This window comes from Cydia pomonella, chromosome 4 (genome assembly GCF_033807575.1).
Source record: "Cydia pomonella isolate Wapato2018A chromosome 4, ilCydPomo1, whole genome shotgun sequence".
Classification (NCBI taxonomy): Eukaryota; Metazoa; Arthropoda; class Insecta; order Lepidoptera; family Tortricidae; genus Cydia; species Cydia pomonella.
Window position 1 is genome coordinate 5230773 of NC_084706.1, and position 120926 is coordinate 5351698.

Below are 120926 nucleotides of genomic sequence, written 5' to 3' on the forward strand. Positions count from 1 at the left end.
CCTTTTCATCGCTACACGAGCGCCAAGGATGGTATTTTCTTCTTACCTGCGAGAATATCTAAACCTCCCGGCCTTGAACACTGTTAAAATTTTAAAACCTCCAGGTGTAAAATTAATAGAGAAATAATAAGTTGATATCAATCATATATCTGATGTTTACGATATTATTTTTTTCTGATAATAAAAAACAGTTGCTAGGTAACAACCATGTAACAACATTCTTCTCTTATTCCTCGCATTGTCCCGGCATTTTGCCACGGGTCACGGAGCCTGGGGTCCGCTTGACAACTAATCTCAAGCTTTGGCGTAGGCATTAGTTTTTACGAAAGCGACTGCCATCTGACCTTCGAACCCAGAGGGTAAACTAGGCCTTGTTGGGATTAATCCGGTTTCCTCACGATGTTTTCCTTCACTGAAAAGCGACTGGTAAATATCAAATGATATTTCGTACGAGCCGGGGTTTGAAGCCGCGACCTCAGGATTGCAAGTTGCACGCTCTTACTACTAGGCCACCAGCGCTTCTTACCTTACCTAACATTATGAATAAAAATAGGTCTTGACATACGCGGTACATGCAACCTTCTTATCTTATCTCATCAATTTCATAGTGACATCTGGTGACGTACTTTGCATAATCGGAAGTCAATTTTACGCAAAAGTATAGGTTGTCTGGAAATCTGGATCCAATTAATAGAAATCGCCTGATGAAAGATGGAGTTGGCCATCTTTACTATACATTTCAAAGTGTCGCCCTCCTGTGTACTTGTATTCCTTTCGGTACCCCCCTTATGAAATTAATGTAAATACAATTCAACAAAAAATAATAAGTTATTTTAACATTTTATTTACATATTTTTGATAAAAAAGATTCAACGCAGGATCAGTAAAATTATAACAATTACCAAATGCTTCAGGCGGGAAACAGAGAATATTTTTCCATTTGTTTCCACCTAGTTGATCATGGGAAGGGGATACAAAGTTATACACCACTTTTCTGCACTAGAACAGAAACATGTCACTTTCTGCGCACTTTATAAAACATCTACGACACACTTTCAGAACATGAGATATGAAAATGTATTTCAGTAGCCTTACCACGGATGCCTTAGCAGTATCAAACTGACATATTCGCCAACGTCCGGGTAACTTACTTTTCACCACAGCAACTGGTAAAGGTCCTCTTGATTGTTAAAAAACGAATGAGAAAGTTGCATTTTATCCCCATGTGGAGCAAAGTAATCAGATGCAAGTTTTGAGTTGTTTCCTTATGTTAGCTGGTGGAATTGATTTTTAAATGATGATTTTGAATGATACGTTTTATATAACGTTCATTTGGATTAGATTTTTTGGTATTTCATAGTTAGTATTTTCCTCGCGTTGGTGTGGTGAAAAATTTTGTGTTTCACTCGGAGGCAAAGTTTGTTTAACCCTCGTGCCTTGATACCCGAGCAAGCGAAAGATTCCAAAATTGAACCACGAGCGTAGCGAGATGCAATATTAGCACGAGCGGTTAAACAACTTTGCCTCCTTGTAAAACAAATGACTATTCTATACCTACACCTCGCTCGCATTTATATGCGAGTACGAGCGAGATGCATAAAAAGTAAGTTACGATAGTGTTAGCGCATATGTCAGTGTCAGCTGGTCGTAGCCGTACAGTTCAATCGATTAAAACAGCTGGATTGAACTGAAAATACCACAGGGGCGTAGCCAAATGACAAACGTTTGCAGAAAAAGGCAAACCAAACAAATAATTAATGGAAATGAGCATGCATGATACATCATGATGATTAAGGGCCACCACACACTAGCGTCTATTGAGCGTCGGCGTCTAGTCAGCGCTATGGAAAATGGCGTCGCTGCGCAGTTGCGCCAACGTTGCGTCAAGCAGCAGCCAAAGAGTTGAGTAGACGCCGAATGTTGGAAATGTATTCTAGTTGCTAGTACTAGTTTAAGTTAGTTATTTTAACTTTAAGTTTTGAATTAATGACATCTAATTATAATATTTATAATTTACTTTAACGGGACTTAATCGCGTATAGGTTAAGTACTTAAGATTTAAGATCCGTCATCTCGGATTCTTTCTCCGGGATTACGGAGACAATACCTTCCTCGAATTGTCGGAGGCAATTTGAAAGCTTAAGCGTAAGTAGCTATACGCGATTATGTCCAGTTAAAGTCGTTAAAGTAAATAATAATGTGTGAAAATCGTGAAAATTTAAATCAGTATGTTACACCTCACATTAAAAAAAAAACATGTTATAAATTATCGATCGCCAATCGAAAAACAGAATGTATTAGGATGACAAACCGGGCGAACGGTCAAGCTGGAATTTCAGCTTGGGTGTACATACAAATACCTATTAATTTTTAGGGGTCCGTAGTCCACTAGGAAAGCTTATAGATAGGCCATGTCCGTCCGTATGTCCGTCCGCGGCTTTGCTCCGTGATCGTTAGTGCTAGAAAGCTGCAATTTTGCATTGGATACCTACATAACATAACAAAACGGTATAATAAAAACTACAAGGAAAACAAATTTTAGGGTACAATGGTGTGGAGTGTTGGTTATCATTGGATAGGTCTTTTGAAACGAATACGGGTCTGCAACAACCATTTTTTGATAAAATGAATATTTTCGGAAATAATCATAAAAAATATGTGGCTCATCCCCTCTAACTTTTGAATCATGGATCCAAAACAATATGAAATAATTCGTAATACAATAGCTTAATATTTTCAATGAAAACTATAGCGAACATGGTCGGCTCAGCAGTTTTTATGTTATTGCAAAAAAGTCTTCTCTTCTTAGTAATAAGACGTAATTACACTACCTACTTACTTGTCATATATATGATACTTACTAATAGCCCTCGCTTAGCCTATTCTGACATAATGGTATCTACGGAACCCTACACGCATGCCCAACACGCTCTTGGCAGATTTTTATTGTTTACTTATATAATTGTATACACCATGACAAGCGATAAAAAAAACCGTTATCAGTGAAGTCGGAGATGTTTTTACACGTTGGTCGGAAGGGTTGATGGATGGGGTTGGTGACAGCCCCAAACTGGCCGTGACACGCATCCTTAATGCTGACGGAGACATATAGTTCGGCGCGAACCCGATCTCTCTGTCCCAATCTCGATGTTGTATCGAATTTCTGCTGATTGTGTCTTAGTTAGTGAGTTATATCTGTACGAGTATGAGATTAATTAAATTAACAACCGTAAAATGTGCCTACTTTGCTAACTACTGTATAATTGTGCTTCAACCGTTTTTATAGTATACATTAAATAAAATAATAATATGATATTTAGTAGTGATAGTCTACTTTAATTCTGCATATATATATCAACATACACAATACAATAATTTTAAAGAAATATTTTAAATCCATGGTCATCATTCAGCCATCATAAAGTCAAAATATTATTTATCTTAGAAACAAACACATTCAAATCGTAATTTACAAATAAATATCATCTTAACTTAATTATCACAATCATTTATCATTATTTATTCAGCTGATGGTCCCGGGTTCAAATCCTGGTAAGGGCATTTATTCGTGTGACGAGCATGGATATTTGTTCCTGAGTCATGGGTGTTTTCTATGTATTTAAGTATTTATAAATATTTACCCTCGACACAAGCCTTATTGAGCTTACTGTGGGACTTAGTCAATTTGTGTAATAATGTCCTATAATATTTATTTATTTGTTATTTATTTATTGATGCAATTATTATTGACCTTAAACCTTATTGGATTGTTATGGAGATGTCAAACTTTAAATAAAATGTAGAGTCAGCCCAAGATAAGCTGGCAGCTATTTTGATAGCCAAGACAGTGCAAGTGTTATTTTAAACGTCAAAAATCTATGAAATTATGACGTTTACTTAACACTTGCACAGGCTGTGCTATCAAAATCGCTGCCAACTTAGCTTGGTCTGACCCTTTAACAATACTAGTTTCAATTTTATAAATTATTTATTTCCAGTCACACTTTATCCTAATAGCCAATATTTCCTTATTCATACATAGTCGTGTATGTTACAATAATCCTTTTATCCAATATGCTCGAAAATGTTTATTTATTTTATTTAAGCTTTATTGTACAATAAAAATAAGGACAAATAGCGGACTTAATGCCTTAAGGCATTCTCTACCGGTCAACCATAAATGTTCACATTATTATAGCAATAATAATGTGAACGAGAAGTTCTTCATTATCAAACTCATATTTAAAAAAAAAACAATTCATTATTGTCGTATTTTAGCGGACGAGAAGTTATTAATGTATTGTTTTTTACTTTTAAAAAACATGTATCCACTAAGAAAAATGCCAAAAGCCAATTATATAGACGGGGGCTGCGTCTAGTCTACACGACCCGTTCATCAGAATTATTTCAAGCTATTGGATAGAGGGAGATAGTAAGATATAATACTTAGAATAAGTCATAATCATAAATACTTAGATAAATAAATAGTTCATAAAATAAGATCGGGTACACAAAAACTGTAAGTGAGTGCAACATTCGCCGATAAACGTTATGTTTGGCGAAATATTATGTAAATGTATATTGTACCAACTTTTTTTTGGATAAATAAATTAAAATTTAAAAACGACCTTACATGTCCCATTCTTACGAAACCTTCGTGTATGATCGTGCGGATACTGCTAATAAGTGTCAAGTACCCTCATATATTGAATGATCATATTGAATGGTACTGATGGGCAGAATAAGTTGTGCCTTTAACTTTTTTTTTTAATAAGTAATTAAAGAGGGAAATTGTTTTTGAAGTTTTTTTATTATAAGGTTCGATTTCAGTGCTGGTTGATGCTTAAATTATGATTATTTTACCTTATTTCTAAACTGATAGTTTGCGCGAGAGACACTTCCAAAGTGGTAAAATGTGTGTCCCCCGTCCCCTGTAACTTCTAAAATAAGAGAATGATAAAACAAAAAAAATATATGATATACATTACCATGCAAACTTCCACCGAAAATTGGTTTGAACGAGATCTAGTAAGTAGTTTTTTTTAATACGTCATAAATGGTACGGAACCCTTCATGGGCGAGTCCGACTCGCACTTGGCCGATTTTTTAAAAGCACATGGATTTTACTTTCCTCGTATTCGAAATGAAAAGTAGAGTGTTTAACTAACGGGTGAAAGGCATCATTTCTGTCTCGGGCTAATGTGCTCTCACTACGTTCGAGCGTCAAACTACCTCGACAGAGATGGGTGCCTTTCATTCCTTGGTTAACAATCTACTATACACTACTAAGTAATAGTGTTAACTAGCCACTCATTCAACTTTTCGATTTCTTAGATAATAAAAAATGTATACATATATAGGATTTCTTTATGAGTCCGACCCAATAAAATAAAGTTTTTCTACTTGTTCGACTGTAATGGTTAACCTATACATGCCTAGTTTTCATGTATCACTCAACTATAAGATTAAGATTTTACTGTAAAAAAAATGACCAATCACGTGCCGCCGCGCTCCCATAGAAAATACTAAACAGGCGCGGGGCGCGGGAAGCGGTGCGTGTGTGACGCGTCTACTGAGATATTTATCAATTTTCATGAATTATTTATGTTTTTTTTTACTACGTCGGCGGCAAACAAGCATACGGCCCGCCTGATGGTAAGCAGTCTCCGTAGCCTATGTACGCCTGCAACTCCAGAGGAGTTACATGCGCGTTGCCGACCCTAAACCCGCCCCCCTCGATGAGCTCTGGCAACCTTACTCACCGGCAGGAACACAACACTATGAATAGGGTCTAGTATTATTTGGCTGCTGTTTTCTGTAAGGTGGAGGTACTTCTCCAGTTGGGCTCTGCTCTAGATCTGGAATGACATCCACTGGCTGTGCCCTACCACACAAAGCCAGATGACATTCACAATGCCCATACCTCTCTTTTGGACGTAGTTTAAGGACGTACCCGGGTCCAAATGTTTTATATATATAAAAAGTATTATTTTTTATGACTCGTTTTTCAATTCTGAGCTGATATATAATTATCTACAAATGCAAAGATAAAAATTACTGGTTTGGATTGGATAGGCATTCCGCCATCTTCTATTGTTATTGTTAGACTGGATACGACAGTAACTGAACGAGAGCAGTATTCTAATTTTATAATTTGTTAAAGATATGATACAATACAACCTCGATAACTCTAAGATAGGACGAATTTAATGTAAATATAGTACCATAACAATATTTTATCTTATTTAAATCAGAAAACTTAATTTTATTTAATCAAAATATTAAATACGTTTTAAGTTGACATTTACATGTGCTATGTGTGTATATTACAAACTTTCTAGATGTGTGCATAAAGTTTTGCATGACAATATGGTGAATTATGTTGAACTACCAAATTATGCCCACCATATACAATGTACCATAATTCTAGCAAATAAAAAACTGTGACTATGACGAAATCCTCGTTAACACGAAATCCTTTAAATCCCAAAACTCCATAATTCGAAAAATATTTAATCCCATTAAGATGGATTAATCAACGATTTCCTGCCCGGTTATAAAATCCTATTTTTTCCTCCATAAGGTAAAGGCACCAGGGTTCAGCCATGCACCAGTGATCAGCCATTCTTGCTTATTTTTGCTTGTAATTTGTAAAGATTTTCTAATTTTCAAGTCAAAAGTAGGTGATATTATAGGTTGATAAACTATTAAATTAAAAATAGATTAAGTAATTTATAAAGGAATTGTCTAGCATGAACCACAAGATCACTTCAAAGAAGTGATGTCTCCTAATATGAAGGGTTAAAGTGATCCGCCATTTTTTTTGGGAGTGTCACATGGTATTTTGATAAGCCGAATTAGCAGCAGTTAGGTAGTTAGCAGCCGAATTGTGATGTTTTGTTAAAATAATGGTCACTGGTTCACATAATTAATACTTAATACATCTGAAAAAAGTTAAAAAACAAATATAAATCCATATTAAGTTACATTTTTAAGGGGGCTGACTATTGGGAATTACTTTTTTGTACAAAATCCAATAGTCTGCCTTCCCTTGCTCCTTTGAGATTCGTGTTATCTAGGTTCTACTGCATAATCATATGACATATAAGCGGGCACTAATAAGTGCGAGCGAGATGCCAAATGTCCTGACTCGCAGTGTATTTCACGCTCACCAATCAGTATTAGTATTATCTTATCAAAATCAAAACCTTAACCGATTTTAAGATCAGAATACCACTCGGGATTCAGAACTTCAGAGACAATTCATGTCTGACGTGCAGGTATTTAATTAGTTATGATTTACACGCTAGCTTAGACTTGGTTGGTTTATATTCTATTACAAAGTGCATCCTGTAAGGGTGAAGCCACACATATCGGGATTCGGCGATTATTCTTGATGACGTCTCTCGCTATGCAAGGAAAATGAAAGAGACGCCTTCACGAATATTCGCCGAATCTCTGAATGTTTGGAGCAAAAGCCCTTCTCGCGTGTAGTTGTGTGCAGTTAAGCAAAAAAACTCATGAGCATGATAAATTACATAAATGTTTTCTAGGTAGACTATTACCCGTACCACGAGTCACTGACAGTGTCAAAACTGACATATACGCTATCGAGAACGTAATTTACTTTGTATACATCTCGCTCGCACTTATATGCGAGTACGAGCGAGATGCATAGAAAGTAAGTGACGTTCTCGATAGCGTTTATGTCAGTGCCGAACTGGTGGTAGCCACACAGATGATTTTAATGACCAAGTCTTGGCGTTGATAAACGATTTGAGTCTATATCACAAACCTCTTCTACACATTCCATAAAACTCTTGACAACTATTTATATCTAATCATGACAATAAAATCATAATCGGCGGATCCGGTAATCCGGCCGGATCCGGCACTTTTCAGGAGCTACCGGATCCGGTAAAAATCACCTAAATTTATAAATACTTACGAGTAAATACATAGAAAACACCCATGACTCAGGAACAAATATCCATGCTCATCACACAAATACATGCCCTTATCAGGATTTGAACCCGGGACCATCAGCTTCGTAGGCAGGGTCACTACCCACTAAGCCAAACCGGTCGTCAGGTCGGTTTAATATACTTCTAAATCATAATTGTCAATAATAATGATATAATTATTGCACAATATCAATAAATGTGTGCATTTAGTATATGAAATATTTGCTAAGCTCCACCAGGTAGTATTCTAAAACATATTATGGAGTCAACCTAGTCTGCACAGAGTCAAAATTCTATGAAAATATGACGTTTATATAGTGGCGCTACTAAAAATTGTTCTCTAAATGCCGTTTCTTAAACGGACTCTAGGCATTCTTAACAGGAAACCTTTTATTTGTTAACGTAAAAAAACAAAACAGAATCACCACCTAATTAAAGTGTACAATTCCGAGTTTTCTCAACTTGAAAAGTAAATTACCCGAACAAATTCACTCAACACTAAATCTGGGGCTTATCAGGGGGCTCGACAGAGATCCTTAAATTGAGAAGAAACTATCTAGATGGGGCTGGAATGATGGCGTCGACACCTTGTTCTGAAGCTTATAAGCTGACCAGTAGGTAGTAGTTTCTTTAACTTGCTAGGCAACGTAACACGATTTTCAGAGTAAAATCAATATTTTTATTTTAAAAAGTAGGTCCCCAAATCCCCCACTCCTAACCGACCCAACAAGCTCCAACCCCCGTATTCTGTCTTCATTCATTGATAATTTTAAGAAAGGCCGAATTGTCACCTGCCGCGGGGACAATTCGGCCTTTAATAACCGGTATAGCAGCTGCTGGAGCAGTAAATATAAATAATAATTAAATAAATATTTGGGGACAACCTTACACAGATCAACGTAGCCCCAAACTAAGCAAAGCTTGTACTATGGGTACTAGGCGACAATATACATACGTATATAGATAAATATATGCTAATACCTTATACACCGTATTTTTTGATTTTCGTTAATTTCAAGGGTTTATTCCTGAGCTTAAATTAAGTTACTTCCAGTATTGTAATTAACTCCATTTCGGAGATATTTAGTAATTATTTTTATTTGATAAAGCCCCTACGAGCGTGTTCACTGGCCTTAGGGCCTGTTTACATATTGATTAGTGTTTAGTACGAGTTTATTGAAATTATACATTTGCTACTAAACGTGAGTACTATACTCCCTCGGATGATCGATTTTCAAAATGACATTGATTATGTCACAGTTTCCAATTGTTTGGTTGAGTTAAAAATAATGCCCGTGTTACAACAGCGTTATAAGGGTGGGCCAAAATTTTTTGCAAATAACAACACTGAATTTTTCGAAAACTATCAAAGCTAGAGGCTAGAAAATGGCGGAAAACTATGTGTCACTTCGTGCATTTTTTTTTTTCAAAATGGAGCGTTTCTTTGGGCAGTTTCTAAACTGTCCCCACTATACAACCAAAAGTAACTCTAAATTGCTGTCCTGCTCTAAACGCTCGATAGCTGTAACGGCAGCGTTCTAGATATATTTAGCTAGCTCACACGCTAGTTTATTATATCTAAAACACTTTCTAGCAAAAACGAGGGCTTGAACATAAAAATATCGACGAACATGTACGGATAAGCAAAGCAAGTCAAAAGCAATTGAGTGGGTTAATAAGTTGTAACTCATTGAAATGTTACAAGAATAAAAACCAAATTTAAATCTACATACTTACTCGTATACCTTTCGTCACTAAGTATAAGGGCCTACTGTGAAAAACGAAAATCAAAATTTCGTTGTCTGCCTCTCTATCACTTGCATATTGCGATAGAGAGGCAGATAAAAAAAAAACGATTTTTGGGGTAGGCCCTCTGATATAAAATATGTGCCTACCCTAATACATATGATAAAAATGGGTAGTGTAATGGGTAAAACCTCAAGACACGTAGGTTTTTTTCTTTAATTATTTGCGGTAACTATCATCTTTAACAATGTTAGTGTTTTATAAATATGTATCGATAACAGTTATGTCGATATTTCATTTTGTCAATCTCTCGTTTACCTATGCCAAGTTCTAGGTATAGGTACTTATGATTAAAAAAAGCCAGGCAAGTGCTACTACCGCTCGCAAGATTACGAAAGTTCCACATTTCTATTGCAGTCTGACTTATGGAGTTAGCTTCAGTACTTTAGCTACTCAGTTAATTGATTTTTGCGAAAAGGATTAAAGTTATACCAGTTACAGATACTTTTAAATGAAAAGATCATCGAAAACCGCTTAAGATGGTACGGACATATTAAAAGTACAGGACAAATATCATGTGGTACAGATAGCGCTGGATTTACCAGAGCAAAACATGAGGAAGGGCCGCAAACCAACGACCTGGTGGTCAAAAATACAAAGAGACCTCAAGCAAGTCCAATTGCCCGAACAGACAATCCAGGACAAGACATCCTGGCGCAAGTATGTGAGGAGGCCCGACCCCAAATCAAGGGAAAAGGGATGGAAAAAGGAGATCAGATACTTTTAAATGCAGTTTACATTACTTACAAACCTAAACCTCGCTTAATACTTTCAATGTAACAGCAAGTTAATTTTTTTTATGACTAATACCAGTGCCTATATATTTTCAAACAGGTGGTACTAATAGGTAGGTACGCAATACTCCAAGACTTACAAAGACAAATCTTGAATTGTGAATGATCTTTCAAATATAAAACGTAAATAAGGATTTTTAGTTGTATGACAAAATCTTATATCCTTTAAACGAGGTACTCTGTACATATACAGAGTGATCAATCCAAAACGGTCAGTATGGAGATGTCAAAAACTATGAGAGATAGCCACATCTGTTCTTAGGAAACATGGCTTCGATAAAACTTTAATATTAGTGACATTCAATTTTTTTATATTTACTTATGATTTCAGGATCAATTATGCAAACAAATACTTTTTACACGTGATTACATAAAGATTGACCAGGTTCGATGAACAGATGTGGCTATCTCTCATAGTTTCTGACTTCTCCATACTGACCGTTTTGGATTGATCACCTGTATATATATATATATATATATATATTTATATATTTTGCGGATCTCGGAAACGGCTCTAAAGATTTCGATGAAATTTGCTAATTTGGGGTTTTCGGGTGTGAAAAATCGATCTAGCTAGCTCTTATCTCTGAGAAAATGAGGCACTCATTTATTTAAAATATTATTATACTTATTGTAATTGAAATACGTTGCTACACTTTGTACCGTTTAATTTATCCTCATAAGGCCCATCATGCAAAATTATCCTCTTTTTTATTTGATCCTTGTCGGATTGAGATGAATTTTTATTGTTCGTGAAAGCAACGAAGTTTGGTTTATGAATTTCTCTAATTAGATTGAAACAGAGTGTACATTGTAAAGGATATTGGGACTTATGAGGTTATAGATAACTCGCAATACATTCCTAGATAGCCTGAGAGGCCATAGGTGCTCTTAGAAGTAAAAGGGCGAACCTTCACGGCCAGTTACGTATATATAAACAAAATAATTCGTGTTCAAAATATTTTTTGAAAGAATTATTAAGTTTTTTTTTGCACTCCCGGACACTCCGGAATACACACAATATTTTGCACTTTCGGAGCGATTATTTCCAATATTTATTTTACTGGATTTCTTTTACACTTTTAGTTACATATGTATGGAGTTCTCTCACTAAATATATATTTTTATATCTAAACTAAGTAGCGGCTCACAAAATACACCTATGTTCTAAATTTTATTAAAATATGTCTTAGAGTTTCCAAGTAAAATGGCTGTGATATATAGACAGACGGACATGACGAAACTATAAGGGATTTTGGCTACGGAACCCTAAAAATTGTTGGATATATTTATGGTTAAGTAATCCTTTAATCTTAAACGGATATGAAACGATAACATTATTTAAGATGGAAAGGGAAAGGGGCTGAGTAGGTCAGGCTGAGCATTTTCCCAGAATCCCCCGATTATTAACTGTTATTGAGCTTAGCGGTTTAATATCGGATTAAATCTGTGCTAATTTGCATTTTATTATGATGACAGCCGTTGAGCGCTACTATTAGTGCGGGGTGGTTTATTTGGGAACTCCCTTAAGAGGATAGTCAAAGAACGCTTCTCCATACAAACCTAGTCCCCATTTTCCTCTCTGGGTATTGGCATTAAGTAAATATCTTTATACAATTTAATGTCCATTAACCTCAGCTCTTTCTTCCGTAGTTCGGTAGTCAACATCCCTTACAAGTATAGTTTCGCCAAGTCCGTCTGTCCGTCCGCGGCTTTGCTCCGTGATCGTTAGTGCTGGAAAGCTGCAGCTCATGTTCAAGGCAGAGATGCGGGTAGCTACGGAACCCTAAACATGGCATGGCCCTACGTGCTCTTGGCCGGTTTTATAAACCTTTTCGCCGGCAACTTTAACTTTAACTTTAACTGTGGCAATAATTAAATATCGAAAAAAGTGCAAGGAAGAGGAATTGCTATGGTTAATATAACAAATACTGTAAAACCATTTTCCATAATGTTAATTTTATGGAGAAACGGTCCTCCATTTTTCTCACAACAGGATGAACACATCTTCGCTTAAAATAACCTGAAATAGCCGCAAAGGAATCTACTTTTACAGTTCACTGCATCTGGGTGTAGCATAAAAAAGCAAACAAACTTTCAACGAATGTAATCAGTAATTTATGCGGCACGTTGGACAGCGAACAAGGCGGAATAAGAACATTTCAATGGAATCACATGTGCCGATGTTGTATTCTAGTTCTTCACGATTTAAAAAAAAGGATAATATAACATAACATTGTGGGTAAAAATTATGTTTTTTAAGCTGTATACTACAACTTGGCAAGAGTTTTTCAGTGGAGCATAGGCGGGAAAAATCGTACTAAAGTGAACTCGTATTTTACGTAATTATTATTCCGCACGAGTGATTGCTGACTGCTAGTATTATAACCCCAAAAGCCGGGATACTCGTAAGTATAGTTTTTAGTGTTCCGTACAAAACTTTGTTCACGGTACACTTATGGAATCATTTCGGTCTTGCAAAATGGTTTAATGCGTTTTTTTCAACTTAAATTTGGAACAGTTATAGCAATTACCACTACTAATATTGTAAATAAGTCGAAAGCGCTTATTTATGTTTTAGGGGGGTAAGAACAAACTATTTTTTTTTAATAATCGTGTTCGTGTTCGTGTGTGTGTGTGTGTTTCCATTTGGAAAGCTTGCAAAAAATGATGTCGATGGACCGATGTTGAGTTCATTTTACGTGCAGTAGTTTCGATAAAAAATGCATTTAAAGTTGCAAGTTTTCATACTAAAAATTATTCCCTGTCCTGGCGATTTTTGCTAAAACTATAAGTAGCAGGAAGCTGATCAGATAATAACCAACTAAGACGAGCATGGAGACGGCGGGTAAAATATCAGGCTAATCTTATCTTTCATAGTTTTTCGACTGCAGGCTCATCGTGGGTTACGAACGGTTAGGTTATTTAGCTAGTATCAGCTTAAAATGGTAATTTCATGTTAGGAAGTGCTTTAGATTAGTTTTAGCCAAAACCTACCATCCTCAAACTGTTGGCATTGAAATTAATGACTTATGTATTTGACAGAAAGTTGAAATTTTACTGACAATTTTTTTTTTTTGTTTTAGGTACCTTTTTCCGAGGGTTCTAACTAAGAGAAAAAGGACGTACAAAATACAACCTTATTTTAACGACTATATATAAAAAAAAAAAAAACAAAAAAATGTTTTGTACAATACGGTTTCACGGCTATTTTGAGTACAATACTACATGATTAATATTCACATGATAGCTTCTCGGCACAAATTAAACACCCTTGAAAGAAAATAAAAACTAAATCTTTGGCGCGCCACGCAAGATAGAGGTAGATAAAATATTAGCCTTACCTATTATTACGTACGTGAACAATTGATTAATATTTTACGTTAATACAGTTTTATATAAGAAACGAGCTTAAACAATAAAAAGTTTAAATGTAGACTCAACATTTCATACCATTAGTATTAACAAGCAAATTAGCTTGAACTCTAAATGAATCAACAATGAAAGCCTGTACCGTACGGAACACTTATCACCAGTCGTGACTAGGGCTTGGCCAATTTTTCAATCTTATATTACTGTCAATCCTCTCATCTACTCAAAGATTAACTGGAAGAGATCCCTTAAAGGGATAAGCTCGCCTTTGTACTTACTTACCTTTTCCTAATTATTAATTACTTTTATTTATGTATTTTTGTTTAATAAAGAACTATACTATTACTACAATATTAGATTGTCATACTTATAAATTTTATTATTTTTGGAGAATCTCACGGTTTTACGCACGTTTCCGAATTATTGTTTCCATTGTAAGAGTAACACGCGTTAACAAGCCGCTTGTAATCGATCATGCGTTCCGTGTGCCCGTTCCGTGTACCCGCGGCTTTTAAGAGACCCTTCGCTCGCTCCATCGCTCAACTAACTTGTACTCTATTGGCCCTTTCCTTAATTCGATTACTCGCAACGAAATCGAGAGCTCGCGGGTGTACCCGAGTACTATTTAGGAACGGAGCTCAACTGGAAAATCAAAGAATAATCGAAACGTCTCTGAGTAAAATTAAATTATATGTATGCCTTCATATTACTAACCCATAACTAAAAATGTAACTGACGCTACTTGTGGCATTTGTAATTTACCTACGTATAATAAAAAATATGGCCTATTTACCATTATAAAGCAACGACATATTTTTTTTTTATACTACGTCGGTGGCAAACAAGCATACGGCCCGCCTGATGGTAAGCAGTCTCCGTAGCCTATGTACGCCTGCAACTCCAGAGGAGTTACATGCGCGTTGCCAACCCTAAACCCGCCCCCCCTCGTTGAGCTCAGAGCTATATATTAATTGAATTAATATGAACTAGATATCGATACATTTTGATGAGAGTTGTAATCTGTTTGTAATCAAGAGCATAATAGCATGTTCAATTAATTACGAGTATTAATTAATTCGATACAAATGAAAATCTAGGTTCACAAATCCGAAAAGTCTCTACATCTATTCCGGGAACTCGTTGACTGGTTTAGGCATTGATTTGAACAGGCTTTAGAGGCGCTCGACAATAGGACTTCGGTGTATCGGTGGTAGGTAACTAGTGGGTTTTATTTCCAGTAGTTACCAGTGGTAAAAGGTGGGAAAAAAAATCCCAGTAGTTACCACTGGTAACAATTTGGTGGTAACTAGCGGGAATAACCCATCACAACCGGCCAACCGCGATAAGCGATCATAATACTCGTACGCCTGGCTGTTCTCAAGAGAATTATCGACACGCCTACTCGGACTCTCTGACTCGCCGGCTTACCGCCTGTCGCTCGATTTTCGGAATGAAATTAGCTGTTATCCGCTTTTGGCATTTAATTGATGAGCGATAGCCGAGCGTCTGCAATTGATGGCACAAGCTAGTCTGGATTTGTATTTACGGAACACAAGGCCGATCCACCAAAACGTAAAGAGATCTTAAAAATAACTAAAGTATCTAAGTGTGTGCGTTATACATATAATTATTATAATCTGTCAAAATATTTTTTTTTAGTAGTACTTGGTTTATATTACGTACGTAAAAACATTGATCGTGAATAACTTCACACTCGTTTTGCATCTCTTTGGAGGGTTGTATTACTAAAAGGAGCTATATTTCAAGATAATAAAGTCTTATATTTTACCGTCATGACAATAAAGCAAGCGACTTACTCGTAAATGTATGAAATTGAATTGTGTCCCTTTTAAGTTACCATGGATGGTAACGTCCACGATAAATTGAAAGTGGCTGCATACGATCTCATAAGACGGTGAAACGTAGTGTCACACTTTTCAGCGGTGACATGGTATCGTACGGAATTCAAATTCAAATCAATAAATTGTACGAAAAATGTACGTAATAGTACGCTAATTTAAAAAAAAAAAAACGTACTACACGTACTTATGAGATAACAAGGATCAATCTGTCACCGCTAGGAAGCTTACTTTCTCGCGGGCGCTATATATTTCCACAAAAAATATCCTATTTTGAAATTAGACCTTGTCGTATAGTACATTGAGATGAATTTCAGAAAGCAACTAAACAAAAGATATGTTTCTTTATTCTGTTTATGAATTACTCAAATTACAATGAACAGAGTGCATGTACATTGTAATGGACATTGGGACAAAGGTTATGATACCTCGCAAGACTCCCAATACGCGGCCCAATTCGAAGAATGAGATACGATAACGAAAAGTTCTAGTTTAGGTAAGTTCTCATTTAGATATCGTTTGTATGTCGTAATTGACAGAAGCAGCTCGATTCGGGCAACCTATGTCACTTTGACGTTAGAAATATCGTAGATACGAGATCTTATTGGGATCACAGCGGAATCGAAATAAACGTCAATTATGACATGTCGTTTAGTTATCGATTATTTAAAGATCTTAAACGTGTCTTAATCATTCTTCGAATCGGGCCGACGGTATAAAACGACACAAGAGAGACCACACAAGCAACAGGACGAACCTTTGCGGTAGTTACTTACGTCTTTATAAAAAAAAAACGCATTAATGGCTAAACCGATCGTGTTCAAAATAAATTTCGTGGTAAGGTATTTATTAAGGTTTACTGTTTTATTTTTTGCATGCCTTGTTCAAACGTTAGAAGGGGCGGGGGTTCAATATTTTAGACTTTCAGAATGATTATTTCCAAAAGTGGACACTTAATCAGAATACGCTCTTATTTGCAACCTCAGTGTTATTCTTAAATAGCTATCGAATGATGTGCCACGTGTTTATTTTACCAGGAAGAGAACTTTTTATACTTTTAGTTACATGTGGGAGTTTAGGGAGTGCTTCCCCCCCTAAATATATATTTTTTATAAATTTTAACTTCTAAACTAATAGCGGCTGACAAAATACACCTACGAGTATGTTCTAAATTTTATTAAAATATGTCTTGTACTTTCTCAGTAAAATGGCTGCGGCATACGGACAAATGGATGGACGGGCATGACGAAACTACAAGGGTTCCGTTTTTACAATTTCGGCTTTGGGACCCTAAGAAACAGATTCGTTGTGGAAAAATGAAAAACACATTAGCTGTAAAATAATTTATATTTCCTTTTGTAAAACAATCGCCCTTAATTATTTTTCATAATAACCGAATGACATTACAGCATTTTTCTACGAAATTTCACAGTTTATATTTACCATACAACGAAGAGACATACACTTATAAAGACAAAACTATTTCCGTAATTCCGTAGCATCATTTATGGCAAACCTCTAGAAATAGTTATATACATTTTTACCCTTTTATTTTAAGTACGATCAATTAGTATCTAACACCGCAAATCATATTTAATATATGAACGAGTAATACTGACAAATCTTTTATCATACTTTTTATTAAATATTGCTTTGTTTTGAGAACAAACGAACTACCTAACATGAACAATAATTGTTAATAAATTCTATTCCTTCTTTCTATCAACACTACACGAAAATATTAACAAAATAAATAGTTATTTAGGGACTTATTATTATAACATTATTTCGTAGGTAGGTAAGCATGCATCAGAAGGCACTATTCTAGTGGAATTAATTTGATGATGAAATGGAATTAACTAAAAATATATACATATATTAAATTCGAATCAACCTTCAAATTTGAGCGTTCAATCATTTTAATTACTATGGGAAAACAAGCCAACACTGGGCCGTGGACGGCCAGGACGGGAAAGTAACTAAACAATAGATTTGTAACATAATTCAACACCAACTGCCACCGACGCGCAACCTCACTATCACCATTTTAACAAAAACATTTCTACTTTAAATACTTTAATAACCTATCCATTAACATAGGAATTCTTTTTTATTAACTTTAATTTATATGAAAAAAAAATCAATTTATATTTTATTTATATCTATGCTTATAGCTACAGTTGGCTTTCATAATACTAACATTTACATTAAGCTTGCTATAATGTAATTTTATTTATTCTCTTATATTTAGGTACACATTACGTTATGTCAACTATAATTATTTATCAGTTACAGATTGAAAAACAAAAAAATGCAATGTATACAGAACTAAAACGAAATAGGAAGTGAATTAAATTTTTATATTCTTCTCGCATCCCAAAACCAAATCCGAAGAAAATGGGGCTTACGAAATAAATATCAAGTAATAGTAACTAGTTTCAAGTCGTACGACCCAAATACTCCCCTTGTAAGATAAAACTAATGACCTGCGGTAATTTCTTGGCCTTTAAAACTGACTTCTACATCATTAAATACCAATAAAATAGACAACGGGATACGAGATGGTTTGAGGATGCCAGATAGACGCCAAGATAAATGAAAGCAAGCGATGTTTATCAGTAGTTTTGAGTCTCAAGACCACCCAGTCGCTGTGTCGGGTGTTGCTCACGTACGAATACGTAGTTAAACTCTTCCATCTGACCACACAATAATACAGAACTGATATCACAGCATTTTGTATTGTTGGAACCTTCATTTTCGTGTTAAACATTTTTTAACTTACCTACACACTAAATTCATGTTTCAGTCGACTAGGTATTAACAGATTGTTGCAGTACATAAAAATAACTTACAACTGATGTACACTCAGCTGCAAAAGTGCATAACCACTGTATGTATGAATTTCATTCATAATGGTCCATGTAATTTATTGCTTTACATATGTTTTGAGAAAGAAGGTATTGATAACAGTTTAGATCATTTATAAACTAGGTGCTTATTTGAGTCGATTTAGTACAATTCGAATTTTCCACGGATACAGTTCCTCAATAGCATTGTATGAAATGAATATAGGTACACATCAAGACATCATCGACAAATGCATATCATCTTTACTTGACTGTAATTCAGAGTCCCCAGAGAGTCGGGGATGCTCTGGAGTGAATTGCGATTCTCGTTGGTAGCTTAGAATGCTTAACCCTGTAAGCTAGTTGCGTGTGAGCCGTGTGCTTCGTTGGTGGCATTGTTTTAGCCCGTATGTGATCCACAATAGCTGACGTTGCTTTAAGTCAGTCGTACTGCTTCACTGAGTTATAAATATATTAAGAGGCTGTCAACACCCAATGTCCTTGAAATTGATGTTACTTAAACAGTTTTTTAAGAAAGACTATTTGTTTCAGTCAAGTAAGAAAAATATATGTTCATATTAATTATATTTCAAAGACCGTGGTTGTACTCCATACACGATTGAACGAAATCGGCTCGATAGAAAATAATTGCAAAGATTGGTCTTAATATAACAATTAAACGGTTTTATGTCTTTATTGTTTTGACTTATGGGTCTGCATTTAAAATCACAATTTCAAAACATTTATATCTAAACCGTGGTTGAGTAAAATATTACACTAATAATCCACTTTTTTTTATTTAAATATTTTTCTTATTATTCCCTTGCCCAGGCCCAGTAACATGCGACAGTGCTATCTCATTTACTCCGATAGAAATAGACAGTGTGCGCGCTTTAGGTATTGACAGCCTCTTAAGCATAGATCATGATTTAAGGCCCAACCACACCAGATGCCACGTTGATTTTGTCTACTCGTCACTTAGGTCATAATTAAAATTATTATAAACAGTGTGTGTACGTAGAAATCAGTTGTGTATCGCACGTAGTGTAGTTCGGCTTAAAACTCTATGGTCATTCACAAAACCTCTGCCAAATATTACTACATAGGTTACATAATTAGATTCTAACACTAAACAATACTAAGTGTTGCTGAATTGCACATAAACTTTTCGACATTCGCCCAATGAAGTTACCAACAAAGAGAAGGAAAAACCAACATTAACTTTGTTAAACAAGTCAGTCATCCATCAAAGACGTGAAGGGAACAAGCGGGGGAGCTATTTAAACAGACATCATCCTTCTTAGGTTGTATTACATGTTTATTCCGCACTATAACAGCAGAAGTTTCCGCATTATTTTGGGATATCATTGAAACTGTGATAAGCATTTCTAAAAAGTTTACACGACATTAACTTGTGATTATTTGACGAGGTTAACATTATGGCTTTGTTACCCAACTTTTTTAATGAGTAATGTCTTACAGTATTATTTTAAATTACTTATAACGAGAATATATATTGTTAATCATTAAATCATAACGACAAAATAGGACCTTTTTACTGTCATAAGAGAACATAACTATAATTCATTTTGAAGAAATACATCACATTTTTATATCTGTACTAAACACACACTAAGGTTTCTTCACGTTGTTTTCAAGTAAAAGGTAATTTATTGTAATACTCATAATCCATAATGGTAACATTGGGATGTCAATAGCAGCACTACAGAGGGCCTACCGCGAACCACGTTCGACGTGTTGCCTCTCTGTCGCACTTGTAAATTCGTACGTAAGTGTGACAGGGAGGCAACACGTCGAACGTGGTTCGTGGTAAGCCCTCTGTTGTGACATTACTGCTGCGGTGTTGATGCCGCTACTGTAACTGCCAATGCCGCCGCATTACTGCCGCGATTATGACGTTTAATCCGTCACTCGTTTTATGAAGGAAAACTACCGTTCAATGTTTTGCTACAATAATTAAGCTCGTACATTTTTAAGCTTCTGTTAACAAGGAGGCTAAATAAACTAAAGCATTTGGAACTAATTGTAATCACAAATACATAGACCAGTAACGTAGCGAATAAATGGGCGGGTGATTGCTGAGCGAATATCGAATAGAGTCCGTCTAAGGTAACTCTACACCGACCTTGAAGACAAAGTGTGGAAAAATCATTACAAACATCATAATAAATTCATTAGTAAATAATAACAGAAAATGTAACCTTTCAAATCTATAATTAACGGTACACGCGCTAGCGTTTAGGACACGTTTTTCCGAGCATGTTTATAAAAGTCTTTGGCAATCAAAAGGTAAGTATAAAAGCTAAGTTTTTTTTAAATTGCTTTAACCCAGTGGAGTCCCGCTGATTTAGAGCTATTATTATAAGACGAATATTGTACGGTTAGTACAAGACTGTGTACGGTTATTATTAGTTCTTGTAAAGCGATAGCTTGACTTTACAAGTAGCACGTAGACTACCGGCCGTTGACTCCAGAATAATGATTAAACGCGTTTCAAGATAAATTCTCCATTCTATGCACAATTTCACATTAGTATACTGCATAATAAGCTATCAATATTAAACTTTAAACATTATTAATGAGCAGAAACTAAGAAATTAGTCACAAGGCGTGACGACCAAGATGGCGCTCGAACTGGAAGGCCAAAAGCTATAAGTAAAGGTTACATTCCGACTGCGACATATACATATATGAATTGGACGTTCACGGTGACATTTCCACACTCGGTCTCTACAAAGTCTGTGCAGTAAGCTTAGCCCGACTCTAGTTTATGGGAGACACTGTACGTCATTAGCAAATGCACTTTCAGCGCAGCGATGCCGCGACCTCGTTCTGGCTCGACTCGTTCACGTTTTTGGAACATTGCTGGAAAATATAACACATTTTAGACACCCTCCCTTTTGGCAATATTATACTTTTCAAGCATTTTTATTGTAAAATCTATGCATTCCATGAATAATTGTTTTATCAAAACAAGGGATAAAAAGCTAACAAGAGACGCTGGACCATACATATTTTTTCAGCTCTCAAAGAAAGAAAGTTATTATTTATCAGTGAAGCTGATTGAAAGTGATACGTTTCGGCCCTACAGAGTTTCACTGTAACAGTATAATATATTATGTATATATTTTTGGATTAACAATGTGTTTTTTACAAACAGGTTTTCTAAAAAGATTTCCATTGTGTGATATGAACCCCCAATTCCATAAATTACGATTCTTTACCTCAATGTCAAAAAGGCACGCAGCATTTCATGCCTTGGTTAACTGGTTAACTGTTTCGTGAACTGTGGATTGTTCTATATAGGGTATTCGGCTAATACAATCGTCGGTAGATATATCGGAGTTCGTATCGGATAAGTTGCACACGAGTATCTGGACACAATCTTCAACGGGTCAAGGGTGCATGCTACTTGTATTATGTTTATAGCCGCTTATTTGTTTCGTATTTTTTAAGAGCATAGTAGACGACCGCTTCTCTATATAAAGAACCCGACTTTTCTACTAACCCATTTTCTGGTCATTATAGCATAGTACATAATTATAGAGGCCGGGAGACGAAGGGTTGCAGACCAAGTAGATATAGACGGCCGAGTGTAGCGAACCTAGATAGGGATACGCGGCCGGCAACCCCGTTTCCCGCCGAGATTTGTAGAATACTTTTCTCAAACTTGCAATGGAAAATAAAATTTAATCAATTTGTTTTCTTCGTAAGTTTACACAGCTCGAAGCAAATTACGAATCTACTACTATTTGATGGTTGAACGCCAAGACGTTGTGTCACAATTTGGCGTTTAAAAACAAAAGAAGGTAGCTTTACATTGATAGGTGTATAAGGCTGTATAAAATTCCTTTACATACCACCTTCACTCATCGCACCGGATACGTAGACCTGACCTAATTTGAAGTAAGACGTCATCATTTCATAGCAAGTTTGAGCAATAATTTTTAAAACCTACGGTTATAATAACAAATAAAGGAAAAAAAATTAAACTACATCAAATTCTATAGAAATATTTTATATGTATAGTTATAAATAACCGCATAGGAAACTTGTGACTAAATATAAGCTATCACGCCACTTCGTCCACTTTCATGTTAATGAACTCGCGTAATTAATAGTGATGGCAACTCTGAAATAAAATGAATACTTATTTGTTTAACAATTATTTGTTTCTTACCATTTGCTGAGATTTCCAGGAGTTCAACGCCTTTTTATATTTTTCGAACTCGTGGCACCAGTCGGAGTACACTCGTCCGTAGTCTGCACTCTTTGGTTGAGTACACCTATAATGCACATGTTATTGTTACTTACACAGTATGTAACTGAACGTAACAATTACTCAAATCCGTTAATGTTTACGTCATACATGTAGAATTGTGCACCCACCCTAGATTATTAATACAGTCTTGAAGTCCAACTCGAGTGCCATTGACGCCTACCCTGACATGACTCAGCCGGTAATTATTTAAATGGTTTAAATAAAGATAATATAGTATAAAAAGTTAAAATATTTAATTAGCAGGACTCAGTTGTTTATATACAAACATGGAAATCTAAATAATTTTCACACATTTAAAATTGTATATCGAAATGCAATAAATACTTATTTTGTTATTTAAAATTGTTAAAGTTGAATAATGTATTTACTAAAAACAAAGAATTACGTAATACTTATACCTACAAATGTTATCTAAATACCTAATAATATTGTATAGGTTCTTTACAATCTATGGAAAAGCATAGGTTTGTTTAAAGAACTAGGTTAATAAAATTAAGGTAATGCATGCTTGTTTTAAGCATGTCCTATTGTTTTCTTATTTTTGTTTTTAAGAAGGAAGATGTCGGTAGTCGAGAATTATTAATAAACAGTCTTGAAGTCCAACTCAAGTATCATTGACGCCTACCCAGAAAACACAGAGCAACTTTTACTATGAGGCCAACCCCGGAACCGCGAAAAAAAAAATTGGGTGTTTCATACATTTTGCCGGTCCGATGTTGAAACTTCCGCGATGTCAGGTTGGTCCCATTGTAAAAGTTGCTCAGTATGACCTAAACATTGACGGGTTTCAGTAATTGCTATACGTTCAGTTACATACTGTATATAAGTGGCACACCTACCTAATGTTCTCTTGTTATTAGTCCAGCTTTCTGTTCGTTTTTATTCCTAAGACTATAATTTTGAATTGCCTATTAATTATAATGGGGCGCCGATTTCTGAATATCAATCGCTCGATTTCGTGTTCCCCCTTTAATAATATCTACACTACTAGGCACTAAAGTCTACTAATAGAATTGAAAACGATTGGTCAATAACACTAAATTCCCATTTCTATCGCTCGTATTTCAAAAATAGCATTTTGCCGTTTCTCACAGATTTTCAAGTGACGAAATCGAGCACTCGAAATTCAAAAATGGTCCCCCTGGTGATTTTCCTATAAAAAGTAGTAGATGTTATACTATCCACTTAAAACACCTAGATAGTAGTTATCGTTTTAAATACCGATCGTTCCCAAAATATGGAAACTACTTACCTAATAATGCCGTTATTCACAAGTTTCATAACGACCTTCAGTACCCCTAGTGTAAATTTAATCGACATCATAACGTGACGAACGCGTTTGCGTTAAGTCTCATTTTGTATAGGATTTTGAGTTTCCAAAACGTCCCGCTTGGCGCGCTCTTTCTAAATCCAATACAAAATGAGACTAAACGTAAACGCGTACGTCACGTTTCGAAATCGAATTTATTTACACTAGGGGTACAGAAAAGATTACAGTAAAAATTGATTTATAATACACTGATGTCACAGATTCTTTGTGCAATGTCAAACCGTTAATTTGTTACCAATGAGGATTCTATAAGGGGCGAACAACAGTGTCGTCACAATATATCTCTTCCTCGCGTTGTCCCGGCATTTTCGCCACGGCCCATGGGAACCTGGGGTCCGCTTGACAACTAATCCCCAGAATTGGCGTAGGCACTAGTTTTTACGAAAGCGACTGCCATCTGAACTTCCAACCCAGAGGGTAAACTAGGCCTTATTGGAATTAGTCCGATTTCCTCACAATATTTTTCTTCACTGTAAAGCGACTGGTAAATATCAAATGATATTTAGTACATAAGTTCCTAAATAACTCATTGGTACGAGCCGGCGATTGAACCCTCGACCTCCGGATTGAAAGTCGCACGCTCTTACCGCTAGGCCACCAGCGCGTCGTGACAATGAATACACTTGTATAGTATATGGATGAATGCTTAAGTTATTGCTGATTTTAAATAAGAGATTTTTTTGTTGGTTGTGAATGTTATATTTAATTTTTGTAATCGTTCATTAGAAAATATATTTGGAGAAAATACATTTCATGACTGCTATAAAACAATAATTATAATTTATCTTTATGAAAGTAGCAACTTAAAACACAATTTGACCTTTGCGGGCGTGTATTTAATTAGATTACCGCGTGTTATGTTTCAGCGATAATAATTCTGACTTATAGTTGCATATATTTTCATGGAATGGAAACTCTCAGTTTACTCTTCTTGTGAAATCAGTTGGTTAACAATGTAAAATATAATTCTTACCTATGCATATCGATGTCCAAATTATAAGAAGCAACGAGTGTAGGCCCATAGTAGCATTCGTACCGGCCCCGGTCCGACTCCGTCACGGTCAGCAGCACCAAGCCTCGCTCCGACGTCTGCAGCACTCGGTCCCAACTGAGTAAAGTATCCCACATTACACAAACAGTAACCTTTCACGCAAAATAGGCACAATGGTTGTCGATTTGCGGAAAATGCCCAGAAGCACTAACTAACTAACCTTTCAATCCTTTCATGTGTGTAGTGGTCTATTTAGAATCCTGGGATCGGTTGTATTGTACAGAGCGGGAAAACAACTTTCTCGGAAAAAGATGACTAAAAATCAGGACCCTAATCAGAGGTTAAATAAAATACGACCTCTACTGACGTATTGCATGCCATACAACTCATAAATATCGCAGCATATTTCGATTGCGTCGGGCTTGCTTCTTCAGTTTTTGAAAACTGCTCCGTTCATGTTGTAAGCACATAGTGATGGACCATTACCACTAGACATTAAAATGGTAAATTTTGGAATTTTTGGTTATTTTTATTGCATGTAAAAAAAAACAAAAATGTAAGAAGCTTGCTTGAAGCACTCGACTATTACGAAAATATTTTGATAAATTAAAAATATAATATAGAATAGAAGCAAGCAGCAAACAATCCGACAGAATACTTCGATACCCAAGAATAGAAATCCTTCCATGTTATTGTTACTGAACATGCATAAAAATTTCTCCCCGTTCATTAATTACTTTATTAGATGTCCAGAGTTTTCAACTAGTTTTTAGGTGCGAATAATGGTGCGACTCTGTCTGTCCGTCCTTCTGTCGTCACATCGCTAAATATTTTAACAGTAGGTAAATAAATTGTTTCTTTTTTTTCAACACAATCATTTTTGTAATAAAGCATGAATTCTCTCAACACAAATTTAAAAACTGTGAAGTACCAATGATGGAATCCATCCAACGTTACATATTTTATGGCAAACAAAATATGGACATGAGTGGGTATAAATATGGGTATGGGCGTGGACTATAGTTACTACAAATTATTATACCTACACAGGTATACAACCTTACCTACCTTTTGGCAATATTTAAGATGAACTTACTTAAAACTTATCCTGTATCTTCCCTTCTCTCTTGAGTGATGGAACCACACGACATGCTGGTCCTTCAGAGCCTCGGGAGTCTTGGCGAAAGCCGCCAGATGAACGCTCTGGCCGTAGCCGGCTCTAACAGTCTTCAGAGGAGCGCTGGCTTCACATATGGATGGCGTAGAGTTCGTAGCATCGTGTAGAAGACCAGGAGTGTACGAACGGCACGCCCCAACTTCTTTGTCCCAGCCGCAGTAGGGATCGAGAACACATCGCGTGCAGCTGTCGTACCTAAGAAGAAAATTGTTGTAAATGCATGTTTGGAAAGTGCTTCCTTATATGGATACACAAGTACAAGTACCTCTTTCAAAGTAAGTAAGCTTGGGCTTGCACCGGTTATCCACCGCTATGAATAAACAATTCGTACCAACCGATGTACACACGCCCGCAGCAGCAGCTGTCGCAGCTGGTTGTCTATAGACAGGTACACCGAGTGCAGAAGCGACGAGAGCGTTAGCGCACACACCGGCTATTCGCCCGCCGCTCGCCAGACGTCTGGTACACGCTAGACTCAGTACAGCGTTGCCTAGTAAACAATTAGTACCAACAAATGTCCACGCGCCCGCAGTGACAGCTGGTTGTCTGTGGCCAGGTACAGCTAATGTAGAAGTAACGAGAGCATCAGCGCACAACGCCATACGCCAGCCATAGGAGAGACACTAGCACAGCTCGATCTAATAAACAATTGGTAGGTACTAACCGATGTGCACACGTCCGCAGCGGTAGCTGACGCAGCCTGTTGTCGGTGGCGAGGTATAGTGAGTGCAGACGCGACGAAAGCACCAACGCGCGCACCGGCTCGTCGCCAGCCGCGCGCCACACGTCCGCCACGCGCGAGGAACCGCCTGCCCACTTCACTATCTTGTACACGGAGCCCTCACCTGGACAAACAGCTTATCAGTCACCGAACAACGATCCCTTATTAACAGCTCGCACAAAAAATGTGATATCAGTGACAAATTTAAGGAACACTAACTTGCAATCATTCTTACTTAAACAAGTTCAAATAAAATGTAGTTGAGAATATACGAATACCTAAGTAGTGGTATTATGCTTTCTTGGTGACTGAACATTAAGGTCGAAAGTGCGGTGACGCTTTAATCTTGATCCAAGCATGGCATACGTATAAATTACCTAAGTTTTTCAGGTAACTTTTATTTTTCATATATCTTAATTATATTTGTAACTAATAAGTAATTATCCACCGTGAAAAAGTATCGCCATTTAGGTACCTACGTGAAATGAAGCATTTTTAAATTGGGGTACCTAACAAAACTACTTTTATAATGAACCCGGCTATATGCAAATTAGAGCCAATTCCCAACGAGACAAGAGTAAAAATGCTGAGCCGTACCTATATAAGTAAGTATGCGGTTATTCGCGATCTGAATTAAATACATGTGGGTTTCAAGGCTTGCGACTTACTGCAAATTGGACGTCGATATACTTGCATTGCATAGAAATCAAAGAGACTGGAGTAATCAATAAATTTCTTCGAACTTCGAACAACGCCTAAATAACCGAATCAAAAACGTGAAGTGGAAATAGGTAGGTAGATTTAGAATTTTACTCTCATAATATAAATTTACAGTATAAATTATCCAAAATTAAATTTTCAATATTATTTAGGTGCATTACATTCAATAAAATATGTTATGTCGACAATGTATCTCGAGAAAGTGTCTACAGACGATGGGACCCAAGATTAGATATACAACGCATTGCCAGACGAAATAAGAAATGCCACTAGCTACTGCTCGTTTAAAAATAAACTTCAAAATAAACTAGTAGCTGAGGCCTACTACTCGTTGGATGCCTATTTTCGAGTGCCAGACTAAGCAATAGATAAGTACAATACTTATGTCACATTTAATTGATTATTATAATAAATAGCAACTGGTTAGTTAACCAAATAACGAATGATGTAAGTACATAATAGATTTTAAGTACCTATTATCAAGACATGACATGTAAAATATATTTTATCAATAAATTATCGTATTGTATCGTAATGATCGCCATGTTCTAAAAAGACATATAACCACAACAGGTCACTTACTGGTCCCAGCATAGAACACCGTGTAAGTAATATCATCGCCCAGCATATCCACGAACTGAGTGTCCACCACCAGCGTCGTCAGCACCAAGTCGCGCTTGTAGAAAGCGGGTGCGTCGCCCTCATGGCGGACCGCGGAGTCCATCAGTGGGTGCGACCTGAAAAATTAAAACTGGTGAAAAAGATGCCAACTATGCATCTCGACCCCTCTTTAATTTTTACAGGCAATAAAAAGTACCTACCCTAGGATACCTAAATAATATAGTAAAAAACCTCTAACCCTCAAAATGTCATTTTTTTACTTACCTAATAGGTACAATTCACAAGTTAAAACGCAGTAACAGACAGCGGAGGCTTAGTAATGATGATAAGGTGTCTTTTTTTCTGTTAGATAGTCATCGAAAAAAGTCGGTAACCGAATAAATATATTATGAGACTGACACTCACATTGTTACTACTCTCATGAGAATAATAAATTTTAACTTCAGCAAGTGGTTCAAAGATTTTAGGTACGTTGTACCTAAATTAAAAACAGATAGTAAAATCCCAGTTTCTAAGATGCTAACTAAAGCACAATAATTGGCCCCTTTTACTGCTGTCTTAAACGATTGAAGGAATCAATCATTAAATCATTACTTTACATCAGTAAAATTTTATTTATCCTAATACAATTTATAGACTCATGAAATGGAATAGAAACATTATTGTTAATTTTATTTAAATGTTTCCTTACGCAGGTCTACAATAAATGAAATCAATTAGCGATCTCCGTATTAACCACTTAACATTATCGAGGAACGCAGCCGCTTCATCTTGTGTAGAGGGTAATCCCGAGCCTTCCCGCATTAGTTTCACGTTCTAATTGGGTCACGTGCTTTAATTGATGGCGCGGTGTGAAATCACACTGATTCCGGAGGGCCTACCGCGAACCACTTTCGACGTAGTGCCTCCCTGACAAACTTACATACGAATTTACAAGTGCGACAGAGAAGCAACACGTCGAACGTGGTTCGCTGTAGGCCCTCTAGCCTGTGCAGTGTGAGTGTGTAGCCTATCATACAGCCGGCTATGTTCCAGGAAGGATTCAATCGAGTTCTAACCGGTGTAGTTTAAGATTCACACAATTACGCTCTCATTAAGATAAATATAGTTTATTTTCCAAGTAGGCACACATATTACAATGCGCTTATGAACGTCAAATAAAGCTACGCCAGCTTTAACCCTACACCTCTGACGCGAGAAGATTTAAATCCCTCCCAAATTGTAGGAGGGTATCCCAATATGGGACCGGCAAAAACTCATTATAAAACGACATTCTAAAATAATATGATATTTGACATGAACATTCAAGTATCATAGTTTTACATACAAAACTTCTAAGGCTCTAATGTTCTTTATATAACAATTTTTAGCAACGAAAACTAGTACCAGACATACATATATGTTATGTAAATGTACAGTCAACCAATTTGAATCCTAGACCACTATAGAACCTTGTCGCTTTAACTACTCTATACATGACACGCATCACTCAATAAGCACTGTCGTAGAAGTCATTATGACATGGTTCTATAGTGGCCTAGGAATCAAATTGGTTGACCGTACATCCCAAGTTTCATCTAATTTAAGCATAATGTTTTTAAATAAGAGCGTAACTTCGATTGTATGGAATCGGCTAAGAAGAGAAAATTGTATGGAAGCTGCGTGTGACTTAACAGAACAGAAGGTTGAGTACAGCGACAAAGTGTCCAAGAGCGGCATTTTTTCATAGAAATTTGATATTTACGCTGACACTCCGCACTTTGTTATTGCAAAGCTTGTGCAGAGTTAGTTAGGTCCGATTCTAGACATAGAACATTGACATTAGTTGAGATTTATTATTGAAAGTTATTTGACAGCTATTTTAAATACATAATTACAAGAGAATATCTATTTATCATATATATTGTCGTCTCGTACCCACAAAACAAGCCTTATTGAGCTTACTAACAATAAATCGATTTGTGTAAGATTGTACCATAATATTTATTTATTTATTCATAATCATATACTTAACTGTCATAAAAAGTCAAAGAGGTTTTTTTTTATTATTAGCTGTTGAGTGACCATGATCGTAGATAATCAATCTTAGTAGAGTAGGTCTAATAACAAGAAAAAAAAACTATTTTGGATAGTTACTATATTTATAGTACATATTTTTAAATTATATCATTTTAAAATTGGTTTATACAATGCTCGATTATGTTATCTGGTGCCGGGCTGTATAAAGGAGCAACCGGACTGTGTGTGTGCTAGGTGACAACCTTTTAATATCACGTCGGTGGCAAACAAGCAAACGGCCGGCGCCTACTGGTAAGCGATCACCGTGGCCTATGGACGCCTGCAACTCCAGGGCTTCTATCACATCTGAGTGTAAAAGCGTTTTCACATTGTCGATATAGAATGTTGGATACGACTACAAAGGCGCAAAAAGTAAAAAAATACCTTCTTGTATTTTTTAAAATATTCAATTCTTGTTTGTTGTTCAAAAGAAACCATTCATGCAAAATCAAAGGAACGCCATAGAGCATTTTCTAGCAGCTGTTTTTCTCCAAAGCTCATCCGATATCGGGGCGGACAATATGAAAACGCTCTATGACCTGTCCGAGTATGGGTTACCTTATAAAGTTGAGCACGTTGTCTGGTAGGGCCTCGGTATTGTTGACGCAGGTGCCGGGCCGCGGCTCGGGCACGCGCGCCCGCAGCACAGGCAGCCATGCTGAGCTGGAGGTCGCCTGCAATAGACAACTTCGTAAATCGAGTGGAGAGGTTACGGGAGCTCGATTTTAATTTAACATTTTTTTCGGTTTTGACGATCACTCACGCCGATTGGTACGCGTAATATGCAATTGCAAGTCGTGTCAAGATCAAACCCGTAACATAGTTTTGGCGTCCAGCAAAGCAAACTGTTGCAGCGTTTAAGCGGACGATTTCACATTCAATCAAAATATTACATGGCATACGATTTAGATTTACATTTCAATTGAGAGTTATATAATTTTTTCTTTCATTGCGAGTATTTTTAGGGTTCCGTACCCCAAAAGGAAAAACGGAACCCTTATAGGATGACTGTCAGTCTGTCTGTTCGTCCATCTGTCCGTCTATCACAGCCTATTTGCTTCAAAACTACTGGACCAATTAAATTGAAATTTGGTACACATATGTATGTTTGTGACCCAAAGACAGAAATATAACGTCAATAAATAAATTTTAAACATAGGGGCGACTTTTGGGGGGTCCATAAGAAAATGTAAAAACAAAGTTTTGCAAACTATATTGTGTTATGTATCAAACGCGAGGCCACATTGTGAGAATCTTTTTTTTTTATAAGTTTGGAATAAACGGACAAAATACTGCTTTACCTAAAGATGACAGGAAAACCTACAATAGGCAATCTGCAGTCAAGCGTGAGTCGGATTTAAGAACAAAACTGCAGCTTGGCTATTTTACGAAAAGACCCACAATGGTTTACGTGAAACGTGGTATAGACAACTATTGCAAAGACCCAAGGACGAGATCCGCGTAGGGCTGAAGGCTCGAAACAAACCGAAGAGGAGTGCCTTCTCGGGAGGCTAGTGTTCAGACAAAGAACAATTGTACAAATTTCTGAATTCGATGACCGAACGCCGAGCTCCGCACAGAGCCAAAGGCCCGGACCGTCCAACCTGTGTATACAACTATCTTAAATGCGAAGACCGAAGACCCGAAGTGCCCGGAAGAGGCACACCTAAACGCGAGGCCGAAGGCCGAGCTTCAGAAGATTAGTGCTGAAACACAGAATAATACTCCAAGTAATCTTAATTGCGTAGGATGAAGGCTGAGCACCGCGTTGGGGCCGAAGGGCAGAAGCGTCTGAGAAAGGCGGAATAAAAAAAGAAAAACGCGACTATGGTGTATCTGGCGCACAGCCGCAATGGTACTTGTACTATTGATTGATAAGGTACATACTTGTACTATTGTTCCGTGCACTGCATTCATGGAGCTCTCTTTTCGGCCTGCGCTATTAAAATACTTGGGGCAAGTTGCAGAAAGCGCGCACACGTCGGACGCTCCGAGATTTTCAACCCTATACGGAGCTCGGCCTACACATTTGGGCATTTGTACTTTTGTTCTGTAAGTATTTGATCTTGCTTTCCGTCTGAGCTACCTTGTATACTGATACAAAACGTATAATGTACAAAACTGTTTGTACCATCAGCCGTAAGTGCATGGCGACTTTATCAATAAATTCATTCATAATTTATCCATGCAATTTCGCAGCTCACTGTACATTAATTTTGCACACCTTGTGGCCTTAAACCAGAGCAATTGTAAAATATTTTGAAAAATCCCACATTTTGGTATGGAGATAGTTTGAGTCTCGGGAAAGAACATAGAATAGTTTTTATCCCAAATAAATTCCCTTAACAGTAAAAAGGAAGGTGTAGACATGTACGGGAAATCAATAACCGCTCGACTGATTTAGATGAAACCTACGTCTACATCTTTGATTTTGTTGTAAATGATATCAAACTTGACTTAGAACCTAAACTTAAACAGTTAAGTATTAACCTTAGACGCCGCGCACGCTGAAAACCCTTTCCCACCCCTCACCAGCATCAAAAATCTGGATGGCTGCACTTCTTAAATATCTCGAAATAAATTATATAAAGCTCGGTTTTCAAAAATATAATAATTAAAAAATACGTCAATTGGCAAAAAAGTCAACTTCAGGTAACACTTCCGAATATCGAACCTCTGTAAATATGATTCAGCGAGAGAATACAAAGATTAAATGTAGGTATGTAGGTACTTTTCTATATTTATTTATTTATTATGTAGGCACCTGCTCAATTGGCTGTCCGACCTAAATATGTAGTTGCTGATTAACTTATGTTTTCTGTTCTGAGTAATTCAATAAATACCCAATATTTTATGAAGTATGACAGGTAATTATTTCGGGACTAATAAAGATTAGAAAAGGTTATATTAGTTATAAGAAAAGAGTCCGTATCAGAAAATGTATTTTGGCTTAGTGTACCCTCCGGGGTTTCAAAGTACTAGGAAAAAATCAGTTTGCAGTGAAAGCCCAAGTTTTAAAATAGCGACTTGGAGAATAGACCCACTGTGATAATACTAGAACAAAATATTTACGGTCACCTGATGTGTTTGTACTACGCGCCACGTCTGTGGATATCAAAGAGCATATAATCACTACGTTCTATTTGGCATTGTCGCAGCACTGCACTGCTTTTACAGAGGGCGGAGTTATCTTTGGTCTTCTGTCACTAAATATACGTCACAGCAATCATACGTGCAGCGAAAAGAGGAAGGTTTAATTCATTAATATCTTTAAAACCTTTATGTTATATTTACTGTATTTAGTTTTGGTTTAGAGATAAAGAAATGAATTATACGTAAACACTGTTATCTTACCGTATGTACTGTTATAACATGAATAGCTTTTCATGTTGGTTTACCATCCTGCTCATTGTAATAAACATTTCTATGATCTGAGGTAATAAATTTATATGTCTGTGCGATAAAGAAAGAAATAACAAGATATATGTTTCTGTAGTTACGAGCTTAATTTGTCATAGTTTTCGGTTATCGGGCTCATACAGTTTCTTTGTTATATGTTTATTTATAATATAGTCAAGTGTTTGACTTAGGTACTTCAACAGTCTGATTTCGAAGATGACAAAGATTCCTTTGGAGGGGCTGATAAAGAAGATGAGTACATCCCACATAGAAACGGCGGCCAGCGAATGTGACAAAAGACAGCAGTGACAGCTTCAAAAACAAAGTTAAATCCAAGTTTAAAGTGATGAAAAAAGGCTGGGATGTTTTTGTAGGGTAGTTTAAACAAGTTGCTATTGTTTTCATTCAATTTTTTTGAGTTTTTCAAGTTTGTATCCATAAGAAGGTTTATTATGTTCACTAAAATGACAATAACACTATAATTTCAGTTATAATATTGTGTTTTTGTTGATTCGAATTCGAAAGTAGTCTCAAAATGTGAATATCAATAATAGTTTTGTGTATTTTCTTAATAGTAAGTGTATTAGTTTTTGCTTTCTGTGGAATTTTTGAATTTATATATAAAAGAAGGCTAATTCTGCGAATTTAAATGATACAAATAGTATTATTTTATTAATTTTAATGTTAAAATTTAGATTTTATGTAGAATTGTTGAATTCCTACTATAAAGAAAGCTAATTGTTGAAACTTTGGTGTTATTGAAGGCTTATTTTCTTAATTTCTGCTAATATTAAGTGTATTATTGCTTATTTTCTATGAGATTTCAAAGACTTGATTTGTTTTATCACATTAGTCTACCATGTATAATCTAAGAACAAAAGATTTTTTCTTTTTTGTGTGGCAAGCCTTAATCAATATTGTTATAATATTACCCCTAAAATATTACATCTGTAACTATAGAGGTTAAATAGATTTAAAAAAAATGGTCTGGGCGTTCAGTAGGGCTAAGATGATCGACTCTTTATCATTTGTCAACTTCTAATGAGTATGTAAGTGTGAAAGTGACGGGAATAGCGACAGGCGATAAAAATTGAACCATGCTGCCATCGCAGGGCTTTATTATTTAGTTCTAATATTAGGACATTGGGCCTTTCTCGGAAGTACCCTCTTTGAAATTTGGCCGTAGGAGGATACAGAATGCTCTTAGTATTAAATATCATCCATTTTGTAGGTGCAAATAACGAACAAAATTTCGTTGTGGATATGCGTACAGTCGCCATCAGAGATATCGGAACGGTAAAGGCGCTCACAAATATCTGAACACGCCTCTATTGTCAAGGTTTAACGCCTTGACCGCTCCGATAGGTATATCTGAGGGCGACTGTACTATCGGGGACAGCCGCGGTGAAGCACCTTAAAGGCGAAAATATTTTAAACGTCTTGCAGGCGGTGAGGCGACCAGTAGTACGGCACTTAAGAAAGTGGGTGTCGAATAAAAAAAGGTTAGCTCAGGTAAAGTCTCTATTCTCGTCCATTGTCTTTGTGACGGCCGGCATTTGCAAACTAAGATAAAGAATCCTATATGCATCCTAATTGGTTATCTTTATGGGAAGGCGAAGTTTAGCCTAAATAACAAACTAATAAACTGTCCTTACTATCTATTGTTTGTCTCATTACCTGTTTTTACCCTTTTCATTATTAAGATTAAAAATTCTAAATGCATCGTAATTGGTTATCGCTGTGGGAGGCGGAGTTTAGCTCGCTCGTAAGGATCGAGGCAAAAAAATTATGAACTTCTGGTTCACCGCGAATGTCTCCAATTGTACTTGCAAACCGGCCTACGAAGGTCTTTTTTGTATGTCGTCCGCGTTTTAGGCGCAAATACTGAGCCCAAGAGCAAGCTGTCAATAAACACAACAGTCTTGCTCCTGGAACCGGCTCGCGAAGGCATCCTCTAAGTTGTCCATGTTGTACGTGCAGATGACCAAGCCAAAGAGCCCGCTGTAAATGAGCATGTTTTACGTACCTACAGAAGGCGAGCCCATGCGCCAATCGTGAACACGAACACAACTGACCTGCTCCTTGAACCGGCCTGCGAAGGCCTCCTGTATGTCGTCCATGTTGTATGTGCAGATGGCCGAGCCAACGAGCCCGTCACTTGCGCCTGTCGTGAATACTGCGTGGAACCGGGGCACCTCACCCGGCATCACGTACACGCTTTCTGTATACAACAGTATTATATTAATCTCGCATTCTGGTAAAAAAACTAGATATCAATCCCATATACGAGTATGCTAGAAGTCATTACAAGGGAGGATTTGATTTCTATGAATGTGTCATCGACGAAAATATTTGCACGATATCATGACACGAAGAGTAAACTAGTTCCTATCACCGTTACCGATATTTTACTGATTGATGCACAATCAGTAAAATATCGTCGGAAACAGTAATCACTCACGAACCAAAATACTCACGTATTTCATCAAAATAGAAAGGAAACTCTCCAGGTATGCTACAGTTGAGCCTGGCCTTCAAATACGTGACCCAGTTCTGGTTGAGTATGTGCTTGCCCCCGGTGTCCTGTTTGCACACCCTGGCCACCCGCGAGTACACAGCCTTTCCGCAGTTCATAAACTCTACAGCCGTTTCTCGAAAAAAAAATAGCACATAATCACCCACGTCGAACGATCCCACAAAGTTGGTTTCTGAAACAAGATAAAACGAGATCTAGGGCCAATTGTAGGTGAAATTATACAAAAGTACAATTGCTGACTTAAAAGGAAAGGGGACAGCCGCTTCTTCATAGCCCATTAGTCTTCATTTTTCTCTCTGGATATCGACATGATGAAAAATAAGTATGTTTGCATAATTTTAGTTTTATTGAAAGTCACGGTTTTCAAGCCTTTAGATTTCCCACCAGTGACTTGTATAAGTTATGTGGCCGCTTATCAGTCAGAAAATTATATGTCCTGAATGTTATTATATGAAGACATAAAAACACTTGTTTTTCTCCTGAGTCTACAAACTCAAGGAGAAAAAAACTTAACGTAATTCCTCTACTACCAACAAGGACGGCTTTTGAAAAAAGCAATATCTTATACAACCGGCAAGAATATACAATATACTAATAAAAGTCATTAACATTCATTCCGCGAACTACAGAGAATTCAACATTGATTTTTATTTTTTACATAAAAAGAAAATTCTAGACTGGATCAAATCAAAAACCTACACTGAAATAGAAAACCTCCTTGTAAATTGAATCTCCTAAATTACTTAACTAGTAATGTAATCATGATTGTAATGTACTCGTAATGTGCCTCAGCTTGAATATAGCTTATATAGCTACCCTTTCACTCTCTGATACGTACCTATACACACACACTCTATCCTGTGTGCACACACACTCACACACGATGTTTTGATATTTTGATTATTGTAAAAATTTAATAGGAGAGAAAAACAGATTACATTTATACAAATTTTTAAATGCTTTTATCTCTTACAATAATTAAAAAAATCGAAAATAACGTAGGGGTATAGCAGCTGTGGTTGATATACAACTAATTGTGTCAAAATATTTTCAATAATGTTAATATCCGGAAAAAAATGAGGATTATCACTTTTGTATGAAAAGGCGATTTCGCACGGGTCCTCCACTTTCATCTTAACTTTCAAATTGCGGAGGTAGTTCACTCGCCGAAATTAGCTAGGTAACTTTTATAATGTCAACCAGAAAGACACATGTACAATTTCCCGAATCCCGAATCTAAAGATGGTTATATTAGGTAAAAACAGCACTTACTATCGAGCCATTTGGAGTCATACTTCAGGGTTCTCTTAAAACTGTATTTCTTTTGTCCCGTTCGAAAATCGAACAGGTCGTTCCGGAATATGACTGGGTCGGCCTTGGTGAACTCGGCGTTGGTGCCGGCGTAGAGCGTGGCCAAGCCGCCGGGGTTGCCGCGATGCACCCACACGGCCGTGCTGTTATCCGCTGGGTCGTAGGGGCACTTGGCTACTCCTAAACCTACACCCGGCACGTACTCATGCCGAGAGAGGTGCGTTAAATTTAACTGAAACAATAAATTCGTTTAGAAGGGACATTTTTTGCGTTCCTGCTTTACTTTTGTTTTATAGCACTTTCTATTCGGCCAGATAACATGAATAGTACTAGAGCTCAGGAGTATTCAAAATTGACATTCTAACCACCTGCCTGGTCTAAGTTGATGAGCACGTTTGAAAAAATCATCGAGCCTTAAGCAATCTAGCCCGTCGTAAAGGGGCCCACTGATTAACAGTCCGCCGGTCGGTATCGGCCTGTCAGATGTTCGGAACTGTCTACTTTTTGTTCTAACTTCTAACTGACAGGCCGATACCACAAAACAATTATTAGGTACAGAAATCAATTTACATACAAAGTGCGCTCGAGCAACGCACACATAGACACTGCTCACGGACACGATATCTCGGACTGGTTGGGACTAGTGCGAGCGCGAGTGCCATATGCTTGAGACACGCGTCTATAAACTTTTTTATGCAATAATGGAGCAACAAAAAAAAGTAATTATAACTGTTCAGCCGACGGTTGTTTAAATTCAACATTAAATGGTAAATTGTCGTTTTTTAAGCTATCAGTGGTTTCAGAGAGGTAAGTAGGTATCTGTTTGTATTTCGACGGTTCGTTTTAACGTTACACAGAACAGTTAGGTAGGTAGGTAAGCGCCCCGCCCCGGCCCCTGAAGAATATATCTCAGATCGTTTTATATAATAGTTTCCTATTTTTAATCAGTATAAACGAAGTACCTAAATTTTTGTAAGGCAAATTGATGCCACCTTAAAGTTTGAAAACATGTTTTTTTGTTTGTGTCGATATTGCGTTGTTTTCAGTGCCGGATTAACCATTAAGCAAAATAAGCACTTGCTTAGGGCACCACGTTTAGGGGGGCACCAAAATCGTAGGAAAAAAAACGCACAGGCTGCATCAGCATCGCAGTCGTAGTGTAGTACTTATGTACACGAAACTTTTTGGTATGTGTCTACCCATCTAATAACGAAGGGTCGTAAGAGAGTGAGGACACGTAATAAGTACATCTCCAACCTTACGCGGAGGCCCTCAAAGCTCATGGTCAAAAAATCTTACCGTCGGGCTTGTGGCCAACTGATTTTCTCAACGATTATTTTTTGGATTACCTACCGATTTTGTAGCGAATTTTGCTCTCTTGCACACCAGACGTGTCGGCCAGGCCGAGTTTCTGCAGAGCCGCGATCCTGCGACCTAATAGTCAAAGTGTTATAAAGGGCCCCGCGAAGGCCGAAAACCAAAAGTATCTTATCAAGTTGCGCTTGCGAGGTAAGCCAAAGGCTGAGAAGTAGAAGAACCGTGATTACATAGGTTCGATTTCAAGCTACTCTTTTGCAGTTCGGCGTTAAGTCTTATGCGACGCTAGGCCTTCTACTTTATGCAAACTGCCTCACTTTCACTTGGCTATGGATCCAAATCCAAGTCCTCTCTCGCATGTATGTTTAATTCTAGAGATAGTTCCAAAAATGTATAATGTGTGTAATACAAGTTTACCTAATTTTTATGTTCTGACTACATATGTATTAACAGTATAAGTGCCTTGGCTGTAGCTGTAACCTTATACTTTGTGTTTGCCTGAATAAAGAATAAAGAATAAATTTTATTGCAAGAACATTGTTAAATTACATTTCGGATCCTCAGATATCAATTTTATTCATAATTAGAACAATTTTTCCAACGGACGTACCGTTTTCGAATTACAAGAAAAAAACTGAAAAAGAGGAAACATTTACCAGCACACCTCCTGGGATGGAGCAAACTCGGATTACACGCATTTTTAGGACCAAATTCGAAAAAAATCTAATTTTATTGGCCTAGGTAATTGTGACACATTATTATTTAAGAAAACGGGACTTAATCGCGTTTGATTAAGTTCCAAAATTACCTCCAACGTCAAGATAATGATGTCGACTTTACCCAGTCTTCTCCGAGACCACGCCGTCCTTGAAACGTCAGGTTAGGTCAATAATTTGCTATTTAAGCCATGACTAAGCCCCTACTGAAGGCCTTTGCCCTCAAATGAATGAGCTTCGCAGGAAAGCTCTAGAGGTTGCAAAACCCTGTGCGGAGTACGGCCTGTCTTACGTCTTCGCTTACACTTCGATATTGGTTGGCTTGGCTTCCGACCTTATGCGAAACACGGTCTTCGAATTTGCTTAAATAAACGTCACTAAATTTACTAAGAAAATTCAATGTAATCTTGATGAGGGGGCACCATGGTCTAGAAATGCTTAGGGCATCAAAATATCTTAATCCGGCACTGGTTGTTTTAGTGTCATTTGATAGGTTTGGGTCTAAAACGGATAGAGCAATGGAAATTGTGTAACTAGGGTAATCCGTTTAGAAGTTATTAGGGATTTTCGATAGTGAAAATTGACAAACGTAAAATTTTGTATGTTTTTGTTCTGTAAACTTTTTTGTATTGTAATAGTAGTCAGGTTTATTGTTTTGTTTTGTAGGATACTTGTACATGAGAATACGCATTTATTATCTACACTTTAAAATATAATAATCGTGCATTTAGCCAATGTCAAAATCGTCGCACGATATTTTCTGTGACAATTTTTTAATATAACAATGACATTAAAATTTAAATATTTTAGTTATTATTAATTTATATTTCCATTATTCCCGTTTCATTCTCAAAAAGAAATCAAACAACTATGTACAAGTGCTACTACCACGGTAGTTTTTTGTGCATAAGCCATAGTTGACAACCCTAGAGCGACCGCCGAGCGTAAGTATGAAAAGTGAAGTTATATGTGATTGACTTCTGTACCTATCTGTTTTGTGCCGTCCGGCAGACTATTAATCAGTGGGCCCCTTAAGTATTTTTAAACTAAAATCGGAAAACCAAATAAATGCCATATAATGAAGTTTTCGCTATCCATATATATATGTACTATATGTTAAATATAGCTCCCTACACAAACTAGCCAGTCTTTAGGACTATGTGTGTTGGTGCCGCATACATAAAGCCTCTCGTCGTCTCCTAGCAGCTGCAGCACGCGATCGTTTTTTTTTACCCACTAGGCTAAAGTATATATACTCACATAGACTACCCAGTCTTTAGGGTTGTGTGCGTTGGTGCCGCACACATAAAGCCTCTCACCATCACCTAGGGGCTGCAGCACGCGAATGTGGTTGCGGCACTCGAAGGGCTCTGTCTTGCCCCTGCTGACACAGCGGGCCACGCTGTTGGCCTCCAGAACCATTGCGTCGCGCTAAAACAGGACAGCTTTGAGAATAAAGGAGACATTCGGATGGCAATTGCAGCAGGGTTACTGCTGCGGCATTGACGCGGGCGATGACACTCTCACGTCGATTTTATTGATAAATTGCTCTGAGGGACAATACTGTAGAATTGACAAGGGGGACGTGGATATAACCTAAAAAGATGGTCTTATGGGACTTTCAGTAGGAGTAGCATCATATTATTTGCCCAAGGACCTATTGCAAAATAAATAACAATAGTATTAATAATAATTTTAGTGATTTTACGTACCAAATCACGAATAGTATTAGCTTGTATATTATTATGCAATAGGTCGTAGTCTTAGTTTTCATTTGTGCCTTCTTCTAAAAAAAACCTAAGTGCCACGTCATAACGGTAGAAGTATCCGCACCAAAGCTTGGTGGGCAACAATGAACCCGATTAAATTACGTATGTTGCTTTTGGTACGTTATCAGAATTTTTAAAATGTGTATTTAATTTCGAAGCATTGCGTATGTTCTGGCCTATTACACTTGTTTTTTTAATAAACATCGGTTCAGTTGTGATGAACAATTCTAAACATAATGCAACGTATTGTAGAACTTATCCTTAGCTTAGCTAGAACTTGGAATGCTGTGATACATGAAGTCTAAAGGTGACATTCGGATGGCAACTACGAGTACAGCATCATTATTGTTGCGATACGGGCGCTGTCAGTCTGTCACTGTGATAAAATAAAATCCTTGAATTCCTGTCCTTTATAAAATGAGTGACGATTGAACATTCTAATCGCGGCAGTAATTCGGTTACGGACGTCACTAGTTATCAAGGAAATTGACAGTGACAGCGCCCACGTCAAGGACGCAGAAGTAATTCTGCTTAGGACCAGGCATTAGGACCACAGTTATTGCGTCTCACGTGTAATAATAATTGTTTAACGGGTAGCTAGTACGAAATACTGAGTTTAGTCATTATAAGTTAACCTTTTACAACGCACCCTTAATTACTTTTCTAGCGTCTACAAAAAGCGCTATAAACGCTCATTAACTAAGTAAAGCGTCATTTAATAAAGTGCTTCTTCCATATGTGAAAACGCAACACGCTTTGCAGCTAACGTGTTAATGTGATTATAAAAACAGAAGCGTTATAAAAGGCTTTGCCTTTCAAAGTGATGATACTTGAGTGATATGAATGTAGAAAATTCTCCGAGTTGAAAGTCTGGCATGCGCAGGCGGTAAGAGGAACTGAAGAGCCAGCTATGCTAATTACTGTGTGTCTCCGAAAATTATGTTTATCTGACGAAATTTTCTTAGTTTCTAGTAGTATAATACAACTTAGCGCCACTTGCATCATGTAATTAACCAATGTGTTAAGCGGTTAAACCGTTAACCCGTCGAATTATACCGGTAACTATGGTAACTATATGGTATATGTATATGTTATGCATGATTTAGGGTAAGTTAATTTTATTGTATAAATACTTGTATCTTATAAAAGCAAATAAAGAAACTGAAAAATAACTCCAGATTTAACCGGTTAACCCCGGGTTATTGGAATGGTGCAAGTGAAAAGTCAATGATGGTTATAAATATTAAATGAAAAACGGCTTACTTCACAATGTGATTGACTAATATCAGTCATATTTAATTTGAATACTCGATCCCTGAAACAAAAATGCAAACCTTGAAAACCGGGTACCTGCGAATAAAAAAAAAGACCACGAAAAAAGAAGTCTTTATAAGACCACGTTTCTTCAATCAGGTTATTGCCAGATGGCGTTACTAACGCAGCAGATTCGGCGCGTAGACCTCTGTTTTCGGGTTCAGGTTCCGCAGCACCATCTTATTGAACGTAACTTGAGTTATTTTGACCAGAGGTCTTAGTTCCACTATTTTGTACATTGCTTAAACCTCTGGTTAAAATAACTCAACCTTAATTCAATAGATGGCCCTGAATATTGCAGGAACGCGACTTGGTATACAAGATTTAAAGGGAGGTTTTATTTGTTTGTGTGTCATTAAATTTATACGTCATGCACTAGGAGCACCGAAGCGGAGCGAAAAGTTTTTGTCGCTAGCATATGTGCAGAATGCGGACATTTTATTTGTTTTGTCCGCTTTATGGAATTGTTCAACGAGCCGCATGAATTACCACTGAACAGGAATATTATTTTCCTTTGAGTAAGTCAGTATATATGGCCACAAACACACATTTACTTTCACGATTTGCGTTTGTTTATTGCATATCAATGAAACGGAGGCAATTTATTATGAATAATTAAGTACACAAAAATATATTTTTTAATAAATGATTATTTTAATAATTGAAAATCTGTCCTTATGCTTACGCTCTACGCTAACTTACGGTAGCATGCTAGTCATGCTATAAGTAGGTAAAAAACTTAAGTAAGTCACTTGTTATATGTAGTTGTGACGTGTTCGAATAGACATTTGTTTTGTTTGTGTGTGTCTTTTAAACATGAATTGTCTATTCGAACACGTCACAACTACATACAACAGGTGACTTACTTAAGTTTTTTACCTATACGTATTTGTTATATACCTATAATTTATCTTTCAACTCTAAAGATATAGTTCATACTGAAAGTTCCTATAATTTCATTTCATTATAGGAACTTTCAGTACGACCTGTCACATTTCAAAAACTGTAAGTAGTAGATATGCAACATTTTGTTTTATAATCTATTTTCTTAACTCTTTCTCACAATGCGTACAAATTTTCTATAAGTAGGTACGATAAATCTGTGCCCTCAGTAGTTTTGTATAACGATTATGGGGTATCTATTTAGATTCATGTTTGTGTAGAATTTTTTTACTTGACTCATTTGCATGTCAAGGTTGACTAAATCTGCTGATATGCGATTTGGATTTTTATCATTAAGCACACAACTGCGATTTTAGTATATTATCCTCCGTAAGATGAATACGAAATTGACTAATATTATAAAACCTGCTACAAAGAGTCACACGAGAAGTGGGTTTCATTATGAGTTTGAAGATTGTCATTTTCAAACTACGTAAAATACAAATCACACCCAAATATACATAATAAATAAATAAATAAAAAGCCTTTTATTTCGAGTCCAGGATTACATTACATTACATTGATTTTTAGTCAGCGTTTACATAATTTAAGTAGGTATGTCATTTTTCTTTTAATTTATATTGTTATTTGTTATTTGTTCAGTCAATTTTTAGATATTAAGTAACATATTATTTTTTATAAACAAATGATTAACTATTTGTAGCGGACAAGAACCCCTCATCGGGTGAAGGCCTCCTCCAAGGACTTCCATCTATCTCTGTTTGCAGCTATATATTTCCAGTTTTTACCAACTATTTTATTAATGTCATCAGTCCAACGACTGTTTGGTTTGCCGGAGCGTCGTTTGCCTGCAGGTCCCTTCCAGGTGGTAGCTTTCAAGGTCCAGCGCGAGTCAGACAGCCTGGCTACATGTCCAGCCCATCGCCATTTTTGTACTTTAGCGTGCTTGAGGGCGTCTTTTAGTTTTGTTACAGCTCTTATATTTATGTGGGGTATTTTTTTGCACTTTTTTCATGTTTAACAAGCTTCTCTCCATTGCTCTCTGGCATGTAGTTATTTTTGATTTAATTTTTGCAGTAAACAGCCACGTTTGGCTTGCATAAGTCAGTGAAGGCAAAATACACATATCCATAACTTTTTTCTTAATTTTCATATTCATACTGCTTTTCAGGATTTCCTTTAGGCTCCAGTATTTATTCCAAGCTATTTTTACTCGTCGGTCTACTTCTTCTTCATTACGATGATTGTTAAATGATATCTGCTTACCTAGGTAGATATAGCTGTCTACATACTCTAGTAGCGTCCCATCAACGGTTATGTCTTTTTGAGCGCTATTGGTCATAAGTTTTGTTTTTTGAAAGTTCATTCTTAGACCGACTTTTGCACTAGCTTCATGTAAAGTTTGTAACATGTATTTTAGCTGAGCGCAGTGTTCCGTCATTAGTACAATATCATCCGCGAACCGCAGATGGTTCAGATATTTACGATTGATGTATATTCCTATATTGTTCCAGTCGAGACTATTGATTACTGATTCAAGTACTGCTAAGAATAATTTTGGAGACAACGGGTCGCCTTGCCTGACGCCTCTATCTATTGGTATATCAGGTCCTAGTTTGTCTAATTTGACTCTACTTGTGCAATTTTCGTAAATGTGTCTTATAATTCTTATGTATGTAGGGTCTACATTACACTGGCTTAAAGCTTCCCATATAGAGGAATGTGATATTGTATCAAACGCTTTAGCGTAATCAATGAATGCTGTGTATAATGGTCTTCGGTATTCTTGATATTTTTCTATAACCTGTTCCAGAGTGTGGATATGGTCCATAGTCGAGTACCCACTCCTAAATCCAGCTTGTTCACATGGTTGGCGTCTGTCAATTGCTTTGCTTATTCGGGATAGTATGATTGTAGAAAATAGTTTGTATGTACATGACATCAAACTGATGGGCCTGTAGTTTCCTATGTCCACTGGGTTCCCTTTTTTATACAAAAGTATTATGTTTGACTGCGTCCATTGTTTGGGTGCTGTTCCTGTTTTTAGAATGAGGTTAAATAAATGTGCCAAGGGTGTCACTAATAAGGGAGCAGCGGTCTTTAATATTTCATTTGTGATGTTATCCGGCCCAGGGCTTTTTCCAGTTTTTAAGTTTTTTATATGTCTCATTATAACTACTTCATCTATTATTGGGACTTCACTTGTGATTGGTAGGTCTGTTTTTGGCGCTTCTTGCTCATGACTACTGTATAACTTCCTATAATAAGTTGTAGCAGTTTCAAGTATCTGGTTTCGAGATTGTGCAGTATTATTATCTGAAATTAGCAACTCTGGTATCCAGTTTTTATGTGTTCTGAGTTCTTTGTAGGCTTTTTTCACACTTCCGTCAGCATAAAGGTGATTTTCAATTTTTGACTCTCTATGCTTTTTGTAGTCTTCTTTAATACTTTTACTTGCTTTTTTGTAGATGTCGCTTAACTTTGATTTAATCTCTTTTGTTTTGGGTCTTATATTTTGAAGTTCCATTCGCTTTGCTATTAATTGCTTTGTGGTGTCTGATAATATGCTACTGTGTGTGTTGTGGCTATTCTTTTGTGAATGCTTCAAACTTGTCTGGATGCAGTTGATTAGCTTGTCATGATATAATTGTGTTGATTCATCTGGTGCCAGAGTCATAAGTGGTTGTTTTTCTACTTCGAGGCATTTCAAGAAGACATTCTTTTCAATATCTGACTGGAGACTTTTTGTGGTATTGGTTTTAAAGTTGTGTCTACTTTTTTTTTGGTTTTTTGAGTAACCAGGTAGCTCGTACTACTCTATGGTCTGATGAAAATTCAATTTTGTTGATAATTTCAATGTTGATTATACTTCTTTTTTGGTTTGTAAGAATAAAGTCAACTTCATTTTTCGTCCTTCCATTTGGTGCAATCCATGTCCATTTTCGGTTAAATTTCTTCATGAAATATGTGTTCATGATGGCTAGGTTTTTCTCAAGGCAGAAGTCTATCAATAATTCACCTCGCTGGTTTCGAGATCCATAACCATGTTTACCTGTGATCATATGCTCCTCTGATTTTGGCTGTCCGACCTTCGCATTGAAATCTCCCATTATTATGATGTTTTTATCTGCTTGTTGGTGCGCTTTTTCAACTGTTTCATAGAAAATTTTCACTTGTTCATCTGTGGCTTTTTCAGTCGGGGCATATACCTGTATAATAGAGAGATGGAAGTTGTTAATCATTATTTTCAATAAGGCAACCCTCTCCGAAAACCCTTGAAAGCTCACTATGTTGTGTTTCAGATATTTTTTGATTATGAATCCTACTCCATGAAGTCCTTGTGTCTGGCCAGTGTAGCAAAGAATAAAATTACTGTGTTCTTCAATTTTTGTTCCCAGTCGCCTGACTTCGGAGAGGCCAATAATGTCATATTTTATTACTTTTAGCGCTTCGGAAAGTTCTAGTAATCTCTCATAACTTCTAAGAGTCCTAACATTGTATGTTGCTATATGTAGTATATTTTGGTCTTTATTTTTGGTAGCTTGCTTAGAAGACGGTTCAAAAGTATTACCTTGAAGAAGGGATGTTCTAGTTGTATGATTTGGTGTCCTTGGAGGGTTTTGGTCTAGCTCTCCCTCGGTGACCAACCGTGGTGGGAGGCGGAGAGGGGTTCTTGTCACGCGTTTTTTGGTTCACTATTGTTATGTTGATTCTGGTTCGCTGGTGTTTGTGGTCTTTGTACTATTGTAGTATTTGGTACGTTGGCTGAAGTTCCAGTAGGCGTCGTCATGTAGTCTGTAATTATGTATTTATTTTTCTTTGTAGCTTGTGGATTAATTCGTGTAGCCGGGATATTTTCTTTGTCTGAAGTCTGTTGTGGAGGTGAGTATATTGAATTAATATTTCTTTTCTTCTGGCTAAAGTTGACGTTTTGCTCGCAGTTTTGGCTTGATATGTCTTTATTTTTTAATATTATAAGCTTGTCTTGCCTAATTATCACCTTGTTACCCTTGTCTCGCTCTTTCTTTGCCTCTTCTTGGAGTTCTTTTCTCTTTTCAAGTACCTTTCCTGTGAAATCTTCTTTAATGTAGTAGTTTGTACCTTCTAGGCTTTTTTTCTTTCGCAGAACTTGTATTTTCCTGCCAAGTGTAGCGAATGTGATGATAACAGGCCTGACGTTGCCTCCTTTCTTACCAAGTCTTCTAACGGATTCTATGTCTGTTTCGTAACATTGTACTTGCATTGTATTATTTATGGTTCGTAAAACATTTGTTTCCAAGTCAAAATAGCTTCTTTCTTGCTCTTCTAGGCCAAACAGAACAATATTTCTTTGTCTCAGCCGGCGTTCTATTTGTTCAATTTGGTTCTCCTGAAGTTCCAATTTGTTTTCAAGGTTCGTTTGTTTTTGTTCGATTAACACTAGTCTTGCATCTAATTTGTCTATAACTTGTTGCGCAATAGTATCGCCGAGAGATTTCATTTCCTCACTTTGTTTAAACTGGTGTTTCTGTATCGACTTTAACATTTCTTTCATTTCCTCCATAGTTGAGATCTGTCAAATCTGTTTACGGTTTTCGTCTTCTTTGCTCTGTTTTGCCGACAGTGTCGATGCGTATCTGTATGTGGCCCCTCTGTTTTGCCGACGGAGTGTTGATTTGTCAGGTGCACAACAGATGGCGCTGCCCGGTATAACTTATTGCTGTGATGTGTATCTCTTCTATGGAGCCGGGAATTTGTATCTTCGTAGTTGTGGACAGATGGCGTTATAGTTCCCTTTTTATAGGTATAGATATTCAATAAATAATTAATTAATTATTCCATAACAAGTAATATTAATTAGGTTTCGTATGTTTTGAATTAGTCTAAGTTTTTTTTTTAAATGTCCAGCACTGTAATTATTGTCCGTGTATCGGTTGCAGTGTAGAGTCGTTTTTAGTTGTGGGTAGATCTTGTATAGTTATGACTGGTGAAATTTATCAAAATGTTTTTTGTTTTATTGTTGTCTTCACTGTTTTTTTTTTTCTTTTTCAAAAGAGCGTTTCAATTAATACACTAGCACTGAGCTGTTTTTGGTAAATCTTGTTTAACGCCAGTAAAACTTGTCCGTAATGTCCGTGTATAAATTTGACCGTTAGTCTTTGTCTTCGTTTTTTTTTTGTCCGTATCACCTTTAATTAATTCACTAGCACTGAAATGTTTATTTGTGTCCATCACTTTTTTCTTCCTTGATCAACTAGCCGTAAATTTGGGCACTTTTAACACAATAGAACATTTATTTTGATATAAAATATCGCGAGCGTAATTACAAGACGTCATGTTGGAGCGAACACCAGCGCCCTCTCTCGTTACAGAAACTTTCAGTATTACCTATGTATACAATTTTTTTTCAACTCATGTCAAAACTTACTTTAAGTTTTATTTATCAAAATAACGAAGTAAACAAAAATGCTGATTCAAATAAAATGTGCCCTCGATCTATGAAGTTGAGTTGAAGGAAAGTCATGTCATAGATTAATAAAGTATTATTTCAGAATCATATTATATACCTGAGGTCTTTTTTTGTATGTTTCGTTAATGGGTATATTGTTTCGAGCAGTGTTGGCCAAACGTTATACGTATTTTCATGCACTGGTTGAAGTGAGTCGGGGGTTTCGAGTTTTATAGCAGTTCATTGCACAAAGCTTTATTGACGCTTATATATATATTTAATAACTAGGACTAGTATACGCACTCATAAAATTATTTTTGTAGATTTAAAGTACAGTGCTCTGGAATTTATAAACCTCAAAGAATTACTGACGGTGTTAATCCAGAACTCTATAAGTATAAATCACAATCACTTCTATTTAAAATACACCAATGCTTTTTTTGCCAAAGATTTTTTTGCGTCAAGTCAATGAATATTTATTTATCGAGCATTTTATCGATACTTCGTCAAAGAAAAAGAAGCCACTTACTAAACGTGAACACCTTTAAAAATATGAAAAAAAACAGCCAAGAAGATTGGGGGTCCTCAATGTAGGATTCCGCAGTTACCCTTCCTTAGGACTTCAAAGTTGCTTAGAGATACTATGGACATAATACGCAGAAGAGAGTAATCGCGACACGTCATTTTATTAAGAAAGGTCAACCGGTCATGTTCAGAATAGTTTTTTTTTACTAGACTACGGAACCCGAAAAATTATTGTTATGGACTTTCGATGTTCAATTTATGCTACAAGTTGCATTAGATTAAGAATAAAATAAATTTGCTCTGAGTAAGTCGGAAAGAACTAAAACAATCATTCATTCATCATTGTAAAAGCTTTTCCTACGTTTTTCTGCCTGTGAAATAGTATTCTTTTGTAAGCTTTGTCTTACTTGGTTTTACTTTTCTAAGGCGACGGTAGTGTTCAACAAATGACTAATGATTTAAATTTCGTTAAAATGTGTCTAAGTACACTTATGATAGGTATACTTACATAGCTCCTACGTAAAGCGTATTTTTATCTTCATTCATATACATGGTGCGGTAAAATAGAGTGCCGCAGCTGAACTCCTTAATATGATCTGTGGACAAAAGAAATGTGAATCAGTCTACACGTAATTTGATAATTTTCTTAAATGACAAGCTCGGCAAGCTCGGCCGAATTTCACCTTCCCATACAAACGGAGTCTCGTTCTCATTTTAAAACTATGTATTAGATTGTAATAAACCATTGCACATATAATTTATTGAGGTATATATAAACATATAAAAGAAACGAAATAGGTAGAGCAAAAAAAGTTTTGTATGATAATCCTAAATACGTTGTATTTTTTTACTATGGTCCTATTATACATTATTCTATACCTTATTCTATTGTAAGTACAAAGTTTCAGAGCAATCTAGCTAGTAGTTTTGAAATGAGAGCGTAACTACGCTTCTATGGAGAACGGAGCTTATAGGGGACCCTTAACTCTTTTAACTACGAATAGTAGGTAATTTAACTAAACTTAGGTAAATTCTTTTTAAAAATGAAATTTCGAGACTGGTTGTTGTGACTAATTCATTTAAAGGATACATTAGAGATGAAGCCGTTTATATACGTTTTACATTGTACTTAAGTACCTACTTACATTACAATAATTTTCCAGCTAACCTAAAAAATGAGAATAGTCTATCCAAATTTAAAACCCAATTAAGATTATACTTTCTACAAAAAAACTTTTATTCTTCTGAAGAATTTATTTCAGATAACTCAATGCATTTTTAACATTAGTGGTAGGTACCTGCCTATGTTATTATTCTCATACCTAATTTAATTAGCACTATGATTTCAATGTACAATTTTTTAAAAAATTGAATGTTTCATGAAATATTAATGTATAATCTAGTATAAGCCAATAGTTGAGAATTTATTTTAAAATATTATTTGCAACAATTTTTTATGTGATATGTGGAAATGTAATTTTTATTGTATTCAATTTTTATTCGAGGATTGTATTATATAAACTATTAGATATAAGATATTAGTTATAAGATTTGCTATGCCCTAACAGGGTACATGTCTGATCCAGAAATGTAATACTTAACAACATGATACAATAAATATACTGAAGACATATAGTTACGTTTTTAAATCCAATGAATTTAAGTTACAAGGGGTTAATACATCACGTTCAGGAGTTACATCATAATCTGCGTGACATGGGCGCTTCTGTTTAAGACAGAGTAAGGCTGGATAATTACAACAGAGTGTAAGTACAATAGCTATGATTATTGGCAGGTGGTCCCCAAGGCGCCGCGCACGCAATCTGGCGCGGCTGTGGAATATTTTTATTTTTGAAACTCACTTTGGTTGACACCACTATTTGTGTGACAGAACCTAAGAGAGCTGGCCTTTAATCCCCCACCCAAGTATGTTGTGTAAGGCACCAAAATTCGCTCATACACGAATTATTTTTGGTCTTCGTTTGGTGAGCTACATATCTACAGACGGAATCCACTATAAAATTAGAACTTTTGACATATATTTCAATTCTAGGCTATCCATCGCAATCCAACGCGGCAACCGCGCATATTTTTGTTAAATACTTAAATACTTGAATGTAGGCAGATCAATCTCCAATACTTTGATTTAACAAAACTTTTTGATAGATATTACTTTGGTGTTCATAATATCGTGTAGGTATACATAAGTAAAATAATAATAATAATAATTTAGCCTATATACGTCCCACTGCTGGGCACAGGCCTCCTCTCATGCGCGAGAGGGCTCGGGCTATAGTCCCCACGCTAGCCCAATGCGGATTGGGGACTTCACATACACCTTTGAATTTCTTCGCAGATGCATGCAGGTTTCCTCACGATGTTTTCCTTCACCGAAAAGCAAGTGGTAAATATCAAATGATATTTCGTACATAAGTTCCGAAAAACTCATTGGTACGAGCCAGGATTTGAACCCACGACCTCCGGATTGAAAGTCGGACGTCATATCCACTCGGCCACCACCGCTTCTCACACATACAACAGGTAGGTATACATAAGTACTTATCCTTAAACAATATATGCCTAGGGACCTACCTATGTATAAGTAGTATAAGTACAATAGCAACTGGCAGCGAGAGCAAAGATAGTTTAACGTAACCTATCCAGCAGAAGGCAGAGCAAGTTTGATGAAAACTCCTAACTTGTGGAGGTAGGTATGAGCCGTTATGAATGCTCCTAAGCTGAGCTGAGTTTGCATCTGAGCTAAGTTTGATGATGTCCAACATGGTTTCGAAGGATGAGTTATGAATTGGTGATTATCATAAAGAAAAGATAATACATAACCAACACAAATTAACTTACGTCTTTAAGGCTTGTGTTAACATTATAAATACATTAAAATTTATTAGTAGGTTTGTTAGTTGTCAAGCGGACCCCAGGCTCCCATGAGCCGTACCGGGACAATGCGAGGAGGAAGAAGAGTAGATATGACTCACGACAGTTTTCCTTGTAAAGGAACAATTTGTCAATCTTAGTGCTTAACACATATAATTATTTAGTTATCGTACTACGTTTGCAAAAAGAGACCGCAAGCTTCACAGGCTACCAATTGGGATAAACGGCACTTATGATAAAAATATAATAAAAGGTATACAATGACCCCTACTCGCATATCCGCAATTCAAAAACTGCCTCATACAGTAATAATACAATTAAGTAGAAATTACGCAAATGGATGAATTCCAACCACGCAGGTTCCATGCACGCAGGGCAAGAAGTATTTTCCCGGCATTGCCTGCATTCGGCGGTCGAATACCACAGCGATTACTGCGCTAATGAACCCATTGTTTGGATATCTAACGAACTGTTTACAGCGATTCATGGTTCTACATACGAGTGTGTTCCATTATCTCTTATTAATAACTAAACTTGTATCCATATTTAAATGCCTTATTAGCGTATACGGTACTATGTAATTAGTTCATCAGCGATGCCAAATAGCGCATGAAATTTATACTAAAGAGGCAATGTGGGTATGTCTGGTTAAAATGTAAATCCGTAATAACATGGAAGTATCGCCGAACGACGACCGCATTATGCAGATACCATCGCCGGCTAAACATGGCAACAAGTAAACTGCCGAAGCCCACTGTTTGCGGGAAAACGAGGTGCTTGCCTTTAAATTGTTTAAATGACATTGCAGAGTTGTTTTAATTGTACTTGTTGACAGCTGTATTTTTGCGGTATTTAAATAAGAAATTTATGAAAAGATATGTAAAAAGGACCTCTGGTAAAGTTTTCATGTTTTATTAAATTGAAACATTTCTTTACGTAGTTATAAGAACCACGTGTTCAAAGTTTCTCACTGGAAAAGAGCGTAAATATTTTTGTCCTTACAGTCGGGGGGTCAAAAAGTAGCCAAAAGTTTGTAGTCTGTATGCCCCGTGAGGTTTCAGTATAGCCGCCCTCTTTCGGACCTAACGACTTGATAAAAAATATATACACACAGAAGTCAACAGGTTTTGGTTTGACAAAATATCATTGTTTTCTGTCAGTAAGAGTAAAAAAACTAAAGCCATAATTTCCATTGTCAAATTGAATACTTGAAAGTTGATTGAGTACTGTGCTAGTTAACAATAGTAGCGAGGAGCAAGCGAGCCCGTCAGATGGTTTGGTATAACTGAACATTCCAAAGAGACGAGTGCGGCCCAGCGTTTTACTCTGTGTGTGCACAAGCTGCAGCTGTTTTAAACCGCACCCTTTTTTTATTGCCACGCAACCGGTGCCTTTTTAGTCTCATCGACACCGTCCTTTCCTTTTCAACCAAATACCTTGATACATGGTTCAGTATCGGTTGTTATAAACGACTACTTGATATAGAAGACGCGGAATATCGGAATAATGCTGTCATTGTCCACTATACAGTGTGTGCATCTAATACGGATGAATCAAACCAGACATAGAATTCACTCGTGTAATCATGAATTAAGAATTAAGCTCTCAATAAGCGTTGACAGTTACTATAAAAATCTCGTATCTCGTAACTTGTGTGTTGCTTTACATTGCGGGCCGAATTATTTTGTATGGTTAATATTTTCATAGTATTTCTAAGCAAAAGTTATCTCAATATACTTCTTAGGTCCGATGCTAAAATCAATACGGTGGATTGAATTTACACACTGTATAACTAGATTTTCTCGTTATAACCATTATTGAAAACGGCACCTTGAATAAAGATAGTTGTAATAATAAATAATATAAAGTAAGCTACCGGTACTTTCTACGGTAGATGCACTGGATATTTTTAAGTCAACTAAAAATAAGGTTCTAATTATGTTCTACAATTACGTGAGTAGATGAAAGGAAAGAAACACAGAGTTTTATTTCTCGTTCTCTCATAACACAAAGAAAGTTCAGTTAGTAAATGTTAAAAGAAAATCAGTTTCAGTTAAATCCTTTACGTGAAGTCATGTTTAACATAAATGAAGTTAGCAGGACTATTTTAATGTTTTCTACTTTTACAGAGCCCCCAACCGTCAGCGCCACGGCTCACAGGTTTCAAAAAAATACAATCTTGTAACGAACAAACGTTTTAATACTGTGTTCTCCTTCAGATAGAAAATTAAATATAGCTATAGTTACGAAATTTTACGAAATTACGAAAAAAAATTCTGAATATTTCCAATGACACTATTGACATTTTGGTCGCGCTTTTGATATTTGATATACTAACTTGTACATAGTAGATCCGTGCTACTACCGCCGCCATTTTGAATATGTGCGTTTTTCTAAATTTATAAATACATGGAAAAATTTCTTATATGTATAGACTCTAAGACTCTAACAGTCCAAATCGAGGTTCGAAAATCTCATCCATTCCATTCAGTTGTCAAGCCAATCTTCATCTGTTGGTCAGTGATGTACTTATATATCAACTGTTTACTTACAGTACCTCCTATATCTATTCATAGCTACAGTGAAATATAAATACTATTTTCAATAGTGCAAGGTTGCTGTTACAATGACAACATAAAAACCAAAGGCGCGTTTAAAAGAGTAAGTAGTTACTGGGAATACTTATTCTATTTCCTATTGGAGCCGAGATAAGGATGGTGCACGCGTAAATCTGTCCGCGGGTCTGTGGTCCCGATATCGGCCAACGGAATCGGTGCTCGAATACACTTGCTTTCTTTTTAACCACTCGACTTTAGACATTGATATATCGCGGTATCTTAAAATTCCCTGTTTTAGAAAATTTTGGAAAGTGCAGAGTAGCCAGAGTATCTCTGAACAACGCATTTTACGGTAGACATCTAGACGGTATATCATCCACATAACACTCGACTATACTTTCCCGTTTCTTCTTTGAATTTGAAGCATATTATTATATTGAGAGATTCTAAATTAAAAAGAGTTACTGTTGCAAAACTGCTCGCCTTAAACGACACGTGTAAATATAAATTACCATGTAGAATAGAATTTAATTTAATTGAAAATAATATATACACCGTGTTTTTTTTTATTTTCGTTAATTTCAAGGGTGCATCCCTGAGCTTAAATTAAGTAACTTTCTCAAAGACCGGTATTCGAATTAACTCCATTTTGGATATAATCAATAATTAATTATTATATTATAAGGCCCTTACAAGCGTGTACACTTACCTTAGGGTCTGTTTAAGTATTGAATTGAAGTTAAAATATTGATTTAGTGTTTAGTATGAGTTCATACACTTCCTACTATATAAGAAGCGGACTTGATAGGACCGATATGTACAATGGTATAAATGTCCAATAATACAATAAATAAAACAAAAAAATTGCTACTACTCGTAAACGTAAGTACTCGTATCTCGGACGATCGGTGTTCGAAATGCTATTGATATGTCACAGTTTTCAATTGTTTGGTTGAGTTAAATGTAAGTAATGCCCGTGTTACAAAAACGGTACATGCAACATTTAATTACTTTAAAAAGTTAATGTTTTATTACCTATACCATTTAGTTTCCTTAAACGTACTCATGCCCCGAAGTTAACCGAATTCAATAAAAACACGGTGTATAATGGCTTCTTAGCGCCTTCGCTATAAGCCCACGCAAAAATGAAGGCTTTATGCGAGGCAACTAGCGCCGCGCACTTTATCAATAAGATGTCTGTGCCTTTCAAGTCTTTCAACTAATAGAGGTTTTAATCAAGTTGCTTGCGGCGGCGCCACGGCACTAGTGCGCCAGATTAATGTAATTGGACGCCGCAGTCACAAAGGCAAATTGTAATCCCCCTCTTTCATTATATGTAGATATGCCCGTAACAGTCATGGCACACAGACGTAAACCACGATGCGACATTCTATTTATGCCGGCTGAAATTGTTTTCGGTAACCTGACAAAGCTTTGTTTGCATATAGTCATCTCCACTGCGGTGGATATCGGGCAAGCCGGCGGGGTGTCGCAAAACTCGCAAAGAGTTTAGAGATTTCGAACGCTTTAATCGGTCGATTGCGGCACAGTCGTTAGGAAGCTCCGAGTGTCGGGACAATTAAGTTGAAGCGGTGATTGTGAGCGGTGCCAAGCGAATGTAGGTCAGTGGAGTGGACCTGCCTCTGCGGTGCCGGGTTCGGTGCCCATTGTGCCGCGGCCTCTGCCCTCCTGCCGACTTGGCACCGCCCGTCACCGCACGCGCCCATTCCTAATCATTGTAATCTTTAATTTGATACTACCAAACTTAAACTTGCACACGTCACATATGGTATACAGCGTGTATTTTTGATACGACCACAGAATCAAAGGGCAGTTAGTTTAGGCTGTAATTAACACGCTTTCATAGGTTCTATAAAAAATGGAAGACTTTTATTTTTTCATACAAAATAATTCAGCAAGCAATGTATCACTACTTTGTTTTAACTCAAAACGTATCATTAATGACGCGACGTCACAACTGTCACAAGTAATCATGATGTACGAAATACATTGCCGCTCGAAAAAAATTCAAAAATTAATTATGCTGTGGTAGTGAAGACTAAACTGAAAAAAATCATTCAAAATTGTTTTATAGCACTAAAACCTACGTCTAGTTTAAGTTAGAGGTTATATCAAAAATACACACTGTATATTCAAATAAGTTTTACTTAAAGGAATTTTCGACCCTAAAGGCGGTAAAACGCTATAAAATAAATATGTAAGTATACCCTGTAACTGACAAAATGATCAGTCCTGAAAACAGAGTAAATAGTCTGAAATAAAAAAGGCATACCCTACTTTGTTTGTCGCTATGAAGCATATCAGCTTACTGGGCCTTCGATATCGTTTGAGTATATTTTCAAACAGTGAACTATTCATTATATACCAAACTCTCTGTAGGTATATAATGTTCAGGAATAAAATACACCGATCGGCGCCGTTGCCGTAATAACAATGGACAACTAACAGCGAGCGGAGTATGATATTCGATGACACGAGTGTCACTGGACATTTTAGGTTTGACTTGTTAATTTTAGGAAACGGCTGAAATCTAGTACCTAAACTAGACGTTCGTTAAAAGTGGACATACCTAAAAAAACTCGAGAATCAGGTGAACTAAATTGACATGAGACTGACAGATAAAATTATACCAGGAATAGCAAAGAAAAAATAGTCTCTTCACGAGTATCGACATATACTCGTGAAGAGACTATTTTTTCTTTGCTATTTCAATATCGCGAGAAAAGTGGTTGATTCGATTGTAAGATTGTAATGTTACCGATCAAATCAGGAGGTGCGGACGCAAATATGCTGCGCGCAAATGTTTAAGTTGTCTTTTCGTTAAGAATAATTTTGAATATTTTGCTAAAAAGTCTTCATTAACAGATAATCTAAGGGAAAATTACAAGTATAACCTAGTGTGTCCTAAAGAAAATAACACATTGTACTACAAAAACGCCGTCTTCACTTCCATACGTGTATTTATTAATGGTAATATATTTAAGATTCAATTAAAACGGTTTCTTACAGAAAACGTATTTTATAGTTTAAATTTTTTTTTTTTGAAGCGATGGAAGAAAAGAGCCGTATGTGTTAGATACTAAGAACAGATGTTATAATGTATATAGCTGTTATTTATTTTTAAGGCTATAAATTGTACGCTAGAAAAGAGCAACTATTGATACATCCTTTATATTTTACACCTTTATGTACACAGTTTACAAAAAATAAATTATTTACTTACTTTATTTCGAGAGCTCGGTTGTCACTATAAATCTAATATTGATCTAATATTTAATTTTATACATGTGGCCGGTAGATGAGATTGATGCATATTTCAATGCTGACCTGAGCGTTTCTTAAAACAATTACACTTTCATGAGTTTTGTGTTTTTCTTCTCAGAATCCTAATGGGATAAAAATGTTTCAGTTTTTTTCCCTATTGTGTTACCATTTCCTTATATTGTATGAATGAGAAATAACACAAAGTGGCAAAAAAGGTCACATAAAAAAATTACAAAAAAGAAACGCTTACCTAAGTGTCAATTTGAATTTCCAGTTTGGGGATTGGTCATTACAATCGAAGCAATAGGGATCACCGAGACGATTTAATTTTTGTGTCCACAATGTCACACAATGTAATTGAAAAATGAATCAGATTGTGAGAAAAATTGCCCGGTCTGGGTTGACCTTATTTGTATTTTGAGCCAAAATATTTTTTTAACAACAATACCGGGTGTTTCCTGTAACAAAAGCAATAAATTAAACTGTAGGCTGTACTAATCAAACTGATCAACATTTGTACAGCAACTTATAAAATAATAACTATTAACTAAAGTACATTAACGTATATTTTATGTTTTGATTTCTATTAAACTTAAAGTTTATTCTAAATTTTGTTATGTTTGAAGCGTGACAAGCTACGTCAAACACACTGATGACAGCGAACAACAACAAAAGAGAACATTTAAAGATTTTATTTTCGAAAGTTGATAGTCAAAAAATGTGTTGATAGTTTAGATTTTTAACGAATGGAATGGGGACTCCCTCTGATCGCGTAACAACTTTTGTCATATTTTTGATTGTTATAACAATTTATGCATAAAATTGTAAGTCATAAAAATCTTTAGTCAGAATTATTCCTAAGCATAACCGGGTTTTTGCCATAAATGAGTTATGTCATAATTTTTATTATAGTCATATATTTAATTCGTATAAAATTTTAGGTTAAGTTCGTTAGGTATGCACAAAAATATATTACAACTGCTATGTATGTCATCAAATATTATGGCTAAAAATGTATAACACAATAAAATATGACTTTTCATTTGTATGCGCAATGATGATTATGACACAAGTTGTTATGCGTATCAAAGATATGACTTAAACTTATGCAACCCAATATGGACCCAATGGAATGACTCGATTGTACAAGGAAATTTAATTAATTATAATCTAATTTATAAAATCGAATCATATGTATACTATGTAATGAATCTATATGCATTTAACATCCTTTTTCCAATATATAAAGTACAAAAACTATATTTTAAAGTGGACTTAGAATAATTTAAAAAGAATAATTTAAAAATTAACATTACAGCAATCGCAAAGTTTGAATATGACTTTTATTTTGATATTTGACTTCAAATTGAATATCCCCACTAAAATTTATTCCTATTATTTACCATACAATAACTTTTCCAAGTATCTGCAAAATATTGTAAGCCCCTCATTATTGACCCACGCAGCATTATTTAGAACATAAAATCTTATCAGCGAACTCCTTAAAGATGCATTCTCCGGAAGATGTCGCCATCTATCTTAAAGGAATAGGGTAGATAAGGCGGTTTAGTGCACTCTATAGGTTGGTGCACGACTTTCAAAGCTTAAATCTGCCGTTATGTCGGAAGGCACTCCAGCGCGGGTTGTTTACCCATATTTGGTGTAAGTGGCTATGGAAGTGGTGAGATCGCATTTACTGTCTACTCTTATTCCAGTCACGTTTAACTACGAAAATAGTGAATAGATAATTCCAATTTTGCATATAAATGTGGAACCAATGATTTTATCATTAGCTTTAATAATTTTTTAACCATTTAATACCTATTGTTTTTTCAGAGTGGTATTATTTTTTTAGTTGCTCAAACCTACCTGTGGGTACCTATCTATCACCTATATATCGCCTTAGGTTGGTAAATAGTTTTATTAGCGCCTCCAAGAAAACAGCATTTTCTAAGAAAACGAATACTATATGCTCATTTCATTTGTCTTTTTAGTCTTTTAGGTATATTCAGAAGTTTAAATTAGTCTCAGTACTTACATTACATAACTACATAATAAATAATAAAATAATTACACACTATCGAGTTTATTATCAAGCATTTGTGAAAAGTTTCTGTTGGAGATTCTTTACCAAATGAACAAAATATAAATCATAATTTTCTTTGTTTTCCCGCATGTTTTCAGCATGCATTATAATGAAGTACAAACAAAGAGAACATTGATCTGAAATGAAGAAATGTTGTTCTATAATATACCCTTTTTCTTTACAATAAAGCTCGAGTAAATCTCTAAGCCGAATAAGCATATTTCGGGTATAAAATGTGAAGGCGACCGGCGTGAAATGAGCATCAGCTTCCCGGCCCGTCAGGCTGTAGCGATGCATTCTTCGAGTTTTCCAACATTATCCATTGTGAAACTAGTTTAAGATGAAATGGTTTGGATGAAATCCCAGAAGCATTATTTTATTTTACACGCCTTTTGAAGAACGCAGAATTGAAAACGAGTTGACAATACCACTAAATTTCCAGTTTCTATCAATCGTATTTCAAAAATAGCATTTGGCCTTTTTACACAGATTTTCGAGTGACGAAATCGAACGCTCGAAATTCAAAAATCGACGGCCAATATCTCTTTAGGTATGTTAGTGACAACAATTTCGAATTATAGGTACGGTGTTAATTCTTAATAAAAGTTATGTGCGTTCTGAAATTTATATTACATATACAAAAAATGCGTGTGTCCTTACTGACTGAATACAACTACAAATGCTTGAAAGTTAAAATTTACACATCAGGTTACATTTATAATGTCCACAACAGATAAGAAGTGATTTTGAGAAATTCAGCCCCTAAGGAGGTAAAAAGGGGATGAAAGTTTGTATAGGGTTCAAGTTTTTTTTAACAAGGAATTTGAAACTGCGTAAATAGATGTTTTAATAAAATACAGGTAACAAATTTCAGCGTTTTTGGCAATTCATCCCTTAAAAGGGTTAAAAATTAGTTGAAAGTTTAAATCCATTACAAATGCTTTAAAAACTTTTTGGAAAGGCATAATATAAGATGTAAAAAAAGTTATTTCAACGTCCTTGATAATTCACCCTCAAAGGGGGTTAAAAAGGGGTTGATAGTTTGCATGGGGCTCAACTTTCAAAATTAATACGAAAAAAACTTCGTAAAAAGATATTTCATTAAAAGAGAAGGAAACTAGTTTTAGCATCAGCATTTTTTGAAAATTCATCCACTACGGCGGTGGTGAAAAAGGGATTGAAAGTTTGTATGGAGATCGAACATTTTTAAGAGTGCGGGACTTTAGTCTTTGTATAAATGCATACTACTAGAATACAAGTCATTTCAGCGTTTATCATCCACTAAAAGGGTCAAATCGGGGTTGAAAGTTTGAATCCATTACAAATGCTTTAAAACTTCTTAGAAAGACATAATATAATATTACAAGAAAGCTATTTCAACGTTCTTCTATATAATTCAACCCCTAAGAGCGTTAAAAGGAGATAGAAGTTTATATGTGATACCCACGATTTTTTTTTAAAGCTAGGAACTTGAAAATTGGTAAAAGAGCAGTAAGTATATTAAAACATACGAAAACTGATATCACCGGTTTTTTTTAATTCATTCCCTAAGTTGGTGAAAAAAGAGTGGAAAGTTTACATCGGGAACGAAAACTTTTGTAAATAGTGAACTTGAAATGTCAATAATAGAAAACAAGAAATTAGATTTCAGCGTTTTTAGATATTTATTCCCTAAGGGAGTTAAAATTGCATTCATTGAAAGTTTTTATTATTATTAATTACGATTTCCTGTAATTTGCTCTGCATTACTATCTAAAAAGTTTAATGTATATTTTATAGCTGTTGGAATTCCTTGTATAAATAAATAATTTAATTATTAACAAATAATTATTGATTACTGTTATCTTTTACTGCATAATGTTCTATGCACCTGTAGAATATATACCAGTATACATTCCACACGTACAAAGTCGCGGGCAACAGCTAGTTATAATATAAAGCAACTCAGGCCAGGACAGGTGCGCAACTAACCGTGACGACGATAGCCCGCGAGCGGTGTCAGTGCGCCGTGCTCTGCCAAGCTGTATACATTACACCCCGCCAGAACCACCCTCACATGTACCCTCACCTTAACACTACGCCATGTTTACCGTAAGATTTGAGGCAGTCACATTTGCATCATGCGAATATATAAGATGTGGTTTTGTTTCGTGAAGGGAATGTTAAGGTCACCCAAGTAGCATTTAAGTGTCGGTAAAATCAATATACCAGCCAATTTAGAACTTAGGGTGGTTTAAGGGACTTATAAGAGTGTCAGAGAAAACTAACCTGAGCTCAAGCTGTATAAAATCATTATAAAGGAATCTGCGTACGCATGGGGTGTTATATCAGAAAATAAAAAATCTACTATAAAACTTTAAGTGTTGTGTGACACTTCGACCTAATTCTATCGTTAAAGCTGTATACAGGCTGTATTGTAGTATCAATTGGCACTTGTTGCTGTAAAAAAGTATCTGTAAACTCCGTTATAAAACTTTAAGTGTTGTGTGACGCTACAAGCTTATTCTATCATTTAAGCTGTATAGAGGCTGTAGTGTAGGATCACCTGGCACTTGTTGCTGTATAAAAGTATTTGTCAACTCCGATTTAAAACTAATTCTTATGGCGTAATTTTACACTATTATAAGTATAATGGTGTTATAAATTCTGTCTGTAAGGTTATTATAGAACTAAAAGAATAAATGACAGCTGTAGTACAGTTTTTGTCTGTATTTCTGACCAAAGTCGCTTAAAGTAATTTTTTGGCGTAATTTTGCACTCATATAAGTATAGTAGTTTTATGATTTCTGACAAGGAGTGTATTATAAAACTAAATGAATAAATGGCAGTCATTTAAATCCAAAAGCTGTAGAAGTGACTCCATTAATTACATAGTACAGCTACTAAGATTATGATGCTCTCCAACTATCCTATAGGCTGTTTAAATACTGTCGCCATTTTACTATGAATAAAAACATATTTGAAAATATAATTAAAGATAAACTTGCAAATATTTAACAAAAACTTGTCATATTATGATAACCAGCTAAAATAAATTGACTTTAACCTTAGAATTAACATTAAAAGAAAAAAAACCTTAACCTTAAAAACAAAAACTAAACTTATGTACCACTTTTAGATATTTTTGTTATGTTTTTCTTGATTATTAAGCAGGGGCGTGAATATTTTGCCAGAAAAGATACACATGTTCACAATAAATAATAATCGGCACTTACCAATAGTAATATAACTGCTCTCAAGATCCTGTATCTTAACTGCACTTTATTACTTTCCACTTATATTTGTCATTTGTCGCCATTACAAATATAACGAATGAACAGAAGACATTTTTAGACTTGAATATTTTTTATTCTATTGTAATTCTTCTTAAAAACCTATTTAAAACTGATATTCTTAAATCATATTTATAAGAGATAATCTGTAGTGCTAAGGTTTCCATTTACACCGAATTACAGCTATTATACAGCTTATCTATTGCTTGTACAGCTACTGTACAGCTACTGTACAGCTCTAATAACGCGAAAAGCTGTATAATTGGGGCCCTTTTTTAACTTATAAGGGCTGTATAAGCGCTTATACAGCTGTAGTACAGCCTAAATGTACAGCTTATAGTATTCAAATAAACTGATATACAGCTCTTATACAGCTAGCAATGCTACTTGATACTGAACTACTTTTACTGTGGGGCCAACCCGAAAACGCTTGCCAAGGCGAGAGTGACCAATAGCTCAGTAAAACTGCACTTCAAAATGGAAACACAAAAAATACCTTAGTATCAGCAACACACAAAACACACACACACACAGAATTAGCAATACATAATATTCGAATTATTTTATAAAATACCTCAACAGTCTTTGTTCAGGACGTTAGCCGCGTAAAATGAAGACGCTGGTTCGATTCCAGCCTCCACGATCGGTGGACTTGGTTACTTTTTATGTAGGTGGTTCTTCTTCTTCCTAGCGTTGTCCCGGCATATTGCCACGGCTCATGGGAGCCTGGGGTCCGCTTGACAACTAATCCCAAGATTTGGCGTAGGCACTAGTTTTTACGTAAGCGACTGCCATCTGACCTTCCAACCCAGAGGATAAAACTAGGTCTTGTTAGGAGTAGCCTTCACCGAAAAGCGACTGGTAAATATCAAATGATATTTCGTACCTATATAAGTTCCGAAAAACTCATTGGTACGCGCCGGGGTTTGAACCCGCTACCTCCGAATTGAAAGTCGCACGCTCTTACCGCTAGGCCACCAGCGCTTCCTTACTTTTTCTTTAGTGTATGGCAACTGTTTCAGTTTAGGTATAATACTTACTTAGGACGCTGCGTAGACACACTGGTACCGTCCTATCTCCAACTGACTAATGTAAAAGCGGGCGGAGCTGCGGGAAGCGCCAAAATTTTGAAACGTAATAAATATAAGAGCCTCGATAGAGGGTACCCTTTTGTACCATTGGCGTTGAAACTCCTGGGGCCCCAGCGCGCACAAGTTTTTTTGCAGAAATCGCGAAGGTGACCGAAGAACTGGCGGCTTCCTCGCACAAAACATCCTTGGTACAATGCCTCAAGAGCCTATTTTAGATTAAAGCTAGTTATAAACTAGTAATTCTCTGTATATGTCCATTATGTAATCATATAGTATTATCATAATATTATATATAGTTGAATATTATGTATTGCTAATTCTGTGCTGATACTAAGGTACTTTTTGTATTTCAATTTTGAAGTGCTTATGTTTTACATGAGACTTCATTTATTTGTGGCGTGTACGATAAAATAAACCAAATTACCATTAAGTAATATATATTTATATTTATATTTTCTGACCCAAAAATGGTAAACAGGACAAGCTCTGATTTTCTATACGTAATTTAGCTATATTTATTTGTAAATTACTATCGGGAAGGCAGACCAAACCCCAGAGGCACAATTTATTTTAAAGGCCTTTCTGTCTATATGTAAAGACGGCAAACTGAAAAATTCTCCTGAGAATCCGCTTAATAATTTACGACGGCACAAAACCTTCGAATTTTCGTTTCATTTTATAAAATCGAGTCATTATGTTTGAGAAGATTAAGAGCGCAGCTTAATTTTTTTATAATTATTTGTAAGTATGTTATTTGACTTCCCTGTTGAATTGATCGGTCGCCGAAAGTACGGTCAAGGAATTAGATTTTAGGTGAAAGTCAGAATGGCGGGTGTACCTAAATAAAAATAATTGAAAAGCATACCATATTTTTGTACCTAATTTGTACTATTTAGTACCTCCTTTAAAAAAAATTGTACCTCACGTACATACGTAAAGTTATCATCAAAAAACAGTACACCCGCCATCCTGACAGTCAGAATGGCGTGTGTACTTTATTACGCTATGTTCCCGTGGTTATTGATAAATTCTATAAAAGCCAAATTTTTGTACCTTTTTTGTACCTAATTATAATACGAGTCATTTTATTTGTGCTTTCCAAGTTTAACTCATTTTGCTTGCTATTACAATTTTGCAAGCGTTATAATTTTTCAAGTTATCATTTTCATTTTTAAGAAAAAACGCTAAGGTACAATTATTTTTATTACGCCAGGATTTAGTACCTTTAATGTTTAATCTGTTAAGTTCAAATAACTCAGAAAATCATGTTGTAGTATTTATAAGTTTTTTTCTTTAGAGCTATGTATTTTCCAATTTAGTTTTTTGCATCTCCTAAATGGTACTCTTTATTCAAATTTTTACATAGACAATTTTTACCGATATGATCATAAATCAAAGCCTAAATTAGCCTGAGGCATTGTTCCCAGGACGCTGGCCGCGTTCCCCCTCAGCAAATTGAGGCTGAGTTTTTGTGCATAAAATGCGCCAGCTCGTAGGTCGCCAGACACCCAGACTAGTTTGGTAGACATTTCTTTCACTAGTTTTTTCCTAAATAGTTAAATTAATATTATCATTTCTCCACTACCTAAAGGTTGTCTGGTGGAAGTAGCTTTTAAGCGATAAGACCGCCTGTTGTCACCTCTGTCTTCATGTATTATGTATGTCTCCTCTCTGTAAAGGTTATTTTGAGGTTGTGCAATAAAGAGGATTTGTATTGTATTGGAAGTTTGTTTGTATTGCTTGTGCCAGGGATCGGAACCGGTTTTTTGGAAAAACTCTGAAATAAACATATATTCCGTTTTTTTTAATACTCCAAATATAGGATGAAATAATTAATAAAGAACGAAAAAATACCGTTTTCGTTCCCATACAAAAAATACCGGTTTCCAATCCCTGGCTTGTACAATATATGTTGTACAATTTATTGTAACTCTTATTTTTTACAAAGTGATTTTACATATTTGGCATACTTCGTACCTATTTGTATCTTTGTATTTGTATTGTAAAGGTAATATTGAATTACTTTTTATATAGAACAAAATCCAAAGCTAGAAAAAAATGGCTGTAAGTGTAGTTTCGGCTAATGTTTTTTTTTCGCGTCATAGTAAAAGCCGTTCAGTATGACCCTCTAACCACCCAGAGACTTATAAAAAGGTCTCATTATATCTTGAAACAAGAACAAGTCAAAATTACTTTTGTCTTGGCAAGTTTTGCGATGTAGGCGGCTAGAGGGTATCTTATAGTACAGGAGGGGACCGTATAGTACAGCCGGACCTTAAAAACAACCTGGCATAGACACTTGATGATATAATCGACATCCAATTATAGTCCGCTATTGTGGGAGAAAGAACACCAATTGAAAAGAAATTGATAAATTACAGTCCGTCGTATAGACACAGATTCGCACGAATTACCTTCATAAAGACGCATGATGGAGGATGTACTGCGAATCGGCGAAATACCACCCGGCGCCTGGATGCGCTTCTGAATACAAATTCACATGTACCTACTCCAATTATAGGAAAATTTTTCGATTTTGTACGAATATTCTTGGCAGACTTGCAAATTTCCTCTCGAATCAGCAAAATATATTTATTTTGTTGGGACTCGGCAATGGTCCCGCGATGAGTTCGTGACTTTCCTTTTCTGGAAGAGCCCAACTGCCCTCTTGAGGGCCGCTTCCTCTCAAATATTGTTTAGCGGCGCGTAACGCTGTCAATGAACAGTCTCATTTAAGCTTCATGACTAACTTGAACGAGATTAGGGACGGAATTTTATAGTTAAATACATTTTGATTTTTTTCGTTCATTAGACAAGTAATTCCTTTCCTTTTCATAACTGGACTGAATTGCGAAACGCAATTGTCAGTCTCTATTCGCTACATCCGTAAATATAGGGGAAAACGTCAATTCACTACATCTTATAAAACTACTCCAAAACTAAAAACTACTGAACGAATTTTCATACAACGTTCATTTATCAATAGAGTGATTCTTGAGGAAGGTTTAGGTATATAACTTGTTAAGGTTTCTACCCGACTGCCAAAGGGAGGAGGGTAATGTTTTTCGAGTGTATGTATGTATGTATTGTATGTGTTTCTTTGTGGCCTCCTGTAGCCTAAACGGCTTGATGGATTTTGATGTATGAAGTATCGTTAGATTCGTCTTGATCACGGAGTGTTTTTTGGGGGTAACTAAAAAGTTATAAATAAAAATAATAATTATTATAAAAAAAAAGCAAAAAACTCGACTGCACACTAAAAAAGAGGAAAACAAGCCCCACAAGAATATTGTTGTTGATGGTAAGTATCGCAGGCGGGGACCAACAACCAATATGACTATAAGTAACCCTCTGTTGTATATACATTTTACCCGACTTGTTTGTAACCATATGTTGTTATGACTATTTTTGTTTATATCATACGCATATCCGAATTATTGCAATCGGCGAGTTAACAATGGTGATACTAGAGTGCAGGCTGGCAGTACCTACTCGTACTATTATGTATACCAAGTAAGGTTTCTGGTTTCTCGACCTTTTTTTATTTCTCGAAGCACGGGAATTCTCGACCAGGATTTCTCGAGTTTCTCGAGTATCTCGAGAAATTTTAAAAGTTGCAAAAAACACCATGTACCTATTTCCACTTTTAGTAGTTTGTATACTTTTACTTATGCTTACCACAAATTTTTGTTCCTTCTGCATTGCAATGGTTCATCATTCCTGATACGCCATACATAGGTATTTTAGTATTACTATTTTAGTATTCGTCTCCCTCTGATGCTGTTTTGATCGTAAACAAATTTTGTAAAATTGATTTCATAGACACTCGATATTGGTGTGCTCTGTCATTGTCTTTTAGTTCGCGTAGGTAGCTACCGTTGGCGCTAGTTGTTTTTTTACAATAATGGCCTGGATGCGAGTCCTATAAGCCAAGGCGCTAGTTGCATAATGCAGCTGTAATGTTCAGTTAAGATATGGTTGGACCGGACTGATGCTTGATTTATATACATAATCCTTATTTAATTTAGTCGTTATGTTGTACCTTCGTGCTGTGTAACTTTTTCCTATTTAACTAATTTGTTCATGTTATTTTATGTATTTCTTCTTCTTGTCTATTACTTTCCGTGATTATTTTCACTTGATGGTCTCATCGGAAGATCATCGCTGAAGCCACAAGCAACATGCTGAGATGAGGCCATTTTGTGGCAGTTTATGTGTACTTTCTATTAAAGTACATAGCTTTAATACTTCTGTTTATCCAGTGTGTTCTTATTGCTAAACGTACAGAGGCAAAGCGAACGCTTAGAGAATCAGTGTAAAAGGGTAGGGTAATGGATAGAAGGGGGGGTCAGGCTGGGGTAATCTAGCAGTAGTAGTAGTAAAACACTTTATTGTACAAAAAGAAACATAAAACAGGAAAAAACACATATCATTATAACAAAAGCGAACTTGTTTTCAGGAATCTCTTCCAGCTAACCTATGAGCAAATGAGGAATCTATATAGATCTATAGTAGAGATTGATTGTTAAAGGCTTTAAATTTTCATCGCGATTTGTTGAACTTATATCACATGAAAACATGTCTTAAGTTGTGAATGAAATTTGCAATATAATACCTAATAATACTAACATAACTCTTGGTCAGTTACGGTTACTAAATACTATAATCGTTTGACACATCAAAATCTAAATATAACCTCCTGGTGGCTTGTGCGCTGTTAGTCGAGTCGGGTGTTCAAAATGTGTTTTTTTCTAATGTACGAGTAGGCTCCATATTAATATATTGGTCGAGCGATCGGGCTGTAAGATGGGAAAGTAGCCTGGACTGTAATACTCGTACGTTTACGCACTAGGTCAGATCACCGTTCGACTGTTCTGCGCTCGGTGGTGGATAATACAGCGGTATATTTTTGCAGCAGTGCGCCAGCGCATTAATTACCTGCCGGACGCATCCGCTAAAAGCTACCGGCTATAACCCCACTTGAATAATGCCCCATTGTACGCTCATCGTTTTTTGAGGTCATGAGGCAAGTTTAAACAAGTGTTTATTAACATTTAACTTTTTTTCAGACTACTTCAGCGGAGCGCCGAGTGATGTGATTGTAATAGTAAGTATTAATTTGGTTTATAACCGTTTTTAAAGCGAAAGAAATTCTCAATTCATCACGTCCTTTATTTGATTTTTAGCTTTTTATTATTTATGTTCCCCGATTTCTCAAAGATCTGGTGCACCGATCTGGAAACCTATTTTAAGGTAGGCTTCACAGTTGTCATCCATTGACATCACGTCAAAATGTGATGAATGGTTCAAAGAATATTATCTATACTATCGTACAGTAGGTATATACTCTCGGAATCAATTTGGTGAAGTGGTTAGACTGTGACATCTGCCATTTCCGCTGCCGCAACGCTGCACCTGTTAATGTGACGTTCGGATGTCAACTGCCGCTGTATCTGTCAAAATTCCTTGAGTGTTGGAATGAACATCATAATCGCGATCGTAATACAGCGGCGAATGTCACTCATTTTATCAAGGAAATTGCGGTGGTAACAACGAAGCCGCAACAGTAATTCAATTGCGATTGACATCCAAACGTCACCTATAACGCTTCTGCTGTCGCCATCCGAATGCTCATCCGTACCCCTAGTGTAACTTTGATCGACATCATAACGTGACGAACGCGTTTACGTTAAGTCTCATTTTGTATAGGATTTTGAGTTTCCAAAACGTCCCGCTTGGCGCGCTCTTTCTAAATCCAATACAAAATGAGACTAAACGCAAACGCGTACGTCACGTTTCGAAATCGAAATTATTTACACTAGGGTTACAGAATTCTCTTATTATTATATCACAAAAATACTAATTACGTAAAATGTCATTCGTTTTATAAAACAAGTAATATAAAGTTAGCTACAATATGCATGCCACGTGCAGAGTCAAAAGACACGTACGAGCCCACACTCTAACAAGTTGTAATTTTAATTAAAGCGTCTCAACTTCTGAATCCATTTTACCATTATGAGTTTGTTGAAGTTTGTTTAAAATATTCGTATTTGAATCTGATTATGACTTATTTTTAAACGATTGCTCATAAAAGGAGTATAAAGTGATTTTGCTATGTGACGTCATAATAATAATAAAAAACAATAGATAAATAGATAGAATACTCTTTATTGGCACACCTCAGTAAAAAGATACAAGAAAAATAAACAATTGATTAAATGTAGAGGCAGACAACAGGCGGTCTTATCGCTAAAGAGCGATCTCTTCCAGACAACCTTTTACAACAACATGGTGGCCAACATACTCCGTATTAACTAAATAAAGAAATAATTAATGTATTTTCTAAAACAAATAAATAATAGTCATTTGTTTTACGAGGGGGCAAAGTTGTTGTTTTACCGCTCGTGCTAATATTGATCAAGGAGCTTACTCCTTGACTTATGAAACTTCACTTATGAAAGATTCCAAAAATAAACCACGAGCGTAGCGAATGGTTCGAGAAGTGGAAACTTGAGCGTCCCGTGAGTTTCAAGGTACGAGGGTTAAACAAACTTTGCCTCCGAGTGAAAGACAAAAATTTTCACCACACTAACGCGAGAAAAATACTAACTATGAAATACCAAAATCAACCCAAATCAAATCCAAATAAACGTAATAAAAAAATTATCATTCAAAATCATCATATCAAAGTCAATTCTGCCAGCTAACATAAGGAAACAACTCAAAATTTGCATCTAATTACTTTGGCCCAACACGTGGATAAAATTCAACTTTCTCATTCGGTTTTGAACAATCAAGAGGACCTTTACCAGTTGGTGTGGTGAAAAATATGTAAATAGTGTTATTTAAAATGTATTATTCTCAATACTGTGGTCGTACTTATCACATGTGACATGTGTTGCACAGCGTGGTCACTTGGGTATATACTATAGGTGTCATTGTGTTACTTATGATACAGTGTAGCGTCAAAACTACTGAGCCGATTTTGGTAAAAGAGATGTTAATCGATTTGCTTTTATAACTTGGCTACATTTTTGACTAAATGTAAAACGGAATAAAATTTCATTTTATATAAATAATTTTCGAAGTTTCATTATAAATAGCTCTACACGTCTACCTAAGCACAATCTATTTACAAGTAATATTTGCGTAGTACGTAGCGTATGAAAGCAGTGTAGGTGTAAGGCAGCGCCGAGACTGCGAAGGGCACCGAACAGAGACAAACTCGGTCGCGTCTGCGGGCGCTAGTCTGTCCATGCTTCCGCAACCTTTTGGGATTTACATACATATATACAACAAAGTCGGTTCTCTTCTCGGTTGGATCTCACGTCACGCAAGCTTATAGCTTAATTGCTGCCACTACAAATATACAATACAAACTTAACCGAAAATGCTTCACTGAAGAGAGCCCGGCACAGTGGATCAAAATGACAAAAAAATGAACATTCGCATTTTTTTTTAAAACCCTATTTTAAAGAATGCTTTTCGGTTGAAAATGATGTAAAGAATAAAAAATGTTATATAATTTTTTTCAAAATAAGGCTTATTTAAAGCAGAAAAAAATAAAATCTGTTTTTTTTTTGTATGAGACTGAAAAATAGGTATCTTATTATAAGAAAACCGTTACCGATCCCGCTTTCTAACCTTTAGAATATTATTCTCCTACTTAAAAACAGTAAAAAATAGTAAACAGCTTATCTCGGTAGGTGCCCGTTTTTTTTTATAGTCCAGTCAAAAGTCAGTAAAAACCAAAATGTTCTTAGTGTTTTATTTTTTTATTTCCAATAGTTTAACGATATATTGATGATAATTTAGTGTAAATACGACATGACACGAAGGAATTATAAGAGTGGTATTATATGCCATCAAGGGTCCACAAGCTATTAATACACGGGGCTGACATAATTGAACATTTCGGTATGCTGCCCATCGGAAAGATGTCAGAAGAAGCATCAGAAGAAAGAAACAAAGATATTCGCAATGTGAGGGAGCATCATTCTAGCAAAGCATTTTTTTAAATAGGGGTTTTAAAAGAAAATGCGAATGTCCATTTTTTAGTCATTTCGATCCACTGTGCTCGGGTGCGACGCATGCAAAACACACAGCTTCATATTTAAATATAGGTAAAGCTGGTGATTAAACTAACTGTTTGACTGTTTGTATGAGGAATGAATACGTAACCGGTGAACCGATTGAGAAGAAGTTTGCTATGGAGATATTTTGAGTTGTGGAGAAGGATAAAGAATAGTTGTTATCCCCGAAATAATCACGTAGGCGTGGAGGGGGAGATCTGTAAAGGGAATAATAAATTCTTTAGAAACAGACTATAAGACTTATACTATTTAAATTTTCGTAAGAAATACAAAATATTTATGCATTTTTGACCAACTTCCATTTAGGGAGTGAAAAATGGATGGAAGTTTGTAAGGGGAATCGATAAAAAGCAGATTGGATTTTAAAAAAGCTACCCGTTACTAATTCCATGGACAAAGTTGCAGGCAAAAGCTAGTACATATTATAAATAAAACAATATCCGCATGGCCACCCCGGCGTGATGTCACAGGTCCGCGGTGCATAGCGCTTGGTTTTTAATTAGCCCGGCGTGCACTGTGCTTTTAATTTTCCAAGATGCACAAAAAAAAACACTCTGCAGTTAGTTACTCACCTTCAACTATTTTCTCTACTTATTCCAAGTTACCAACAGATACCAGACAGAGGCTAGTAACTTGAAAAACTTTGAGGTATTTTCGTGAAGGTATTCCGAGTAATATACGAAGTAACTAAGAGTAATAAGACAAAAAAGCTTATTTCGTTCCTATTCCAATGCATATTTCTAATTTATGCTAGTCACGTGGCCAGTTATTAGTAATTAAATAAAATAATTTGCCAAGAATATACCCACTGCAGGATATTCTAGGGTCGATCAACTTTTTTTGTTATCTCGTGCCCCATACAAAATGAAAAGGGCTTGTGCAGAAATCACGCGAGGTACGATAGGGGGGGGTTACGAAAAAATCACGACAGATCACGAAACTAAGAAAAAATATCTACATCATACTTTTTCTCTTCACTTAGCACTTCAAAATAGCGAGTCTAAACAAGATTTACTTTATTTGATCGAATGAAAACATTTTTAAAAAATACACGCGAGTTTATGTGGGGGGGTAGCCAAGAACCTCACCAAATATCACCAAGGGGGAGGCGGGTCAAAAAGTAGCCGAAAAAACCTCGCGTGATTTATCGGGTTGTGCTTATAATGAATCAACCAAAAATTCTTGGTGTGAAAAATTTTAGACTCGTCCCATACAACTTTTTCTAAATTCTACTATATATCATATTAGCACTTAATTAAAAAGGTACTTACATCTTTATCTAGTTTACCAGTTTACAGTTCAATGTTTAAAGTCCTCTAATAAAAATATTATATAATATATACATAGGTATATTAATTATAGGGCATACTTATTTATTTTCCCATAATTAAATACATTATCAATCCACAACGCAGGTTTCGTCATAGCTGCTACACACAAAAATAGTATCCACAACATTCTTCGTCAAAAACATAAAACAAAACAATACAATACAAAAAACCTTGCATTGCCATGCTGGATAGACAAAGATATTAAAATATATTTATCTTAAAAAGTATTTGTTATTATGTCCCAAAACAATGGCTCATTTTTAAGTCTCCTGAATTACCAAACATTACAATTGCAACAAAAGCAAAGGTACAACGCGGTATCGCTAACCCAATAGACAGCCGATATAATCAATAAATTAGATAGAACATGAATGAATGAGTTTTTAAGTAATATAGAAACTTTCCGTGGATTTATTGACATTAGTGACCCAGGAGAAGTATTGATACTGTTATGGAAAATCAAACAGGATCTCCCCAATTTTGCGTTACTGGAAGAAAAGCGTTTGCGTTCTTTTATATAGTAGACATAGACAACCATTTCTTTCGATTAAACGAAGTTTTATTAGATAAATCGTGAGTAACCCAGGAGTCACATTTTTAGTCACGCTTCTCAACATAATAAACAGAAAAAGTTGTCAAAATAATGAAATGTATGCACAGCTCGTATTCGCAAACAAAACTTTAATTACAGGTCTACGTCAAATATATAAAAACAAATAAGGATTCAAGAGTCTTATTTTTTTATATTTCTCAATGGCATAAAAAAGTTGATCGACCCTCTATCAAGTTCAGGTTAATTTAGGTAAAATAAAGGAACATGAAATGTCATCTACTCGTAGTAGTTAAGTACCTAATTGATAAAGTTTTCTGGGTAGTTAAAGTAATTTGAAATAAACTAGCTAATACGATATAATTCCTACTTACGTGTTGCCTAAGAAGTTATATAACTTTTAATTATAATCTTACAAAAAACCTTAGTTGTTTTTCACAAAGCAACACGAATGCTCACCTCGTTTATTTTAACTGGACTTGAGATCTAATGTGCGTTCAAATGCGGTGTAAGGGTTAGATCCCGAAGAGCGGCATTGATACCCACGGCACGTCCCGACCACTTGGCGCGGGTCACATCCCACCGCTGCCGTCACACAACTTTTAAATTTTAATTACACTTTGAAATTTCCGTACCTTCTCAAAACCTTCAAATGTTATTAGAATCGCTTCCAGATTTTAATAAATGCTCGCATAAGCGCAATTGCAAATTTGGCCAGCGTTTGAATACCCCGAACTCTGCTCAGCATTTCGTCTTTGTTTTGTGCCCTTGTAGATTTCATGTGCAAACAAGCATCAATTCCTTGAGCAAACCAGTTTCCCGCCTGTAGCACCCAGAAATAAGAGCAAAACTGACAAAACAAATAAAACCGAGCCAAGGTCCAACTCTAACTAGTCCTCTTATAAAACGAGAAAGGAGCAATATTTAAATTGAATGCGCTATAAATAAACGCTAAATGAGACAAATGACTATTAGAGAATTTGCAATGTAAACAGAAATAGAAGGAGTATGTGTAATGTATCTTTAATGAAACTGACCAGGGCCCCGGAGCGCCCGCTGCACGTTATTTGAAAAAAGTTCAACTCGTGCAAACATGGAAAACATCATTTTATCAGAGCTTTTCTGATAGACCTATGTAGTGTTTTCAGATATTTTTTATCTGCATAGGGATCATACACCAATTTAATGTTCTTATTTGTTTTTTCTGTTTCTGATCCGAAAGTTAAGAAGTTTGGTGATTCAAATGCTGACGAATTTGAAAGACCCGAAAACCTCAACCTGGAACGGTTCTGAAACTTTCGTATAAATGAGATATATCTTAACTTTGTTTGGCCACGCTTGAGGAACCCCATGCATTTTCTTTTTATCGTCTCTAGAACAGTGTGGTATGCCGTTCCGATACTTGTACTTACTGGTGTTCCTATGCTTCAATCAACCAGATTTTGCCAGGCTGAAAATTAGTGCCGTTTCCCCCATCCTAATGATCCTCATACATTAGCCGTCGAAAAAATCACACCTTTTTCACAAACCGGATTTAAGGACGTACGGGTGACGACTGTTACCGGCGAGCTGAGTTGAGCCGGCGCTGGTACCTTTAATTAGCTTTACATTGATATATGTTTATATTTACAAATAATATTATTTTCTTGCAATTAAGCTAAGAGGTTAATAGAGTAATTATTTCGACGGAAAAATTAATGAGAATTGTGAGGGAGAAATTCTAAGAGCTGTTATGGGAAACGGAACCAGTTTTCAGCCTGGTAACATCAGGTTTTTTGAAGCCTGAAAGCCCTACTACAAAGATTAGAAGTCAAACTGAGGTATCATAACTACGAGTATGCAGATGACTCTGTTCTAGAGACCCTGCACTATAAGCACAAATTAAATCAGATTGCGGACTCTACAGATTCCACATCTTCATAAACACCCAGGTACAGCCATTTTACTGTTTTTAGTCTGTTTAAATTTACCTTCTTTTAATAGTGGACCTGGGTGCTTAGTCAACGTGCCAATCGTTAACACTCTGTAGCGTAGCGTAGTCATGTCCTGTCAGTGACAGTTGCGTTTCGTTCGCTACGGAGCGTTAACGATTGGCACGTTGGCTACGCAGCCTGGACATGACAATACTAATCACTAAAGTTTATTTAGGCTGTTTCAAAGGCCTGTTTACTACTTGCTACTCGCTACTCGCGTTTAGTGATAATGATAAACAGTGATCGTAACTATCCCAGCAATTTTGGTGCAGCATAGTAAAAATTTGGAATATTATTCAATTTGTTCCTAGGGAGTTCATCAGTTAAGGTTAATATTACAGTTATTAACTCTAATTAACTATTCCAGCTAGAGTAGCGGATACAGATGGTGTTAACAAACAAGGCTGCACCAAAATTGCTTGAAAAGTTAAGATCACTGGTGATAAATGTATGAACTAGCAATAAACACTAATCAATAAGTAAAAAGGCCCCAATGTGAAGGACACTTAAAAAAATAGAAAATTAGAGTTCAAAGGGCTTACAAAAAACATCGAAAATCGAAGGTTCATTATCTGCTTCTCTGTCGCTCTTGCATATTCGAACGATAGAAAAGCAATTTCGATATTCGATGTCCGCGGTAGAAGCTCAACTTCCGGCCGATGGAGACAAGATCGTTTATTATTCATTGTAATCCGATACGTTATCTCGTATTCGAATCGACATCCGTCGGCGAACACAAGTCGATTGTGAGTATGGACACGGGACTGATAGCACAGTACACCTGTACCCCTAGTGTAAATAAATTCGATTTCGAAACGTGACGTACGCGTTTGCGTTTAGTCTCATTTTGTATTGGATTTAGAAAGAGCGCGCCAAGCGGGACGTTTTGGAAACTCAAAATCCTATACAAAATGAGACTTAACGCAAACGCGTTCGTCACGTTATGATGTCGATCAAATTTACACTAGGGGTACTGATAGTCTTAGGTTCTGTCACAGTATAAGAACTTAGTGTAGTGTGGTTCTGTTCACTATTACCTTAAGAGGGAAGAATAACTTTTTGAATCTAACGAAGTCACTAAATCCTAACAATCATGATTTTGATGTCGATCGCTTTAGCATAATATATTCTAGGACCTAGGTTTATATAGGTTTCGCTTTTATGAAAAAATAAAAATAAATGTTTTGCAAATTTTTAAAAAAAGGAAGACCTATAAACCTACTTTTTCATTGTGTCTATGGACGATACCATGGTATACTTCCCTCTTGAAGTTAAAAATTAACCGCAAATATGTACAGTCAGCCGCAGAGAAAAGGTACACTTCCTGCATAGAAGTTGAAAAGGTGCAAAGCGAATAGTATTGCTGACCGTACATATCAGGCAATTTTTAATTTACGGTTTTATTTCATATTTGAGTTAAGTAAGGTTTGATTTAATTAAATATACCAATCATTTCATCTACATGCTAATAGCTTGTCCATTGTCCAATACATAATAGTACGATTTTAATTCTACTAACTATATATAAAATAATATACCTACTACCGACCTTTCAATACGAATGCTTTTGAAATGGACATATTTCATTAAATATTTTCATGTCTCGCGGATAATAAAAAGGTTTTAAAATTTTTTGAACTGTAATTATTATTTAAAAAATTAATACCTCATGACGTAATAATATAAACAGTTACAATAATAAATATTGTACATGTGTAACAAAAATCGTGGGGATCCGTTAAAGGGTATATTCTGTATCATGTTCTAATAAGTTTTTTAATCTAATAGTATAGAGAACAAATATGTCAGTAAAATAGGCGCCAGTTTAATATTTTTTATAAGATATGAACCCTTCGCGCCTACTATCAACACACGAAAAGCTTTTAAATCCGTTTGTTATGTTGTTCTGTGAATAAAATCGGATGCCAGACGATTGTTTATTTGCTTTGCATTAGGTTCCTTTTAACTCTGTTTACTTGCGCGGTCTTGTGAACAATTTATACACCGTGTTTTTTTTTATTTGCGTTAATTTCAAGGGTGCATTCCTGAGCTTAAATTAAGTAACTTTCTCAAAGACACCGGTATATTCTAATTAACTCCATTTCGGAGATAATCAATATTTTATTTTTATCTTATAAAGCCCTTACGAGTGTGTACACTTACCTTAGGACCCGTTCACATATTGATTAGTGTTTAGTACGGGTTAATACATTTGCTACTAAACGTAAGTACTATCTCGGACGATCGATGTTCGAAATGACATTGACATGTCACAGTTTTCAATTGTTTGATTGAGATAAATGTAATGCCCGTGCAACAACAACGCTATATGCAACATTTAATTACTTTTTATAACAATTTTTTATTTTTATTTTTATTTTTTTGGAAAATTAACTATGTCATGTAGTTTCCTTAAACGTACTTACCAATACCCCGAAGTTAACGGAATTCAATAAAAACACGGTGTAGATGTTGACGTATTTTATACAATGTATTGGGTAAATGAGGTCTGAACTGAACCAAAATTGTATTTAAAGTATCTAGACAGAATTTTGTTTGACTTTGACTGTTACTATTTAGTATCTAACCTTAAACTGTGCTACTTACTCGTAAATCATTTGAAATAGCGCAGATAGCAGAGATAGCGTGGGGACTACAGCCCGAGCCCTCTCATGCATGAGAGGAGGCCTGTGCCCAGCAGTGGAACGTATATAGTCTGAATGATTATATTATTATTATTATTATCATAAACATAAGATTTCTATTTACCTATTCCTTAAAGTATTTTTTATAAGCATTCCTTTAAGTACTCCCATTTTCCATCTCTTTAATACAAGTAGATCAGGAATGTCGAAGCTTATCGCTACCCTGGTATTCTGATGAGTATTCAATTAAATTTTATGAAACTCGAATCTATTTCTTTGGTTTCCAATTCAATTTAGAGCAGCATATTATAGTGTCGTGTTTTAAATATCCGAAGCATCCAGTGACTATTATGGCATCTGGTTAAGATTTGGTCATCAAGCACCGAGCGGCGAACTGTTCGAAGTATATTTGTTCGTAAGACGACGCTTAAAGTGGCTGCTATTAGAGCACAAGCCACGTATTTACGAGTAGTATTCCGGGTGCAAAATTTATAGCCCGACTCATCGTGACACTGCCCGACGCCTCTCCCGCGAGGAATCCCTGGAACCCGGACCGGAACTACTCTGCATTTGTTGGAAACTTTTGACAAGCTTCCAAGCCTGTTATTGTTTAGACTACCTACGCCCAACTTACGAACGTTGAGGTCAGGAAATAACAGCTCTATGACATGTTTATGTTCAGCTGTTTTGACTCCACAAGGTCTGATAAAGCGGCATGAAAGTTCTGATTTATACCATTTAGAAAGGTAAATAATATTATTTAAATTATACTGTATTTATCACATTTGTCGCGCACTGTGCCTATAAAATTTAATAAAACGAGGATTACTACAAAGTTGGAGAGTGTAATACGTCCGTGCTGCAAACACAATTTCCTTCATATTTGAGAAACATGAAATACAAACAAAACAACAATGAAATAACTAACTCTAAAGTTATTGCAATGATTAGTTAAATAAAAGTAAACACATTTGAAGTGTAAACAAAAACACCGTCTTTGGTACACTTCAAATCCGAGATGGTTACGTAAACAGAACGAAGCATAGTTTGTTAGAAAAATACTTCGCTTGCTAAGCAAAATAGTTAGTAGGGTGGTTCACGTTTTTTATTATTATTGCAGTTTGTGGGCCTTTGAGTGCCACGTCGACCAGGCAGTGCATGATCTATTGTGACGGCCCTTTCAGGTGTGGTTCACGTTTAATCTCTGGCTAGAAGAAGCGGGTGAGGGAAAATAAGAGGGTGCTTATTTTGCTACAGTTATTGGGTTGATAAAATACGCCAAGTTTTGTAACTTTATCTCAGGTGCAGGTCAGGATCACGACGACTCGAAGAAAAATTTCGATTTGTAGTGAAGTGTTATAATTTTCCCAGAAGTAATGGTTTACAAGCGTTTAACTGCTAAAACAGTTAAAGGTAGAAGTAGTTGTTGATAGTACCTATGGAGGATGATGAAAGAGTGATTTTCAAGATTTGATCAGTACGAAAGGTGGTTTAAATTTAGGTTTCTCTAATTGGCCGCGATGTAAAATATGTGGAGCGCTCATATTGGTACTTTAGAAAAAGCCTCCGAATACTAGCCGAGCCAAGTTGCATTCATAACACACTCTAATATCAGTATACTCGACAAAAATATAAAGGAACAAAATACAGTAGTAACTAGTAAGCTGTTCATAAAACTGGCGGTTAACTAAAAGTACATTCGTTTTAATCCCGACGTATGCTTAAACACTATTTCAGTATAAAACGCAAAACAAAGTGCAGCCGGAGTTTAGAAGGCTTTCAGTGAAGCTGGTCGTTTAGTAAAGTTTAAGTAGGAACGCTGTGAGCTCTCTAGGTACTTGCACTATCCTCGCGTCATGCTTAATCCTTCCAAATAAATAAACGCTAGCCAACCGCCTCGCATATCACCGAAAATCCTTAGTGCAAACTGTCGCTCGAAAACATTTCAATATCAACAAAAATTGCGTGAATAACAAAGTAGAACACTATTTTGAGATAATTTTATACGTTTTTAAAAGAATAGATATCTCAACTTAATTAGTAATTTGCAAGTAGGCAAAGTCAAAGTAAAGTCTATCAAGTTTTGTCAGGTGGTTGCGATAAAAAAAAAATTACTTTTCTCCTTGCATAGTTAACTGGTAGAGAATAGGCAATACGCACACCATTTGTATATGTATTTATTTATTTAAATAAGAAACAAACGGTCACACAAAGTATATTATTACAGTTTCTTCTCTTATAGTTTCCATTTTTGTTAAACATTGCTTTATACAGAAGCACGAAAAGTACCTATCTTTGTACATTTGGACATTATTTTTGTATTTTGTGCAATAAAATAATAAAAGGTAGAAAAACACTTTACATATACACTTACCTACATGAGTGATAAAGGTTTCCTTTATGATACATTCATTCATTATTATTTAGGTAAACTTTAGGTATAATCCAGGTAAACTTTATATTGCTGCAGCATCTTAAATCTTAATGTGTAACCCTTGGTGCTTTTTTTTAATTTTAAGAATCTCTCTGATTGCATGTTTCGATTTCTGGAACCTCTTAAACTCCGATCTGTATTGATGGCAAGCTAATAAACGGACGAACGAAGGGACCTCTTGCATTTCAATGAAGTCCAAAGACGCACGTACCGTCGAAACCCGGTGTCACGTAAATAATCTCCGAGCCCTCTCGGCATCCACAGAATTCGCCGTAAATACTTGATTCGAGTACTCATTTGGCTGAGTGCCCTTTTTGTGAATAAAACCCAAAGAATAAGTGAAATTTTAATTTCTATCTAGAGAAAATAATTTGATTAATTTTTTTTTTCCTAACTTTTTTGATTAATCATTTGACTCCCAAGATAACCACCATGTGGGATATTGATTCGACGATCATTGTCCCGATAGACGTATCAGTAAACGGTCTCATAGCGAAGTCTTCTTGATGTGTTGACCTTTAGAGACTCGCTAGGTGACTAGATCAAGGGTCAGTTGCAGAAGGCGGTAGTCTTGGACACGGCGTGCACGACGGCGGTTCCTCTGTCTGCGGCCCTGACCACCAGCAGCTTGGGCCTTGCCCCGCTGCTGACAGCACCCTAGGTTTTTTATGTGTTTTTATATTTTACATTTATACTCACATTTTTAAAAAGTATATGTAGGTATATTAGAATATTATATTACACACAAATACAATTAGAAACAAATACACACAAAACAATAATATACAAATAAACTACGTGTACAATGCTTAATAAATATCTTATTCTAAAAGACCTCCGTAAGCTGCACCGGGTGCAAAGGTGCCCATCACACTTGCCGCGTTACCGCGCTGGATAGCGATGGCCAACCTCTGCACCAGGTACGAACACGCGCGGGCCTCGGAGGTCTTCTCCCTAATCCTACGTCCCACTTCCCTAATAAACGCTATGGCATCAGACCCCCAACACCCCGTTGTCTCGAAGGCGAGTGGTACAAAATAATAATTCGCTTCCAGAACAGAGTATTTTGCCCTCTTTCTCAATGCTGCCAACTCTGCCGCAGCGCCGGCTGTCCGCACCGTCCGGCCGAGGTGCGAGGCGGCAAACGTGCTAACACACGTGGCGTCCCACAGTAGGCACTTCCCCCTCTGCCATGGCACCAAAGTTAACCCGTCCGGCCTTTTGCCATCAGTGCGACAGAGGCCCGGCGGTTCCAGAACACACGGGATGTTAGCAGATACTAGGGCCCTCCGGACGATGTCATTTAGCGCGTGGTGTTTGGGAAACCTCCCAGAGCAGCGACAGCAACTCAATGCATGATGGCCATTAGCTTCCACCGTGGAGCCGCAGATGCATTTGTGAGATATACAAACATCGCAACCCAGGCGAAGTGCTACAGCCACACGCATTGAGTCACTGTCGAGGAGTGTTCCCAGGTGAGGGGCAGGCAATGCCTGTAACCACGCCCCCGCTTCTGCCTTTGACACCGACCTGAGCCTTGCCAAATCCACACCGGTGGCAGCACTCATGAGACGGTCCAGTGTGTTTTTGGCGCCAGCGTCGTCCCACGCTCTCTGCACTTGTGGGGCATCGGGCACAACCACAATTGGGTACCGATCCGTCCATTTCGCCAGCGCATCATTAACAAAAGGAATGGTTGCCTTATCACCCTGAGGATATAACATTTTAGAAACAAGGTCAACCACCCCATGTGCTGAAGCCAGAAAGGCAGGCACGCCCACGTCCCCCGCGCGCCTTATACCCAGGCCACCATACCGTACAGGCAGAGAAGCTTGGACCCACTGATCCCCCGAAAGGGACACGTTCAAAATAGCTTCTGCTGTATCCCTTAAAGTGTCGTCAAAAGAAGACACCTCATCAGGACACAGCCACGTAGGAGCGGTTCTCAAAAGGTAGGTTATTTTTGGAACCGCAAAACACATTCTGAGCAGAACCAGGGCGACATGAGCACCTATATTGTTGAGGCGCTCCCGGGCACGCAGAAGGAGCCGTCTCCTGATCTCTACCGCGTCCGGGATGGCTTCTGGAAATATTGGACAACCCAGAAGGTAGAATGTGCTGCGTGAAAGCTCTTTGAGACCAGGAAGCAAAGTCTGAAAATAGTTCAAAGATGAAGTGGGGCCGCAGCAGAATAATTCACACTTTCGTCGCATTCACCTCCAGGCCCAACTCCCTAAGACGGGGAAGAAGAACATCCAAATCCTGCTTAACGGTTTCAGGTTTCCCTCCCAAAGTCCCGTCGTCCAAGTACCATGTGTTAAGGGGTGATCTCAGGTGCGAAATTATTTTATGAATAGCGAGGCTGAAGCTTAGCGGTCCGAGTGGATCACCCTGCTGCGCACCCACCTGGGAAATGATCAAGGAGTTGTTGTAGAATAGGTTGGATGGCGAGTAATATACCTGGTACAGAAAGGGATACAACGACGGCAAATGTTCTTCAACTTCGCCCAAAAGAACATCTCTCTCCACGGAATTGAAAGCATTTTTCACATCCAACTTTATTATAATACATTCTGCGTTCGCTGGATCTGTTGCAAAGGTACGAGTGGCATGGATAGCGGCTTCACACCCCCTTTGCGTGCCAAAACCTAACTGATGTGGTTGGAGATACCCAGCCATCCGTTCTCTTACCGCCCGACACCCCAGTTTAGCTACTAAGCGCCGAAAAGTGCTTCCTACCGCAATTGGCCGTATACCCCCCTCTTTTTTAGATAAAGCACACAGAGAGGCTCCATATATATATGGACAAACCTCAGGGTTCAGTTGCCCACTAAGTAAAAAATTACAAAGCTTAACAAGACACTCAAGCAACCGTTGCCCGTTATCGCCAGCCGAGCTCGACGTCAGCTCTTTTAAATGAGCCGGTCGAATACCGTCCAAGCCTGCTGCTGACCCATTGTGAAACGTCCCTAGCGCTTGGACCACTTCCTCTAAGTTGACAGTTAAGGCTTGAGTGGTCCTGTCTGGCTCCCGAGGGAAAATTAAAGGGCGGGACGGAGGTGGATGCTTTGTCTGTAGAGAAACACTCACATTGTAAAACCCTAACCTAAAACCCAAGATAAATAGGGAAGAATAGAGAGAAATTGTATGGGCGCTATAGTTAAACTTATGTTTAATAAGTTGTGAACCTGCAACCTACTAATTGAGCTCAACTACTGTTGATATTAACTTATTTTTACTAGGTACTACATTCAAGTCGAATGATTTCTAATGGTTAGACATTTCTAGCTCAGTTCTTTTCAAAGTCAAATATGACAAAACCAATCACCATGTCAATGTTTTAATGAGCTTATGTAATTCTTTTTTTTTGTTTTAGGACCTTTTTACTATTATACATATAGGTCCTATCCTATCAAGTCCGCTTCTTATAGCGTCAGAAATTACGGAACTAATGTAATGTTTATAATAAAGATTGCAGCCGCCTGCGGCATCCGGGCCCCGAGACGCCGTTTTAATGCAATTAAATTGACATTACTCTATAATAGCCATATAGAATATGGCTACCATCTGGTCGACTTACTATCCCTTTTTGAAGTCCAATTTGGCCTCTGAACAATAATTTATACTGTTAAATATAAACGTTTATCTCCCGGCGACTAATCTTCCATAATTTTTATTCCTCTTGCAACATGCTTTGAATCCATGTCAACACCAATGAAATAGTGATATATCTTTTTAGAGTCATTTTAATGGTTGTTATTCTTATTACATTAGTGAACGGTTTGTATTTTTAGAATGGGACTTATGGGAGATGAAACAAGGCAAAAGGAGGGCACCAGCTTTAGAGCTTTTAATTGTTAGATAACCAAGAAATGTAGTAAAGGAAATAAAGCAATGAGCTTTGCCTGCTTTAAGGCCCAGTAAGTTCGTGTTATTTCCTCACTCTCGCCGAAAGTAAGCGTGAGCGAGATGCAAGGTACGTGCCCGGGAGCTAGGATATCATGTTTTTTTTTTTCAATTTTAATTATTTGTACGTTTAAATTAATAAAAAAAGAATCGGTACGTTCCTGACAAACGTGATATTGCCCATGTTTAGAAATAATTTTCTTATTTTTAGCTTTTTGAATTCGGTACAGATTTAAAAAAAGCATTTTAGACCTATATTCGTATTTTTTTCTAAAGTAAGCCTCAAAATTTCTAATCAAATTTATGGCAGCCATATTGTGATCCAAAAAATTACTAAATACGACTTTTTTTAAACTCCGTTCTATCAACCTACTGCACCTTAATGATTAATGATAATATTATTCAAGCATGGAGCTTGTATATTGAATAAAAATGTATATTAATTTGTATAATAATGTTAAGATTGTGTTAGCTTGTAGGTGCCTTTACAGTAATAATTAAAATAATTATCGACTGAGCATCCAGCTATACATTGAAATCTTCCGTTAGCTTTTAATTAATATGTTTACTTATAACCTGAAGCTACAAAATAAGAGAAAAAGTACCTATATGAACCTGTTGTTCCAACCACGTTTTTCGATAGAAGGTACAATTTATTGTGGGCTGTGTGTCGTCGTATATTTATAGATACTACATATTGTATAGTGTAAGGAGCTACGGTCTAACTGAGGTGGTGAATGTTAACGCTCGCTGTAGATTTCTTATTTATATTTTTTTTATGCGTTCAGCTAGATTACAATTTTACTACCCGTAATGGCTGCCATTCGCCGAATGAATAGCCTGCAGATACTTTTTCTTTATCAGGGCGATATTTCTGAATTCAAATACATAATCGTTGCCAGTTACCTACTAAAAGACTGGTAGTATGTGACGACAGAGTTATAACTGTGTGCTAACTAATCCACTGGTTATAACTGTGTGCAAAGATACATTGATTGAGTAAGATGTGTAAAATCTAAGAAAATTTCGTGCTTCGAATTTGACAGGTAAACAAGATGGCGCTGTACAGCTCCACTCTGTAATTCTGATTGTCCAAAATTAACGTTTGACAATTCAGTGGCCGCAAAACATATGGCGCAGTACAGCGCCATTTGTTTTGCGCCAAAAAAAAATTATGATATATATATATATTAATTGATGAAATAAAAATAACTTGACAATTCATTGATAGGTAAAATTCATTGATTATTAAAAGATTAAAATTATAAAATTGAAATTAAAGTTAAAACGCTTAAAGGTATGATTTAGTTAAAATGTCAAAACTTAAAACTAAGAAATAAATAAAATTAGGTTTATAACATTAAAAAATCATGACTAGACATTAAAATGGAATTAACTGAGCATGACTGAGTAAAGCTAAAGTACCTATTCATGTATTTAACATTAAATTGCTTGCCTTATTTCAATTGATTTATTTGGCAATTAAAATTTTATAAATATACCTTAACCACGTAAAAGCAAAAGTAAATTACACATCATTTAAGCTGACGCAAAAAGAGGGGGGTGATCTATGTTTGTCGCCGATGTCTGTCTGTCTGTCTGTGGCATTGTGGCTCGCCAACGACTGGGCCAATTCTTAGCTATGTTCAGTTACTGTTGAAGTTAAAGTGACATCACAACGTTGGTAAATCCCCCCTCTCCCTTTTCACAACATGTCATATTTTCTTGACCCCCTCCCTCCTCCTAAACGTATGATGTACCTAATTACTGGATGACTTACACTTCAAATTCAAAAATTCAAATTTTCACTTTTGAAGCGCAGTTTTCCTCAGTATATGGTAATATTTACAAGTTATAATATACTGGTAGATTATTTTAGGTGGGATTATTTAAGATGAAACTAAAAATAATATTCTACACACATATTCTTTACTTAAATGAAAAAACAGCACACATTTGACATTCTCGTTCTTATATACAAACTTCATGTCAAGTGTAAGGTCATTTCACTCATTCATTAGCAAAAATATTTTTGTAGCTTTATTTAAAAATCCAACCCCGCAATACGTACGATTCTAAAGAAGATTCTAAAAAGGAAACTTTTCAATTGACCCCGTATCTCATAGAGATTCTTGAAAATACTCTTGTAGAGTGCTTTGCGCGAGGAACACAAGGCGCACTCTGCACCATCTAAATGAAACTTGATTGACAGATATAATAGGATGACTTACAGATTACTTACTAATTATTAACATACTTACCTGTATCAACTTCACTTGTACTGACTAACTGATGACTGGTAAGAAATTATAACGGTCAGTCTAATGACGCTGATTTGTATAATGTAAAGTTAGAGGAAATATTTTAATAATTAGTATATGTACAAAAACTCAGCTACTTATTTGAACCATCGCACAACTTCTTTCCCAACCGTCTGAGATAATTGGTAGATCTATAAAACTGTAATAAAATGTTTAAAGTCGATTTTAAACAACTAACATAACAGCCGGATCGGTTTGAAACTTTGCAAGTAGGTATATATATCTAATGTAGATGACAATACAATAATCTGTTATCAGCGAGCTGATTTGATGCTGAAGCCAGAAACTGAATACTGGACCTCTTCGGAGGCTAACTAGTAGACCGAGATCCTTCGAGGTTTGGCTATATGATTAGTTTTTATGAGTTCAGTTATTTGAAGGCACTAAGTATGTACATATTTTTGGCATGACCTTATATAAGAGTATCCCGGTTCTCGCTTCGAGTTAGTCATACCTTTTAAAACAGATCGTCGTCATGTTTCTTGACAATAGACGCGTTAATGCATCCATGGAGGATCGATTACAGAATAAAGGTCCAGTTACTTTAAATGGTGGCTTCGACACAGGATGGATTATACTCGCTGTTTAACGCTTAATATGGTGTTGTACTTTATTATTGACATACCATTGAAAATTTATTTCTATAAAAATGAGTGTAGTGTGCAGCGAGCATATTAGTTCCATTCAGAATGGAAAGATTGTCTCTCCTCTGCTATAAATAAACACCTAGAGAGTCCTGTTAAAGTAAGTCTTATTAAGTTTATTATAGCTCGTTACACCCATAAAAACAAAGCTTATCTCTTTTGCACACAATTTCTGCACAAAATCTAATAGTAAAATGTTAAAATAGGAGCGTTAGTATTATTTTATCTACATGCAATATTCACAGTAGCTCACAATCACTCAACATCCTACGACGTCGGCCCTTAAGAACGTTACATTTTGAGGACGTCAATTTCGAGGTTCGCTTTCTTTTAGCACAGTTCTATTTAACTGTATACCTACCACGAGAAACGGATACCAGGAACAAGATTAGCTCCTGGTAGTTGAATATTCGTGTTTTGCCATTGCCGTTATATGCTCTCATCTTTTCTCTGAAGCTGAATAGTTAGGTATATTTATTGCAGAACACTAATCTACACAATGACTGCAATATGATATATAAATTGCGTAAGGAAACTTGGTATAATCCCCAGAAATGATTTACGATATGTCCTAATCATTTGTCTTTGTTTGTTTTATCAAAAACAATCTAAAATAAACTGTATGTTCCGGCGGTCGCGCGCTTGCCGCTTGCCGAGGACTTATTTCTTCAAGAGTGTAAGTCGAACGTTCAAGTGAACCATTATAATGGTCCGTTTACACAAGGACTGTAATCAAAATTGAAAATTTAAATGAACTGGCTTATTCGTAATGAATAGAATCAGGCGTTACTTTGCGGAAATCCATATTAAAACAAAAAATATTACTTTGTGATTCCGCGTGCTAGACTGAATTCTGTCGTCGGACTTCGGACCGTCAACATCTCCTGAGGATGCCTCGTAGAGAGGCAAACACGTATCGAGTTTTGTATTTCCAGTGGTGGGTTGTTATATTTAATTGCGTATTTATTTTTGCGGTGGGAGGGTGGGAACATTAATTGCATGTATAAAATACGCAGTTAAGTATAACTGGTTAACACTGATTGACTATCACGTTATCTTTTCGCGGATAAGCAAAGTAATATTTTTGGTTTTAATAGCTTATTTGTCTTTATTTATAGTGTTTTTATAAGCGCGCGCGCTACAGGCCTCAATTGACTAATTGAGGCTTGTAAAGTTTTATGAATAAGAGGGTTGGACGATGCCAATTTTGGATAGATGGGCTGAAATTCTTTGTCTTTCGCCTAGACCAGGAAGACACGTCTTCGAAACGTCGGAGGTCATTTTCAAGTTAATTTATACGTGATTAAGTCACGTCAATAATAATAAGTAAAAGTCGTAAAAGTTTAAATAACTATTATATCAAATTTATTATAAACTATGTTTTTTGCGAAAGTCGAATGTCTATGGACGGATATACTTCCGTATATTCCGTATTCCGTGCTTCCACACATCGAGGTAAAAATGTAAATTATTATGGCACGCCATATTTATTTGACAGCTACCACATTACTATATCAGTTAGGGCGGCACCACAGTCATGCATAGAGCGTATATTAGCTAAGGCTAAAAGATCGACTCGTTGACTTAGGGCTTAGACCCTTGGAACAACTACCCTGGCCGGCCGCGCGACGGAAACGAGCGCGGTGATTAACGACCGAGCCTCACCGACTTGAAAATGAACCCTATTACTTAACCGACTCAACACCCGGCCAGGGCTAAGAAAAAACCTCCAATTCCAACTTCCCGAGTTAAACTGTGATGCGATCTTTCAGTCAGCCCTTTTGGGCATGTCAGCGGCGTTCAAATTTTTAAGTGTTGCCTGTATTTAATGTCATTTGAGATTGTTTTACAAATGTGAATATATTTACAGTCAATCAAGCAGTTTAAAAAAGAACGATGTCAATAAGTGAGCTTTAAAAATTGAAGCTATACCTACAAAACTCGTTAATTCTAGTCTGACACGTATACACGGCATAATTTGATATTCACCACTGTGAAGGAAACCTGCAAGCATCTGGGAACGAAAGCTAATCTTCCTGTGCAATAAAGCCCTGTACTCAGCAGTGGAATATTACCCGTTTTATACTACATATATTATATACTATACTAGAATTTATTTTGTTTACAATAATAGTTAATTTCACCGCTTGTATTATTTGAATGAAACTAACACTGGCTTCTGGTTATCTTTTAAACCGTTACGTTGTAATGCTTTTGTTTGTCGCACGAAACGATGACGGGTTCACGGAATTATATTAATAGTATCAGAGTGGACGGTCTCACGCGAAATAAGGAGCGGGCCGGCCGCAGATGGGTATCGAAGAGGCCGCAGATTCATTAAACAACCCAAGCTGCTAGGTTCCCGACGTCATGATATAATGTCTTTATTTCGATATGAATGAGCATGAATACGAAGCTTGGGCCACAATGCCTTTATTGCACAAGATAAATCTTTGTTACAATCAGATTTGTATAATGTGAATATCGAATGAACAAGGTTTGGTGATTCAGCTCATATTCATTGTAGTCAGCAGTTTGATGAGATCCCGGTGCGCGATTGTACGGTATTATATTGTTTAAGACTGAAGTGGAACCTCTGTTATTGCTGCTTTATGATTAAACAAATGTAGCCACTTTGAAGATTACATTTACTCGTACCATCGCTAGAAGCGGACTCTATCGTATCTCAAATACTTATTTACATAATTTTACTTCACTCCAGAAATCACAGTGATTTTAACTGCCAGGATAAAAGATTTAATCAATATTTCAGCCCCTACGAGTACTTTTCTTTATTAACAGTGAAGTAAAGCTTCCTTTTCTTCGAAATATGTAGGATACAGTGTTCAATATTCACAACATACGCAAGCTAATGGAAATCGAGCGAGAGCTTCTACGAAATAGGTAATTTTTATATTACTCATCTCATAAAAAACAAAAATTCACTTACAATAACAATTTCATACGTGGGTTATAAATGTTATAATTATATCCAGCTTGTCGATAACACTTAATGTACTTTATCACTTATTTTATTGCTTTACCTTTGTTTTCAAATTCCACTCATTTTATTGTACAGTCGCCAGCAGATATATCGGAGCGGCGAAGGTGCTCACAAATATCTGAACACGCCTCTATTTTCAAAGGGTTAGAGTGCGGGTTCAGATATTTTTGACCACCACGGCCGCTCCGTACATCTGTGCTCCCTCGGACATGTTATTTTTTTCCGTATCCTTTTCTGTCTATAAAAAGTTTCAATTCTTTCTCAGGCAATGTCTAAAATTGTATTAAGATAGATAGATAGATAGAATACTCTTTACTGGCACACCTCAGTAAAAAGAAATAAAATTAAGTTAATTAAGTATATTAAGTTGCAAAATTACATTTTTACTATCCGTCCACACTAAATGCACTTGAACCTTAGAGCTCTTTCAAAGTAACATCATCTCACCTGCACGACAGGGACTACGGATCGCGATTTGATTTACACAAGAAACCATAGCTCGGCGCGCCGTACTTGGCTGCTCACCAAAATGTATCAAAGCTAGATTTATGTGCCGCGGCGACGAAGGCTGCGATGGTATCGCTCCGTTGTTGTGTCGTGGGAATTGGATTTCGCGCTCCGCCCTGTCAAACTATGATGGCGACATAGTTGCGGAAAATTTAATAAGCGTACACCTACTAGCTCCATGATCGTGTTAGACTTGCAATTTTATAGATACTTCACGTTTTATACACACGCCATGCTAAGTTGCCGATGTTTCATATGGCCGGTAGTTATTGAAAACAATAGTTCTGTTAGACTTAAGTAGGTACATTTTTTCGTCAGATATTTTACCACCATAAAAAACATGTAAGTTTTTTATATTTTAGTACCTAGTAATATTGTTACACGTGGCAATGTAATCGGCAAGTATATATTTTTAACGTTTATCTATTTTATACAAATATAAATATGAGCTGACACTTTGTACATGTTAACAATGGCCCGAAGATTGATTCGTTCCCAACCGAGTACACTCGAAATCCAGGCATAAATAAGTTCAAACAAACTTGTAGTTGGTAACAGTAGTATAGGATATGTAGGTTTAATTTTTAAAAAACTTTAATATTTATTTATACATTTATTTGATCTATTGCACAAAAAAAACCTTAAAGATCAAAAGGCGAACTTTTTAGAAACGCTAAGGTAGTTCTTTAAATAAATGAAAAAACCGGACAAGAGCGAGTCGGACTCGCTCACCGAGGGTTCCGTACTTACATTACATCATCTGTGAAAATTTCAACTGTATCGCTATAACAGTTCATGAGATACAGCCTGATGACAGACGGACAGATGAACGGACAGCGGAGTCTTAGTAATAAGGTCCCGTTTTAGCCTTTGGGTACGGAACCCTTAAATTCAAATAAACTAGGTACATACTCGTACGTCAACAACTACAATATTATTCATTCAATGTAAATTTTCCGTTATTCAAAGATAATTCAAAACTTATTTATAACCTATAAATGATAAATATACACAATTACACATAGCCACGATATGTTATATTTTAACGATGGATTGATTACAAAATATAGCTAAATGCATCTTTCCAAACTTTATCCTCTCTTAATAGCATATGAAATAATCGTAAAAGCAGACTGTATAGATGTTGGCATTATGTTGCTTTACGACCATCATCAAGATACCACCTTTTAATGCGTTAATTATAGTAACCATGAATAGTATCTTTCTACCTTAGAGAGAAAAACTAAAGAACTTAAGAATCATAAATACTTTATGCATCTGTATTTCATTTCTTTGAGAGTTTAAAAATACTATCCAGTTTTTTTATAAATCGACAGTTTTTTTTAATGTTATACACCTAATTAGTTCACGTATAAATAATTACGAAGGAGATACCTTCAAATTGCATGCATCTCATCCTCAACATTTTTGCTACTTGCCACTGCAATCTAATTACGCTATTGGACAAAGCCGAAATGTACATATGCATTAGGGTTTTTAGAACCAGTGTACAAAGTATCATAACAACCGGTGTAGCGGTTTCGAAGAAATTAACAAATTACAATTTTTTACTTCGGAGCAGCCTGTATGTGTTAGTAGCTCCTAAGGTAATATCCTCAAGAAATAGTATGGAACCTTCTTCGACCTTTTTGATTATCTTTTTTTTATTTATGACACTAATAAGCTTCTGACTTTTGAAAAATGTCATCATTATCAAATATTTCGAACAAATTGTCAAAAACACTGCCAAAGATTAACACAGTGTGTTTCTTTTTGTTGTCGATTATTGCAAATAACTTTTGTTCAATTTTTTTTTTTCTTTTGTTCTAATTAAAAAAATATTAACGTCAGAGCATTCCTGAGAAGTAACCCTACGCGGGATTTCAGGGTTTGTCCAATGGCTAAGGTCACCCTGTAGAAATAATATATACCATGTGCATACAATAAGATCGAACATAATGTTATTAAGTCACAACGGCAACCGATTGCGGTCGGATATAGGGTATGTAACAGTTTTTTCGCGATGTCGAGGTTTGTCCCATAGTAAAAGTTGCTCAGTATTACCTAAACATTAATAGGTCTCTTTATTTGCCCTCTGTTCTGTTACATACTGTATAGGTACAATAATATTACAATTAAGTAACTAATAGGTAATAGTACATTGTGCAATGAGGGGGGTGAGTGAAATCTTGGACACGAGGGTGGGAATTAAAGACCCGAGTTTGCAACATTCTTACCCCCGGAGTTAAACACAATGTTTTTCATCACACTTGCGAAGAAACCACTAAATTTTAAGCGAAATCATTCTTAAATTCGGTGACATATCAAACATTCGTCCGCCATTTTGTAATTTCTTGACAGGTTAGGCATCGAAGGCACAGACCTATTCGGCATTCAGCTACGAATGACAATTATGTAAAATAATTTAAACGGCTGTTAAATTAATCAAATTAAATTATTATAAACATAAACAAAAATATTAAATTATAAACTTCAGTATTTTAAAAGTAAAACTCATTTAAGCTACTTGGTTTGTATGAATAAGTGACATAATTAATATAAAAAGCTATAACTCCCTTTTTTTTCACAATCCTAAACTCCCGCGAAAATAAAATAGGCCTTTGTCCTTCAGTACACCTGCATGAAATAAGATATTTTTCGAGCAAGTGTGATGAAAATGAACTAAAGCTGCACATTTGCTAAACAGGGGTAATTGGTCTTATAAATATATACCTAAAGATTATAAAGTATTCATTCAAATCATGAATAAACATCAACCAATCATTTCTTGCTAGTCCAGTTAAGTAGGTAATTCATGATACCTAACCGTTAAAAAATCAGCCCAAAACTATCACCACATTTAGTACACTAAGTACAGTCAGCGTCAAATACTTTGTAGCAACCAAAGTAGCCAAATAGTTCGGTACACCATATATTTAGTATGGTGTACCGAACTATTTGGCCACTTTGACTGCTACAAAGTATTTGAGGCTGACTGTACATCGTACGCGAAAAACGTCTAAAGTGTAAAAGGCAACCTTTTACACATGAACTCATAAATTTCTACAACGAATGTCTTCACGCTCGTATAGCCGACGAAATAAATGGATGCACAATTTTTCCAGTTCCACTGAAGCGTTAAATTATCCGTTTATCATTTAGGGATGTTTACAGAGAGTCCCGCGGGAAAATTGAAACGACTGGAGCTCTGCCAACGAGACGCAACAGCAGCGCCTACAATATCCCTGTAAAGACATATCTACACCATGGACGAATAAAACAACGTCTGTACAAAATCGCACATCCCTTATTTACAGATTATTGCTAGATAAAAGATGACGTCATGCACTTTGTTTGGCGCTTAGATCTCTGCTTTCTGGATCGGATTCCGCAGCGCTATCTATTTTGAAGCAGGTCTCAGTTCCATCTCTTGTCAAAATAACTCAATTTCCGTTCACCTGAACATAAGAGCAACGTGATTTTGTATAAACATGGTCTCTTCGTCTTCATGGGTTAGTCGTCCATGTCTACACACAATATTATGTACCCATGAGTACATATTTTACAATAATTAGAATGTGAGTATATATAAATAACAGATGGAAAGCTGTCAGTGCTGGTACAGATTACGCGTATCTCTCCTTATCTGATGTGACAATAGAACCCGTATGGTTCGATTTGATCTAAATCCACCATTGATTTAGTACCCATCGACATGACACTATCCGGAATGCGTATCTCTAGTGTGTGAATAAATTAAAAAAACTGTGTACAGGTTTTTCAACCCTAAGTCATTCGCTGCAAAATAAATGTCATACTGAACCACATTTAAAAGAAATCAAGCCCTGCTAACACGAAAAAAAAATATTTTTCGCTATTTCGAAATTAGTCCAATACTAAAAGTAGTTCAATATGACCTAAATGTTCACCCGGTAAAGTGTGGCTTACGTTTAAAAATGTACCCCGTAGAATATAGAAAGTAGCTGTTAGCTAGCTAACGCTATACAATAGAATATCTATTTTACCGGCAATTTGACCTTTATATAGGCGGGAAAACTATCGCATTCCTCGGCGTTCTTATCACTTCCGTTAGATTACGGATCACGCCTGTGAAGGAATGAACGCCTGTATAGATATAGGTCGATATAAACAACAACCCAAACAGAATGGATTATTGACCAAGAATTTCTCGGAAGATAAGAACCCCGCCCAGAAGTCATTTACGATAAGCATCCGCGAATTCGAGGAGAATCCGAGGTTTGTCTTGAAAATTATTTGTTTTAAAGACAGTAGCAGTTTATCATATTATAGGATATATAAAGATTAATAGCAATTAACTGATGTATATGTATACCTGCTGATTTGTAAAATTGATTATGGTCTTAAACCTTTCTTGGGAGTTACCGAGCCGCTTAACTGTTAAGTTAAGCGGTTATTTTGATTGCAGTGACACGACTTTTTCTGGACGCTAGTGATATTTATTTTCAGACCTTAGTTAAAGTATTTAGATTCGACCTTCTATCGAGCGTATTTGGTATAGTCGTTCGATTTGAAGTTGGAATCTTTTGTCTATTGTTCACTAAAACCGCGCGTGCCACTACCTGCAAAAAAAGGGTCGTATAATTCTAATTGGCACCTGATCGCGGTGCCAATTAGAATTATAAAAACCAATTTCCGGTCGGTTGAGTTACCCCAGAACATGATACCATAACGCAATGTAGCTGTTACCTGTGCGTGATAGGCAATAAGGACCTCAGCCCGACTTACGATTTTATTTTAATTATACAATGCATATGAACAGCCATTTAATTTCTTAGATATAGTATCAATCTGGGTTTTCCATGTCAATTTATTATCTAAATTTAATCCTAAAAAGTTCGTACTATCCGTCTCCTCAATTATATACTTATATGTCACAGTAATATCATTCATCCACGTGTTACGGGTACTAAGAATGGTGCTATTTCAGCGTTGTCACACACGAATTCAAACAAAGTCTAACGCAACTAGTTGCGACCAATAGCGCGCGTGATGCGAACTCATCAACCAATCCCGTTGTGGCGTTAGACTGCACGATTGGCTCGAATTTGTGTGCGTGACACCGCTGCACTGCCCCCATTCTTATTGCCCGTAAGACCTGTCCTTAGATATATGTCAATGCATTCATGATGTTATTTGTTCTTTGGTAAAAAATCATAATTTTTGTTTTTCTTAAATTTATATGTAGATTATTAATTCTAATCATAATGTATTATTCAATAGAAATGTTTGATTTTCTGCCCACTTTGAACTGACCGCACAATAATTCATATTATGTTGTAAAATAAATTGATAGGTAGGCAATTCTATTACGCAAAATAGACAAATTATATTTTGAAAAATAAACTGGACCAAAAACAATGAAATCAAAATAAATAAACCAAAATCAACTATCTCGTTTTTAAGTAAAAATATTATATAAGTATTTCTTTTAAGATGTGCCTACGCTTATGACATTTATGTCTACCTATACCAAGGAAAAAGATACGCAAAGCAATTTTCTTCGTGATTTTGACAACGATCTGATCAAGTAGGTATTCCTGTTGGTAGGCGTATTTCCAAAGTTCATAAACACAGTAAATATTCCTGTGTGCTCGGCACTGCAGCGGGAGTCAGCCAGGTTCACTTATTTGACTTTATTTGTGTCGTTTGTTTCTCGCGCCGCGCCCGTTGGAGTTCGTCCAACAGTTTTACACAATCATTCCACTCAACTAAGCGTTGCCATAAACACAACCCGGCGGGTATGAATTGCACAAAAATTGGAAAACAATTGCCAATTTATATTTCAACGGGGTTTAACCCGTATATTGAATTTAATAAACCACGTTTCGACAACCTACCTTGTCACGTTTTCAAATGTTTAATTGAACAAACTCGCCAAATCACAACAATATCAACGGCAATCTAACTTCACAGTAAAGTTTCTCTAGTCGACATTGTTTGTTTGTACCGGTGCGTTGTTTCCTTTAGTACCCAATTAAATTCTCTTCACACTAAATTTTCCCGTCTGTAGAAACTAACGCAAGTGTATCTTCATGCCTAGCCATAAAACGGGCCGTATTTCACCACGTTTACAACCTGTCAACGTCGAAGTAAGACAGCGATGCAACACCAACTTAGATAAACTAAAACCGGGCAAGTTTACCTAAAGATTATGACCTGTTTACGAGTTCACACATGACAAACAATAACTTTGTAATCCTTACTATTCACTAATATATTAAGAATACTACTCTCTATCTCTTCCCAGCTATGTATCCCACATGGTGGTAGGGTCAGCTTTCCCGCTTAACCTTCTTATAAATTAATTAAAAAACTCACACGAAAAATAATGCTAGTCTCGCAGCCCAAAAAGTGATATTTAATATATCTAAGTATAACCAAGTCAGATATTTTTTTCCTTATCTTACATGCATAATAGGTACGTAAATCAAACTTATTTTAGTACTAATATAGTACATTATAGGGCTGTGAACTTGCGATGGTAATTAGTGAGTTTTGCTTGTCACCTGACGATAGTACAATTGCGAAAGTTTGCCTGTCTGGTCTTTGCCTGTTCAGGCTTAAAAAAGGACTATACAACTTTTATCATTTAACTTTTTTTAATAAGTAAAAAATGTTTATGCATTTTTGACAACTTAATCGTTCCTGTAGGGGGTGGAAGTTTCAGAAGTGGAGAAAAAATAAAGCTACACAATTTAAAAATTCCACGCAGATAAAGTCGCGGGCAACCGCTAGTATTATATAAACGGACTGTTAGTTATTGTATAAACGGAAAGGTAACTCAGAAGATGTCACGTGACGGTGTAAATATGGCATTGTATCAATCATGGAGGACCAGAACAACCAGGAGGCCAATTTTAACTTATATTTTGATATCAAAATGACATCATTTTTTTGACAATAATATGTTAGTTAGGATTGGCCTCCAGTAAAGCCTCATTAGAAACCCATTGCATATTCCTGTAAATGGAACTATAATTATCTTCGAGCAACACCGGCTTCCGACACGTCAATATCTTGCCGAACAAATCATTCTGCCATTTTTTGCGGGGGGAAACGTGCACACAGCCGCAGAACTCACTCACTACATACAAAATCCAAATTTGTAATGACGACACAAATACATAGAGAATGACACACGTCAAAGGCAAATCTTGCAGACCTCGATCTCTTTTTGTGTATGCACGAGTCACAAAATGGACCGCCATAGGTACAGTTGTACCTACGCTTCGGCAGAGGGGAAATAGTATGAATGCCGTCTCCCTTCCCGCTGTTGCTCGAAGATAATTATAGTACTCGTACTTAATATGTAAGTATAATAACTAATAAGTTCATCATCAACATTTAAATTTCATGGTACATAATAAATATTTTCCAGGGCTCATTTCTTGAGCGGTATTGGTGTAATATTATTAGTGTAGTGTAGTAGTTTGTGGACTAATAATATAATACCGTTCGAGGAATAGGCCCCCGGTCGGCTGGATCCTCAGACCATAGATATATCTATGGCTGGATCATAACTATCATAAGCACTAGTGGAGAGGCGTTAGTGAAAGTATATTTCTGCCGGGAGTGCCGACCTGCCTTATTTGAGACAATTAAGCACATTATTCAGTACCCCTAGTGTAACTTTGATCGACATCATAACGTGACGAACGCGTTTGCGTTAAGTCTCATTTTGTATAGGATTTTGAGGTTCCAAAACGTCCCGCTTGGCGCGCTCTTTCGAAATCCAATACAAAATGAGACTAAACGCAAACGCGTACGTCACGTTTGGAAATCGAATTTATTTACACTAGGGGTACTGGTCTCAAAAAATCAAGCCCATCTAGCTCCGGCTTTTCCAACGGCTGAAATTTGTCGTTCCGCCACTTTCGCCTCACAATTTTGTGACTGCATTCACGCCTCAGCTCGCAATCAACTGTCTAATATGTACAGACAGTTCAAATTACTCCATGCATGTACGCGGTATTTACCCGAACGATAAAGTGGTACGAGGTACGAGGCAGTAGGCGTCAATCGTATCAAGACTGTCAGTTCGATTTGCACAGGCTCACTCGAGTCACACAGCGACGGTACACGGCCAATAAAGCTCGTATAACACCGTACAGGAAATCCCTACAAGGCAACATGCAATATCACCGTGCACCGTGTCTTGGAAACTTAACAGATATACTTACGATACGGACGGAAACTTGATACGTTTCACGCCGGTATTTCTGTTGAAAATTAATTTCATTAGTCACGTTTGAGGAGATTTATTTTTGAAAAATATGTAATCACAGAATGGCTGTTTCTATTCTGGCTTTTTAAGTCATCCAGAAAATTAATATGTATGTATATTGTGTTAATTTATTGGATGGCTTACCTGTTACCCGTGACCACTCAAATCAACCAAAACCTAAAATAGGCTAAAAAATCATAAACTTCGTGATTCCGAGTGGGACTTACAAAATATTTTCCAAATAAATAAATAATGTGTAAAACTCTGAAAATCACCTATAATATAAAGGTACGAACATATGCAACTATTAACATTCACGCAACATAATCTACACTCTAAAAAGGTACTTAGCTTTAAACTGTTGAGTAAATTGTAACACCCACAATCGCTATCCGACGCCAAGTCAACTGGCTCAAAGTTAATAGGTTATATTATAGCGATAGCGATAAGATCGTTCCTGTCAGAGCGATTCCGCGGCCTCTCGTCGGACCACACGCCAGGTCGGCCATTGTGGTCAGCCATACCATGCCAGACAATGCCGAACAGCTAAAATAGAGGTTCGGGTTCCGTCTTGATGTTACAGACATTTTAATTTTACCTACCCTCTATAAGATTGTCGCGTGCCACTAGTTTATGTTTGTATCTGGGTAAATTAAAAACAGGAGATGAAAAGGTGGGAAGATGATGCAATACACACCTGCAAGTAATAAGTGGACTTTATTTTTGGACACATATCGTGTATAGATTTGTAAAAAACTTATCATAAATTAATATGTCGGTAAATACGCTCATTCGTCTGTTTGTAGTAAACACTTTTTTTTTATTGTGTCATGAGAAGGTACAGAACCATCTTATGCTTCGTCCGATACACACATTTTTACTTACCGACCACATAATAAACTATAATTTTAACTATAAAAGCATCAAGCGTAAGTGGTGCCCTATTGATTTCCCGAGATTTTACGGCGATTTTAGTTTCGCGGACGGGTACTTGAGCAGAGTAACGTTTGGCAGAATTTCATAACACAGCATCAGTTATCTACGAACTAAACACTCTGTGAAATGATTTTCAACAAAATGTTGTCGGCGAATCGACAATCTGCTAAAAATTGGTCGGAGAATCGGAAATAGGCAACGATTATGTATTTGAATTCAGAACTATCGCCCTGCTAGATGAAGGTGGCAACCATTAAGAGTAGTCGATGTTTGTGATCTTGCTGAATTTGCTGATTGATGAAAAAAAAAAATATGGAAGCAGAAATCTACGTCTGTTCTTCACGACAATCTAGTCGACTTCCCTTTACAGTACTTACTATATTCGCTTACGTTGCAACTCTCACGTTTTGTCCCTTCTGTATTCAATTCTTTTTAATTCCACAACTCGTCCCCGCTATCTCAAGAACCGTTTCAGCTGCCTCCGTTCTGCTAGATCCTCCCTTCTAAATTTTACAAGAATTCTTTCACTTTTCGAGCTACGACTATGGAATTCTCTGCTTATAAACTTAAGGCGCGCTCAGTATCCTAATTCTTTCAAGAGACTCATTAAACTTCACTTTTTATCAGCTCCGTATTACTTTTATCTGCTTCCTTTTCCCTATAGCTGGCGTAATTTTATATGTATGATATATAAAAAATATAGTCTTTATTTAAAATACGTACTCTATCGTCGAGGAACCCTAAACTTGGCAGGATTTTTGTGCTCGAATTTAGTGTTTTTTTTTAATAAGGAATATTAAGTGTTGACTTAAGGATACAAAAAATAATCAAAAAGATCTTAGTATTTTATTTATACATCGTAACTTTTAATATAAAATTTAGGTATGAGAGACACTGCCAGGTTCATTGTAGTGAGGTTCCTGAACATTTACTATCTTACTAAGAAAATAAAACTTTTGCTCTTATTCCTCAATCCGGGGCCAGATCAGAAATAGACAGCAGCAGTTAGTAGAGAAGATGCACACCATTATACAATAAAACGAGTTCATGTTATCTATAACAATAATGCAATATTGTATAGAATATATATTCAATTATTGTGTAATAATCATAAATAGACCAAAATCTAAAAAGATAACACTATAAGGTACCATTTTTCCCTAACGATGCGTAAGACGCAGCTTTGCGGCCCGACATTTTGCGTTCTTCACTCAAAATCAGTGTTGCCAGCAACATAAAACAATTTTTTATCAATCGAGTAAAGTAATGAGTCGAGAAAACATGCGTCAAAATATAATAATTTATTTTTGGCTGTTAACTTGTAGCGAAGATTAAAAAAAAGTGTAACGTGCATAAGAATACACACTGCCAAGTTTAGGGTTAAGCAACGGTATGCGCCCGGCCGGTCATAATTGTATGAGTGACCAAATCTTTTTGTAGATTTTTAATATAAACTTCAAGTAATTTATACAAAAGATAATTATCTGAAAGAATTATTTTTATGTAATTTCTAGTTCCAAACTTTTGTCTGAGAATCATGTGATGATGTAAGCTCGCAATGAAGAATGCACGTTATTGTCCAGTGTCGTTGGTCCCGTGAAGATTAATGTTCTATTGTTGACTACCCGCAAAGCTTTTAAATTGAGCGCGGCTTATTTCGAAAATAAATTACGGAAGCTGACATTTAAAAACAGCAAGGAATAAGTTATTGCAGTTCCTTTAAAATTCATTTGTAGTTTTACATGTATGTAAAATGTATAATTGTTGGTGCAATAAAGAATATTTACTTACTTACTTACTTTTTCTATATACCTAGTTACCTGGTGTTTTATGACCCCATTTTAAAGGTGTATGCAAAAAATATTTGAATTGAATTATGAAATCAATTAATTGAATATACATATATTTTAAAAGAGATATGGAATTCCACAACGAAGTACTTGTCGTTGTGGAATTCCATATCCTTTTCAAATATGTGCAAATACGATTTCACTTGAGACTACACAATTAGAAACATAATAAACATTATTCGCTAATTTAATCTTAAAACTGTTTGTAACACCAACCCGGAAAAATCCTTACCTATATTTTTTTATTAGGGAGAAAATACTGTTATTGTATTAACCTGAATGTTTCTATCCATTTGAATACTAAAATACCCCTATTGTGCTCTACGCAGGTTGGCATGGAGTGGAAATTTACAAAACCTATTTACGTTCTACAACAATTTGAATATTTTAGTCATAATAAACTAACCAATTAGTTAAGTACGATAATAAAGTAAATCGTACCTACTCCTGCTGATTGAATTCACTTTAGTCTGTCAATGTATCTGACGTCACAATTCAATTCAGCTAAGGACAACGGCATTGTTAGTATCGGTACTTATATGTATATATATATTATATCAGAATTGTAATCATACACTTCAAAGGAACAGTTAAGGCTAACGTCCCAGTTCTCGACATGCTATGGGTATTAGGCATAGTTGAGTTGAGTTCATGATTTCGTGTACAGCGACCAAATCGCATGATCACATCTTTTATAAAGTGACGAGCACTCGGACGTCTACCTGAATTGTTCGACTTACGACCATTCAGTTTTGCCTACGATTCTGGTTTGGTTTATAACTCAATTTAGCCAAGTCGGCAGACGGAGTCAATTACCTGAGCTGCGCCGGCGCGGCCGGTTTGCGCCCCACGCCCCACACCCCGCACCTCGGCACCCGTGCGTTGTATCCTTGTGTTTTTTGCTCCACTCCGCATGCGAACCTCTTAACGATTCCTTGTTATAAAGATAAGCAGAAATTCCAAATGGTTGTGTAGGCTCGAAATTATTAGGTAGTATACCACTCTGTTTTTTTTAATACTACATCGATGGCAAACAAGCATATGGCCCGCCTGATGGTAAGCAGTCTCCGTAGCCTGTGTACGCCTGCAACTCCAGAGGAGTTACATGCGCGTTGCCGACCCTAACACTCCGCACCCTCGTTGAGCTCTGGCAATACAACACGATGACTAGGGTCTATTGTTATTTGGCTGCGGTTTTCTGTAAGGTTCCCCAGTTGGGCTCTGCTCTAGATCTGGAATAACATCCGCTGTGCTGTGCCCTACCACACAAAGTGAAATGAAATTCTCAATGCCAATACCTCTCTTTAGGACGTAGTTTAAGGACGTACCCTATCGGTCTGGGTATTTAAACAGCAATGATTAATCACATAAGACGCTTGAACGTTCAGAAACACGATTGAAGCGATTGTCAGTCATCGCAGTTCATAGTTTGTTGGAACAATACAGGACTTATTTCTATCAATCAATACGGCTCACTAATCTCTGTACCAATCGAGGACTTCAAACGGACTCATCGAACAGAGGTTTTGTCTTTGATTTCTGAGTAATTCACAATTTATTTTAATGTTCGTTGACTCTATTTGGAACTAAATTCATTACCGTTATCATCTACCATGCCATGCCTAAAGGTGATATATAGACAGTTCATTTTCGTGTTTTGCATCTTTCACCCAAAGTAACACGTACCACAAAGTGAACCCAAAATGCAGGATTAATTCATCGGTGAACAACCCAATGTTGGATATTTTCATTCGGCTTCATTCTTGAAAAAAAAAAACTTGGACAGAGAGAAAGTTTACTCGGATTCTACAAATAAAAAAGTAGTAGTTCTTAAAATATGATTTTAACTTATCGTATATTTTTTGTTGGCTATTTCTCTCATGATCCGAGCTCACTAATGTATTCGATATATGATTGATTAAGATTTAAAATAGTTTCTTCTTGCAATTCATGGTCATAGAGTCACACATATTTTGCATTTGGTTGGTTAACCAATTAATGTTATAACTATCCGAAAATGTACAAAGTGTTGGTTTACTTTTATTTAAATCCCTAAAAGTACGGAGTATAGGTACCGTTGTCGATATTATTTATCTCTGCTTCATTTTTTTACCTTCATAATGAAATGATCACAAATTTAACTTATTTCAAGACACACGTTTTCATTCGCCGGCATATGAAAGAAAATAACGAAGGAACATACATTTCTGTGTCAATCCAGCGAAGCCATGTGCACATGGGATGAAATGATACATTGACTGATGCGAACATACATCACATCTCCAAATTTTATGTATCATTAACCATAGAGACTCATGCATCTCTGTTATATTCTAGTAATTATTTATTTTAAGATTATTACAATGTAATGTTTACCAAGGTATTAGCTGTTGTATTTAAAAATGTTGCTAGGTATTGTATGTCACTATATGACGTGACTATAAATGTTGTATTCACTTATAAAAGAGCTCTTGTGACCTACCTACTAGCAGAATAATTTTTTGAAATTTGAATATTGAACATTCACTTCACCGAACCGTCTGATATCACCTAACTCTCTCACATACATATGTAGTATTAAGGGACGGCCACGGTGACAGACAATAAAAGGGCGACCATTTTAGAGCACCTATGCGTAATAAAATATCCGCTAATATAAATATAATATTGAAAATACCGTTTTGATTTAAGTACCTACCTAAATAAAAAACATTTGTTTTCAGATAAGAGTAAACAAGAAATGTTGTGACGAAATGAAAGAATTTTTATTTAACTTAACAAGCAACGTACGAAAAACTTATAAACGTCATGACCGAGCATTAATATATAGAATACTTGGCGCCACTGAGGAATGCTTATTGCTGGCTAATGACGGAGCCTGTCGGACGCGCCCCAAAAGAATTCCCGCAGAACACTTGGGCCAAAAATTAAACGACCATCTAGCTCGACACGAAAATGTGCTCAGTACTTCGAATAGGTATATCGCTTTGAAATGCCGAGTACTGAAATATTCATAATCAACTTATAATACTGAACTACCGACTTAATTAGTAAAAGCCCTCAACCTACAGTATTCAATTTTTTTTTTTATACTACGTCGGTGGCAAACAAGCATACGGCCCGCCTGATGGTAAGCAGTCTCCGTAGCCTATGTACGCCTGCAACTCCAGAGGAGTTACATGCGCGTTGCCGACCCTAAACCCGCCCCCCCTCGTTGAGCTTTTTTACAGTGAATTTAAAACTGGACCACTTGAATTACATTCGCTTCCCAATTTTTTATAACAAACAAATTAGTTCTTTCTGGATATTTGTATAATTACCTATTGAATTTTACCTGTTCTGACCCTGTAAATGGTATTAGGATAGTTATAAAAATAAAACTAACAACCTCCGACCCTGAGCCCTGTAGACTGACCTTAATCTTGTAGATGGATGCTTTCTATGTATTTAAGTATTTGAATATATCTATATATTTATATGGTCGTCAAGTACCCACAACACAAACCTTATTGGGGACTAGGTCGATTTTTGTGTAAGATTGTCCCATGTTTTTACTTATTTCTCCTAATCGAAGCACACACGTTCAATCGCACGAGGTCGTGTATATCGCAGACATTAATTTGCAGCCCTGATTGAGGAAACTTTCAATCGAAGTTTCGTGATTGAATGACATAAATATTGAATAGGTATCATCGATTGGTTGTTTCACCAGAATGACAAAACGCTTCTTAGGTAACCCATATCCATTGTAACACATTTCGCATGATTGAATTAGAAGATAAGCAAACTAATATCATTGATTCAAGTAGGAATTCAAGTCTTGGAGACCCTATAATATGTAATATATCTGTAAAGATAATTTGATAATCGTTTTATATATAGGTAGTTTAGATTTTTATTTTATTTATTAACTCTAACAATTAGAGACTTTTATATCTCTAAAGAATTTTAGATTTTATTAGTTGTCTATTGTTTGTTATTTTTGAATTATATTTCTTTTTATAATTCGACATTTAGAGACTGTATACATCTTTAATTAATTATTTAATTAATTAATTATCGATTATTTAATTGAATTGACATTTCTAACTATATTTTTTTGTGATTTATTTTCATTTGTTGTATAAATTGCAATTCAGTATATCATCACTAATAAATTGTTTTTCTTTATGCTGTATCTTTTACTGAGGTGTGCCAATAAAGAGTATTCTATCTAAATATTCTAAATGTTCGAGTTTGATAATCTCATTCAAGTCGTCCACGAGATAATTAATCCTTATCGTACAAACGTATTTTCAATTAATGTTTCTCTTTTTCGTTTTCTCAATCCTAAATTTCCTTGTGCGCGGTGGGAACCCCATGGACCTAGAGTTTCAACGCCAAATGGAACAAAATCGAGGCTCTTATATTTATTACGTTTCAAAATTTCGGCGTTTTCCGCCGCTGCGCCCGCTTTTATATTATTCCGTAGGAGGTGGGACGGTGCCAGTGTGTCCACGCAAGTAGCATCCCACACTAACATCCGTCCCAAGCTCCAAGGAACCATGGACACCCCATCAGGCCTCTTGCCATCACCCCTGATAATGCCAGTCGGATTAAGACAGAGCAGGCACATTGATGGTGGCAAGAGATCGACGGATTATGTCATTAAGCGACGCATGTCTTGAAAAACGACCTGCACTTTTTTGACAGGATAATCCATGGTGTCCCAGTCGGTCCACGTCCGTACCACAAGAGCATATATATGTGGCGTACATACCGGAACCCCGAGTCGCAAACCAGTCGCCAGCCTTAGGGAGGTCGGATCCAAGAAAGTACCAGTTAGGTGAAGGATGGGCATGTAGCCAGTAGCCGGCTTCCCGGGCTCCGACCGCCAAAAGCCTCGCGTGATCTAGACCTGTACAGTTGTTTAGAAGAGTATTGTAAGTTAAATCCCAGCTCCTTTATAAGTACAAGTTACAAGAAACAAATCTTTTACCTACGCCGGTTATTGTGAAAACTTGCTTGTCTTATTGCTCTCATTCTTCTATTTTACTATCTAGGTACTACTACTTGGTATATTTTTATACTACATATCTACATCCTACAGGTATACGTTGTCTGTCTCTCGCCGAGTGTTTATTTTAGTTTATGCCTAGTTCCGTCGGCTGCAAGACGGGGACATCTCTTTCCATGCAATTTGCCGCTAACTATAAACGTACGTTAGTAGACATCACTTTAAAAGTTCTATATTTAACAAGGAAAGTCAGTTATCAGCTTTGCTTCCCAGTTTATATTGTGTACCTATTCTTACAGATTTTAATAACCTGAAGTAGAACTTATTTAGACGTTACCTTATCCTCCTAATAATTAAATAAATTAGAACTGTCTCCTACCAAAAACATTAGGTAGGGAGTTAGGTACGGTGACAGGTATCATCTCCATCCAATTTATAACCTTAAAATACCAAATTTCCCAATTGAGAAAAGGCGCCCACTTTTGTCTCGTGATCGCTTCTCCATACAAAAATAGTCCCTAGTTTCCTCTACGGATATTTACATAAGTAATAGAAAATATTTCTACAAAAATTGATGTACCTATATTAACCATAGAAGAGGAGCTTTTAAAAAAATTATGTATTTGTTTTATAATAATCAAAAACTCAAAAAGACTCAAACAAAGGCCATAGCTATGGTTAATCTAATTACATCAAACTGTGTAATAAAAAAACCATAAGCAACGTCAATATGCAGATTGGATAATGGGGACTACTTTGTATGCAAAAGCGGTCGTCGACTATCCTCTTAAGAGTAATGAGGACGGCCGTTTCTCCATACAAACGTAGTCCCCATTTTCCTCCCTGGATATTGATATTATGGGAAATATTTTTACATAATTTGATGTATATCAACCAAAGCTATGCTCCTAGGTGTGACTTTTTTGATTTTTACATTTTTAACAACGGTCGAGTATTTTTTAGTAGTACAGCAACAAGAAATATTTTTTTTTATTGTTTTCTTAGTAAACACAATACATTATTGATAATGACGAATGAATACATATAGGTACCTTTCATATAAACTTAGCGAACGGTAACAGACTTTAACATAAAAAACCGGACAAGTGCGAGTCCGACTCGCCCACCGAGGGTTCCGTGCTTTTAGTATTTGTTGTTATAGCGGCAAATTTCAACTGTCTAGCTATCACGGTTCATGAGATACATCCTGGTGACAGACGGACGGAAAGCGGAGTATTAGTAATAGGGTCCCGTTTTACCCTTTGAGTACGGAACCCTAAAAAATAACAATGGTAGCTGCTATGGCTACTCCTTTATTACATTCTTATAGATACCTATTACAATTAAAATAGACATAGAGTCGAGCTAATATCAGGGGAACATTTTTCACTCCACCAGCCCCAACCGAAAAGTACACCTGATACATAGTTAGGTATATCAGTCATAAAATACGTTACAGTAGAGTTTACTATACTTACCTAATTGCTAGGAGTCTAGGTACATATTTTAAGTGAGTTTGATGTTTAAACTTACTCACAAACTTCTCCTTTTCAACTGTTAGATAGAAACCTACATAAATTGTGTAATTAAACTAAATTCGCAGTGAGCGAGGAATACTTATTTAAGACAATTCTTCAGTGAGCGAGGAATATTTAAGAGCAATTGGGTACGCCTACCTATTGCGTGTTTCCGATTAGTCACAACTGGAGAACAAAGGTAAAACTAGTTATCTGTATTCATACACTTACGTACTTGTTTATCGGTCAATGTACTTACTCAATTTGACAACATTTTCTTGAAATTTATTTTAGTTAAGTTTCCCACATTTCTGTTTTAAGTACCTACCTAAATAAGAAAAAATAAAGATAAAATCCGATTTACTTATTTCGATGTTGCTGAGTAGTTACCTACCCAACTGTAAATTATATAGCACAATGACGTACGTACCGATGTATGCTCCATGAATCGTGATCTTCGATCACATACTTACTCTTGCCTGAATCGCACGTTGTCGTCTAGGGCCACAGATCGTGTGCTCTAGAGAGGAAGGGTGACTCACCTCGATGATGCCGAACGCGGTGGTGCAAGACGGGCCGGCAGCACGGCTGCTCCTGGTAGGCGATCCAAGTGTCCCCCAGCACGACCGTCGCTAACGTCCATAGCGCGCCAAAAGTCCACTGCCCACCCATCGTAAAGTTCGTCTAACACATCCAACACATTCACTAACCGGTACACCTTTCGACCCCACCAAACTGCCTACATTATCGCTAACAATCCTTCAAACAATACATCCAGAACTATTGTTAGCAAAGTCAACAACTTATTCCGGAAAACTTTAACCGTGTGTTTACATTACGCGTAAATCGAAACGCAACGGGATTGCGGTTGACTTCGAATAGAATAGAACGTAGGTACTTTAGCGATTAATCACTATCATGCAGCGCTCGTTATCTCACATCAAGTTATAATCTGTTCGTGAGCGCTTACTTTGTTGGGTTCGCTTGATTTATTAGTTAGGGAAGAAGTATCGTTGCGATCGTCACGGCGAGAAGTCGGCGAACGACCGATGCAACGTGCACCCCCGACATCGCAGCGGCGGCAACTGACTGAGAACTCGCCGCCGGAATGGAACCGGTAAACTCGCCACATGAGACAACAGATCTAACCGAAGCGCTTCTCGGCGATTGCCTGCGCCCTCCGTTTGTGGCAAACAAGGACGGCACGAACCTGAAACGGCTCGAACTTTGAAAGCTCCACGCGGAAGCGCCCTCCGCTCCACTCGTAAGGACAAGACTTTCCGAAAACTTGTAAGTTAAAAAGTTTAGATAATTTCGCCGATCCGGAGCCGCTTTGGAATCGTGGGGGAGATCTGACTGCGCGTTGACCCTCGGTCGTTACGAACATATTGTAACGAAGGGGATGGATGCTCTCTATAAAACGTAGTAAATTTACCTAATTTATGTTTTCGTTAGGATACGCACGAAAAACTTTTATGATCGTAAGCACGCGAAAGGAAGTTAGTAGTTTATTTTTTCTTTTGTGTATGTTTATTAGCGAGCTAGTGCGTATGAGTCACGGGAGACACTTGGTCGTAAATAACGAAGGAATTTAAACAAGTCGTCGCCGCACTGTGGGCTGAAATTCGGCTCTCATTGACATAGAAACCGAAGTTGTTATTTTTATATTTTTTTTATTGAAATAGGTTTAGCCCAGCATTGTTGTGGTAACCTATGAGTTTAGTATTTAGTCGCAGTTTAGTAGACGATTTGGAATGAAAATTGTCGAGTTACGATTTTTTTTCAAAACAAATGTATGGAGCAGGAACAAGAAATCATTATTACTCAAGAACCGCAAAACAAACCGTAACATCCTCGCAGGTGGTTATACTACGAATTATTTTTGATATATGTATTATGCCAAAAAATTACAAATAATTCGTAGTACATATAACCACCTGCGAGGATATTACGGTTTGTTTTGCAATTCTTGAGTAATAATGATTTCTTGTTCCTGCTCCATACATTTTTTTTTTTTTAAATCGTAACTTGACATTTTTCATTCCAAATTGTCTAAAATTCATAGATTACCATAACAATGCGGGACAAAAACTATGTCAATAAAAAAAAAAACTAAAATAACAACTTCGGTTTCTATGTCAATGAGAGCCGAATTTCAACCCACAGTGCGCCGTAAATACCGACTAGTCACACCCGATCGGCCTACTTAGGTACATTTAAATAGGTTGCGTAATTTACCATAAATTGGTTTATTTTCGTGTCTAGTTATTTAAGGAGTAAATTATTGGCACGTCATACTATAATCTCATCACTTTCTTTCACACGTAAGTTGACTCTACACATTTTAGAATAATAAGCTTTTTTCGGAGAGTTTGATTAGAAATATTAGAATGAACATCGCGGTCTAGTTTCTCACTTAGGTAAGTCAACTGCAAAAGCCGGTGCGGCGGCAGAGGCGGCCGAAAAATTTAAAAAGATCAAGTATAGGGGTCTCGGCCCCGAATACGATTTCGTACCTTTTGGCGTCGAGACCCTTGGCCCGTGGGGTCCGAATGCATCTACACTATTCAAGGAATTATCCAAAAAAATAGCAGACGCTACCGGTGATCGTAGAGCTGGCAGCTTCCTCGCACAGAGAATAAGTATTGCGATACAACGAGGACATGCTGCCAGCATCTACGGCACCATGCCGCAGGGGGATAGTTTTTAATTATTTATTTTAAGATTCGTTTTATTTATTTTTAGATTTCGATTTTAAGTTTTATATGTATTATGTTGTGTTTTTAAATAAATTGTATTAACTTTAGTCAATTTAGTCAATATAATGTTCAACATTTCCAATGCACTTTGAAACTCAACATTTTGCGAGCGAACATGCGCACCAACGATATGTGCACAAAGTCACAAACGCCATTTGCGCACCAATTTTCTGGGCCCAGTTCATAGTGCCCGTAAGACCCATCTTTACGAAGATATACAGTGTGTCTTTTTAATACTCGTATAACCGCAAACTTAAACTAGACGTAGATTTTAGTGCTAAGTATAACACAAATTAAAAAAAAATTAAAACTATTTTAGGTAGAAATTTTATAATGAAACTCACCTGGATTGCCTCTTACTTTTTAATGCTTACTTTTTCGTTCTAAAACTGCCAATAGTCAACCGTCAGCGTTATTACTCATACAGACAATGAAACTGTTTGAGAGAAATGAAATATTAAATAACCTATTTTTATCTTACATTTTACTTTATTTACATGAATAATGCCAAATAACTTTAAATCGCAATAAAAGTTTAACTGTACGTCTTTTTACTATGAAGTGGAGACTTTTTGCGGTAACAAAAACGGTTAAACTGATCAAGTTCACTATAGTATTTATTTACTTAATATCTTTACTAAGCTCTATTTCCACGATTTTTTTTTTTTCATAATTTTTAGACCCGTGGTTTAAAAGTTAGAGGGGGCCGGAGGACACAATTTTTTTTCTTTCGGAGCGATTATTTCCAAAAATATTTCCTTTATCATAAAATGTTTATTGAATATCCCTATTCGTTTTGTGACCCGAGGTTACAATATTCTTACACCCGGAGTTACACACAATGTTTTTAATCACACTTGCGAAGAAAAAACAAAATTTAAAAAAGCAAAATAATTCTTAAATACGATCACATATCAAACATTAGTCCGCCATTTTGTAATTTCTTGACAGGTTAGGCATTGAAGGCACAGACCTATTCGGCATTCAGCCACGATTGAAAATTATGTAAAATCATTTTAAAAGGCTGTTAAATTAATCAAATTAAATAATTTAAACAAAACAAAAATATTAAATTATAAACGTCAGTATTTTTAAACCTAAAGTATTTACGCTACTTGGTTTGTATGAATATATACTCGATTTTTTTTTCACTATTAACTACTCCCGCGGGAACAATATAGACCTTTGTCCTTCAGTACACCAGCATGAAATAAGATCTTTTTCCAACAAGTGTGACGAAAAAACATATTTGCCCTTAAGGTGGTTCACCATGAGTACGCCGCATATTTACCTACTTAAAATTAAAGTGGGTAAGCGTGAGGCGGGTAAATGTATTCACGGACACTCAAAATAACTAATATATTTATTAAGCTGTATGCGAACTTGTCGATTAGTCCCGCTTTGAGCTGACCGTGATTAAGGCAGCCGGGTTAGCTTTATCAATTACTTAACCTCTGCGGCTGCCTGTCCAAGAGTGCTCCAGTGCTCTTTAATCTTAATAACTTAATTATAACGCCCTCTCACCAGGACTTCGTGCAAATCTATATTAACCTTTTGACGGCCAATCTGCGGTGTGACGTGTATGAACGTCAGAATATTTTTTTGTTTAAATAAATGTAATATTTGGTGTCTAACAGCAGAATTAGCAGTAACGCTGCTTCTACTGTCTGCAGTCGTCCAGACTCGGACGCTGCCACGGTCAATCTTCTTGATGAAAATAAGGAACGTATTAAGGTGCTGATACTGCTGATAGACTTGAGCATTCACTTCAGAGCATCGAGCATTCGCAGTTTTTAAGGAGATTCGGCGAATTGTTCGACGAACGCTGGTAGGTTCTTCTATTCGCGAGAATGCTCATTGCAAGTGAATGCTCATGTCTATCGGCACCTTTACGTAAACGTTCTAATGCGACAACGCGATTGAAAGTCACACCGCATCGCCCGCGTCAACGCTACAACAGTAAAGGTACCGTTCGGATTCATACTACATATCGAGGGTCTAATGGCTACTGTTGTAATAATACGCACGCGTACACAAAGCTGGAGCAGCGTTCAGAGCCCCTATAGTGTAAATTTATTCGATTTCGAAACATGACGTATAGTCGTTCGATTTGAAGCTGGCCCGAAGCGGCTAATCTTTTGTGTATTGTTAACTAAAACCGCGCGTGCCACTACCTGCCAAAAAAGGGTCGTATAATTCTAATTGGCACGTGAGCGCGGGCTAGTCCAACGCTCAAGCAAACAGTGTAGGTGTGCTCTCCGATAACGCGCCTTTGTTACGCATATCGAAGACACATTTTAGACTGATTCGGTAGCGTTCGACTCGCCGGCACTCAGTAACCGTATAGGGACCACACAAGAAATCGCAAATTATATTTCCATTTGTTCATTTTGAATCTTATTTCAATTACCATAGGAGTTGTAATTAAATAACTGGTTTAAGTGACCGGGCCCTTTTTTCTGCAGGTAAGTTAATTTCTGCAGGTAAGGTAAGTTAGGGATAAGCCGTTGGGGGCCAGCTACAAATCTAACGACTATACGCGTTTGCGTTCTCATTTAGTATGGGATTTAGACAGCGCGCCAAGCGGAACGTTTTGGAAACTCAAAATCCCATACAAAATGAGACTTAACGCAAAAGCGTACGTCACGTTACGCCATCGAATAAATGTACACTAGGGGTACAGATGTAGAAATCTGTTGAGGTTTGATATTGATATGATACGATTTGTGTTATAAGGCATCTCGTTTGCACGTTTTGGTGCACTGAGTCGTGTCATAGACGTATCTTAATAATATCAAAACTTCAACAAGCTCTTATTTCTGAATACTACTTATATTTCCAATATTAATAACAAACTGGACTAAAAACTAAATCGGAGTATCACATTGTAAGAATAGGTAGATCTCAGTAAATATTTCATAAGGGGCACGAAGAGATCTTTAACGTCGCGGCCCCATTTTCATCAGTTCAAGTTTTTCAATAAAAACTTTCGACGGCTTCCCATTTACATACGGTATGGATTCATTTATTTTCCAAAAGATTTTTCGCGTGAAAGCGGTAAGGTTTCGGTATCCATTAAGGAGAAAGGTCGCACTTCAGTTCGCGACCCGCTGCGCCATCCACCTCTCCAATCACAATATCTCAGTCAATACCAGCGCTCGTCGTTATGATGACAATCAATACCAGTTTGAGTAATATTTAGAACATATTAAATAATATTAAAAATATAATCAAGCTTTTACTCACGTTTTAAAAGCCGAAAATTACTGCGTCGGTCAACGCATGTGGGTCAAACCAAAATTATTTTCGTTGTGAGTTTCTGACCGCTCTGTCACGCATGTATTGGTGTCTAGGTACTACCAAATAAAAACGACGAGTGCTATTGCATGTCTTGTCAAATTTTTTGTGCCTAAATGAAGCTACTCGTTATGGAGCAAAGTATATCGAACAATTTTGACGCATTTTAATATACGTCTGAATCTCACGGATCCAGACAGATCCAAAGTGTTAGTAGTGCAACAAATCTTAAAATAATTAAGGTTTGTGTTTGTGACATACAATTAAAAATAAAATAATTACATTCGAAATTATTTTCAAAACGAATATTTTTTTAAGACACGAATACGTACGAATACGAGTACGTAGGTACAAATGTTACTTAAAACTATTCCTACAAATCAAACGGACACTTAAAAAAATATAACATTAAGTAAGTAAATATTCTTTATTGCAAACCATACAGTTAAAAATATACAGGAAATGAAAAATACTTAAACTTTAGGTAACAACAGGCGGTCTTATCGCTAAGAAGCGTTCTCTTCCAGACAACCTTTGGGTAACATTAAATACCTACGACAGAACGGAGAGGACGGTGTATACTGTTTTTAAGTTGAGAAGACGTTGAATGTCTGTTTGTGATATACTTATTATCTCTAAAACGAGTCGACTCTCTTTTTTGTGAAGGATTTGTAATATACCAGCGTGGGTTTTTGGAAAGGTTAAACTTGATAAAAGATGCTGTTATAATTTTGTCACGAGTCATTCGAATTCATAAAATTAAGTTGTGTAATCGACTGAGTATTCAAAACTTGAATTTAGGAAATATAACAATAATAATAAAAACCATGTGAAAAGAAAATAAAACTATAAATAATTTCCCGAAGAAAACACGTACAAGCATACATAATGAAAATAATTCTAGGTACTATAAAACAAAAGAACACGCACGTAAAGTAAAGTGTTCAGTATAAGCTCGGTAGCTAAAATATTGTTTTTTTTTTAATACATTCAGTTTGTTGTTAGCGAGTGCTGGAGCCAATCTAGCCATAGTCAAAGTCAAAGTAAAGTCAAAGTTAATTCTACACTTAAACCATTATCACTTGGCTAACGCTAAACGAAACTTTAATGATGTATGGAAATTATCACGTCACTTTTCGTTGCATTTGTCATCTGAAAAATGCCCCATCTTCCGCTATTGTAGAACAGGCATTACAATTTACTCAACGAAACAATTGGCAATTATGACATGTCAATGTCTTGTCCATACATATATAGTCCGAGACACGAAGACATTTCGTTTCTTTCGTATAATAAGATACTATTAGAGAGTGCGTAATCTTCAACTTCAACTTATTTATTCATCAAATAAGCCACAAGGGCACTTTTAGACGTCAACATGGAATGTATTTAAACATACAAGCAAAAACAAGCAGGTTGGTGAGTGGACCTTTTTTGTTAAATATCTCGTTTTAGGGAAAGGTACACTGATTTATATTAAAGGTACACTAAGGTACACAGAAAGTACAAAATATTTATAACTATTTCGTTGAAATTCGCTGATGTCCACCCGCCATCCTGACGCTCACATTATACGGCAATTAATGTACATAAAAGCTTTAAAGGGTCTTTAAGGGGTTTAAAGCTTTACAGGTGTCTAACTCACACTTTCATACCTTCACTATAATTTTATATAACTTTATGCATATACAATCCGTTATAAATGAAGACTTTACTAGTTCATATTCTTACATTTCCCCTTCTTTTTCTATTAGAATATTTAGAAAATCATAAAATTATTTTCCGATCAAATAACTAGCTACGAGTACACTACAAAAGAGACATTTTTTCATAAGTTTTATTATCTACCTTTATGCGTAACTAACAAAATGCATTAAAATATGTGTAAAACTGACTTTATTCATTTTAACATATTTTAAATAACATTATGATTTAAGCTGCTAATAAAAACGGAATTATGACTAAATAAATCTAAATAACCCTAAAATAAATAAATAAAATGCTCCCTGTGGCATAGTACCTCAGACGCTGGCAATATTTCCTCGCTGAATTATTAGGTTGAGCGAGGAAACTGCCAGCTTTTCCGTCTCCTGTGGCCTTTCTGAGTCTCTTCGAAAGCACCAAGGCCCCACAGACCAAGGGTCTTGACGCTGAACGGAATAAAATTATACTCGGCGCCGAGACCTCCGTAGGTATATTTCTATCTTGTGTTTCTACGCCGCCTCTGCCATGCCTTCACGGCGATTCAGAGGAGAATCTAGGCCAAAACTAGGCGCAAAAAATATAAGGTTTTTTTGCCTATACTGATAGGTGCAGAAATTCGTAGCGGTATCTTAAACTATAGGGGCAACGGGGGTGGGTTGATCACCCCTTTTGATTTTAGACTAAATTTTCTTAATTATTTGCAATATTGAAAAACTCTATAAACCATACGATTAGGAATTTACCTATTCATTAATAGTTTGAATGAAAACAGAATCGTGCAACAACTTAGACCATTATTTAATGAAATGCCATACTGTAGACATTTACCATGTGTCCCCGGTGTTAGGGAGACTTGTTTACCCCTAATTGGGAGCCTTGAGCTATGTTCTTGGGAAACATTGTAAACAGATTTTTAGCGTGTCTTCCCATATCAGATTCTCATTGATTATATAACCCGGATCGCAATTAGAAATGCGTCTGGAATTACGAAAACACGAGGTTGTTCCTGAGTCATGGATGTTTTCTGTGTATTTAAGTATTTGTATATCATATATACCGTTGTCTGAGTACCCACAACACAAGCCTTCTTAGCTTACCGTGGGAATTAGTCAATTCGTGTAAGAATGTCCCTATAATATTTATTTAAAAACTTATGCCTGCCCCAATTCTCTCTCTCGGGAGCAGAAGAAAAATACCTAACCTTGCCTAAAACCAAAGCTCATTATGTCAAACTTTCCAGCTTTTTTCGAGGAAATAATGTAGCGCACTCTTGCTAAAATAAAAGTAGTATAAAATAACATTTTGCTACGGTAATATTGCTTTTCGCAATTTTCACACAAGGTTCGTTACACATGGCCGTACTCATAGCTTCCACATGAAATTGCTTTGTTGTATAAAGGCACCGGTGCCACCATCTCCCCAATTACCCAGCCAATGGATTAGCTATATGAATACATATACCATACTAAAGCGAGATAACCTTACCAGTATCGTATTACAATTGGAGAAAAGCAGAAAATATAAATAATGTTCCAATTTTTTTTTCCTACTTTTTCAGTGTCAAAATACAATACTGATTATTTTCTTATATGTATGTATACTACTATCTACGTAAGTTTAATTTTTAACGGCCTTCCTCATTCTCTCTTATTTGATAACCTTTAAGCTATATACCTATACATATAGATCTATCCACCACTTATATCAGACGATTGGTAAACAAATGAGCTTCATACAGCCGAGCCTTTACCCACACCGTAGCGTAGCTGACCATAACAATTACCTACTTGCCAACCGCCACGGTTAAACGGTATTAGACCTATGTACTTCAATTCAAGAACATCTTGTTATAGTACTTATACATGCGAATTGATTCATGTAGGATTGTGATCAATCATTGGCGAGGAATAAAACGTTTTCATCTGCGAGCAGATGTTAGGAGGCGTGTCGCGGGGCACTGGAAGAGTCAGCAGTGCTGTTCCAACCACCTCACGAACGCACGCGAAATTCATCCTACTCTAAGTGACGTTCGAATATCAAATGCAGCTGCATTACTTTTGCGACGTCATTGTAACGTAATGCAGCTTAACACCGAAACAGTAACGCAGCTGCAGTTGATATCCGAAAGTCACCTTAACCTGTACAAAGAACGGCATTCTTAAAAATCTGATATTTATCAATCGCTCAAAAGATGTATAAGTACAGTCAAGGAATTTAGAGATGGATCGGGTGCTTTAAGTAAATACTGAGTGTTTACTCAGTATTTACTTAAAGCACCCGATCAATACTCGTATTTACTCATTTAGGTGAGTAAAAACGATTGCTAATAAAATATTCAAAAAAGTAAGATATAAGAACTAAATTGTTTTTTATTGAAGAGTGTTAACGTATATTAAATATATTTACATAATAAAAAGCATATATAATATATATATATATATATATATATATATATATATATATACTTAGCTTCATTTTTGAATAAAAAAGAGTAATCTTCAATGAGAGGCAATTTGTGATAATGTGTAAGTAGTTAACAATTTTGTTTTTAATAAGAAAGTATTTACTTTATAAATATGGGACTTAAGTGGTTCTTGATAACTGCATGTCGCGCAAAAGTGCATTTTTACGCTGCACTTACGACCTATTTCGGCCTTTAGAAACGGGTTTTTTCAAAAAAAAAAATCAAGTTATTTTTCAAGACCCATTTAATGACGTGTAACACATTGGTGGTTTCTGTTTTTTTTTGTGTACAAGTTACATGTATGAAGTGCCCCCCTTAAAAAAATATTTCTTACGATTTTGAGTTCTTAATGCAGTAGCGGCTTACAAAATATACCCATATTTCAAATTTATATGCCCCTTTCAGCACTCTAAATAGTTTATACCACTTTATACCCACCAATTTGGGTATAAACGAGTAAATACTGCTACATTGAGTAAATACTCAGTATTTAGGTACTCACTACCCATCTCTAGGAATTTCATATACCTAAGTACAATTCACTCGTTGCCAATTGCGAATGTCCAAGAAGCATTAAAAAGCAACCTCGAGATCCATTGCTTTTTAGCTATATGATATGTATCCAATCCGTGATAATGCAAGGGCCGAGCCGCTTTTTTTCGAATTTGAATTCTGTACCATTTCTTACCTGGTCATAATAACAATCAATATGAATGAGTCGCTAGGGATCTTATTAATTTGTCCCTGGGATAAGCTAGGATA

The 120926-nt window shown here is 36.3% G+C and overlaps 1 protein-coding gene across 1 annotated transcript; it reads right to left on the bottom strand.

The window, feature by feature from the left end:
• Positions 1-20972: 20972 nt before the first annotated feature.
• On the bottom strand, positions 20973-111662 carry LOC133516897 (semaphorin-2A-like). The gene is made up of 14 exons (XM_061849934.1): positions 110483-111662; positions 50289-50376; positions 42874-42925; positions 41102-41272; positions 37770-38040; positions 36439-36669; positions 36037-36182; positions 31121-31236; positions 28466-28620; positions 27107-27287; positions 26362-26637; positions 25248-25382; positions 22843-22948; positions 20973-21527 (listed from the first exon to the last, which is right to left on the bottom strand). Exons 1-14 carry the CDS (start codon positions 110610-110612, stop codon positions 21468-21470), a joined length of 2118 nt encoding a protein of 705 aa, XP_061705918.1. The 5' UTR covers positions 110613-111662; the 3' UTR covers positions 20973-21467.
• Positions 111663-120926: the final 9264 nt, after the last annotated feature.

What these genes read in the sequence shown, in the direction of transcription:
- LOC133516897 (XM_061849934.1), bottom strand. Translation starts at nt 110,612, where the DNA reads ATGGGTGGGCAGTGGACTTTTGGCGCGCTATGGACGTTAGCGACGGTC. An exon ending in CAGGCCGGTTCAAGGAGCAG is followed by an intron (nt 31,237 to 36,036) that starts GTCAGTTGTGTT and finishes TGTCTATTGCAG; the next exon opens with GCGACCTCCAGCTCAGCATG. An exon ending in AGATACAGGATAAGTTTTAA is followed by an intron (nt 25,383 to 26,361) that starts GTAAGTTCATCT and finishes TACTTTACTCAG; the next exon opens with TTGGGACCGAGTGCTGCAGA.